This window comes from Colias croceus, chromosome 16 (genome assembly GCF_905220415.1).
Source record: "Colias croceus chromosome 16, ilColCroc2.1".
Lineage (NCBI taxonomy): Eukaryota > Metazoa > Arthropoda > Insecta > Lepidoptera > Pieridae > Colias > Colias croceus.
Genome location: NC_059552.1, coordinates 7,197,562 through 7,319,457, shown reverse-complemented (window position 1 = coordinate 7,319,457; position 121,896 = coordinate 7,197,562). Strand labels below are relative to the sequence as shown.

At 34.2% G+C, this 121,896-nt stretch overlaps 10 protein-coding genes, 1 long non-coding RNA gene and 12 other non-coding genes across 24 annotated transcripts; 9 read left to right on the top strand and 14 right to left on the bottom strand.

The window, feature by feature from the left end:
• The first annotated feature begins 518 nt into the window (after nt 1-518).
• Nucleotides 519-4,803, top strand: LOC123698575 (fructose-1,6-bisphosphatase 1). Its single transcript, XM_045645253.1, has 6 exons — nt 519-781; nt 1,797-1,941; nt 3,084-3,190; nt 3,460-3,686; nt 4,016-4,194; nt 4,602-4,803. Exons 1-6 carry the CDS (start codon nt 606-608, stop codon nt 4,776-4,778), a joined length of 1,011 nt encoding a protein of 336 aa, XP_045501209.1. The 5' UTR covers nt 519-605; the 3' UTR covers nt 4,779-4,803.
• A 590-nt stretch (nt 4,804-5,393) lies between these two features.
• LOC123698512 (nuclear cap-binding protein subunit 1) lies at nt 5,394-21,813 on the bottom strand. The gene is made up of 10 exons (XM_045645160.1): nt 21,600-21,813; nt 20,742-21,523; nt 20,074-20,492; nt 19,297-19,434; nt 18,610-18,713; nt 8,545-8,795; nt 7,846-8,089; nt 7,395-7,510; nt 6,582-6,770; nt 5,394-5,714 (listed from the first exon to the last, which is right to left on the bottom strand). The coding sequence occupies exons 1-10, from the start codon at nt 21,637-21,639 to the stop codon at nt 5,601-5,603; spliced, it is 2,397 nt and encodes a 798-aa protein (XP_045501116.1). The 5' UTR covers nt 21,640-21,813; the 3' UTR covers nt 5,394-5,600.
• On the top strand, nt 12,235-18,547 carry LOC123698511 (flocculation protein FLO11-like). The gene is made up of 2 exons (XM_045645159.1): nt 12,235-12,407; nt 15,103-18,547. The coding sequence occupies exons 1-2, from the start codon at nt 12,369-12,371 to the stop codon at nt 18,367-18,369; spliced, it is 3,306 nt and encodes a 1,101-aa protein (XP_045501115.1). The 5' UTR covers nt 12,235-12,368; the 3' UTR covers nt 18,370-18,547.
• A 703-nt stretch (nt 21,814-22,516) lies between the features above and the next one.
• Nucleotides 22,517-33,730, top strand: LOC123698380 (dolichol kinase). Its single transcript, XM_045644988.1, has 9 exons — nt 22,517-22,947; nt 23,074-23,324; nt 23,623-23,840; nt 24,142-24,330; nt 24,638-24,847; nt 25,280-25,354; nt 31,866-32,049; nt 32,404-32,481; nt 33,044-33,730. Exons 1-9 carry the CDS (start codon nt 22,829-22,831, stop codon nt 33,190-33,192), a joined length of 1,473 nt encoding a protein of 490 aa, XP_045500944.1. The 5' UTR covers nt 22,517-22,828; the 3' UTR covers nt 33,193-33,730.
• On the top strand, nt 25,640-25,758 carry LOC123698788. Its single transcript, XR_006752455.1, has one exon. It is a non-coding gene; the product is annotated as a 5S ribosomal RNA (ribosomal RNA).
• LOC123698787 lies at nt 32,752-32,870 on the bottom strand. The gene has a single exon (XR_006752454.1). It is a non-coding gene; the product is annotated as a 5S ribosomal RNA (ribosomal RNA).
• Nucleotides 33,731-33,880: 150 nt separating the features above from the next.
• LOC123698786 lies at nt 33,881-33,999 on the top strand. The gene has a single exon (XR_006752453.1). It is a non-coding gene; the product is annotated as a 5S ribosomal RNA (ribosomal RNA).
• Nucleotides 34,000-34,380: 381 nt separating this feature from the next.
• LOC123698379 (NAD-dependent protein deacetylase Sirt6) lies at nt 34,381-37,377 on the bottom strand. Its single transcript, XM_045644987.1, has 6 exons — nt 36,885-37,377; nt 36,637-36,764; nt 36,057-36,299; nt 35,397-35,570; nt 34,988-35,111; nt 34,381-34,743 (listed from the first exon to the last, which is right to left on the bottom strand). Exons 1-6 carry the CDS (start codon nt 36,948-36,950, stop codon nt 34,414-34,416), a joined length of 1,065 nt encoding a protein of 354 aa, XP_045500943.1. The 5' UTR covers nt 36,951-37,377; the 3' UTR covers nt 34,381-34,413.
• A 772-nt stretch (nt 37,378-38,149) lies between these two features.
• LOC123698378 (aldehyde dehydrogenase, mitochondrial) lies at nt 38,150-51,926 on the top strand. Its single transcript, XM_045644986.1, has 11 exons — nt 38,150-38,393; nt 40,927-41,075; nt 42,490-42,586; nt 43,720-43,888; nt 45,256-45,404; nt 47,740-47,842; nt 48,335-48,511; nt 49,094-49,212; nt 49,719-49,883; nt 50,006-50,140; nt 51,437-51,926. The coding sequence occupies exons 1-11, from the start codon at nt 38,292-38,294 to the stop codon at nt 51,605-51,607; spliced, it is 1,536 nt and encodes a 511-aa protein (XP_045500942.1). The 5' UTR covers nt 38,150-38,291; the 3' UTR covers nt 51,608-51,926.
• A 698-nt stretch (nt 51,927-52,624) lies between these two features.
• LOC123698791 lies at nt 52,625-52,743 on the bottom strand. Its single transcript, XR_006752458.1, has one exon. It is a non-coding gene; the product is annotated as a 5S ribosomal RNA (ribosomal RNA).
• An 8,446-nt stretch (nt 52,744-61,189) lies between these two features.
• On the bottom strand, nt 61,190-62,050 carry LOC123698420. Its single transcript, XR_006752407.1, has 2 exons — nt 61,807-62,050; nt 61,190-61,708 (listed from the first exon to the last, which is right to left on the bottom strand). It is a non-coding gene; the product is annotated as an uncharacterized LOC123698420 (long non-coding RNA).
• Nucleotides 62,051-62,445: 395 nt separating this feature from the next.
• LOC123698419 lies at nt 62,446-89,618 on the bottom strand. Its single transcript, XM_045645032.1, has 14 exons — nt 89,346-89,618; nt 80,909-81,530; nt 80,542-80,723; nt 77,229-77,346; nt 76,482-76,722; nt 75,960-76,181; nt 75,358-75,551; nt 72,081-72,858; nt 70,361-70,532; nt 68,826-69,008; nt 68,083-68,228; nt 67,103-67,199; nt 64,330-64,783; nt 62,446-63,705 (listed from the first exon to the last, which is right to left on the bottom strand). Exons 1-14 carry the CDS (start codon nt 89,417-89,419, stop codon nt 63,034-63,036), a joined length of 4,155 nt encoding a protein of 1,384 aa, XP_045500988.1. The 5' UTR covers nt 89,420-89,618; the 3' UTR covers nt 62,446-63,033.
• LOC123698785 lies at nt 63,886-64,004 on the bottom strand. The gene has a single exon (XR_006752452.1). It is a non-coding gene; the product is annotated as a 5S ribosomal RNA (ribosomal RNA).
• On the bottom strand, nt 65,033-65,151 carry LOC123698784. Its single transcript, XR_006752451.1, has one exon. It is a non-coding gene; the product is annotated as a 5S ribosomal RNA (ribosomal RNA).
• On the bottom strand, nt 66,909-67,027 carry LOC123698779. Its single transcript, XR_006752446.1, has one exon. It is a non-coding gene; the product is annotated as a 5S ribosomal RNA (ribosomal RNA).
• Nucleotides 68,408-68,526, bottom strand: LOC123698783. The gene has a single exon (XR_006752450.1). It is a non-coding gene; the product is annotated as a 5S ribosomal RNA (ribosomal RNA).
• Nucleotides 70,660-70,778, bottom strand: LOC123698782. The gene has a single exon (XR_006752449.1). It is a non-coding gene; the product is annotated as a 5S ribosomal RNA (ribosomal RNA).
• Nucleotides 73,011-73,129, bottom strand: LOC123698781. Its single transcript, XR_006752448.1, has one exon. It is a non-coding gene; the product is annotated as a 5S ribosomal RNA (ribosomal RNA).
• LOC123698794 lies at nt 74,664-74,782 on the bottom strand. The gene has a single exon (XR_006752460.1). It is a non-coding gene; the product is annotated as a 5S ribosomal RNA (ribosomal RNA).
• A 2,840-nt stretch (nt 89,619-92,458) lies between the features above and the next one.
• Nucleotides 92,459-107,967, top strand: LOC123698565. Its single transcript, XM_045645243.1, has 20 exons — nt 92,459-92,605; nt 92,682-92,829; nt 93,437-93,569; nt 94,378-94,488; nt 94,870-94,969; nt 95,378-95,526; nt 96,071-96,150; nt 96,512-96,663; nt 100,685-100,893; nt 101,619-101,776; nt 102,115-102,330; nt 102,728-102,786; nt 103,028-103,137; nt 103,513-103,695; nt 104,868-105,044; nt 105,736-105,822; nt 106,487-106,644; nt 107,248-107,381; nt 107,607-107,649; nt 107,791-107,967. Exons 1-20 carry the CDS (start codon nt 92,554-92,556, stop codon nt 107,936-107,938), a joined length of 2,607 nt encoding a protein of 868 aa, XP_045501199.1. The 5' UTR covers nt 92,459-92,553; the 3' UTR covers nt 107,939-107,967.
• Nucleotides 105,475-105,593, top strand: LOC123698780. The gene has a single exon (XR_006752447.1). It is a non-coding gene; the product is annotated as a 5S ribosomal RNA (ribosomal RNA).
• A 568-nt stretch (nt 107,968-108,535) lies between the features above and the next one.
• Nucleotides 108,536-110,495, top strand: LOC123698382 (ubiquitin-conjugating enzyme E2 J2-like). Its single transcript, XM_045644991.1, has one exon. The coding sequence runs from the start codon at nt 108,750-108,752 to the stop codon at nt 109,428-109,430; it is 681 nt and encodes a 226-aa protein (XP_045500947.1). The 5' UTR covers nt 108,536-108,749; the 3' UTR covers nt 109,431-110,495.
• Nucleotides 110,496-110,547: 52 nt separating this feature from the next.
• Nucleotides 110,548-115,562, bottom strand: LOC123698381. 2 transcript variants are annotated; one of them, XM_045644989.1, is made up of 2 exons: nt 115,477-115,562; nt 110,548-115,254 (listed from the first exon to the last, which is right to left on the bottom strand). In XM_045644989.1, exon 2 carries the CDS (start codon nt 115,214-115,216, stop codon nt 111,179-111,181), a length of 4,038 nt encoding a protein of 1,345 aa, XP_045500945.1. In that variant the 5' UTR covers nt 115,217-115,254; nt 115,477-115,562; the 3' UTR covers nt 110,548-111,178. The 2 variants fall into 2 exon arrangements, with proteins under 2 accessions (XP_045500945.1, XP_045500946.1); XM_045644990.1 differs by lacking the exon at nt 115,477-115,562 and adding an exon at nt 115,337-115,469.
• Between the last annotated feature and the right edge of the window lie 6,334 nt (nt 115,563-121,896).

Sequence of the window (121,896 nt, the reverse complement as noted above, 5' to 3'; positions counted from 1 at the left end):
GGACCACTAGGAACTCGCCAATGCACGTTCAACCAACAAACTCGTCAGGTTGATATTATAAATATTTTTAAGTAGGACATGTCATTAAACTCACAAAACATCTCAAAACAATCAATATACTTAATTTTTTTTTGGGTGTCCAATTAGGTGATTTCGAAAATGTTTAATACATAACTACCTATATAACATTTACAATGCAAGCGACGCGGACGCTGCGGGTCAGAACTAGTAACCATATAAATCTAAATAAAACTTAAAATCATCATTACTTGTGCATAGATACAGCCAAGACAGCGAATAAAAACAATTGCGTCATGAATAAATCAGACACACCCCCCTTTTCTTTTTGTTCAATAACGAACTTTATCGTCAACAAATAAAACATATATCTGCGTGAACAAATAAAAAAATCAGTTCGTAAACACGTTACATCACAATTGTATGATTAAAATATTCACAAAATAATATGATAACCGCGAACTCACGAAGCGAGTTTACGGTCTACTTTTTATGGCTAAGCGTGCCTCCACAAGACAGTTGAGCGGTATCGGCTTGTCGCGGTTGCCGCCTTTTTTGTGTTTGAATTTTTTTTTATTTCCTTGAAAATGTCGCAGCAAGGTCCCGCATTCGATGTCAATGCTATGACTTTAACCCGCTGGGTTCTACAACAACAAAGAACAGCGCCAGGTGCCACAGGAGATTTAACACAACTTCTAAATTCTATACAAACAGCAGTCAAGGCTATACAATCAGCTGTGAGGAAGGCCGGCATCGCTAAACTGTAAGTATAATTTGAATAGTCATGAGTGTTATCTATCATTATTATTGTCTTTTAAATTGATATTGAAAACATTTTATGTGCGAAAATATCAAAATAATTTCATTTTCATTTTCTTTTAACTATGTGGGTACTTGCTACCTACTTTATAACAATTAACAATGTTTTGCATTCGTAAAATGTTGAATTGTTTCCTGCACTAAAATAAATTGTAACTAGAGTACTGGTCTGAATGTCGCTCTTTACCGCAATAGAAAGTTCTAACAGGAATTGGTACTAGGTATGCCTACAGCCTATGGCCTGTATTTGGAAATACTATCTCTCGCGTCGATATGTACCTCAAAATATATCTATGTACATACTCGTATTGTAGTAATTCTTTGATCTGTGTATTTCGTATTAAAGCAGTTAACTGCACAATATAATATAAAATCTATAGGTATGTTTCAATCCAATCTTTATTTCTCATTTCCTCCATCAGAGAATATTTTCCATTTATATTATAGTTTATTATGTGTATCACGGACGGTCTAGAGATATAGAGAGATACACCGTCATATTAAAATCCTAACTTTTTTAATTTAAGCAAAAAATAATCGCCCGCTTACAGTACCTACCTTAGTGCTATGTCTAATTAATTATAAATTAACGTTTACTTAAGATTAACTTCCATACTTAATATTATAAATGTGAAAGTAACTCTGTCTGTCTGTCTGTTACTTAATCACGCCTACTACTGAACCAATTTGCATGAAATTTGGTATAGAGATATTTTGATACCCGAGAAAGGACATAGGCTACTTTTTACCCCGGGAAATAGGACAGGTTTTATCACGGAAACCTTACACCACTCTACTAGTTAACATAAAATTAAAAAACATGGAGATTCAGTTGCACAGAATCATTGTTTTTGAGATTAACTCTTGATTAACTCGCACAACAATTACTTAAACAATTTTTTAATTTTTATTTATAAACATTTTCTCTATGGAACATGAAACCTTTTTTTTTATTTCAGCCATGGAATTTCCGGTGACACAAACGTGCAGGGCGAGGAAGTAAAGAAACTAGATGTCTTATCCAACGATCTTTTTATAAACATGTTAAAATCCTCCTACACGACCTGCCTCCTCGTATCGGAAGAAAATCAAACTGTTCTAGAAGTAATTTTTCATTATTCAAATATTAACTTTTAAAATCTAACGACGAAAATTCATTTCAAAATATGTAACTAAGTTCATAATAACGATTTTTTAATTTGCGTCCATATTTTTTAATTTATTATCATTTAGATTTTAGACTACGTAGCTAACGTCTGAAGTTCTGTAAATAATACTATGTGAACTAGAGTTTATTCAGCTAACAAAAAAATGTTATAAAAATCAGATTTCTATTTTTAGAACATTTTAGACTTGATTAATAAATTGTTCGCAAATGTAGCAAGAAATCAAATACCAAAACATGCTTATTATTATTATTTAGGTACCTATGTAAATGTCACTCTATTGACCCTGACATCCGGCTTAAAATTAAACGTTGCTTTGCTGGAGAAATTTGAACTCTACCATCACAATTATACTTTTATGTTATGATTAATTAAGTTTATCTTAAGTTCACAAAACACTGATTATAGGTGAATAAATGTTTGATAAGCACACGGTCCATAGGGCATTGCTATTGACAAACATATTTTGTTACATTGAAATATTGGTCGATTTGAGGGTCGATTAGTCATATTTCGGATTTATCATATATACAGGTGTTAATAGAAAATATATCAGTTTTCAAGATTTGACAGATTAAGATAAGATTATAAGATATAGGAAATACGAAATTGTTTGATTTTTGTTTGGTTATCTTTCTTTCAGGTCGCAACGGAGCAATGTTATGATTATTGATAGATAAATTTTTTTATTCCATAATCCACATCGCCCGCGTTTTAAAAAAAAAGACGTGTGGCACTCGGGCACTGCCGCGGTAAAGCTATTGCATGCTATGCCTTCAAGCCACACCTCCGTACCCGTCGGAGCGTGAGGTTTTTCGTTACGGAATTTCTGGATTCGGTCCCCGCGCTCAAGGCCCGCGACAGAAGCTATGCAATAGCTTAAAAAAAAAGACGTGTGGCACTCGGGGACTGCCGCGGTAAAGCTATTGCAGAAGCTATGCAATAGCTTAAAAGTTACTAAGCTCTCTAGACTATTAACGTTTAATAACTTAATTCTGAGTTATTAACTATCTCCTGACAAAGCAATGAAGTAGAACTCTGTAGAACAGAATTTAGTAATTTGTTTTAATTTAATTTCAGGTAGAAACTGAGAGACGCGGGAAATACGTAGTTTGTTTCGACCCCCTCGATGGTTCATCTAATATTGACTGCCTCGTCTCCGTCGGTTCAATCTTCGCCATTTACAAGTAAGACATGTCTCACATTTCTTAAAATACTTTTTCACTTGACCTTCATCTACCATATAGTTAGTTACAAGTAGGTATAATTCAAAATAAAATTTGGGAATAAACTATTTCAAAGATTGTTCATGAAATAAATCTTGGTCTTTTATAAACAGAACGATCTCATTCATAATTAGCACATCAATAAAATATAAAAATTATTGCAAAAAATACAGAAAAAAAAAAATCATGCTCTATAGTCTATAGTCGCTAACTATTCGAGAACATTCTAGAAAGTCTTCCCCCGGGGAGCCCTGCGAAGCGGACGCATTACGTCCCGGGAGGGATCTAGTCGCTGCTGGTTACGCACTTTATGGCTCAGCAACCATGATGGTGCTGGCTTTGGGCAAAGGGAAGGGGGTCAATGGGTTCATGTATGACCCCTCCATCGGAGAGTTTATCCTCACAGACCCGAATATGAGGATACCGGAGAAAGGGAAGATTTATTCTATTAATGAGGGTAAGTTTTGTTGATTTTAAATTACTCGAAAGTTAAGAAAGTTTCTATTGAATTATTTAGTTGAGTTTGGTCTCTTCCTATTATGAGATACGCCTAATTTTATTGTATTGTTAATCTTTTGACATTATTAATAGGTACCAACTTGTAAATTTATTTTTTGAAACGAACACAAAATATATAAAAAAAAAATTCTCAAAAATTATTTCATCTCCCTTTTCGATAATGTAATGTAAATTAAGGAGTATCCATATAAATTTGCATTGTACATTTCTTAAATGTATCTACTTATTCTTAGAGCCTAATAAATAACGATAATATATTTTAACCAGGCTACGCGGCAGAATGGTCTGACGGTCTCAAGAAATACATAGAAGAGAAGAAATGTCCATCCAAAGGCAAAGCATATGGCGCCAGATACGTCGGCTCTATGGTCGCTGATGTTCATAGAACTATTAAATATGGCGGCGTGTTCATGTACCCGGCTACTAAATCTGCGCCGAATGGAAAGGTAATATAGTCTTGATAGTATTAACAGATGAAATATTGACTTTCTTTATAACCATGCTATCTAGTTAATTTACACAATCTTATAACAAGAAATATGTACCTCTTTCACATGGCAATAAAAACTAAATGATGAAAAATCCATCATTTTTACAACCATCGCTGAAGGATTTGATAAAAATATTTTTATATCTATAAAAATAGTTCAACATCAATCTAGACAACCTAATGATATCAACTTTCCAAACTTTTTATGAACTAATTTTTACTAAGTTTAAACACTGCCCATTGGTTGATTACTGTGGTTGATAATATTATAAATGTAACAATAATACCTCTAAAATTCTATACTGCTATTTTTGTGTTATCAGTAAATTTAACCAAAAAATAACGAAACAATATTTATTCTAGCTCCGCCTTCTCTACGAGTGCAACCCGATGTCTTACATAGTAACAGAAGCAGGTGGTCTAGCAACCAACGGCTCTATCCCAATACTAGATGTTCAACCAACCTCCATACACCAGAGGGCGCCTTGCTATCTCGGCTCGAAACAGGATGTCGAAGAATTGATGTCTTTTTTGAAATAATTTTAATAAATTTTTGTTAATGTTGTTGGTGTCTTTTATTTTTTGACTTACTTAACCTATGTAATATAATAAAACCAATAACTACTATTTCGAAACATTATAGGCTACATAGTTACATACAATAGGATATTTGAAAAGTTTTAGGGGTGGACAGTACACATGCATAGATAGGACACATGTAACCAGAATAAAAATATGATACACGAATATGTAATTAAACTAGATGTCTTTGTTTTTTGCTAAAATAAATATTTGACGATGTGTAGTGTAGTAGTAGTTTTTACGCAATCGTAAAAAATGTAATACTGATTCATCTTCGGAAATCCATGAAGTAAAAAAACTATGTAATCTATAGTACGAATCCTGTAGAAATGTCTAAGCGAAAAGCTAGGAATTATAATCGCGGAAGTTTGTAAAAAAAAAATTTGTTTTTTGCTCTTGATAATACTAGATTACTTAATTTTTTATTTAATTGGTCTAATTAATTGTTCCAAATCATAAATCAATTATCAGAGATCCTAATTTTCTTTCTCACAATTGACAACAATAAAAACTTAATAATATGTGTGTTATAGTCTAGTTTTAGTAGTAAAGAGGCGAAATGAAACACAAAGAGGCTTTATAAAAAATATATTCATAACATAAATTATGGTTCACGTTATCGTCAAAGGTATATTTTCTATTACCCATTTTAACTCCACTTTACACTCCCGCCCTTCTATCCCAGTCTTGAATCTATGGTTTACGAACCAAGCTTTTTCTCTATGGTTCATAAACAAAGCTTCTTGTCTATGGTTATATGAACTGCTGCTTCGCGATATTTCACGCAGTTAGCGCCAGGAACTGGTGGAATACGTCCAGAATATGCGGATCGAGATCTTGTGTGAACAGGAGAGTTTCTAGCGTACTGCTGTACTTCTGCACTTGCTCGTGATGCTGCAATAGAGAAGCATAAATTAGATAGAATATATCTGTTACGGGCAAAACTCATTGCCGATCAAAACCACTTTTGTCTTTACATGCAAGCAGTTTGTGGTATACCAACAAAGTTCTTTTTTAAATACATGATAGGCAGGCGTTTGACCACTATCCCGCCTGATGTAAAGCGGTGATGTGATCTATAAAGGAGCACGTCTGCCTAGAATAAAGTTTATTTGTTTGAGTGCAAAACGCTCTACAGTCGCTTCTGGTACTTGCTGGTCGCTGTCATGGCACGCTTGCTTCGCTCGCTCGACTCATGCGGCGATTCATGAACAAACTTGACACGTTTTTGGCTGATTTTTATAGTCAAAAGTGGTTTTGAGTGGGTAATAATTTGAATGTAACATATTTAGTACAAAATATAAAATATAAAAATGAACCGAATGCGAACTAAGTATTGCATAGTTCGTTAAAAGTGAAGTGCTTTGTTGTTGATGTTGTTTTATTCTAGATAGGAAAGGGCTTGACCACAATCTCGCCTGATGGAAAGCTAAGATGTGGTCTAAGATGGTACGCGCTTCCCTAGTAGGTTGAAAAACTTTATTTTTACTACTTTATTTTTTCCAATGAAAATAATATGTAGCTTTTTTTAATTTTACGTAAGCTTAGCAATGTGACGAGTCGGCTCGACTGCTGGTATGTAAACCACTGCTGCAAACTGTCTGCTTCTTTGATAGCTTTGTAGCGGTGGAGTGCATTTCTAGTAGCTATAATAAATTGTATTATTTTTACTAATATAATTTTTAAGTGATGAATTTTTATTAACATAATGAGTCCTGGTTACTTGAATAAATGAATCAATTATTATTAGTAGTGACTCACCAGCAGGAAGACCTGCGTGAGCCTGCCAACAGTGGTGGTGTACCAGGCGGTGAGCGGGTCCCGTGCATCTGTATCAGCTCGCACGAGGTGCTCCGACAGGATCATGATGAAGCGCTGGAACACGATGAGGAACAGGCGCTTCTGGTCCGTGTGCCCCATCTCCAGACGCTCCTCCATGCGCTCCACGGCCTAAACAACGAGCGATTAACACTGTATAATATCTTCTCACCGAGATATTTTAGTAATACATATTTCCCTGGTAAAATCTATAATATAAAAATGAATCCCAAAATGTGTTGGTAAGCGCATAACTCGAGAACGGCTGGACCGATTTCGATAATTCTTTTTTTATTATATTCCTTGAAGTACGAGGATGGTTCTTATGTAAAGAAAACGTGAATATGTACCACGGGCGAAGCCGGGGCGGACAGCTAGTAGCGTAATAATAATCTAGGAAATTTTCTCTAAAGAATAGTAATGTTTACTTGATAAAGAAGCATCTCTGAATCCTATAAATGTAAAACAAATTCACAAAAAAAATGTTACAGTTTAGAGTTTAGACTATGATGCTTACATTTCAGAAAAAAAAGACGGGTTACACTCCGGGACTGCCGGCAGAAGTGAAAACTTGATTATTAACGCTGAGTTCTCTCCATCCGTCTTACGCTTTTTCGATCAGGTCACGTGTCCTGACGCGAGTTTAAGATTTTATACCCATTACAGAAAAAGTGCTCAACGCCGCTAAAAAAGTTTTCACTTCAATAAATCTTTCAAGTATCTTATATAACATCTTGTTATAAGCAAAACACTCACCTCTTCCGTGGGTTTGTCTTGATCTTTCTTTTTCTTGCTCCCACTTTCGTCTTCAGAATCGGAACTACTAGAGTCAGCTCTGGCGAGAGCCTCTCTAGCTTCTTGTAATTCCTTACCTGAAATTAGCAAATACATTTATTACATCACATGTGGGATTAAAATTGACTGATCCATTCAATTTAATATCGATTCAGAATTAAGTTCTAATAATGAAAAAATTATAATAAACTGACAAAAAAACGAATATCTGTGTTAGAAAACATAGAAAGATTGGAACAATAAAATTACTCATTTAATTTGGACAAAATTGAATCAAATTAATAATCAGATGAATATTAATTAACAAACGAATAGGCTTACTCAATTTCATTGATATTTACATTTACAAGACATGTAGTTGCAACATTATCTCCAATTCAATTTTCTTACTACCAAAACGATTCCAACTCACTCAATTTAGACACGTGCTTGTTCATCTTATCGATCGTCAAGTGCAGTATCTCCCACAGGGGCGCGTTCACAAAGTGCGAGGCCATCTCCTTGGAGAACAGCCACGTGGCCACCGCACTGCACTCCACTATCTGTGTCTTCAGCATCTTGTCCACTAACACGCACACCATTTGCGGGTGTCTTTGCCAAAGTTCCCAAACGTTACGGAGCACGCAGATCTGCGCTTCTTCAGATTCTGCCAGGATCTGTGGCAATGGTATGTTTGACATTTACTTTCGAAATGGTTGAGGAGACGATAGGATATCTTTATCACCACTTTCGCCACCAGAATATAATAATAATATAAAATTATTCATAATTCATATTCACATTGTTTAAGGATCTAAGTAAAAAGAGAGACCTTAATACCTGTAATAACATTCGTTATTCACTACGTTATTTTTCATACACGGTCAAGAAACTTGTCAGGTTTTCCGGGACAGCTAGTACGCAGACGTTCTTCTGCCTTACTCTAATCACTTAGGGGTATGAATTAAAATAGATGTTGGCCGATTCTCAGACTTACCCGATATGCACAGATAATTTCATGAGAATCGGTTCAGCCGTTTTGGAGGAGTATGGTAACTAACATGGTGACACGGAAATTTTATATATAAGATTATTGTAAATACAGACCTAAAAAACAGAACACATGCCTTACCTTAAAAACATAATGGAATTTGGATATAGCCGCAAAGCTGTGCGATATGCTCTTGCTGCCAAGATTGAGCAATGTTTGCACAAATACATCGATCTTCAGCGGGTTGTACGACGCCGCGTGTGTCGACGCAGCCTCCCCTTCCCGGAGGGGATTGGGCAAGTCCCGGAGGACGTTTAATGCTTCTTCTGGAGTACATTTATTCCTCACGCATACAACTAGTTGATGGGCTGCTTCCGTGCCTGGGAGGGATGCTGTGGACGAATAATTGTTTATAATGTGTTAGACAAAACAAGTACTGTCTGCGCTACAACTTCATAACTCTATCTTAAAACAAAATAAAAATTAAGATGCATGAAGGTAGTAAGAATTCAGTAAATATGGTCTATATGTATATTTACTGAAACTGCGTTGAATCTCTCCATAAGAAAAAAAGAATATTCCTAAAAGCAACCTTATTAATTCAGAAATCGCTATATTCTGATTAGTGCAGAATTACCTTTAATGTAGACCTATTTTAAAAGATTTCATTATTCAACATTCAATCAAAAGGAACCAATCTAACATCTGGGAAAAAAAATTTACTCGAATTTTAACCACACTTCATACATAGAACTAGTAACAAATTCAGGAAAGAGACAAAATAAACAACAAAAGATGGATATACAGAACTGAATACAGATGACAAAATACCACTTCATGCAAACGGAAACACGCCAAGAGTCTTTTTATAACGTGTAAAAGCCCATGATCCAAATGTAACAGATCCCACTGATAAGCCACAACAATAGATGCTAGCAATTATAACATTGCTTCAGCGGCTTGAGAACCCAATCTATTTAATTGTAAAAATCACTCTGATCCTATCGTACGCTGCGGGAGTTTTTGCTTTTAGTTTGCACGTGCTCAAGTTAGATCGTTTAATCACAAAACGACGGGACACATGGGAACGAATAAGCTTGTATAGTGCATCATTATTTATTAACACAACTTAAATTGTGATGTCTACACGTCTACATAAGCAATGTCCAGCAAACTAACTTAATAAGAAAAATCTGAGTAATGTTCATTGTTCATTCAAATTTAAAATCAAACTCTTTCTCTGTTAATTATCACTATTTATTTTTTATTTAGACTTCTTCTTCATATTTTGACTGTCACGATTATAGTTTAACCATTTACCACCGACACTGAAATCATTATGAACTATTTCCTGAAGGCGGAACATAGCATATTTCAAAACATTTTTCCCAATGCCAAGACTATCCTTCACGTAGTAAAGAACCTATAAACGTGCAAAATGCGGAAAGCTTGCATCATAATCACTTTCTTGCGAAATGCATGCACGCTAATTAATTCGACTTTATTTTAATTTTTTCCATATTTAGTTCTTCAACTATCCGAGCTACTACTAAAGGTATAGGCAATAATATAATTAGAATTCAATGATAATCATTACTGAGATCTTGTCGCTATTGCAAAAGGGCCAATATTTTTGTACTTTCGTTTGAATTTAAAATAAGTTTAAAATATATTTGCATTGAATAAAACATACAACTCATATTTAGAATAAAAAAAAACCGAACAGGTGAACAAAACCAATTAATTTGTATAATAAATGCTGCATCATGAATGTTAGATATCGCATTTAAAATCAGTAATGCAATAATAATACGTTCTTACGTGTTCTCTACACGATTTATCTCTTGATTAGAAAAATAAACTTAGGTAAAATAACAGTTCATTTAAAGTTTGTAACCTAATGAAAATTTACGTTCAGTCCCTTGAAGTACCAGAAGGACGTTTCAATATTCAACTACATCAGAAGATGCTACGAAATTACTCCTTGTAGGCTTATGAAACTTTCAAACAAACAACTAAGAAACCCTCACACTAATAATTAAATCATCAGCTCTCCAACACGCATGGTCATTGTACTTAATGTCAAATAAACTTTAATATAGCGGGTTGAACGTTCGTTATGAACAGAAGATGTTACCGTTGCGCGTCGTACGCGCCCGTTCCGCGTTGCTCGCTCGTGGAAAAAACGGCGAAAAGCGCGCGAGATGGAAAGTGCGCACGCGACGGTTTTCACTCGACACTTGCTTGGAATTAATCGTTTTCAGCGGACCACTGTATTCTCGAGATGACTGTATGATGTTACGTTCTTGTAATAAGAATGTATATTATAAGTGTATGGAAGAAAGATTATGCCAAATTATTATTCGAATTTTTATATATTAAAACTCGTCGAAATTTAAAACTTAATAGGTATATAAAGATAATTACAGCGTAATAAATAAAAACAAAAATACTTTATTGTACAAACATATCACTGCTTTAATATTCGCCATTTCAATGAAAAAGAAAGCAATTCGTGTCCTTTTAAAGACAAAATCAAACTAATAACTCATATTATTGTCCACGAAACAAGTGTAATTACTAACATCCTCAACTTTCTACACATTACCCGACTCAGCATATAAAATCCAAAACAATAACAATATTAAGAGCATTATCACATTTCCTACACATGAGATAAAGATTTAAAAACGCATTAGGCATGTTGCACGGAAGTTTCGACATAGGCATTGTGGCCGGCACTTCGAGATGCAATCGAGGCGTAATAGACAAAGTGCTAATTACATGCTCGTCGGCGTCATAACATAATAAATGTAGGTACTATACTTGTACTACCTATCATGAACTATTAAGACAATGTTCCGAAAACGGTTAGATTATGTATAGGGTGGTTCATAGTCTTATCAAAAAGAAACTGAAAAAGAAACTAAAAAAGACATCCTGTATAAACTATATGCCCCGGAAATAAATCGACTTAACCTGTAACCCCGTTTTTAAATGCACCTCTTTAAACTTAGTGTTCATTTTACTTAAACTTCGCCTTCTTTTCCTTGCCTAATTTTAAATTAGTTCAGAATATTTTATTCAACACTAGAATAGGGGACTATAATGTGAACGTAAATGAATTGCACAAAACGACTAAATAAATCTAAAACGCATATTTATAGTTCAGTAAACAATTTATCGTAATGATTATTATTTCCCCGAGTTATTTATAGATGTATCAAGTTCTAAGTCATAAATTTATTTCTACTTCATACCTAATAATTATTATTAAACCGCATGCAGCATTCCACCCACAATTCCACCCCACCCGAATTCAGCTAGCGAACTGAATTCGGGTGGTTCACTTCTTCGATTTTTTATAGAAAGGCTAGACTAATGTCGCGATATTCCTATAGAGCTCGTAAGGGCCAAGGAGTATTATTGCAGGATTTAAATAGGTATTTTTATGCATCCATATGTAAATGTATTATATTTTTTATTATAAAAAAAAACATTTAAAACAAATAAATTTTTGTTTTAGGAAAAAACTAAATCAACCTTTAAATAAAAAAAAATTGTATATTTAAATCACCTTCTTAGAGGTTGAGTGATAACTGACAACCTAATGTTACAAACCCTAAACCCAAACCCTAAAGTTACAATATTTCTATGCTCTAACATCAAATTCATCATAGCACCCATCATAAAAATTCCAGATCAATGCAACGCTAAAATGACATTAGCCGCAAATAAAATCACAGATTATACACACGGATTCATTAATGTCAATTAGACACGCTCCCGTGTGCATGCAGCATGTCATAGAGGGGTTGATTCGTAGCTTTTCCCGCCAGTCCGCGCTGTTTGGTGCAAACGCGCCGCACGCGTACAGATAAAAAATAAAAAAAATAAACTAAAAATTAATATCGCCAAGTGGAAGCATACCGAAACCGATCGTGCAGTGAAACAAGTGAACAAAGATGCGGTCCGCGTTGCTTTGCGTTCTTTTTACGCTAATTGTGAGTATAATGAACTGTTTTCGCGCTTTCCACACATATTTGGCGGGAGATTAATTACATTTTGTCTGGTGAAAATTGTAGAATGTGTTTTATTTTGTCCGTATATATTTTATGTTACGTAAGTTTGTTTTGAATTTAATACGAATTAAACAATAGGTAAAAAGTTTGGAAAAGAAATTGATCTAGAAGTATGAAGGTAATTAAAATTACTAAAATTGTTTCACTATTATGTGATCATTAGAAATACAAAGATGATGAATATCTACTATAGCAATGTATTTAATTAGTTACATTTTTTCTGATAGTACTACAATATCAGTATTAAAATAATTATGTATAAGCGGTTACACGAGCAAAGACATTGATTTATTTAAAACAGACTTGTTCTATTTAATAAATGTAAACAGTAAAAAAATAACATAACTCCCATCGTCTCACATTGCATTAACTATATTTGAACGTGTCTTACAACCTTATATAAAACTAGTGGTCCGCCCCGGCTTCGCCCGTGGTACATATTTCGCAATAAAAGGTAACCTATGTCCTTTCTCGGGTATCAAAATATCTCCATATCAAATTTCATGAAAATTGGTTCATTAGTTTATGCGTGATTGAGTAACAGACAGACAGACAGAGTTACTTTCGCATTTATAATATTAGCACAGACTAATAATAATATACTACATATTAGTATGGATTTTAACAGCCACACATTACCACATATTAATTAATATAATATCATACACATAATGTCACAGATAATACAAATCACACGGCAATGTTCAATGGTGCATTTGCAAAAAGGCAAGGCAGCGACCTCCGCCATTATTATCATTCCCACGACAATGTGGAGCAATAGTGCTGCTCGTATCGTCTCTGAATCTCGTATTTTTTGAGAAAAAAAGATATAATGTCTTTACATATCAATGGGAGTAATATTGTGTTGTATGTGGAACATATTGTAATGAAAACATACAAAACTATTGAACAGATATTTTGAAGAGTCAATTGCATATTGTACCAGCTGCAGCTGTCAAAGAAATTTTTTTTTAGTATTTCGATTGGAAAACTCGCATCTCTTGTATAGTAAGATGATAAGCAGATAGATGAGCATTTAGAGTAAATTTGTATCGATGAGACTGACATATTTGTAGAATGAAATTGCTAAAATGAAAATTTGAACTTACATATTTTACCGTGAAAAAGTCCATTACATAAGTTATGAGTGTTGCCGATCATATAATATAGATCAGGAAAGGTATACCATAAATATAAGTTCGAATTCGACATTATATTCGACATCCAAAGAAACCTAGACATTGAACATACACAACATTTGAGAAATATTACATTTCACACAATGAAAAAGTCACAGGATTTCTCTGGTGGTTTCAACACAAACCACCAGAGAAAACCATTTCCACGAACTATCGGATACTAAAAATGTCTCCGTTTTTGTATCCTTCATTCCGCAAGTATATTGAAGTGTGAGGGAATCTCACATATTATTGTAATCTATGACCGGTGACCCCATACTAATATATTTTTTTTCCGGTTTATTTATTTAATAACTTTTTTTATGTCGATGAAGTTTTCTGTGAAAAATAACCTATTTCTTTATCATGGTTTCATCTGTCTGAACAATGTTCAGTGAAAATACATAAAAACGAGCCAAAACTAAACAGAAAGATAAAAATACATTTGATTTTTTCACCGAAACCATATTCAAACAATAAATAAATAATAAACCTTGAATAGAACTTAATCACAACATCTCCATTGAGTTATTACGATATAGCACGGTGCGTAGCCAAGTAGGCCGCGAATCAGATAATCATAACATATTGATCTGTTACTTGTTAGTAACTATATCTTATACTGACGATCGTTATGTACAAACTATGAACTACGACCCTTAGAAATGATACTAGATGCCATCTCTTTTGTAGATAATAAAAACAAGTCTCTGCATGGCAAAAAACTATAGATTATATCAACTTATCAAGAAATTAATCAACCAAACAGATTGATAGTGTATCCGCCGTTTATTTTTTATTTTTTTTTATTTGATTGTATGTCTATAGATGTACATACAAAACAAAATTAATACAGTTTTATCAATTGGTAGGAATTTTTGAAGGCTATGAATTTTAGAAAACAAGACAATTTTCGAACGTAAAACAAAACGACTTTGAATTTTAATTTTAAGTTTTATAGGTGATTGTTAAATTTATTTGTGACATACATATTATTGTAATCATATTGTTTACAAATATAAATAATGTAGACAAATTAGTCATTTTTTTGCGTATATTTGTATAAATGTATGTTTGATGTTGTAGCTAATTGCATTAATTTAATTTTATCCATACTAATTAATTATTTAAACACACGAAATTATTTGTATATCGTATTGCATTCCAACAATAAAATATCCTATTGGAAATACGAGAAAAATTCCAGAAAACAATAATTATATTTGAATTAGTGATTGGAAACTTCAAGCGATGCGAGGGTTGTAACCGAGCGCACGCAACCTGCAGCGCACGCCATCCACAGCGCACTTTCCCAACTATCAACATTTTACTTTCAAACGCATATATCCACGTTCTTTGCAAACGATCAAATACTATAAATCGCGACGATACTTCATGCGAAAACAATTTTAATTAATGATCATTTATTCGTATTACAGATACACAAAGGGAGCCGGGTTCGAGGTGACGACTTCAGGCCGACCCCGATACCCCTCGACGAATGGCACCCGACCAACCAGGACAACCAAGCGGGCACATTGCACGAAATTATCGGAACGGACTCACCGGTCTCCGTAGCCGCCGTTCCTGCTCACTACTGGGAAGATGCTTTGAGGCACAGCGTTTATCTTACCTTAGTGAGAGACAAGATTGATCAACTTATTGCAAAAGGTGACGTCATATCACCCAACAGCAAAATTAATCAACCAGTTTCGAAGGAAATCGATGACCACGACCTCTGGGAGAAAATTAAAAAAGCTCCGTTCGACCGCATACAATCTGAAGAACCCAATTCTTCGGGAGACGTCACTATTATGGCCAAAGGACGGCTATTAGAAAGTAAAGAGGGTTTCAGATTCACCGAAGACGATCGATCAGAAGAAAAATGTGGCAACGAAAAGTGCGCGGATGGTGTGAAAGCATTTTGGTCAGTGAAACGAGTGCGCCAAAGGGATCAAGAAATATCTCCAGGAAAATATCACTATGAATTGACTTTTTCAGTTATTTCTCAGATCCCAAAAAAGCAACGAAAGCCCTACGAAAATCCCATCCGAACATTTACCGTCCGCGAGACTACTCCTGACAGAATAACGGATTATCCGCAAGAATATAAAAGAACGGAACCCGTGCACTATACGACATCGAGACCTCAGAGGGCTATTTGGTTTCATAAAAATATAGTTCCAATTCCACCGCACACGAGACGACAGTATTCAAGCGGTTTGGATAGAATATTTTCTTCAATATTTTCCGATGACGATGCTTCATCATATGACCAACCACAACCGAAATATAGAAACAACCCAACGCCCCCGCAAATTTATCAATACTCAAAAATTGGACATGCAGGACCTGCAATAGACTATCATCAACAGCCGAGAGGAAATTCAAAACCCTATCCATATAGAAACCAGCCTTATAAATATGCACGCCCACCGCTTCAGGCTCCACCCGCAGGACCGCTCAATCATCATTACTTAGATTATGACTCAAGCCCTATTGTGAATGGCAGTCCATATCCATCTCAAGACACCAGAGTTTCACCGAGTCAACCCGTTAAATCAACGAGACCAGCAGTTTTACCCACGCCGGTCCCAATAGCTCCAGGTCCCAAAGACCAAACTTTTGACTTGGAAAGTCCTATGTATATAGACAGTTCAGATATTAAAGAGAATGTAACACGATATTCCGAAATGAATAATTCACACAGACCCATGTATAAGCCGAAGCCTACGCCTCCTAAAGTTAACTATTTTCCCGATCATATAAGACCACCAGTGTATAATGCGCCTCCTGGAGTATTTGTAACAATGGACAAAAAGCCTTTTAAGCCCATGCCGCCTTTGAAACATGTTTACAATTCTAAACCCCAAAAAACAATTAAACCGATCGATTTCAGACCAAGTCCGCAAGTTCACGACCCCCAGTCTCCAAATCCCGACCCATTATTTGACACTGCATTTAGACCAATAACCGTGAACTACGCTGACAGCAGCACGACTGAAAGAATAGAACACAATGTCAACGTGAAAAAGGGTCAAAATAAAAACCGAAAGAATAACGTGAACAGTAAAAAACCGAATAAGAAACATCAACACGAAAATATCAAGTCGCACAGGATAACCACTGCAACTCCTGATATAATAACAGCTCAAAACTTAGAAGAAGAAATAGATACGCTAGACTGGGCAAATGTTCTTGGTGCGTTCACTAAAACAACACCAATGGTTCTGCAAACAGAAAAATCAAACGATCAAGAAACCACAACCAGTTTCACAACAACTGGCAGCGCTGTCACATCACCAACGTCGAAAGGAACAACAACAACAACTATGGAAGCAACATCCAAATCGACTTCGACTACAACCATAACAACTCCAAAGCCCCCGAAACGCACTCGCCCACCACCGAAATTTACTAAACAGGACAAAATAAAGAAACACAAACGAATCATACCTACATCGTCAACTACTTTCGCACCAGAAAAATCAACGGTACGAAGATCGACAACGGAATCAACACCTGTGATTAGTTCAACAATAAAAAACATAAAAAAGGCGTTCTCGTGGGAAGTTAAGAATAAAACGCTCTCAACTTCAACCACAACCACAACGACGACTACAACAGCCCGACCTACAACAACAACAAAACCAGTTAGTACTACGGCGACCTCTACAACAACCACAACAACAACAAACGCTCCTAAAGAGCCATCGACCACCGGAAAACCAGAATTCGAGACAAGCTCTCCAAAAAGGAACCGTTTCAGACAATCTACTTTAATATATAAAGGAACTTCAGTCAAACATGACAGATGGGCGTTTAAAAATTATAGTACCAACACACAACAAGCACAAAACTTCAGAAGAACGTCCAACTTCCAAGGATACAGTCACTCCACGACACCAACAACCACACATAGAACAACAGAAATGACTAAAAGTAGCACTGTTAGTACCGACAGTCCTATCACAGAGAGTATCCTTCAGTCTCAGGTTGCCGATAGCTTAGAAAGTAACAGTGTATTGCCATTAGACAATGAAAATAACGAAAACAGCCAAGAAGAATCACGAGATCACTCCGAGTACATTTTTGAACACTCATCTGCAGCAAATTATAACAACAACGAAGTGATAGGTTTGGAATTAACAACTATTGATAGTGTTTCTCAACAAAATGAAATACCGAAAAATAAAACTAAGTGTCAAAAGAAAAAACAAAATATATCCACTACCGAAGTGCCCGCTGAGAATTTTAGTGAACAAATAACAACGCCTTTAACAGCGACAGAAGCATCGGCCACTGAAGACATATTTGAGCAGTTATTTGGCTTCAATTTTAACTCAGGCACAAGTTCAAAGGATAAAGAAATATTGGAAGGGCAAAGTTCAAATCATGCAAACTTTGTAAAACCGGTTGTTGACGATGATGATGACGATCTCACTGACTTTATGGACGAACTAAACAAAAAAGGCCAGCATTTAAATGATCACTCAAAAGACGATGAATACGAAGATGATGATGATGATGACGACGACGAGGACGATGATGATGACGATGACGATTCTAGTAATGAAGACGATGATGACAATGATGACTCAAAACCAAAAAAAGACCACAATTCCGAGTCAAGCAGGGATTCACGTTACGAAAGTTTCAATTTAGATCGTCCCTACAGTTTTCTAGAGTTAATGGCCATGGAGTAGACTGAAGTTGAGTGTACCGTAAGCTAAGTCAATATAAAACCACTAAATGCAGGAGGAGCCAAAACTTCAACATTACAAACAATTAAAAAGCATTTAAATACCATGTTTGTTAACATCACACTGAAAAATCTCTTTTATTTATTGTTAATTGTAAATATTTAATGCTGGTTAAGTGTAGAATAAGATAATAGCTATATTTTTTAAGAATAAATTATTTTTATTAAAACTCTTGTTTCTTACCTGCTCCCTCCATGGAATACTTGTAAATTGGTTCTGGTTTTAATGGTACAAAAGCAGCTAGGGTCTCAGGTACCATATCCTTTATTCTTTGGTGATATGACAATCTGTAAAGATAATTAAACTACTATTTAAAGGAAAACTTCATAAATCCTCCCATCGTCCTATCCTTCTTCTATGTTAATTAATAAGGCTGGTTGCAGAGCTTGACCGACCATCAGTGCGTACGTCGGTCGCGCTTGTCATATGTATGACTATGACACTAATGCGCATGACAATACGCGTGCGTATGGTCGGTCTAGCTATGAAAGGTTTTATGAATTTCCATACATATGACAAGCGCGACTAACGTACGCACTGACCGTCGGTCAAGCTCAGCAACCAGCCTAACAAGTAATTTCAATTTAATTTTCAAAACAGTTGTCTACCAAATTAAAATATTTTGTTATGTCTAGTTAACATAATAACTTTGCCTATTAACAAATAATTTAATTACCCATGTTAAGATAAAACAATTAAAATTTGAATGAATATACATAATCCCTAATTAAAATATATAACAACTATGCAAACATAAACAGTTAAACACATAAGAATACACCTACACACACAGAACATTTTCCTTATTAGAATAAACACACACTCACACATCCTTCCTTCCTTTATTAATTTTAATAAAAATTGACTCACCTTAAACATTTACTTAGAACTTCTCTAATAAACCTTGGTTTTGGATGATCAGGGTCAAGCTGAGCACACCCCTCCCAATCCTCCCATGACCATCTGTATTGGAAGTTACTCAAATGGTAGGAAAACCAATTCACTAATCTGAAAATTTTTGTAAAAATATTAAAACATGTGTATCAATAATAAATAAAGCTTACAAAAATAACAAAATATGCAATGTTGTTTTACAAAGTATGTATAATTGTAGATAGTAAAAAAATCACTAATTTATTTCAAAATATGATGATTAAAATAATAGAAGGACTACAAGCTGTAGATACAAATGTGTAGATTTCTATAATTTACTAGCTTTCCGCCCGCGGCTTCGCCCGCTTTGTGCTTTAAACTGTCCTATCTCTCAAGTTGGATCAAACTGCACATGGTGTGCGAATTTTATTATAATCGGTTAAGTGGTTTAGGAGTCCATTGAGGACAACATTGTGACACGAGATTTATATATATAATTTATAAACAACATTATATTCAATAAATACTCTGCATAATTATGTTTTAAATTAATGTTTATACTCGAGAATGTATCATTCTCCAGTTGCACAAAACAAAGGATGGTTAAGTAAACAACCTTAACAGACAATCATTACATAGCAAATGATTTTATTATTTTTATTCATGTATCAATAGTTATTATTAAATGAATATAACAATTATAACATTTATCTTTAAATTATATTTTTATAATACACTTTCAAATAATTTTATACTGAACATAAAATTACATACCTATCAAAGCAGGCGACATTCATAGTATCAATTCTCATAAACAATATCTCTGTTGCCTGAGCCAGTACTTGCGGCATTGTCGCTGGTTGGAGTTTACACAGCTCAATTAATATAGACCCGTAGCAAATTTCCAAATATCTCGGCCTCGGTAAGTTAAAAAGCTCTGCAAATATCACTTCAACAATACAATACTCCAGTGGTATTTTAGCTTTGTATGGAAAACAGAGTAATTGAGCAGCACACTCTTTCCTCTCGAGATGATAAGCCTCTATAATATTATGCAAATGTTCTTCAATGAGGAATCTCTCTATGGAATGTGCTCCGGGGAGAACTGGACCGTCAGGACAGTCGGTGTAGTCAAACATGCGGAATATAACTCGAGGCATGGGGTATGAGTCACCGTCATTGTGTGGTGGTGGCTGAAATGAGTAATTATACATGGAAGTTTACAATAATTTTTATATTTGTTTTTAATAAATAGTATAATTTTAATATTTTACTTCTCTACTTGACCATTAATTCATTTGTTTTAAATATAATATGAATAATTTTACATTTCACTATAAACTGTAAATTTATTAAAAGATTTCTATGACAAGCTGAATCTATACTTAAATGGTCATTCAATGAAATTATTCACTTTTTAAAAGTACCATTAATAAACTTACCTGAATTGTTGGTAGTGTGTGTTGCAGAGCCTCACAAAGAATTGAATCAAAAGCCAAATAGGGCCGAGGTATATGTTTTTCAGACCAATTATCTTGTCTAAGCTTCTTTATTTGAGCCCACAAGCAATCCAAATATTCTTCCTGTAAGTGAGGAGAGTCCGCTGACCAAACTTTCAACGCAGGCCAGTGCTTTTTACTGCGCTTGTTTAAAAACACTTCAATAGTAACTAGCAAGTGATCCAATTGGGATTCCTTTTTCTCATACAGCTCTCTACCCACCCAGGGCAGTGTAGACAAAACAGCAAAAACAAACCAATCTCTCCTCACTTGAGGTACACTATCCTCATTGGCACAATCAACTAATGTCTCCAATAAGGTCAGTAATGAAGACGCTGCTAACACATGGCAGTTCACCAAGTCTGATATAAATCTCAAGCAATATCTAGCCGCATTCCATTTTCCACATTTCAGATTTTCTTTGAATGTTTTTACTATGTAATCAACAAATTCTCCTCCAAAATTGTAGTTCTTTGCATTGAGGAGACCAACAAGAGTGGCATAGATAGTACATTTCTCTGGCATCCGTATCGCACATTCTGTCAATATACGTAAGATCTTTACGCGGAATGTACTCAAATCGGCTTCCAGTACACTTGCCAAACCTTCCAGATTACTTTCCAAGCTCGAACTACTCTTTTCACCAACGCGCAGTATTAGGGATTCTAATCTGTCTTCTATTTCTTGATTTTCAGATACACGGCGCCGTTTCCTGTGCAGACGTTCTAAAAGCAAATGAACAGAATTTAAATAAAAGTTTTTTTTAACCTTAATCTATTATTCTTTCGTGGCAAAGTTTACCGTATCCATCTTCTTCTTCATTGGCCCTTCGACGATTCATATTCAGCTTTAGATATTTTTAATACGCCAGTCTGTCAAATTTTTTTTTGTGAATAAACTGTATAGGACTATTTTAGACAATAAATGAAATTAAGCGATTATTAAGAGAACAACGCTGAAAAATGCTCAAAGAGTAAATTGTGGTAAATGCTCAATTCGAAACCGAAGCTACAGTCTAAAGTGACAGTTGACGTGCAGTTGACAATTGACTGCACAGACGCCACAGAGCAAGTAATGCACACAGAATATTTGTTTTTACTGTTCTGTGCACAACGAATCATGGCACGACCGCGACGCGCGTGGTGGGCACGACCCAAGCACTTCCCAAGCACGACCCCGTTTTTTCAAAAAAAAAATTCATTTTTCCAGTTTAAATAGTTCAACGAATTTATTTCTACCAAGAAGCATCACTATCACTATCATCACTATCACTATCACTACATAAAGTAGGTATTTAAAACAAAGTCGCTTTCTCTGTCCCTATGTCCCTTTGTATGCTTAAATCTTTAAAACTACGCAACGGATTTTAATGTGGTTTTTTTTAATAGATAGAGTGATTCAAGAGGAAGGTTTTTGTATATAATTTATTAGGTTTTAGACAAAGTGGGCAAAGCCGCGGGCGGTAAGCTAATCTCATATATATTAAACAAGCTTAACCCCGAGGCTCCACCCGCTTTGTCTAAAACCTAATAAATTATATACTATAATCTTCCTCTTGTTTTATATAGTTGCAACGAATATTATAAATATATTAAATTATATATTCAATATTTATATATTCAGAACGTACCGGTAAACTCGACTATTGACATCTGAGAGCAATTATTGACATTAATATTATTGATGTGTCATTTGTCAACGTCAATTAATTCAATTTTCATTTCTCACTTGTTCAATGTTGTTGTTGTTATTCATTGTTATTTAGATAGTAAATAGTTTAAACGTGGAAGAATAACAGCTTTTATTAGAATATTGATAGATGTGATACAAATTATTATTTACTAATTATTACTTTATAAAGTAATCTGAGATAGACTGGTTTTATCACACCCAAATCATAGTGCACATTAAATTACAAATAAGTACATATTATACTAAATTATCTTTAGATATGAAGCTATTAATTATGAGATAAGCTTATATTTTAATTGGGAATAACAACGTATTTCACATTGATAAAATACATAAATATGGCTGAGTTTGTAACAAGAAAAATATGTGAAACTATATCAACTCAATATCGTAGAATAATTGAACCTTTGGATAAACACATAACATTGAATTTACGAGACGGTGGTATTGAAACAAGGTATGACATCTCCCACAAAAAACCTATAATACGTGCGGCAGTTAACTAAAGAAACCTCCATTTCAACCTTACTCTTATAAAAATCTCAATAACAATTCTTTAAATGTTTTCTTTTATTTTTTCTAGACCAGCGAAGAGTAACGGATTGTGGTGTCAGTTTATATTACCGTCAGTGTTGATCTTGTATTGTATACTGGAAGATGTGCCGATTGTATATAAAATAAGCACATGTTTATCATTGGGGTTGGTTGCGTACTGCTGTCTATTTGTTCTGTTTCTATCTCTATCGAGTCTTGTTGTAAGGGAACCTGTGTATGGAGGCTGTGTTGCAGCGAGTTTTATTTCTACACTATTTATGTATGGTGCATTGAAACAAGGTAATTTTTGGTTGCAAGTGCCAAAAAATGTTATACTTAAATCCTAAAAGAAATGTGCAATGTGTAGGAATTTGATGTACCTATCAGATTATTAGCAAAAGCAAAAATGTAAATAGGTATTTTTTTATCTTACAACAAATAATTGGAACTAAATAATGGGAAAGTAGATGTACAAATAAAATCTATATTATACAAAATCTCTATCATGAATATCAAAATAAATTCATAATAAAATGAATATCATCTCATAATTGCTGCCATCAAATTAATACCCACATAAAAAAAAATTCTTTCACAGATTTACTCCTATCATTATCAGCATCAGCAACAACAGTGTTATCATTTGTGTGGCTGCTTCGGCACTCGCTCATAAACCTCCCTAAAACGTTCACAATAGGAGAGGCTGTGATTGTCGTTCAGAGTGTGGTACTGTTTGTAGTAATATCTATACTACATATAATATTGGGCCTTTCTAGAGAAGATGAGGAAATGTATTTTATTCATGTTTCTGTTTTGGTAAGTAGTAAATATTCTCTAGCTGTTATAGCAAAACTTATGTCATATATTAAATATATTGAAAAAATCTTTTGAGAGTAATAAGTTGTATAATAGTTTTTTTTATTTTTTTTATTATTATCTGCTTATTCAAAATGTTAGCAATTGTTTACACCTAATAGAATTACATATGTGAGCTTAAGTTATCTGTGAATCTAAGTTCAGCAAAATATTTCACAACGATCAACAACTGTTTGTTTATTTATAAGTTAAAAACACAACTTTAAGTAACTCATGAAGTATTTCTTTAATTCAATTTCAGGTGGTGTTACTAGGAGTAGTTTTAATGATAACAGGATTATATTTACTAAGAAAAGAACTAAGAACTATTAAGTCATTACTAATTATAATTGCATTAGGTGCTATGTTTGTGCTAGTCTTACTACATATATTGATTGGATCTGATTTTATGAAGCAAGCAATAAAATTAGTTTTTTTCACTGGAAAGAGGGTAAGAATATTATAACATACACAAATAAGTTTCAGCAAATAAAGATGTTTTTTTTTTTTTTGGTTATCGCCTTTTTTAAGTAGGTATGCTAAATGCTGTTTTCCTATTTCCATTATTCAAAATTAGTTTTTATTCAAAAACACATGTATTATCCCAGCTTTTTAATTTTTTGTCTTCATTCGAAAAACAGACAAAAAAAATGTCTTTTTTGTATATGCAGTGGACAAGTGTAGGCTGTACAGTGTACAATGATGATGATGATTCGAAAAAAAAAACAGCAAATATTAAAAAAAATTTTTTTTTTCAGAAAGAAATCATCACATTCTGGTTAATTCTCGTCCTCATATCAATATGCGCGTTAATGATACGTACGAAATTAGCTGTAAAAGCTACTACTGTGACTAGAAAAACATTTCATATACTGGCGTCACTTGTTTTCCTGTCTGGCATACTGTTTGATGTGAGGCTGATGCTCTTTGCTGCGGGAATCGTTCTTGCGTTGATTATATTTGTAGAGGTAAGTTGATCTTATTACTGCATAAAGATAAACTTCATTTAAATTACTTTTTTTATAATTCCTTTCGATTCCTTTGCATGTGTAGAAGAGTGTAGATATCTATACTTCTATACTAATATTATAAAGAGGAAAGGTTTGTATGTATGTATGTATGGTATTCACACATAAACTACTGAACCGATTATAATGAAATTTAGCACACATATAGAGGGTAACTTGGATTAACACATAGGATAGGTTTAATCCCAGAAATCCCACTGGAACGGGAACCATGCGGGTTTTCCTTTGAAAACGCGGGTGAAAAGTTAGTATTTAATATTTTTAAAGAGTGGAAATATTTTTTTTTGTGGGCAAAGGCACGACATTTTTTAATAGTAGAGGCAATTAAGCTAAGATTAATAATGATTTAATAATTTTGTTTCTTTTTTATAGGCTTTAAGAAAAAGTGAGATTGAACCAATTTCTTCAGCACTTCAATCTGCTTTCCTGGTATACAGTGATGAAAAGGTAAACGTTTTCACATAGTAAATCTATACTTAATACTATAAAGCTGAAGAGTTTGTTTGTTTGTTTGAAAACGCTAATCTCAGGAACTACTGGTCTGATTGGAAAAATATTATTATTGCAGCGTTAGATACCTCATTTATCAAGGAAGGCTTTAGGCTACATAACATCACGCTAAGACCAACAGGAGCGGAGCAATGCGGGTGAAACCGCGGGGCACAGCTAGTATAAGATAAAAATAATTTGTGTCTATTCTTTAATATATTTTATATTTTCGCTTGCTTTGTCGCCAACGTCCATACCACGTTGAATACACCGGTTCTCGTCCGATCACCGAAGTTAAGCAACGTCGGGCGCGGTCAGTACTTGGATGGGTGACCGCCTGGGAACACCGCGTGATGTTGGCTTTTTGCGATAATTTTTTTTTATTTTTACAAAGCTCTTCACCGGAAGGAAGTTAGCGCGGAAAGTTTATTTTTTTTAATTATTAATATCTCAAAAAATTGCTCCTTAAATGCTAAATCAGAATCTGTAATTGCTCCACTTCTATAATTATTAGTTTATTTTTAATTAATTTTTTTTAAAAATCCAAATACTTACTGAAAACTTGATTTCCCTATAGAATGAAAAATATTCACTTTTCATAGATTTTTTTTTGCTAGAAAAATTGCTCCCGATTTGCTCTATCAATTACAAAAAAAATATTTAATTTTGATAATTTTTACAATAATTAACTGAAAAACTATGTTTGCATAGTAAACTACTGCGCTATGACGTCATCAATTATTGTCGTTGCGACGCATAAGGGCCATATTTACATGTATCAGCACTGCAGCGATATCTGTAAACTGATTATGTTTTCTTATTTATATTATTTACTAGATTTCTGCCCGCCGCTTCGCCCGCGTTTTCAAAGGAAAACTCGCATAGTTCCCGCAAACGATAGCAACTTGACACCGAAAGATGAAACAAGCGACTGAAACACAAATTATGTAATTAAAAATTACTTGAAGTTTTAATAATATGAATAAACGTACTTAATATGCGAGTTTAGGGATGGGTAGGGAAATGTTTACAAATATACCTATAATAAGAATGATTTTAAATACATAATAATATCTGTTTCTTTCAACTTTTGCTAGATGAAACTCAATAATTAATTTATGTCATAAGTAAAATTTTATGTAAAACCTATTGTCAAAAATAATTCTTTATATAATTATATATTATATTATATATTTATTATATTATATATCCATACTAATATTATAAATGCGAAAGTAACTCTGTCTGTATGTCTGTTACTCAATCACGCCTAAACTACTGACCCAATTTTCATGAAATTTGGTATGTAGATATTTTGATACCCGAGAAAGGACATAGAAAGGAAGTTCCCCCCGCGCGCTTGCAAGGGTTAAACGCATTCGCTCAGCTGTTACTTTAAAAAATAAAATCTGTGAATATGTCGTACAAAACTTTGGAAAATGTTATTCGTGAGTTGAATAAGACTGTGTTACATCTGCAAGATAAAGTAACTTCACTAGAAACGCTTATTCTTGAACAGAATTTGATTATAAAAGATTTTGTTGAAAGTAAACAAATGCGAGATCCGACGGTACATTTGAGTTCACCAAATAAAAAGTGTGATGAGGAAGAGGGTAACTCTAAGCTGCGGCCACTTCGCGATGCTCGTCTTCGTGCGCTTACGACTATCAACGTCGCGAAGCCCAAGGTGCGAGCAGGGAAGAAGACATTGCCGCTCGCATCTCCGTCCCCACCGAGCGGCACTGACGGCGAGATCACCCCTACTACGTGTGCTACGAAAGTCACGCTGAACTCGCAAGACGCGTTCGTGGATGCCGATGGTCCGGACGACCGTAACGGAGTCGGGGCTACAACGGATTGGGTCGACGTGAGGCGGCGTCGAGTTCGACGTGAGGCGAGAAATGTAGCTCGTGGTACGGCCGCGCCCGGTTCGACGTCATTGGAGGCGTCCGAACGTAAAAGTTACTTGCATATCTATTATTTAAAAAAAGGTACTACAGTCGAACAAATTATAAAACATTTGTTATGTATTTGCCCAAATGATAAATGTTTGGTGGAACAATTGAATTCGCGTGGTGACTATGCATCCTTTAAGTTAACAGTTCCCACAAAAAATTTGGACACTTATATGTCGCCTATTCATTGGGCGGAGGATGTGCACATAAAGCCATGGCGTAGTGGATTTCGCAACCGTAAAACGACACAAAACCCCTAAATTAAAAACTATTTGTATGTTTTATCAAAACGTGCGTGGTTTGCGCTCAAAATTAGATGTATGTAAGAATTCTATATTAAGTGAACAATACGATGTTTATGCTTTAACTGAAACATTTTTAAATAGTAGTGTGTGTGACTCAGAGTTGTTTCCTAACGATTATGTTGTATTGCGTAAAGATCGGTGTAATGATTCAGGTTGGGGTGGTGTATTGTTAGCTATTCGAAATTGTTATGATATAAAAAATATTTGTATTAAAAATTACTTAAGTAGTTGTACTGATTGTCTCGAAATTACAGTAGCCACGGTCAAACGCAATGGCATTAATATGTTATTATGTGTGTTGTATATACCACCTGGTTCTAAGGATGACTTATATTATGATATTTTTAAAATATTAGAAGAATTAAGTACACGTTTCTCATCATATAAAATTGTAATATTTGGCGATTTTAACTTAAATTCAGCTTCAAAAAATGTTATTTACAAATATAATAATATGATTTCCTTCAGTAAGTTGCATCAGTATAAGTAATACTATTACGAATAAGATGGGTGGAATTCTTGACCTTGTATTAAGTAATGCCAGTAGCAGGGAATTACAGGTAAGTAGTGACACACCACCACTTGTCCCCATTGACAGTTATCATCCGTCTTTGTTGGTGAAATTAGCATATTTAAGGACTTACAATAAAAAAATTTCATGTGTACGGTCTCGCAGTAAACTAAATGAATGGAATTTTCGTAAAGCAGATTATAATGAATTATATGCGTGCATACAATCATTGCGTTGGGATGACGTTTATTCCTGTACTAGTGTAAATAGTGCCGTAGATAGTTTGTACACACAATTATCTAATTGTTTCAATAAATGCGTCCCAAAAAAGAGACATTCTATGAATAGTTCACGATATACTTATCCGACGTGGTTCACTACGGAAGTTGTAACTAATATAAAAATTAAATATTTTAATTTAAAAAAATATAAGCAGTTTGGTCTACAGTATAACCTTGAAATGTTCAAATACTATAGAAGTAAAGTAAAAATACTTATCAATCAGGCTTATCAGAACCATATAAAAAAAATTGAAGCCAACATTAAAGACGATCCCAAGAAATTCTGGGCATTTGTAAAGGAGCAGCGGTCATCAAGTAAGTTGCGTATCGAATATGACTATGATGGTGTTAAAGTAAGTGGTATTGACGCCGCAAATGCATTCGCTAAATATTTTCAATCAGTATTTTTAAAAGAAAAACCAAAACTTGATTATAAGGAGGCTTCGCTTGTATCCGGCGTCGCATCATCACGTATTTCTATAGATTACATTTCAAAATCTGATATAAAGCTTGCAATTCGGCGCCTTAAAGCGCATTCGGCAGCAGGTCCGGATAATATACCGCCGTTCGTTATTAAAGACTGTATATCAATTTTTATTGAACCTCTTCACTACATATTTAATTTGTCTCTCCGAACAGATACGTATCCTACCGTATGGAAAACTTCGCGTGTTACACCGGTTCCAAAGAGTGGCTCCAAAGTGAGCATTGAGAACTATAGACCTATCGCGGTGCTATCTACTTTTGCAAAACTGCTAGAAATTATTTTAAATAATCACGTCTCACAACAAATAAGTTCTCGATTATCGGATTGTCAGCACGGTTTTCGTGCCCGTAGATCAACGTCAACAAATTTGATTAATTTCGTCGACTACGCTTCTAAAAACTTAGATCGTAAAAAACAAATCGATGTCAGTTATTTCGACTTTAAAAAAGCGTTCGATCGCGTAGATAATGACGTCCTTTTGCGCAAATTTTCTATGATTGGTTTCACTCCCAGGCTGGTAAAATATTTTGCAGACTACCTCCGGGATCGTTTTCAATTTGTACAACTTGGTAGTTATCGTTCAGATCCATATGCCATCAATTCTGGTATCAGTCAAGGCAGTACCCTCGGTCCTACTCAATTTCTAGTAATGATCAACGATCTTCCTGATGTTATTAGTTCTTCCCAGTGTCTTATGTTTGCTGACGACCTAAAATTATATTTGGCTATAGGTAGTATTGAGGATTGTCAGGCATTACAAAACGATATACATAGCGTTTGCGAATGGAGTAAAATGAACCGTTTAGATCTTAATGAGGCAAAATGTAAAGTAATGACTTTTACTAGGAGTAAGTCTCCACATCTCTATGGCTATAAAGTTTCGGATAGGATTGTAGCTAGAGAGAATTCGATTCGTGATTTAGGCGTATTATTCGATCGTACCTTAAGTTTTAATGACCACATAATTGACTTATGCCAGAATGCATATAAAGCCCTTGGATTTATTTTTAGGCAGACTGCTCGTTTTAATGACAAAACTGTTATCATTAGCCTTTATTATGCATTTGTACGTAGTAAGCTCGAATATAACGCTATCGTGTGGAGCCCACATGAAAAAAATTACAAGTTAATGATTGAGAAAATTCAACGTAAGTTCTCAAGATGCCTTTTCCAGAAGATGTATGGATATTATCCCTACTTATATCCATCCTTGTACGTAACGGGGATGGTTGGAATGGATACACTGGAACTACGACGCGAGCGCGCGCTTATGGTTCATTATTATCTGCTGTTAAATAACAAAATTGACAATCCCGTGGCACTGGGGGCCTGTGGTGTGTGGGCACCGAGCTGCTCCGTGCAGTGGCGCTCGCGTCCGCTGTTCGCGGAGAGCCTGCTCCGGACGCGAGCCGCTTGGAGTGCACCCACCCATCATGCACTCAATTTGTTAAATAAATTTTTACGTCCTAAATCTGAAGTTGACCTATTTAATGTTAATATTGTATCGTTTGTCTCTAATTGTACCTTATTTTTAAGTCAGACTTTCTAATAATTGTTATCTTTGTGCGTTTTGGTATGTTTTGTACTGTAAGTCAAAGATGTATAAATGAATGAATAAATAAATAAATAAATAGGCTATCTCGAGAAAATGACGCAATCCCGGAAATCCCACGGTAACGGGAACTATGCGGGTTATTCTTTGACTGCGCAAGCGAAGCCGCAAGCGGAAATCTAGTAAATAATATAAATAAGAAAACATAAAAATTAAGGTCTTAATAGTGCTGCATTGCTGATACATGTAAATATGGCCCTTATGCGTCGCAACGACAATAATTGATGACGTCACAGCGCAGTAGTTTACTATGCAAACATAGTTTTTCAGTTAATTATTGTAAAAATTATCAATATATCTATAGGGAAATCAAGTTTTCAGTATTTGGATTTTTTAAAAAATTAATTAAAAATAAACTTATAATTATAGAAGTGGAGCAATTACAGATTCTGATGGAGCATTTAAGGAGCAATTTTTTGAGATATTAATAATTAAAAAAATTAACTGCGTTAAAAACAACCGACTTCAAAAACGGAAAAGTAAAAAATAAAAAAGATTTGATATTATTAATTACTACATATTATTTAGATGTGCTATTTATTAAATAGGTTTGATGTCGGTGCACGGGCTTAATACTAAGTGCTTAGTGTTTGGCACCGACTTCAAACCTATTTAATAAATAGCACATCTAAATAATATGTAGTAATTAATAATATCAAATCTTTTTTATTTTTTACTTTTCCGTTTTTGAAGTCGGTTGTTTTTAACGCAGTTAATTTTATTTAATACTTTTTAGTGTAATTTTCAACACGAATCAAACGAGCCCAAACTCGATAAAGTTGAGTCAATATATTACTGAGTTCCTATGGCCACCTTCCGATTCCATCATCAAATCAGCTCTATGTCATGATAATGTTTAATCGCTATCCAATTTACACATTTATACAAAATTTCAGCTCAATCGGTTACCGGGAAGTGAATCAAAGTTACTTGCTACATTCCAATTAAGTCATCGAGTACAGACAAAAATGCTCATAAAATAAAAACTACTGGGCCTAGCCGAATAAAATTTTTATGGGACCAATTCGACACCATCCTGCATCGAACAAAAAAAGAATCACGTAAATCGGTTCAGAAACCTCGGAGTAATCGGTGTACATACATAAAAAAAAAAAAAAAAAAAAAAAATATACCGACCGAATTGATAACCTCCTCCTTTTTTTTGAAGTCGGTTAAAAAAAATAAACTTTCCGCGCTAACTTCCTTCCGGTAAGCTCTTCAATGTTTATTTTTATAATTCATTGCAATTTATAATTACCAATATTTCACTACATAGCTGTAAAATGTCTACACAATTTTTTATATTAAATTATTTCAGGACTGCGGCAGCCTAGCCATGACACCTCTATATCTATACATAGGGCTCGCCTGTCCACTTATACTAGTGCCCTCCCACAGCCCTCACAATACTTTAGAGTTACTCAGTGGAGTACTATCTATTGGTGTTGGGGATACGGCAGCTAGCTGGTTTGGTTCGAGGTTCGGGTTTAATAAGTGGCCTGGTAAGTTAATAATTACTAATTAGTAATAGTTATATGTAGTTATTAGTAAACTAATTAGTTTTGCTTTTATATTATTAATTTTACTCAGTAAGCCAAAAAAACAAGCAATTTTTCAAATGAAACTATCCAATAAATAAACTTTATTTGCTAAATACATTTTGTATTGTATTATGTATTTAAATTTGAATATAACATTAAAAAAAGGTTAGAGTCACTCAAATACTACTGTTAATGTACATAACTCAGCCCCCGGAATCACAGAAACAATAGAAAATCTATTGTGTCGTGGCCCGATCGGTCCGCTCGGGGCTCAATGGGTTAAGTAATTTAATAATTTATTTATTTCTGTTTCAGATAGCAGTAGAACAATGGAAGGCACAGCTTTTAATATTTTATCACAAATAGGAACGGTTTATACATTAATTTTATTTGGTAAGTAAATAAATTTTATACCATTTCAACTTGATAATGTGAACATATCTAGATTTCCGCCCGTGACTTCAATAGCGTTTTCAAAGAAAAACCCACAAAGTTCCCGTTCCTGTGAAATTTTCGGGATAAAAAGTAGCCTTAGATGTCTTATTCTAGGTCTTCAGCTACCTACACACCAAATGTCATTGTAATCGGTTCAGTAGTTTATACGTAAAATAATAAAAATCTTGCAAAGAACATGGTTCAAATTGATTTAAAAATTTAACAAAAAGCCAACATCACGCGGTGTTCCCAGGCGGTCACCCATCCAAGTACTGACCGCGCCCGACGTTGCTTAACTTCGGTGATCGGACGAGAACCGGTGTATTCAACGTGGTATGGACGTTGGCGATAGAGCAAGCGAAAATAATGATCATAATGATCTTATAAATACAGAAGAATGTATAAATTTATTTTTTAATTGATTTTTAAATGAGATGAGGTTGTATTTAAATTTATTGCTACGCATACACATTGTACAACATTTATTGTGTAAATAATTACCGTACTTTTTTTTTTTCAGATTTATTACACACAAGAAATGCCTTACTTCGCACAGTTATAGTTGCAAGTATAGGTGGATTCGTGGAAGCGAAGACTGAACAAGTCGATAACCTAGTCCTGCCTCTTGTTACTATGGCCGCTTATCAAATTACGCGATTTGTTTTATAACATTAATAAGTAGGAATATTTATAGGAAATCTACCTAGGTCATAATGGAGATTGGTGTAGACCATTTGAGATTTTTTTTTATAATTGAAGCTTTAATGTGAAATGTGAATTATAATGAGTTAATACGTATATGATTATAGAGGTGAAAATATCATAATTGCATTTGATTGAAAAGCATTTACAGCTATGTACCAAGTACCAACCAAGTACCAACAAATCATGGATGTCAAATTTGAAATTGTATGTTTAATTAATGTATGTTTGACGTTAATAAGATAGGTAATTCACAAAATAAAGATTAAAAATGATTATAATATCCATGACAAAGTAATGTAGATTGTAGATAATTTAAAAAGTTAAAATATAATTATTAACGATGCACCTATTAAATACAAATGTATCATATTGTAATAGCTAGGTGGCATAAAAGTTTACGAATTGCTAGTTATGTATTTAGAATAATCAAATTAGTCAAATACATTCCTATGTACCAAAGTGCTCATACCTGTTTTTAAAATAAAGATAATATATTTATTCATTGCTGTTTTTTCTTTAGACTAATCTACAGAAATATGTTATAATTGTATGAATATAATATTATATCACAATTCACAAATAAATTGTTTATTATATTAGTTTTAAAACTAACTAGAAACTCCATCAGTCGGAAATTTTAGAGTGTATCTTCGCCAACGTCCATACCACGTTGAATACACCGGTTCTCGTCCGATCACCGAAGTTAAGCAACGTCGGGCGCGGTCAGTACTTGGATGGGTGACCGCCTGGGAACACCGCGTGATGTTGGCTTTTTGGTGAACTGTATATGGATTTTTTGTTTTGATTAAAAACGTAATTTCTATGTTTGAGGTCCGTCAATTTCGTAAAGGAATTGACATAGTGTAAACTCAAAGTCAAAATCTATACTAATATTATACAGCTGAAGAGTTTGTTTGTTTGTTTGAACGCGCTAATCTCAGGAACTACTGGTTCGATTTGAAAAAATTATTTCGGTGTTAGATATGTAGCACATTTATTGACGAAGGCTATAATATCATCACGCTAAGACCAACAGTAGCGGAGCAATGCGGGTGAAACCGCGCGGAACAGCTAGTTATTGATATAACTTATGGGTTGGTTTTTTATTGTATGATCATGATCATAGATGTTAAAACAAAAAGAAAATCAGTATTTATCAAAATTCACTTTATTCATCATACATTATCAAATTACATCACTGTTCACTTCATCCTTAATTTCTATTTTAACCACTTTTGACTTATCATCAAGAAAACCATTTGATTCATCTGCACTATTTCTTCGTTTCTTTATTAAAACCCGTTGTTTCTTGACACCTTTGCACTTAACCTTATATACTTTTTCCAAAGCTAAAATATCTTTTCTATTTATAGTCCAGTCAATGATGGAATGTGCGGCAAGTTTTGTGAAATCATCGTCTTCACTGTAGGTGGGAATCTCGTATCCTAATATTTGCATCACATTTTCTAAGATGTCATCTACATAATAGTTGATTACTAAGTCTGCTTTGTTGTCCTGAAAATAAGGAATATATCATCAGTTAATAAGTTTAACTACAAAAACCAAATATTGTTGTAATTTACTTTGGAGAAAGTAATTACTTTCATATCATTTCATTATATTCTTAGATATATTATTATGTTATGTAATTTCGATGAATACTAATTGTAACTAGTTTCGAATAGAACTCATTAGGAAACTAAAAAAATACAGTACTGCATGAATTTAAAACATCCATTGTTTCTAAAATGCTACTCACATGTTTAGTTGGCTGCAAATTACATATGACTAGTTTTCCTCCATACTTCACTGTTTCTAACGGCAGGTTACCACTTGGAATGATTTGAAGTGTTGTTCCCAAACATATACTTAGGTCTGCAATACTAAAAAGGAAAAAAAAAACAATAAATAAAATTGTACAGAACATTTTTTTGCAAATAGTTGATTTTTTATTCTTTTTTTCAAAAGAGACAATAATTATTTATTAAGACATTTCAATATTAATTATTAGCATACATATCTTTTACATACAGTTAATAGTAATTTATGCTATTTATTATTGCTGCTTTGTCAAATTAACTAATTCTATAGTAAACCAGTATAAAAAATCAATAAAATTAGTAACTGTAGTAAGTACGAATTTCTACTCTATTTTTTATTAAACTTACCTAGAATGCCACTCCGCTGCTAACAAATCATTCTCAGGCAGGCTATGCTCCCAATCCAGCACTCCATCATACAGTCTACCTCGGCATGGTCTTCCGCCACCGTGACCAGCTGCACAGGGCACGCCACTGCACTTCTTGCCAACTGTCTCCACTGGTGCGTTCCTTACGAATTGCCTGATAAAATGAGTTATTATCAGTTAAGTAGGTGCTTTTAACATATTATGCAAAAGAGATGTGTATATTTAGCAGCCAATAAACATTTCTAAATAACATGAAAGCACAGTATGTATTAGCTACAATCTTAATGTATTAGGTTGGTTGCAGAGCTTGACCGCCCGTCAGTGCGTACGTCAGTCGCGCTTGTCATATGTATGGAAATTCATAAAACCTTTCATAGCTAGACCGACCATACGCACGCGTATTGTCATGCGCATTAGTGTCATAGTCATACAATTGTTGATGCGTATCGTCAGGACCGACGGTACGCACTGATGGTCGGTCAAGCTCTGCAACCAGCCTTAGATTAGATGTGTATCATTAGGTTATTATACATACAAAACAGAGTAACACCATGGTTATGTTGATTGTTTTATATATTTAGTAGACATTGCAAACATGCCATCTTATACATTACCTAATATTACTACAAGTTAAAGTTACCTTTTGCACAGATTACATTCATCAATAAACATATTGCCATGTAGTTCGGCCAAATATCTCCGCGGCAAGCCTGACTTCAAATGTAACCCATCTATGTTCTGACTGACAATGTACTGCACTTTATTGCATTCTACTAACTTCTTTAGTATCATGTGAGTCTTGGTTGGCTTAGCATCAGTGAAAGATATGTTGATATTTGGTTTTTTCCCTTCTTTCTCGAGTGTCCAAACACCGTTGGGTCCTCTGTAGTGATATTAATAGTAAATGATTATTTCATAGAACATTAAATTTAATCCTTGAATTGTTGCAATGGAAATACCTATTGATTAGTTTAACCATCAGAGATATTATGTACTGATTCTTTAATATGAATTTGTTAGTATTTAATTAATAAAACCTTGTGCAAGGATCTCAATTAAAAATATTTTCATATTGTATTAGCATTCCCGGCCCCACTATTCTAATAAAAATGTTATTTGCCATCAAAACAATATCTACATGGAATACAACCAATCATTGATCAATGTAAAAACTAAAAACTACACAATTCTAAAAACATGCATGTAAGTTCAATCATTACCTAAAATCAGGTATTCCTGCAGATGTGCTGATGCCAGCACCAGTGTGGACCACAATATGTTTACTTTCTTTTATTAAATTTGCCAGTACTTGACATTTTTCTTTCAACTTTTCAATCGCGTCAAATTTCTGAAAAACAATTTAAAAATTTTATGGAGCCATACACTAATTTTTTTGTAGTGCATTTATGAAACAAAAAGTGTAGGTATGTATCCCTACGGAATAATAATATTGTTAGCGGGTTCTTACTTCTGGTAGTCCAAGAACTCCTTTATGTTCGTATGGAGAGAGACCCTCCGCGTAATTACAGGACATTTTTATTTTGTAATATGAGCATTGGCATGGAGCATCTAGTCAAAGGGTCCTTTATTAATTATCTTTCTGAGATGAATATATGCATAATAAATGCAGCATTCATTTTAGGTAAATAATTGCTAAACCATTTTTAAGCGATTCCTTCTGTTTACATTTTGCCCTTTGCACTGTATTATAAAGGTTAATCTCATTTAATGTCATCTATGATTTCAATAACATTATAAATGCAATAATTTATATTGAAAAACACAAGGCAAACACTGAATTTGCACCTGTAACCTGATTACAAATTACAAAAATCCGCAAAAATCACTTCACAATCACAACAGGTTTTTGAAGTTTGAATAAAATAATTATTTTAATTTATACATAAACAGATTACAGAATACAGATTACAATTTATATTACAGAATACAGAGTAAAACAATTTATTAAATGGTGCATTTATACTGTATATATACATTATACTCTTTGATTTATACAATCGCGCAAGGCGGGCGCCGCCGGGCGCGGCGTCAGACGGATGTGGACACAGAGTACTTTTTTATATATTGAGAAAGATGTGGAGGCGGATAGTGCCTCGGCTATTCAGTATTCGCCTTGTTTCGATTCGTGTTGAGACCGGTTTTGAGAATGAGTAATCAGAGGGAAGATGAAAAAGATTCGCGGGCGGCGGGATCACATCAACTCTATTACGCAAATGTTTCACCGAATACTTTTATTTTATCGTAGAGTCAAGAGGCAAATAGTTAACAGTTAATACGAATGTATTACGAATGAAACTAAGTCTGTATATCAAGTATCAACGCACAGAGTGATATTACGACAAGCATCCAATTTAATATTATCATCTTTATTTCTACGGAGATATGCATATAGGTTTTCATCAGGAATTCAATATTTATTTAAATATAATAGCTTTCAAATAAACCCATCGTTGTTGGGTACGAATGAAATGAGGAGACTGGAAACGGATCCATAAGTTATTATTAAAATTATCCCAAAATAGATACTAAGTTGGCACAACATGGGCACAACAATAGAGTAATCTACTAATCCTATTAAACATTATACTCTTTGTACTAATCTATCGTAGTGTCAGGTACAACACTTTATTTGACATTGACATTTCAATTCATTCATTCATTATTTTCGATTTCATTCATTTGCTGTGTTCATTAATCATTTCTGTGAATCATTTGGTTACGTTATTCTCAACTGAGAGAACGTTCCAAAATAATTTTAAATAATTGTAAAAAACACCTTTCCGAATTCCGGCCGGCCGGTAGTTCAACATCAATTAGTGATTAGTGGATAAAGTGATTTAAATATTTTTAAATCATGTTTCGTAATATAAACAAAGTTCTAAAGCTTCAACAAGCTCAATTTGCGACCGCTACTGCGCCAGCGCCGCATACCAGCCCCGATATTTTATATACAGGAGTAAGCTTTTAAATATAAAAATAATATCTAAAAATTATGAACATTGGTGTCTATGTAATATTAATAAATATTAAATTATAAAGCATTAATGTTTACGATAAGTATATAAATTGACGATGATTGTTCGACTTGAAGAAGCTTTTTAGCGATGACGAAACGAACGAATATTTTTACAAAATAAAAATATTAAAATAATATAAAAATACTAGTGAAGTATCTGATAAATTGTATGGTTTACATTAGGTACTTACATTATATTATTTATTTATCAGTGTTAAATACAAATACATATTAATATTCTATATATTATTATTGTTATCAGCATAAGGGAGATACCTGGTTCTGAGAAAATTATATTAATAATTATGATAATATACTTATCCATAGATATATTACCTATATAATAGGCACATGGAAATAACATCTTTTTTATTTAATTTAATATAAGTTTAAACTGAATGAATTGATACCTATAGCTATGTAATTAGAATTATTTTTTATTGTAGCAGTTTCAGTTGTATATTGCTTTAAAATATTCTCACTCATACAATGTTATTAAGTGATCCTTATTATATTTTGTTATTTGTAATTATGATTTATGAACAAAAAAATATAGGGTAATTGCGCTGGTTTGCCGTCCAGCTTCAGTTTTCGTCCATTTGACTGACCTGCTACAATCACGTGCGTAAAACTTGAATACAAACCTACCTTCCCGCGCAAGTTTGCACTTTTTACGGTCCATAATGATTAAGCAACAGTACTATCAACATGAAAATTTGATTTGACTAGAAGAGAGTTCAAAAAATTAACGTAAAAGTGGCCGCTTCGCATCCGTGCCTTGCAGATGTCATCGCGCGAGAGAAAAATTTGCCGGCGAGAAAAGTTCATGGTAAGGTAAATCACTGTTTTAGCTAGTTTACGTAATGTTTTTGGTACGTATGTTTATTTATAAGCATAATAAACGCAATTATAAGTGTTTATCATACTTTTTTATAATACTCTTCGAAATATTAAGTGGACGGATACTAGGTTACCAAATTCTCAAAATATTTGGTTTTCGTCCAAGTGGACGGAAACTCAAACAGCTACGTGAATATTTGTTAGGGTCATTTTACTTTATCGGACCTTTAAAATACTGAATAGTTTCTCCCGAAGTGATCTTTATTGCTATTAGTTCAGATTTTTTGGTTTCCGTCCACAGCTTTGTCAGTGCTGCCAAAATAAAAAAATATTTAAAGAAGTGGACGAAAACTAAATTTAGCTTTAAATGTTTTAGTTTTCGTCCATGAATGAGTATTGGAGTAGACAAAAATTAAATATAGCTATTCTTTTGCATTACTTTTCGTCTATTTTTACGTATAGTTTTTACGTATTGATTAAGTTTTCTATTCAGTATCTTCCTCATAAATAATTGGTGAGGGCCAGAGTGTTGTAGGTACCTAATAATGTCATTCATTCAGTCATGTATCATTCTCCTTATGTGAAGTAGAGTCAATTATTCGTAGCATAAATGGGAGTAGGTCAGACATAATACACTGTATTTTTCTTGATTATCATTCACTTGAGTATCATCTTTTATTCTAGGTCTGTTTTGCCAATGCAGTATTTTTTTACTATACTTACTCAACGTATACTCAGAAAGATCTCATTGTTTTTAGATGGCCTCGAAGGAGTCTAAGAAATCTAGAAAAAAAAGACGCTGCGTACACTGAAGAATCTTTAGTAAAGGCTTTAACGGCAATTCGGAAAAATAAGGCATCAGTCAGACAAGTCTGTAGAGATTAAGGGATTCCTAAAACTATGGTCCTCGATAGAATACACGGCTTGTTGTTTTTTGATTTTATTTCTTAATCCTGTAATTATTACTTGATTCATGTACATTGTAAGGAACGCATTCCTTTCTTTATTACGAATGATTATACAGTCATCACTAACGCCTATAAGGACTGCCAAGTGCTACATAGATCTCAGTGTTGACTAGTTATATTGATTATTATTAGTAAAACCACATGTAAAACTAAACCTGTAAGGTAGTGAGAAATTGTAATGTTAATTAAATAAAAGTATATATTTACCTGTAATTGATTTTTAACTTAATAGTTGACCTACCCTCCTTTTTCTACACGGTGGTCGAAAACTAGCTTACACTAGGACGAAAACCAGTTTTTTTGGACGAAAACTAGCATTTACCCTACTTTTGCAGAAAATAATTTAAATTAAAAGATACATCAAAATGATTTATTTTCACTTAATTTTATCTTAAAGAAGACTATATAAGGACTTAAAAAAAATATAATATGTTTAAGGAAGGGTGCTCCAAAATATTTATTTCGTATCACAAAGTTGGCAACTCCTATAATTGGACGAAAACCAGCGCAATGACCCTACTACTGGGAAATTTTTATTTTTTTTTTCTTTCCTTATCCTGCTAAAGTTCGAGTTCATGAACAGTTTTTACTAAAGTTTAAACCCAGCTTACAACCAACCGAAAAAAAACCACCATAATTATTAAACAATTATTTTTTGTTGCCAGCTATTCATAAACAATGAGTGGGTGAAATCAGCAGATGGCAAGACGTTCCAAACAATTAACCCAGCCAATGAGCAAGTAATTGCTGAAGTTCAGCAGGCTGGGAAAGCTGATGTTGATAATGCTGTTCAAGCGGCCAAGGATGCATTTAAGTCAGTATACAATAGTATTATATTGTGTTATACAATTTTAAATAAACCATTTCTGTTCTTTAAAAATAAATACTTACTTATATGTAAAGCAGTGGAATGCTATAAAACTAAAAATATCAAATTAAATTTCTAGCATTTTGGGGAATAAAAGAACACAATTGATACAGGTTTTTTTTTTTGTGTCTGCTCATGGAAATTTTGGCTGCTCTTAGTTACTACACATAGTATAAAACTAAGTTGCTTTCTCTGTCCCATGTCCCTATATCCCTTTGTATGCTTAAATCTTTAAAACTATGCAACGAATTTAAATGCGGTTTATTAATAGATAGAGTGATTCAAGAGAAAGGTTTTAGTATATAATTTATATAGAATATAATATATATATATAGACAAAGCGGGCGAAGCCGTGGGCGGTAAGCTAGTTTACAATATAATAACAAGCTAGTTACTTACATACAACTTGTTACATAGGTAGTTAAAATTTCAATGATCAACATAGTTACAATTCAACAGATCATTATTTGAAAAAAATAATTAGAATGTTTTTTTTTTTATGTAAGCCAATCTTTAATTAATAAATAAAAAAAATTACAGCTCTTTTTATTAATTGCATGTTTTAATTTTAAAGGTAATATAATAGAAAGAAAATTGTCTCTATAATGCATGTTAACCGTTTATCGCGCCATGCCCACTCAGGCAGGACAATCATGATTCACAGAAATACTTTCTAATCAACTTTTTTAAATTAAAATGATAAAGTACTTATACGAAACAGGAGTTTACTATTTATCTATATCTTGTCTGTACAAGGTTTTTGATTTTTCATAGCTCAGGAAATCGAGGCAAATCGAGAGTTTTATATACCTGACAAGTGACAGACATGCAAAGAATTTTTTTTTCTATAAAAACACATTTCCGAATTGAAATCATAATGACAAAACACTGAAGTGAAAATTCTAGGCGCGTTGAGAGTACCTACACAAAGAGTACAATTTCAAGGTCACGTCATACAATACCGTCACGTCACGTCATGTCATCTTAGTAAGGCGACGATTTTGGTATCTTTGAATCTTGCCAAAGGAGTTTCACTACTGACACACGTTCTTTTTTTTAACTGCGACGACATAGCATAACATCCACCAAATTTACTCGTAGCTTTTTGTTTTTACATTATTTAATGGGAACAAAAATGCGCATATGAGTTATGATAAACTAGCTTTTCGCCCGCCTCTTCGCCCGCGTTTTCAAAGGAAATCCCAATCCTAGTTACCCTCTACATGTGTACTAAATTTTATTATAATCTGTTCAGTAGTTTATGCATGAAAACCACTCATACATACCTACATACAAACCTTTCCTCTTTATAATATCAGTATAGTTATAGATTTATCCTAAAAGATGTTATTTCCTATAGATTGAACTCCCCTTGGAGGACCATGGATGCGTCCCACCGAGGCTACCTCATCAACAAGTTGGCGGACCTGGTTGAGAGAGATAGAACTTATATAGCGGTAAGTCTATTTAAATGCAATGACTTCGTTTCTTGTGAAAAAATATAGTATTTTCATATTTTTTTTGCAATATTGGAAGAATTACAAAGAAAACGTAAGCTGCATTTTCTTTGTTTTTGCCTCGTAAAACAGGAAATATTATTAACCTCTATGTTGTTAATAGAAAAAATATATTATGTTGTATTCAATTACATTGTTAACCGACTTCAAAAAAAGGAAGAGGTTATCAATTCGCCCGGTATGTTTTTTTTATATAATATGTACACCGATTTCTTAAATCAATATCAAATCTTTTTTATTTTTGACTTTTCCGTTTTCGAAGTCGGCTGTTTTTAACGTAGTTATTTTTATCAGAGATCTAAACTTTATCTATGATTGATCTTAGTGATTGATATCATCAAAATCGATTCAGCTTTTTTAACCAGAAAACGAACGTAACCTTTCGGTTCTATAAAGGTTATATAATAGTTCTAGAGACCATAGAATGGATATCGTATCATATGAATGTAAATGTATAACTTATAAATTCATTCAAAAACAAGTCAAGTGTATTATCAAGGCCATGTTATCTCCATACAGTGAGCAATAAAATGTTTTCATTTATTCGAACAATAGGAACGAAAAATACAACATCCGCCTTTTTTTAAGAGTAGGTGGGTAATTTTAGCCGACTTCAAAAAGGGGGTTTTCAATTCACGGTATATTTTTTTTACTTCATCTATTTTGTACAGTTTTGTTTTCCTGCGATTATAAGGTAACTATGTATAGATTATCATGTAGGTACTTTGTAACCTAAAGAAATCATTCTCGGAAAACAGTATGTTTTATATTTAGTCTTTTATCGTACCTATGTGTTTACTAATTATGCCATAAGCGAGTGTTGAGAAGCTTACCTAACTATTTTATCTTTTCACTGTATTATAACTACATACTTAGCTATAAGTACAAAATAATATATTCAATGTTCATTGAGCCTTAATAGGACTCGGTACAAATCGAACAGTAACTCTTACCAAAGTCCAAAACTAATAGGTAACTATAAGTTATTTCATAATAATTCGAAAGTGGTTGCAATCAAGAAAACCGGTAAGAAAATCCATAATTCCTATATCAAATATTCTTCCTTTCTCTAGAGTCTAGAAACCCTTGACAACGGTAAGCCCTATCTAGCGGCTTACTATGGCGATATAAATTCGGTGATCAAAAACCTGCGATACTACGCTGGTTGGGCTGACAAGAACCACGGTAAAGTACTGCCCACAGACGGAAAGTACTTTGCCTACACCCGCCATGAGCCTGTTGGTGAGTTCTTTTTATATTTTTGAAGTGAAACTTCTTTATCGGGGTTGGAAAAAATTTTAGTAACATTTTTTCGTTACGCGTGACATTTTTCCGTTACGCGCCATCTTTTTCTTATCCCTACCACGCGTGATTCGACGTATTTCTGTAAAGTTGCATATTAGAGTAAATTATTTTTTGAAAAATAAGGTCATAAAGAAGTTCCACTTCTTACGTACACGCACAATTTTTTTTTGTGTAGGGATTTTGAATTTGTATGAGTTGCCAACAAATGAATAAAGTAAGTAGAAAAAGTATGATATTATTTCGTTGCCTTGCTTTTAATACAAGGAAGAGTGATTGAGTAGATACCTATAAGGAGTATACAATTAAAAAATTTTACGATTGAAATTCATATAAAAAATTCCTTAGGTACATTTCCAAAAAAACGAGTATATTATGATTTCCTTTCCAGTTTACAATGAAAAAGATGTTCTACTATATCTATTATTAGCAACTTTATAGACGATCTAAAATAAAGAAAAAATTCCATGTAATTTTATAAATAAATCACGTATCAATATGGTACGTTTGCCTTATAATATGGCTCATATTTGCCTAACTATTTTTTTGCATAGTCATGTGTGTAAATAACATTTTAGCGTAATACCTAATGTGTTAAAAACGTGTTATAATAATTTTATATCAAGTTCCTAATGACCTTGATTGTCAAGATACGAGACAAAATGGAGTAACTGTAATCGGTCAAATCTGATGATTTAACGAGATAATAACGTTAGCGGTTAGCGTATGGGACAGAATAATAACTATTAACTACCTAGCGTTACTTATGCCACAGACTAGATACTAGCTTATGCCCTTTAAAGTAACTACTAACATGATTTATAGATGACTAGATTTCCGCCCGCGGCTTCGCCCGCGTTTGCAAAGGAAAACCCGCATAGTTCCCGTTCCCGTGGAAATTCCGGGATAAAAACTATCCTATGTGTTAATCCAAGTTACCCTCTATATGTTTGCTAAATTTCATTGTAATCGGTTCAGTAGTTTTTACGTGAAAGAGTAACAAACATCCATACAAACTTTCGCCTTTATAATAATATACTAGCTTTCCGCCCGCGGCTTCGCCCGCGTTTTCAAAGAAAAACCCGCATAGTTCCCGTTCCCGTAGGATTTCCGGGATAAAAACTATCCTATGTGTTAATCCAAGTTACCCTCTATATGTGTGCTAAATTTCATTGTAATCGGTTCAGTAGTTTTTACGTGAAAGAGTAACAAACATCTATACATCTATACCGTATAAGGCTCAGAGATACTTATTGTGCTAATAAATAAGTCTTAATACATTTCTATAATTACCATCCATAATCCAGGGGTCTGTGGTCAAATCATACCATGGAACTTCCCGCTCCTGATGGCGTCATGGAAGCTTGGCCCAGCCTTGGCCACTGGCAACACTCTGATCTTGAAGCCAGCTGAACAGACTCCACTCACCGCATTGTATTTGGCGCAGCTGGTGAAGGTATGTTGGGAAAATTAACAAATGTATTGATTTAAGAATAATAAATGTTAAGGAGCGTTTCGATAATAATTAATGGTAGATGGTAGTAATAGCAGTTAGGAAAGAGAATGATAATGTTGTGTTTTATTGTATTTTTAATATTCTTATTCTTTTTCCCAACTTCAGGAACAGTCCTGTGAAGGTTTAGTTTATACTTTATGAGAATGGGCAGATAGGCGACACTCAAAATTTTTTTGATTCTTGGATATGGTGATTTCCTCACTAGGTCCTTTTTTTCATCTTAATCCGCCAATTAAGTTATGTTTCTTATTAAAGGAACCGAAAAATAATAAAAAAATGTGTTCATGTGCTTTTAATTCATATACAGGGTGTCCCAGAAGTCGACGTCAAGCCGAAATTTTCTGAAAGGTAATGCCACACCAGTTATCAGAAAAATTTAAAAAAAAAATTAAGTCATGTATTTTTGAAGTTATGGATTTTTTTATTTTATTCCAGAAAATGTACACCATGTGACAGTTTTTTCATTCCTGTTGCTACAAATATTTACTTTTTGTCAATTTTTTTTCTCTTCCGTCATCCCGAATAGTGCTTTATGTAACCTGTGATCCTAAACCATGTGCCGATCACTCCAACTTGTAGGAAAATGTAATTTTATACCGTACAAGTTTTCAAAATTAATTTTTCGCACTACTTCAACTGATCGTCCTGAAAAAAAAAATGTACTACTCCAGTTTGGCAAGTAGCTTTAAAAGTAAGCGCATTCAATAAGGATTCTAACGTGGTATAACACTTACTCCATTATATCTTAGATCGGCCATAAAATTTTTTTTTGTTAAACAAAGTCTGTTTTTAACAATTTCTTTGAAATTCCAAAAAACTATTCTAGTGTACCAAAAGCGTTCCTAATTACCACAGCGTGGTTTAAATAAGATGGAGAGAGACATTCCATAAAGTGTGAGCGAGACAGATAGACTACTTGTGACATACGGACGCAAATAAGTGAACGAGACAGATAAGCATTACAGCCACTTAGTTCGAGTACACCATAATGAGGAATATCCAGACAGATGGATAGGGCAGGCTGGTACAATCTCGTGGCCCGTCCGATTTAACCCGATTTAAATCCTCTAGATTTTTTTCCTGGGGAGCAGTAAAGGAAAAAGTCTATTCCAAGTCAATTGAAAATGTAGAAGAGCTTAGAAAGAGAATAGCGGAAGCAGTAGAATTTGTAAATAATGGAAGATTTGGCCGCCTGATTTCACGATCTTTTTTAAGGAGATGTCAAGCTTGTATTGCAGCTGAAGAACGGAAATTTGAACTTATTTTGTAAAAAAAAAGTAATAAATTTAATCATAAAAAAGAAACTGTCTTTATTTTACTCTAGTTCACTTATTTGCGTCAGTATGTCATAAGCGTTACTATCTGTCTCACTCACACTTTATGAAATGTCTCTCTCCATCTTATTTAAACCATGATGTGGTCATTAGGAACGCTTTAGGTACACTAGAATCGTTTTTTGTAATTTCAAAGAAATTGTTAAAAACTGACTTTGTTTAACAAAAAAAAATTTTTATGGCCGATTTAAAATATAATGGAGTAAGTGTTATACCACGTTAGAATCCTTATTAAATGCGCTAACTTTTAAACCTACTTGCCAAACTGGAGTAGTACATTTTTTTTCAGGACGATCAGTTGAAGTAGTGCGAAAAATTAATTTTGAAAACTTGTACGGTATAAAATGACATTTTCCTACAAGTTGGAGTGATCGGCACAGGGTTTAGGATCACAGGTTACTTATAGCTCTATTCGGGATGACGGAAGAGAAAAAAAATTGGCAAGAAGTAAAAATTTGTAACAACAGGAATGAAAAAACTGTCACATGGTGTACATTTTCTAGAATAAAATAAAAAATTCATAACTTCAAAAATACATGACTTAATTTTTTTTTTTCAATTTTTCTGATAACTGGTGGGGCCTTACCTTTGAGAAAATTTCGGCTTGACGTCGACTTCTGGGACACCCTGTATGTACTTATCAATTCGCCAAGTTTTGTTATCAATTATGTATTCTCGAACACAATGTTTCATATTTATAGACATAATAATTGACATGATAATGAATTTTATCAGTGTTTTACTTAGTGTAAACATTGATTAAAAGTGCCAATAAAAGTATGACGGAACGACTATTACCTACATAAAAAATTGATTTCTTTTTCATAATTACTTATATAAGATACTTGGCATTTAAAGACTTGCACTATCATGTTCAAATAATTTATATGAATAACTAAAAAATATGTTAGTACATTTTTTTGTATGTACATATTATATAGGAAGCAGGATTCCCACCGGGCGCGGTAAATGTGCTACCGGGCATGGGCGACGCGGGCGCAGCCCTAGTCGATCATCCCGATGTTGACAAGATAGCTTTTACAGGTAAATATTCTATTTAAAATGAAAAAAAAAAATAAAAAAAATACCATAGATTTTTAGAAAAAATTGTTTATTTTGACATCGTTTTGTTTATTTTTGTTAATAATAGCTCAGACTCAGTTTGATATAAAAGATTTTTGATTAAAAAATAACTATTTATTTTAGCTGCGGTGCCCGTGCGGACAGATCCGCCAAACATAAATTTGGTTCTAAAAAAAGTTTCTAAAAAAGTTTGTTTTTTAAAACTTTAATCCCAAACCGGTATTAGGGATAAAATCAAGCAAATCTCGAGATAGCAAATTTTGTTGAAAAGGAAACGTTCCTTCATTTCTAAAAAATAAATATAACGGCATTTTTTTATATGTTAAAAAATTCACTTACCGTGTCTAAAAATCTTACTAAAAAGGAAGCGTTTTCCCCCAAACGAAATTGTTAACAAAACTACATCTCCATCAAAATGAACTAGCCTACAACTTTCCCTATTTATGCCCTTAGGTTCAACAGAAGTGGGCAAGCTGATCCAGCGTGGTGCAGCCAATAACGTGAAGCGAATCACATTAGAGTTAGGTGGCAAGTCACCTAACATAGTGTTGGCTGATTGTGACCTACCGTACGCTGTGGAACAAGCGCACATGGCGCTGTTCTATAACATGGGCCAGTGTTGCTGTGCTGGTGAGTGTTTTTTTTAATTAAATTTCGCTTCATTCCCCTTCCAATGGAAGGGACCTTTGTGCTAAATGTATTTTTTTCTTTTTTCTGCTTGTTTTTTAACCCTTTTTTATTCTTTGTATTTTGCTGCCGATGAGTGTACACATTCAAAAATACAGAAATCGTCGCCTTGCTACATGACGTGACGGCATTGCCATGACTCGATATTGACATTTTACTCTCAACGCGCCATAATAAGTTTCGCTTCAGTAAACAAAAAGTAATTAAATATTTTGTGTCAAAATAATAATTTATTACAATTTATGATCAATACTTTTCTATGCAAAGAAAAAATAATATTTATAATCTGGCAATTACTGACAAAGAAGCACATAGGTAATTATTAATTCTAATTCTAGGAAGTTACATAATACATAGTCAATGATGAATGAATGTACGATTAATAAAAGAAACTACCGCACGAACAATGTTTTGCTTCTTAATCACTCAAGTTGAACTAGTGTTTTTTATGTAACTTTGATAGATTTTTTTAAAGAATTTAAATATTCCTTTTATTGTTATTTTTTATATTTTTTCTCCATCCAGGATCCAGAACATTCGTAGAGGACAAGATCTACGACAAGTTCGTGGAGATGTCAGCTGAGAGGGCGAAGCGCCGTGTTGTGGGCAACCCCTTCGACCCTAAAACTGAACAAGGGCCGCAGGTATGTTATTTATTTCGACGGTTATAACTTATTATGTTATTTGGATTTTTTTTACGAATTTTGGATTTTAAATGCGTTTAATGAGTTGAAATTTGATTTTATTCTAAATTTTATTTTAAAATGCAAGAAGCTATTTTGTTAATAATTTAGCTAATTTTCTATCACGCCATTGACATATAGAATCACTATAAAGAACAAACACATCCATCTGTTTGTTCGTAAATAAATACTGACGTCCAACCATTGACGTACTTTAATCAATTAGCACACAATGGCCAATTCAAACGTAGTCAAAATGTGTTCGAACGGTGTTGTATAAAGTTAAAAATTGAAATTTACACCTTATTTCTTGGCCATAGTGATCAAAGTCCATTGCTATCCGCTTATTGGAAAACTCAGCCTAATACCTGCGTAGGCAGAGTTTTGCTTAGGACAATTTTTGAGCCTGACTGTAGGTTTTTTAATTTTATTGACATGATGCATCTAACATAATATACTTATTCCAGGTCGACGCAGAACAACACGCAAAAATCCTAAGTCTCATAGAGAGCGGTAAGAAACAGGGCGCTTCCCTTCAAGTGGGGGGCGGGGCGGTCAGCGGGGGGGGATACTATGTGCAGCCCACTGTGTTCAGTGACGTCACCGATGATATGGATATCGCTAAAGTTGAGGTAAATATAGGCATAAATGAAGGCTTTTTGAAATAAATGTCTCTAAACCTATATAATATAGGCTATAAAAAAAGTTGAGGTGAAAAAATTCATCTTTTAATTTATTACATCAAATTTTTCAGATCTTTGGTCCAGTACAACAGATCATGAAGTTCTCGAGCTTGGATGAGGTACTCGATCGCGCAAACAACACCGAATACGGTTTAGCCGCCGCTGTGTTCACTAAAGATTTGGACAAGGCCAACTATCTTATTCAGGTATACATTAATTTATTAAAGTTTACCAATAACATGTCGCTGGTACACAAATATGGACTTTAATATTAATAAATATACGATTAACTGTACTATTCAATATTCATAAAAATTACAAAATAAAACATTTTAAATTTTCTACAACCCCTACATTATTACCATACAAAATCTCATAGGAATGGACTGAATAACACACATCCTAATCGGTCGGTCGACTTGTTTTTCAGTCATATCGTTGTACATTTTAATAAAAACTGGCAAAGCAAAACCCGTATAGATCCCGTTCCCGTGGAATTTCCGAGATGGAAACTATCCTATGACAGAAATGGGAATAAATTTTAATTAACAGAACTATAATGCAAAAATATTATTATTGTATAAGGTCCGGCGCAGATATGGCGGAGCGCAGCGCAGCGCATTTTTCATTGTCAAATTGTTATCGACATTATCCTTATTTAAATCCATACTTAATATTATAAATGTGAAAGTAACTCTGCCTGTTCAGTAGTTAAGGCGTGAAGCTATGTCCACACTATGCACTTTCATCTTCAACTTTCGTCTTCATCTTTCTATTCAACTTTCGTTTGTCGCTTTCAATATTGAATTCAATATTGAATGCGTTAACAAACGCAACGCCAATATAGTCATTTACCTAGTTCATTCGTAGTTTGTCAACTTGTGGAAACATGTGCGACGACAACATTTTACTTAGTGGAATATGTGCTGCTTACTTGGTCATAAGAAATTCCAGAAAAAAAAAGAACCAAGCGAAAGTTTTGGATACGAGGCTATTACAATAATCGAAGTAATGTGATTATGAGAGAACTACGAGAAGATAAAGATATTCTTTTTAAAAATTTTACACATATGTCTGAAAAAAAATTCGATAGACTTTTGAAATTGGTTACACCATCTTGTTGTTGAACGCTTTGAAGACGAAAGTTGAAGATGAAAGTAGTGTGGACATAGCTATTGAGTAACAACTCAATCACGCCTTAACTACTGAACCAATTTGCATGAAATTTGATATAAAGATATTTTGATACCCAAGCATCCCAAGCATCCCGGGACATAGGATAGAGGAAATCTTTGTTCGTTTGATTGTAATGAATAGGCTCATAAACTACTGGACCGATTTTAAAAATTCTTTCACCATTCGAAAGCTACATTATCCACGAGTAATATAGGCTAGGTTTTATCCCGGAACGGAAACTATGAGGGTTATTCTTTGACTGCGCGGGTGAAGCCGCGGGTGGAAAGCTAGTATTTGAATATGTCTAATACATGTTTTGTTCGCAGGGTCTCCGCGCAGGCACAGTGTGGGTGAACGATTACAACGTGTTCGGTAACCAGGTGCCCTTCGGTGGTTACAAGCAGAGCGGGCTCGGACGGGAAAATGGCCCTTATGGCTTACAGAACTATACCGAAGTTAAGTCGGTTATTGTACGCATGACTCATAAGAACTCGTAATTTGTGAAATTAATTGAAATAAAAAATTTTTGGCGAGAAAATTATACTATATATTACTATGTCATATGTTTGATTATGAGTATAAAGTATGTATTTATAGTTTAATGAAAGAAAACACAAAATACATTTGACAATAACAGTAAAAAATATAGAACTTATATACTTTCTAATATATATATTAATACTTAACATACGCACACTAGTCAAAAATATCTTAAGATTAAGTGAAAAATAACATCATAACTTTCTCAAAAGGTTGTTAAAGCATTTACTTGTAAATAAACTTTAAACTGTATTTCTAATATATTATTTTTTATAATTCAGTTGTTTTATTAATGACCTTATATCAATAAATCACATACTAGCTGCGCTCCGCGGTTTCACCCGCGTGGCTCCGCTCCTGTTGGTCTTAGCGTATAGAGATGATATTATAATATTATAGCCTTCCTCAATGGATGGGCTATCTAACACAGAAAGAATTTTTCAAATCGGACCAGTTGTTCCTGAGATTAGCGCTTTCAAACAAACAAACTCTTCAGCTTTAAATATTAGTAATAGAATATAGATAATCCAGATTATTGCTTTTGCAAAAAAAAACAATGTTCTGACTTCTTCACTCTAATCTCAATTTCCTCTTGTTGCATTAATTAAAATCATAAAGATTTTGCGGGTTCTTTTTCTTCATATCTTATTGCTATGAATAGTGATTCAAATTTCAACGCTAAGCGAGTAAACATATTGTGTGTTTATAATAAATTATTATTTCTCTGTAAGTGATTGAAATCTAAATTTCTCAAACCGTACTTATTGAGAGGCTTATTCTCATATTTAAAAATCTGCATGAAATACTGTTTGTTTGGGGTTATATTGTTAGGTATTTAACATCACGACGATGTTGAATATTTATGCAAGATCTATGCATTAAACAAAATCACTACGAATTGATTTTGTGATTATTATCAGTGATAATGTCCTGTTTTTCCAACTGAATAAGCTCAAAGAAAAAAAATCGCAAAAAGCCAACATCACACGGTGTTCCCAGGCGGTCACCCATCCAAGTACTGACCGCGCCCGACGTTGCTTAACTTCGGTGATCGGACGAGAACCGGTGTATTCAACGTGGTATGGACGTTGGCGATGGAAAAATATATGAAAGATGTATCTGTCGTGGTCATATCGTAGATTTGATCATTTCATGATATGAGTGGCCATTTCACGAAATGGTCGCATATCGTGAAATGGCCAACATAGTTTGATCAGATCGTTAAATCGTCAACGTTTCACGATTTGGTCATCCACATTTGGTCATATCGTATAAAATATAAAGAGTCCATAAAATATTAAAAATTTTCAGAATAACTATATTCTAAAAACTTGTTAAATGTCATTTAAGTTAGTGCCGCGGCAGCGGCCGGCGAATGCCAGAAGCAAATCGTTTTTGCAATAGAAAACAGTTAGGTTAGGTTAGACTTTGATAAACAACGCACGAGCCGAGCGAGCAAAGCGAGCGTGCCGCGGCAGCGGCCGGCGAGTGCCAGAAGCGGATCGCTTTTTAAAAAACAATTATAATAATATAGTACTTAGTAGTTTCTTAAATTATTTTATTTAAGTCGCATTTTTTCTTAAATACATATAAGATATCCACATTTTCCATAGTACTTGTACCTCTTCGTCGTAAATTCTTTGCTATGACTTTCTTCATAATATTGTTATTAAACGAATTATGAAGTTTTTAACTGCGAATAATTTAATTTTCGCCAGCGGCCGCCATCTTATCACATAAACACAGAGCTTGCAGCGCCTCTACCAACGATTAATGTAACTATTTTACGATATGATTAAATAATTTTGATCATTTCATGAAAAAACCGTGCGTTAATTGGCCATATCGTGAAACGATTTCTTATCATTGATCTGCCCAAACCACATCATGATGTGGGCAAACTAAATTGGCCATTTCACGATATGCGACCATTTCGTGAAATGGCCACTCATATCATGAAATGATCAAATCTACGATATATGACCACGACATTAGCACAGAATATTAGGTTAATTTTGCTTTTTAAACATATCAAAAAGTTTGACCGTTTTACCTACGTTTAGAATTATTCAAAATGGATTCAAACATTAAAAAAAATACTATAATATAAAATATGTACCTATAATACCAGATATTAAGTGCCGACTGTACCCTACCTACCCTACAGGATCACGGAGTTTTGTATTGTTGAACTACTAAAGACTATGCTGACTATCCCTAGTCCCCTTCCCTATACCACAAAATACATAATAGTAGCTAAACGCTACCTATATACGCCTATGGTACATGTTTACGTTTTCTCTACATATGAACCATCCTGGTAGTATCAAGGAATATACAAAAAAGAATTATAGTAGAGCCATTTTAATAGGCAACATTTGACAGTTCAACAAAATTCAACAACGTAACCTAGTAACGACGACATAGAATAACATGATATTTCGTTTTGTTAGAACTGCACATTTGCTTAACTTTTTTCCATTACGATTATATATTTATAATAATAAGGACCGATACAAGTAATTTTAAGATTTCATTTTACTGATAAACCATCCTAAACATAATAAACAATTTCTGAATTGAAGAACTGACGTCGCTACAATTTTGTGTCAATAAACCTTTTTTCTTTTTAAATACTAGAGACGTTACTCTAAAAATCGAAATCTGACATCTATAGTCCTTTCCACCCATTGTTTCCACCACGGGTTTCCAGCTAAAGATGATTTCTGTGACACATCGATTTTTGACACGTGTAGAGATGTCTTTACTGAAATCGTATCAATTGTTTCCGATAATCGATAATATTTTATATGGAAATGAAATCGATTTGAATAAAGTACCAAAATTAGTTTTTTCGGCATTTCGCCAACAATTAACTAAGGAAACTTAGCAAACAACAGCAAAAAAAAGTCAACAATAACAATTAGTAATAATAACAGAATACCACGTAAAGTATCAATATAAAAATGCAACTTGTATACAAGGCTGACGCACTCGTACAGACGATTGACTCGATTGACAAACGATCACAAGATGGGCGCCGATTATATGTTTTCCAACTCTATGATTTTTCAACGATCCATTTCATGTACACGAATTGCGTAGGTATTATATTTTTGTGTTATTTTATTTTATTTTTCATTTTATTAAACTGAACAATACTGTTTTTGATTTATAAGCTTAAGATGTTTCATTTTTATATTTTTGGTAATAATGCCGCCATAAAATAAAAATATTATGCACTAAAATTATTTTTGCGTTTTAAACATAAAATACGTAATTCGGAACACGACGAAGTGTCACAGGAATCATCCTACGTGAAAAGGACTATAGAATAGAATGCATTGATTACTTGTGAATAAAAATCATCATAAATTAATAAATTCGATTGACAAATGTTTCAAATCCGTATCGAATAATACACTTTAATCGATGTTTTTAAGCAGGTTACTTCTCTACGAAGATAAAATTGATAGACGTCAAATGTTGCCTATTAAATTGGCTCGACTTTAACGAAATCGGTTCACCTGTTCTCTAGCGCGCTATGCGCTTACCTACATATTTTGCGATTCATTTTTATAAGATAAAAATATATTGTGCTGTGACAGAAAACGCCACCCAAAAATTCCCATTTCCGCTTGTATGTAGCTATCATAGGCCTTGGTTCAAAAATAAGTCAAAAATAGCCAGAATAAGTATGTGTATTGTGTAAAATTCATTGATGCAGCTTTCAAGCAATTTATTTTTACTCTGTTGTAGAGAGACCAAGAATGTGCGTATGGGAACAAATCAAGTAAAATGATTTTAAATTAGTTGTTCATTTGTGGAAAGAACTTCATTGTATCTCAATATTTAGGATGTGTATTACCATGTCTGGTTCATTACATACAAAACAGGATTAATGCCATCCGACTACCAATAGATGCCGCTAAGTGTATCATTTTAACCAGCAAAAAATAAAATTAGATTTAATTGCAATTTCATTGCTTTTTATAATTTTTTACATACTTTTGTAAATGGAACCTACCTATTTAATTTCATTTTCGCTCGATTTTAACTAATTTTACAGAAAAGTTTATATTCAAAACAACGCCATCTCATGAAACTACTATAAACAAGTTATTCTCCTCCGATTTGGCGATGCTAAACGAATAATAGATGGCACTACAGACTTTTTACGTTACTTTTCACGTTTTTAACACAGACTAATAATAATAACACAGACCACAGACTAATAATGATATACTACGTTTTTAATACATAGTCTCATTGCCTTTGCCACCTATAAAAATATTGTAAATGGGTTAAAGCCGTTATTAATTATTACAAACTGCGTTCCTGTAGCGGCCTATATTAGGTAGGTACCTAGTGTATTGATAATTTTCATACGAATAATGAATTGTCGGAAAACTTGCGAGATTGTGTGAATATTTGATTGCAAGATCTCATTACAAAATAATATACAACCACAGACTAATAATAATATACTACGATACAACCTATACTTAAACCGTAGTAAGTATAAATAACTATATTATTTCTAGTCACATTATTTTAATTATAATTATATAAATTATAAATAAATATTAAAGGACAATATTACACAAATCGACCTAGTCCCACAGTAATCTCAATTAAGGCTTATGTTGTGGGTACTAGACGACGATAAATATAATATCACAGACTAATAATAATATACTACGTATACAAATAATATAATATTTTATAAATACATATATAGATAACACCCAGACCCAAAAACAAATAATCAAGTACATCACACAAATATTTGCCCTGACCGGGGATCGAACCCGGGACCGTCGGCTCAGTAGGCAGTTACTTTACAACTGCGCCAACCGCGTCGTTAAGAATATCAAGAAATATAATAAATCGAAACTAAAGTTAAATACCTACCTACCTACGTCATCTTGTTTTATTTTCTAAATAATCCTATCAGATTACCTTTATATGAAGTATGAACCAAAAAGTTTTGAGATTTAAACCGTAGAAAAGGTTTTGAATGATCCTTTGCGTTTTTTTTCTTTATGCGCCTAAAATTAAATATTTCGACATCGATTCCCATAAGAATGAAGTATTTTCCCGTTATAAAAAGTAGCCTATGTTCATCAGGTAGGTATAATTTTTGCTTCGAATGATGAAAGAATTTTTCAAATCAGTCCAGTAGTTTCGGATCCTATCCAATACAAACAAACAAACAATCAAATCATTTCTGTTTTGTAGATAAATACGAAAGTTACTCCGTCATAGTAGGACAAAATAGTGGGACCACGAGAAAATAGGTATTCCCGCACGCGTCTGAACCGATTTTGACGGAAATTTCGATATATGTTGAAAAAGGACATCTCAATTTTGTTGCATAAATAGGATTCAAGGGGTAGGAACAGGGATTGAATAAGGCACACGGTTGAAGCCGCAGAATGAAAGTTGGTAATTTATAAGATTAATTTATTGTAAAATAAACTACTTCATTTTACTTAAACATATTCTATTTATCATTCATTGACTTATCATAAACTTTTGAGTCTAGGACCTAGTTAAGTACCTATTTAATGTGAAAATTTTGAAAAAAATGTTTTCTTTAGGAAATTATTAGCATTAATTGATTACCTTGTCTTGTCATTAATTTATTTACCTACTTGGTAAATAATCGGTCGAACACTTGTTTAAAGTTTATTTTCCTTGTCCTTTCCAGGTAATCTAAATTATTTAATTTTTGCAGTAGGTAATTAATTCATTTCGGCTTGAACAGACAAGGCCATTAGGTGAAGCGAGATTGCCAAATATGGGTGATCTGTAGATAAACTTAATCCACAAGGAAGCATCACATTTGCTGTAGCTTCTTATGGGTAGGTGAACGAAGTGCCTTAAACTACCTAGCCAGGTCTGCAAACTGTAAGCTGTCCATACCCAAGCACCACTCAGCAGCTTTCAAGGGTAGCTTTCGATACAATGCCACTGTGTTGGAACAACATTCCACCACCATTAACCAGTTTGACAAATATTAATAATTTTCGTTTCCAATACCGGAAACATATTTTAAAATCCTGTTCTAATCCTTAGTGCATTTGTATCGAATTACAGTTTACACATAAACTTTAATTAAATATTTATTTTATTTACTGGTTATAATATAACATAACATTATATAGACATTTATTTTCTGCCTATTTATCATTATAATTATAAACATAGTATATGTTAACGGAAATGTATGTAATCCGTCATTGTATAAAATTCCTAGGAAATGTATGTAATTCCTAAAATCGCACGGAAATGTGTGAAATAAATCATTTTATAGTACACATTTCCTAGGAAATCTATACATTTCCTAACTAACAATCGGAAATGTAAAACATCTAAGATATTGGAAGGTACGCGGGACGAGGGGTATGTATGTCGCAATCGGATTGTATAATCCGCCGAATTACAAACGGCCGGCATTTTGTAATATGCCAAAAATTCGTAATCAGAATTTTTTGGTTTGGATAAGGGGGTGGGTTAAGTTAGGTTCGTGTTTTTTAAAACTATACAGAAATAGGAGCCCCACTTCGTGGGGCTCCGTCGGCTCGCGACCGTCTTTTTGTAGAATTTTTGAAAAAGACGAATTTCGGCATATTACAAAAACTCCAAAATGGCGCCGACGAAAATTTTACATCTTTTCGTCATGGGTGTCATTTTCATGGTTTTTGGGGTAGCTATTAACGAATATGAGGTCAAAACTAAAATCCAAGATGGCGCCGACAAAAAATTTACATCTTTTCGTCATGGGTGTCATTTTCATGGTTTTTGGGGTAGCTATTAAACAATATGAGGTCAAAATGAAAATCCAAGATGGCGCCGACGAAAATTTTACATATTTTCGTCATGGGTGTCATTTTCATGGTTATTGGGGTATCTATTAACGAATATGAGGTCAACATTATAATCCAAGATGGCGCCGACGAAACTTTTACATCTTTTCGTCATGGGTGTCATTTTCATGGTTTTTGGGGTAGCTATTAACGAATATGAGGTCAAAACTGAAATCCAAAATGGCGCCGACGAAAATTTTACATCTTTTCGTCATGGGTGTCATTTTCATGGTTTTTGGGGTAGCTATTAACCAATATGAGGTCAAAACTAAAATCCAAGATGGCGCCGACGAAAAATTTGACATATTTTCGTCATGGGTGTCATTTTTGTGGTTTTAGGTGTGTCTCTTTAAATGATGTATCTCTTTTAAATTATTTTTAAGACTGTCCCACTCACACTCTGTATAGGTTATAGCTTTGCATACGCTAAGTACGTAAAAAATACTGATAAAATGCCAGGTGTATCTTTTTTTTCAATTAGATTAATTCATAAAACTCTTTGTGTACACCCCGTAAATGCAACCCGCCCAACTTTGTCACCCGCACGTGAGCTATCGTTTAATTATGTTTTCATAGACAAAATAATCACATTAGCGAAACGGTATATCCCGGCTGCACGAAGTTAGAGAAGAAAACATGGATTTTCAGGAAAAATTTAGCAAAATTTTTTTGATGTAATTTTGTTGTTTAAGTATTTTTACGTGATTAGTGTATGCAAAACTACAAGTCCCTTAGCACTTAGTATACCGATAGTGGGACACCCTGTATAGTCGAATTCTTATATACTACGAGAGAGAGAGAGAGAAATAATCTTAAAGAGCATTGAAATAAATGTTTAGGAATCGTCGTTGGCGTCATCTTGGATTTTAGTTCTGACCTCATATTGGTTAATACTTAATAGCTACCCCAAAAACCTTGAAAAAGACACCCATGACGAAAACATGTAAAATTTTCGTCGGCGCCATCTTGGATTTTAATTTTGACCTCATATTGTTTAATAGCTACCCCAAAAACCATGAAAATGACACCCATGACGAAAAGATGTAAATTTTTTGTCGGCGCCATCTTGGATTTTAGTTTTGACCTCATATTCGTTAATAGCTACCCCAAAAACCATGAAAATGACACCCATCACGAAAAAAAGTCAAATTTTCATCAGCGCCATCTTGGATTATAGTTTTGACCTCATATTCGTTAATAGCTACCCCAAAAACCATGAAAATGACACCCATGACGAAAAAATGTCAAATTTTTCGTCGGAGCCATCTTGGATTTTAGTTTTGACCTCATATTGATTAATAGCTACCCCAAAAACCATGAAAATGACACCCATGACGAAAAGATGTAAAATTTTCGTCGGCGCCATCTTGGATTTTAGTTTTGACCTCGGGTAATAGCTTCCCCAAAAACCATCCACATTTGCAAAATATGTGTTTGCTCCTTAGGAAAAGTTCAGATTTCCTAGGTAATGTGACGAATCTAATTTATTTAATTCGGACCGTAACTCGGAATAACATACATATTTTCTAAGAATTGTATGTACAATGCGGGATTTATTACATTGCCGGTAACATAATAATATGTATGATAATTCTTAAAAAAGTACATATTTTAAACATTTTTTAAAAAGCTTCTAGATATTGCATACAATTCCTAGAGGTTTTGTAAAACACACACTTTTTTTAAAGTTAGTTACTAACATACTTATCACAATAATTGTACCTACCTAGTTACTAATAAAAGTATAAAAATGAATTTTTAAAATTCGTAATAAATTAAAAATAATATCAAGTATGAAGATGGTCTATAAAATGGAATGCGCTATGTTTACGTGAGCGTGATGTTCCCGCGAACCACGTGGCGACGTTAGATACCTAAATTTGAGTAACGCAGATTTGTGACAGCGTCCTTAAACCACTAGGATTTGTATACAATTCCTTGATTTCATACATTTCCGGTAACATATACATAATTTCATTTTATTTATTTACATTAAGTATATACATAATTACATACTGATATTATATCTACGAGCTACCTATATTACATGTTTTAACTGATGTATTTATTTATTAGTATCTATCATATTAATAGAAATATATCTTTCACATAATATACTCATGTTAAATTATCATAGACTGAAACTCCAATAGTCACTTGGGGTCACTGAAAATCAGTGGTGGTAAGGTATTAATCACATTGCCATCATATACTGAGTTGGCTCCATTTATCAGGTCACCCACTGCCACATTACAGTTCTTAGGAATAAGATTATTTTTATTTAATTATTTTTCTTTTTATTTCTTTTTGGTTTTCCTTTGTTTATAAATGTATCTCGTGTTGTGATCTTGACAATAAATGTGTTTTATTTATTTATTTATTTAATGTCTCTTACTGCATGCTTTTCATGCAGTTGTCCGCACCATATGTATTGTGGTCTTTGTCCATACACACTTTCTCCAAAGCCCTGCTTTGGTCATGTTTCATGTATAAGCTCCTGTATAGTAGTAAAATTTAATCAAATATTTAATTCTTATTTCTTGAAATTTGGTATAGTATTTTTTGTGTGATACAAATCAAAACCAACAGTCAGGTTAGGTAGACTACAATTTACAAAACTGGCAGGGTTGCCATGCAATGGTTGGTGGTTAATGAAACACTTGACTCGACTGTAAGCTTGTATTGAACTGCTTAAACTGTAGAACAACAGGACTATATATTCTAGACGCACACATACAATAGATTACACACTACACTGTAAACTGTAGAATTAATATAAAAGACATAGTTCATTATATTTTGTAGTCTTTGATTATTTATACTACAGACTAGAAATAAATACTATGTATGCGATTATTCTAGCCATCCATTTTCGTGTTCCTTAAAATTAAGTACATCTTAGTCAAAGGGCAACTTATTGTGCCCTTGCCCGTAATGCACTCATAATTTCAAGTTGAATGTTTGTCATTCTTTATGTACCAAACACAGTCACGGCCACGGCGCTCATTCCATTTTACTGGTATTAAAACAGATGAAATCCTTCATGATCCCATATCCTTCTTAGTAGCAAATGTATCTTGTGTCTACAATGTTTTTGTGGAGAATCGTATTATTATTTACATTTGGGATGAATTAATTCTTCTCCTCTCTTGAACAAATTTGTTATTGCGAACGTAAGCAATAAGTCTGTAATAAAACAATCTTATATTGGGTTACAAATCCATAAACCAATCATTAAAAATCATGTTTGTAAAAATTTATGTTCTGAGAAAATATCAGTTTACCATATAAAGCTTATTTTCTGCCTGTAGATTCTACATAACCTCACAGTCCATCCATAAACCATATTTAGCACTTATTTTTAAAATATTAGTCAACAATTAAAAACGAAAACAAACAAAGTTTCTCGTTTTGGTTTTGACAGAATCTCGTAAATAAACTGAACTAAATACCAGTCATAATAATGTACTCTGTGACTAAATAACTCAGTTTACTTTGTTTATTTAAAAATCCGAGTTTAGTAGGTACCTATTTATTATTATGTTGATTGACACTTGACGCCACAGACTTGAAAATAAAAGACCGTACGTGTACATATATTTACATTAGTGCCATCTAGTGGCTCTGGAAGGAAAAGAACTTCAAGTCTGTGTTTAACGTGCCATCTAGTGTGTTAAAAGCAAAAGACCAAGAGATATAATCGAACATGTAGTACGTTTTTTCCCCACTGGCGCTTTAATTGCGCAAATTCATAGTGCAACTTTTTTTGTATGGAGTGAACCGTCTGTTGTATACGTAGTATATTATTATTAGTCTGTGGTATTACCTATTTATATTATGTAGTCCTTGCTCTAAGTACCATTTTAAAATACATACCTAATAAAAAATAGGAAATTCTTTTTAAGGAAAATAAAAGACCAAGATGAAGTAACGACGCTTTATTTCAACAAATACGTCTAAAATCAACTACAAATCTATGTTATACGTCTTCTAAAAATAATTCTCTATATTAATACAACCTCTTAAATTCTGAAGTTAACATTGATGGAACATTATAAAAGACCTACGACTAAAATGACAATCAATCCTTTGGTCCATGCGCATAGACTTAAAAAATAATAAGGAATGTAAAAAAATATTAAAATTATATTAAAATTAGAACCGAGATTAACAAAAAATAATTTATTAAAACCTTCGAGGTGAATAACTAATCTAAAAATCACAACAGTGGAATGTAAAGTGCTACTTAATCTTAAAATCACAAAACTCCCGCGCACTCTTTAAAACTTAAAATAAAAAACTAAAAACATCTTTGGGCTCATTAAATGCGGACGGATCAATGAAGCACAGCATTCTTCATAAGCCAGCTTAGAAAAAAAAAATATAAAAATTTGTACTCGAAATGGGCGTCGCCCGTAAAATAGCACGCTTATCAGGTTAAGTATAATTTTATTCACGATTAAAAGTCAACTAAATTTTTTTCCTCTTTTTTCTTAACGAAAGATTAAAAGTCAACCAAAATTTTTTTCCTCTTCGTTGATGACGGAGAGGTTTTCCTCGGATATTTTCTCGAGGCAGCCGCAAGTGAGCGGGTTAAAGTTGGCGCTAGCGAGGCCTTCTTCTATTTCTCGTTCGATGATTTCAAAGTCATCGTTTTCGGCTTGGCACTTGAGGCATTCGTCGGAGGACGAGTCCTGGTAACACATGACGTTCTCGATATTGACCTCCACTTCGTCTTTATCGTTGGAGTACAGGCAGGGGCTGCTGTTGCTGAGTATTCGGGACTCTTTGGTAATGTTTTGGACGAATATCTCTGATTTGGGGCGCGATTTGAGTCGATCGCTGAGTTTGCGTAGAGCTGCGACGGGGTTGGGTCGCTTGTCTTTTGGGTGGACGCGTTGTATGCGTTCCTCTATAACGGAGATGCTTCGTTTGAAAACAACTGTGTCTTTGGTGTCGAAGCCGTCTATGGCGTCTCTGGATTCTGTGTCAGAGTCACACTTGAAGTAAATAGTATCGCATCCGTTCTCTTGCTTCACTTTGATGAGGCAACAGTCGTCTTTCTTCTCGCAGAGTATTTCGTGCAAGGAGCCGTGCAATGGGATCAGTTTCCCGCCGAAATTCTCTTGCATGTGTGTTGATATGTCGTCGTCTATGTATAGATCTTCAGTACTTTTGGCTTCCTGTAAACAAAAAAACATTTATTTTATTAAAATAACAATAGGAAGGCTCGACTTTTATTACAAAACATTAACTAGAGTCGATTAAAGTGTTTTATATTATGTGAGTATTTTTATTTTAAATAAAAACATCTGTTGAAATTAAAAACGTAAGATAGTTACATTTATACAAATAAAGCAAAAAGCCAACATCACGCGGTGTTCCCAGGCGGTCACCCATCCAAGTACTGACCGCGCCCGACGTTGCTTAACTTCGGTGATCGGACGAGAACCGGTGTATTCAACGTGGTATGGACGTTGGCGATAGAGCAAGCGAAAATAACAAAAGTATGACGCTTTTCGAGTAATTGTTAATAATAATAGTTACTAGATGCCGCCACATAACCTTTTTATTTTAATACGACGATAAACATATAGATGGCGTTGACCTTTAAGATGCCACTAAACCTCAACATAAAAATAAAAGTTAAATTTTATAATAATTGTAATTGTCATTTTTCGTAATAAAATATGAAAATCTCAGTCACTTAGCGCTAATGAAAAATAATATAGTACTCTCCATAAAAATTGAACTATGAGAAATGCTAAAAAGTAAAAAAAAAAGTATTAATCTAAAAGCTTCCTCACCTGAATAGCATTGAATGCTTGGCACCGTTTCAACGCATTTATATGTATTTCGTCGGTCAGAGTATCATCAATGGACAGATTTAGTTTTTCTTTACCGCTATTTCCTTCAGCTATAGTCACATTGACACAATTATCCAGCACTTGCAAACTATTCTCCCCACTTCTACTAAAGGTAATTTGTAGGAGAGGCTTGTTATTTCCATTTATTTTGACAGTGGAAAAAGATTTCACTGGGATTTTCTTTTCGCTATCGTCTTTGAGACTTTCTAGAACATTCGCGACACCCTTGTTGACTAAATCGTCGGTTTTCCTGCTAGATGTGTCTGATATGTCGGAATCTTGCAGGAGATATTGGAACTCCTTTCGGATCAATTCTCGTATGAACTCTTCGATGCTCCGCGTGTCCGTCGCTTGGTCGATCTTTTGACGGTCCATTATGTCGTCGGTTATCGTTCTGTAACAAATAATAAAGTGATAATACCGCTTAGTCTAATTGTTAATTTTTCAACGTGGAATTTTGTAAACCTAAATATTTTAAATTATTCGTAAAGTACATAATATATTAGTCTAAAGCCCTTGGCCCCCTCAGTGCAACATGTCATGAACATTGGTTAGGCCATGTTTACCCCAAGAAGCCTCGAAGAAAAAATAATGAAAACAGTATACATATTTTAAGAAATTATGAATTAAAAAATAAGCAAAAAGCCAACATCACGCGGTGTTCCCAGGCGGTCACCCATCCAAGTACTGACCGCGCCCGACGTTGCTTAACTTCGGTGATCGGACGAGAACCGGTGTATTCAACGTGGTATGGACGTTGGCGATATTGTAAGCGAAAATGACAAACATACAAAGGGTTTTAGCTGTGGGTTAATGTTATCAAATATTGTTAATAGGTGGCTCTATACTCATACCGAGAGTACATAGCTTAATATTACGAGGATAAGCACATAGATGGCGCTGAAATCAAATTGAAATCACAAACATTAATTGAACCCCTACTTTTGTTATACTTTTAGGTACTTTGTATATTAGATAAAAGCTCACCCACGCATCATCGTCCACTCTTAAATAGAAAATCTTTCCCGGCGGTATTGTAACATTTTTTCATTGCAGTTCTACTGCTATACGTCTGAGCGTGATATTATAATTTATAACCCTGCCTTTAGGGTGATTTTCCACCAATAATGTGCGAGTATGCGAGGAATGTGTTTGTAAATAACCAATACTATTAAAAACCAATAATATCGTATCGTAAATAGGTTGTCAAAAACTAATAATATCGCTTCATTAGAAGCGTTTTTAAAATCACATTCCTCGATACACATCCTTGCACATTATTGGTGAAAAAGCACCCTAAAGGGAGGGCTTACTGAGCTATATCCTCTTCTCTATAAAATGAACTATCGATAAGACAAAAAGACACAAAATATTTCAAACCAGTATCAGTAGTTCCAGAATGCAACTCAACAATATAAATTAAGGGTATCATTTAAGCTATCACCAATTTAATTAGTTTTGTGTTTCTTAAATAATAAGGTTTGTCCTCAAAATAGTAGATCTGTCACCAAAATGTAGTCACCAAACAATGCAAAATCAGTTCCACAATAAATCACCTAAAATCCTGAGGTCTAGTACCAAATAAATGTTTTTGTATGTATTATAATAGGTGTGTCCTAATAAGTATTTAAGCAAACTAATTTAAAGAGATCACCAATAAATCAAATTATGTTACTAGAAAACAAAAAAATCAATATTTATTCTTAAAAATAATAACCACTGAATAATCAGCTCTGGTTTAATAGCTGGCTTATGGCTAGCATAATTGTAGATAAAACACTTAATTAAAGTTAAAATTATCATTACATTTACATATTTATTGTTAAAAAAAAATATTCACCAAATAAATAATCAGCGCTGGTTTGGATTTCGAAGGGCACCCTCTTTTTCTTTTCTGGCCGATAAGCACATTTTTTGCTTCTGGTGGGGGGTTGGCCAGCTTTAAGCGTATGGCTAATCCGATAATATGTTTGCACATATCAATTTTTAAAGCGCGCCAATTTGTCTCCGCCCCTTTGATAATTTTTTCATTAAAATTATAAATTGATGTATTAAATTGGTAACAAATACTATTAACAAATAATATAATTTAATATTTGAATGAAATAAAATGTTACTACTGTATTGGTGACAAGATATCAAATAAAAAGGAGTCGCAGTCAGGGATCGATAATCGATTTATTTGGTGACAGATCTACCATTCTGAGCACAGAGCTATTATTTAAGTAACAAAACTGTTATTATAAGAACGAAGTTTATATTCATGTAATGCAATATAATTTTATTGGTTATCGATCTCTTATTTTACACATATACTAACATTAATTTGATAATTCATACCTGGGAACAATTTTTGTTTATCTGAGAACGAAAATATTTCGTGGTGATGGATCTATTTATTAGGTGATACAACTTGATGACAAATATAAATTTTGGTGATAGAAAATATAGTTCCCATAAATTAATATGAAGCCTTTCATTCTCAGTTTTTTGATTCCAACAATAAAAAATTGCCAAAAAGCCAACATCACGCGGTGTTCCCAGGCGGTCACCCATCCAAGTACTGACCACGCCCGACGTTGCTTAACTTCGGTGATCGGACGAGAACCGGTGTATTCAACGTGGTATGGACGTTGGCGACAGAGCAAGCGAATGATCGTAATTAAATTATCATAATATTATATAAATTATAAAATAATAAAAATAAACGTACGATTTATCTGCATCACGTCGAATGCCAACTTCGAAGTCTCTCGGCGGAAAGCTTTTGGACATCTCGCGTGTTTGAAAGAATTGCTCCCAGGGACTGCCTATAATTTATAATGAAATAATTTCTATGTAATGTTTCTTATTTTTTTGTTCTAGTAAAGATATAAGAATTTTATTTATGTGAGGTTTTTTTTAGAAACACTGGGTGTCATTTAATTTAGTAAGAATAAGTAAATAAAATTAAAAAAAATAAATGTTTAATATTATGGGTCCTAACTCCTAACTTCTAAGGTCATTTGGTCTATTTTTATGAAAGTTCTCTCTATACTTATTCACCATGAAATTGTTTGATAAAATATTTGAATTCAATATTATTCCACAAAATTCCAGAAACGAATAAAATAATAATTATTTATTTAAACATTTCTAGACTACAAGCAAATAAAACGATTAGCTAATTTTAACTTATTTATTATGTAGTTAAGATATACATTTGAACTTAAAAAAATATCCAACACCAAATAAACTACAACAATAAAACCAAGGTATTAATGTCATGTTAAGAAAATACACAGAGAAGCTTAGTAGTTGAAACAAAACAGGAATACACACAAATTGAAAAATATAATATTTTAGTTATACTTTAAAGTAGCTTATAGCAAAAAATACATGCAATGTAAGATTAATAAAAATAAAAGGAAGACAAAATTATATATGCGTCTAATGAAATAATAAAATAATTTATTTTTTACACAGTCATACCATTCAGGATCTTGTGTTAATAATGCAAAAAGCTTGAACGTGCTGCGTGCAAAATATAATAATGTGGCATTGTGGCTATAAGAAGCTAAAAAGTGGCCAAACTTTTTCAATATTTAACCTTTTTTACATTTTATCATAATCATTTAAAACAACTGAGATCAAAAATTTCTTAATATTTTTCCACCCTTATTTCAATTAATTTCCCATATTTTCTCTACTAACCACTTTTCCAGCTAGCGGCCGGTGACACAGGCGGCGGTCGGTAAGGCTTGGTCACACTGGGCTTGAAGTATAACTGTGGTAGAGACTTCTGCATAGTGTCCACGCAGTGTGACGCCGGCTTTACCGCTTGTATACGGATCTTGCTGCTGTAGTATAATTCAAAAAAAAAATATAAACCCAGTCAATACATAGTTAGTTAACAAGGTACCAACTACCAATTAATAAAACATATTATGTATATATACGAAAAAATAAATTCAAGAATATTTTTTGACACAAAATTATAAATCCGCCTAAACCTAACTACCTAAAATAAGCAGCAAAAAGCCAACATCACGCGGTGTTCCCAGGCGGTCACCCATCCAAGTACTGACCGCGCCCGACGTTGCTTAACTTCGGTGATCGGACGAGAACCGGTGTATTCAACGTGGTATGGACGTTGGCGATAGAGCAAGCGAAAATAACAAACGTATTGTGCGCATTTTGTGAATGTTATCAAATATTGCTCATAGATGGCTCTTGTTTTTATATCTATTTTAATATCGTGATAAATGCATGGATGGCGCTGTAATATAACAGTTTTAAGAAAATACAAGAATGAATGTTGAACATCAAAACTTACGTTAAACTGGGTATATAAATAGGTAAGGCCTGTATAAGGCACGCGGATCTTGGATCCTGATATGTTGAATATGTGTGTGTGTGTGTGTGTGTGTGTGTTTGTGTGTAACTTGTCAACTAACTTCTTATCCTCGGGCAGCGACATAGACCTTACAGTCTTCTTGTTCGCTTCGCAGATCCATTTCTCGTGTATGGCCACTAGCGGTTTAACATTCACACTGGCTAAGACTTCTTGTTCTACCGCGTAGGGCCCGCGGTGTGTGGGGGCCCGAGGGTCCGGGAAGTCTGATGGTGGATCCGGGATCCTGGAATGTTGGTGTGCGAATTTATATGATAAACAAATTTATGAAATACTAGTGGTCCGCCCCGGCTTCGCCCGTGGTACATATTTCGCAATAAAAGGTAGCCTATGTCCTTTCTCGGGTATCAAAATATCTCCATACCAAATTTCATGCAAATTGGTTCAGTAGTTTAGGCGTGATTGAGTAACAGACAGACAGACAGAGTTACTTTCTCATTTATAATATTATAGTTCAGGATACATCGCCCATTTTTGCAAGTGACTACTATCAAGCTAATTTTCCGTTTGTAGCTTTATTTTGATGAGACGCCCAATAATTTCGTGTACGAAAGTCTCGATTGTGGTAGCTAACAGAGATAACAAGGATAAAAATTTTTAATTTGATGGTTCTCCAATATTTATTACTATTACTGAATTTCTTTTTGTTCTATCTCAAGATAATTACCTAAATTATTCGAAAAAATATTTGTCCTACAAAATCTATGGTTGGTTCAAAGAGTCTCCCTTTCCAAAGTGTATCGATAACGAGGTCATCATAAATGATTACTAACAAGCTGATTTTTTTGTTTTCACTTAGTTAATGTTTATATAATTCAACAGACATATTGTCCTACAAATTGCGTAATAAATATTTGAGAACCATCAAATCAAAAAATTTTATCCTTGTTATCTCTGTTAGCTACCACAATCGAGAGTTTCGTAAACGAAATTATTCGGTGTCTCATCAAAATAAAGCTACAAACGGAAAATCAGCTTGATAGTAGTCACTTGCAAAAATGGGCGATGTATCCTGTACTATTAGTATGGATTTCTGTGCTCTCAATAATGCATATTGTATAAAAAATATGTGTGTGTACACACGTAAGAAGTGAAACTTCTTTATGACCTTATTTTCAAAAAATATGTCGAATCACGCGTGGTAGAGATAAGAAAAAGATGGCGCGTAACGGAAAAATGTCACGCGTAACGTAAAAATGTTACACTAAATTTTTTTACAACCCCGATAAAGAAGTTTCACTTCAATAAACGTCCAAAGTTAATATGCTATTGTACACTCTTAAGTGTAATACTTTACAATGTTGTGAGTACTGCTAGCACAATAATTTATCACGTAAATGAAATATCACAAGTTTAACAATAACTTTATTTGTCTTTCAATTTATTTTTTTCTTGACGTGCAACTGCATACATGTCACATGTAAAATATGTTAATTTTTTTTACAGCGATTGGATATCTTATAAATACAAACATGAAATTACTTATTTATAAATATTATTGAAAATCTAATAACAGAAAAACTTAACATTGAAAATACTTAAAAAATCTATGCTAATTATAAAGCTTAGGAAGCTTACCTTTTCAACCCAGTATAACTATCACGCACGGTGTCCTCACTTTCCGAAGTATGCCGGGACCTCTCTCCCATACTGCTACCATTTTGTTGACTCAACACAAATTCACTTTCAACTTTTTGTACTTGCTTATCCACTGCCATCATACTAGCTGGTTCACTTAGCACAGGTTTTTCTTGAAACATTAAAAAGTTAATTAAATGAAATTAATTATATCTACTTAAACATTTGTAAAATACAAATAGTAGATAGATATGTACATAACACAACAAGACAAAAAAAGAGAAGAAAAATAAGCAAAAAGCCAACATCACGCGGTGTTCCCAGGCGGTCACCCATCCAAGTACTGACCGCGCCCGACGTTGCTTAACTTCGGTGATCGGACGAGAACCGGTGTATTCAACGTGGTATGGACGTTGGCGATGGGCAATAGGAAAATAAATATCATAATGTTGTAGTTTGTATGAATGTGTTTTTATTCTATATACATATTATTATACCTATACCCGGCGCGGCCTAAGATGATCCCTATGACACTGACAGTTATTCTCAAGAGACAAACTTGTAATGGCGTCACCATTAAATTAGAAACGTATTGGAGGCGTCTAAAAATGGCATTTATTAATTTTTACGTAGCTTTATCCTATTACAATGATATTCCGTTGGAATTATAACAATTCTTATCATTTACGAGAAATTATATCAATCTGACTTTACGTTTACGTCCTTCAAAACTTACATCGTTGGCATTTATCGACTAGTGCGGAAAGTATCGATAAACAAATTTCGATAATGGAAACGAGTTCACATTTTTTCCATACTTAAGCTATAGTTCATTCACTATTGAATGGAACAGAAGATCGCAGCATACTTAATTAATAATTACCGTTCGCTTTAATTTACTTACCTATGATAATATAAGTTTTTTAGAAAAATTAAATGGGGGATTCCATTTTCATGATAAAATAATATACACTGTGTTAAATGGGAGAAAATGATAAGGTGTATTTTTATGTTTTGGAAAACTTTCGTTTTACTTACCGTTTCGTTTACATAATAGACGTTAAAAATTCATTTTATAATATTTGTAAAAACATGTTTACCGAGGTGGCTGAATGCAAACCACGCCTTTGCCTATAAAATAGTAAAGTATCGACACGATCCATCATACGAGCAATCACTAAGACGAACTGTCATAGGGATCATCTTAGGCCGCGCCAGGTATAATGAATGGCATATGTACATTTTTATGGTCATGAAGTCTAAAACCTATTAAAAAAAAACATATAAGTAATATGTAAATGTACTATGTACGAAAATTTAATGATATAACACATTAAATGCTAAGAAAAATAGTGGGTACTGTAAAAATATGTAAATTAAATATCTGGCAAGTTAATTACTAACTATGTTCCTATTGCTTTTTTATTGGGATCGTCGTTGGATTCGTCTATAGCTTTTAAATTTTAATGCATAAAACTATAAAATATATCATTTGAACTTTTTTGTATGAAGTGCTCACTTTTAATTTTAACTTTATACTAAATGTGAATGTAGTTAAAACTTAAAAATGATGAATTAAAAGAAAAAACAAGTGTTATGGAACTTGAAAGAAATATAAATGAACATTTAATTATAGAAATAAAAAGATATCAGTTTAAATGACTTCAAAAAAGTGCGCATATTGTAAACTACGTAATTAGAACACAAATAATTATCTCACCATTCAATTTATGGTCCGTCTCGTTTTCTTTGCACACAACTTTTATTTGCTCCGAACTAGTGTCCTTCACGCTCAACTCTCCCGACAGCCAGGCATTCTTCCTCAACTTAGTACTGCGGGCTATCGGCGTACTCGGCAAGCTATAGTTCTTTATATCAAAGTTATACGAAACGCTCTCATTTGCATTCCGATCCTTAAGTATATCACGGATAGAGTCCAAATTGAATTCCGGCACTTTAATATGTAAGGGTTTATAAGACTTCGGCGTGAAGCTCCGGCTCAATTTCGCCGTAGATCGTTCGCCGCTCTGATCCTTAATGCTATTGTCGTTAAGGGCGAAATTCCTCGCTTCTGGGCTCAAAATGCTGCAATATTCCGTCGAATCGCTCCTGTGTAAAGTGCCTGGGGTGTCTTTAATTCGCTCGCGAAATTTTGATATCGGCGTCGAGCACGCACTTGAATAATCCTTTTCTAAATTGTCGTATTTGTTAAGGAGCCGCTCATTTAGGTCTTCATTGGATATGAAGCATTTGTCGACGCGATCGTAAGGCTCGGGGAGGGAGGTTTTGCGAATGGTATGGTAAATGGGACTTCCACTTTTGTTTTCGCTTTCGGTGGAGCTCCGTGTGTGTATGACTGCGTCGTGTTCGATATTCTTTGGACTGATGCAGTCGGAATCACTTGGTGTAGTCGAGTCCCATGCTTGAGAACTGAAGTCGGACCTCTTCTTTGATAAACGCTCTGGTATAATAATGTATTCCATCTCATTAAGATCATTCTGAAAATAAAACATATTTAATGAAACAAAAAAATGTCAATCTATTATTTTTTTGTATACTCATTTTTGTATTATTTAGACTTGAAGCACTGCATATTGTGCCTAAGATCAGAAATTATGATCAGTAAAAATAGGCAGCAAAAATCGCAAAAAGCCAACATCACGCGGTGTTCCCAGGCGGTCACCCATCCAAGTACTGACCGCGCCCGACGTTGCTTAACTTCGGTGATCGGACGAGAACCGGTGTATTCAACGTGGTATGGACGTTGGCGATAGAGCAAGCGAAAATATTCATTCAAACCATCATACTATTCTATGTAACACAACATGTCTAAATATTTATAGAACACTGGATTAAATATGTACTTTTAGTACCTATTCAAATGCGACACATTTAGTAACCTGACACTTTTTAGACTTTGGAAGATAATACATATTACCTAGGCATTGGAATTGAAAGCAATGTAATCAATAATGTATATAGAAAATCTTATAAAATAAGGAATGAAATTAGTACTTTTCTTTGAGAATTTACACGAGAATTAAAATACGTTGAAAAAACGTATTTTAAACGCGATTTATACATTTTTATTAACCCAACGTTTCAAATACAGGAATCAAATGAAATAGTAAACAAGTTAAAGCTTAAGCCTGTGAAGTATGTATAAAGATTGTGTACCTAATTGTTTTTCTAGTTATACGAGTCAAATTAAAATTGAAGTCCAAAATTATTTTATATATCTTATTATTCTATACGATAATTAACGTTTTAGTTAATCTCAATACATCTACCTACCTATTTTGCAAATTGCAATAATAAGAGAATGTATTACAATTCACATCACTGCAAGAACAAAATAAATAATTTGAAACATCTACCATATTCATAGATTTTAATGACATTTCACTCATTATCGAAGCTGCGACTTTTTTAAATCCATACTAATATTATAAATGCGAAAGTAACTACATATTATGTCTGTCTGTTACTCAATCACTAAACTACTGAACCAATTTTCATGAAATTTCAAATTTTGATATCCGAGAAAGGACATAGGCTACTTTTTATCCCGCACAATCCCGGAAATCCCACGGGAACGGGAACTATGCGGGTTTTTCTTTGAAGCCGCGGGCGGAAACCTAGTTCAAAATAAACTTAATTCGACATGTACAGAGGCAGGCCAGCCAACCAGCAAAACATACCTAACAGTTAACATAAATAAAATAAATTAAATGCTAAAAAAAACAAACTGAAAATTCTATCTGTACATTCTTTAAACTATCACAAACTGAAAATTTTACTTGATAACTGGCTACAGGGACTTTCATACGCTGAGACTGAGACCTTTTTAGACTCATTTATCTAATTCGTTCAAATTAAGATTTCAGATATTTACCACACGCATTCAAACTCACTCACACTTACTCACACTACACACTCACTCACTCGTCACAATCATTCACACTTCATCCGGGTAGACTTTTGCATGTTTAATTTTATTTTATTTTTTTTTGTATTATTTTATTTTTATATTTTTTTGCTAATGTAACTAAAGTAATTTAATTTTTAAGCTACATAGTTTCTTTCTTTGGCTTAATTATAATGTTCTGTTCATCCGAGTGGTGGAGACCTGGTGACCTGTATTACAGGTTTTACACCTACCACAGGCACCAGCTTTCTACACCTTGTATATGTTGCCTGTATGTATAATATGTATTGTAAAAGGAAGAAATAAATAAAGATTATTAAACATGAAAATGAAAGTCATTTTTCGAAATAAAAATTCAACCAAAATAAAGCAAAAAGCTAACATCACGCGGTGTTCCCAGGCGGTCACCCATCCAAGTACTGACCGCGCCCGACGTTGCTTAACTTCGGTGATCGGACGAGAACCGGTGTATTCAACGTGGTATGGACGTTGGCGACAATTTATGCGAAAATAAAATGAATATAAATAAGTTATGCTTAAATATTTCAGAAGAGACAGGTAAGTATTAGCAGTCATAGATGAATTTACTATAGCTTGAATGGAAAAAAAATACGTGTGTGCCGAGCCCTCGTGTCAGAAGTGAAACTTCTTTGGCAATATTCAAAGATACCAAAATTGTCGCCTAACTCCATGACGTGACAGTTAGTTTCGCTTCCTAAAATATTTAATAATAAATACCTTAACACTCTGTAGAGTGTAGCGTATGCTGTAAGTCAGTAAGGCTGATCCTGTCCTCCCTGGCCAGGGTAAGTCCCCGCTGCAGCAGAGCCAGCAAGCAGCCAGGGTAAGTGCTGTCTTGTGGCAGACGGAGACCAGTTTCTTATAGCAAGTAGAAAGTAACAAATACCTTAACACTCTGTAGCGTATGCTGCAAGTCAGTAAGGCTGATCCTGTCCTCCCTGGCCAGGGTAAGTCCCCGCTGCAGCAGAGCCAGCAAGCAGCCAGGGTAAGTGCTGTCTTGTGGCAGACGGAGACCAGTTTCTTATAGCAAGTAGAAAGTAACAAATACCTTAACACTCTGTAGCGTATGCTGCAAGTCAGTAAGGCTGATCCTGTCCTCCCTGGCCAGGGTAAGTCCCCGCTGCAGCAGAGCCAGCAAGCAGCCAGGGTAAGTGCCGTCTTGTGGCAAACGGAGACCAGTCTTCCATAGCAGGTATGTCTCTTTGAGTTTCTCGTACGTGATCCCCTTCCATGGGATTTTGGCTGTGGATTTGAAATAATAATAAATTGTTTAATTGTGATAGTTATTTCTAGCTTTTTGATGCAAGATATAGATTTGATTTTGCAAGCTTCTCATTATCTTTCTCATTCTTCTCATTAACAAAAATTACATAATATGTATGTACTATTATAATTTTTGTTGATGTGATTAATGGTCAGAGTATCGTGCATAAATGCCTAGAATAACAAATATGTATTGAATTAAAATTTTAGGCCATAAGTATAGGTATAGTTAATTACATTTTTATTAGATGATACATCAGTTACTAAAACATTTAATTGATTAAGTATTTATTGATAACAAGCCAATTCAAAGTACTCTGTACCACCAGCTACTATAAAATGTGCCTTTAAATATATTATTTTCAGTAACATTTTCACAAAACCTACCATTACAGCACTCCCACAGCACAATACACAGCGAGTACACATCGCTCTTGGAGCAGGGTCTGACAAACCCGTCGTCATCCGGCTCGAACAGCTCGGGTGCGTGCCACCCGTACCGCGAAGAGTGTGCGTACGCTTTGTACTCTTTTAGCACGGAGCCTTCTGGGCATTGCGAGTGCCCGGACAGGAGAGGCTCTGAATCCGCCGTCCTTGTTTTGCATGTGTCTGTTTATTGAAGAAAATGAGTATGGTATTAGAAAAGAATATATTTTTAAATATAATAATATTATGTGCATACACAATTTACTTCTATAGAAATTTTGCGTCCAGATTTTAAATGTATCTGATTTCAGTCAGATACATTTCATATAATTACTTATATTTAAGAAATAAATGTAATTTTAACTTTTATTAGATCTATTTTTAGAATATTATAGATCATTTAGCTATACTTCCTTTCAAATTTATATAGGTACTTGACGTGATTTATCTCGATAAAAACTGAAACAAATAACCAATCCTCACCTTCAATATTAACATACAACGGTTCAGGCGAATACGCGTCATAGTCCTTTTCGCTCATCTTCACTTTAGGCACCTTCACACACGGGCTGAGATCAGCTAGTTTCGCCGTGTCGTGTGAAGTGAGCATTATGCTAGCGCTGTTTAGCTCCGTGTGAATGTACCCTTGCATCTTGAGGAACGCCAGGGCACTCGCTATGTCTAGCGCGTAGTGGACTGCCGTTTGCGTGCTCAATACCCGACCCTATTGACCAATTGTTGCACTTTTAATTGGTTTTAATTAAGTCTATAAATAAGTTTGCATGTTTTTTATTAGTGATGAAGAAATTTATAACAATATGTATATGTAGTAATCTGACATAATTTCGTTGAAAATAAATCGCTCGACTTTCATTATTACAAATTTATGAACGTATGGTTGAGCAAGATTAAGTTGAATTTCTGTCGTGTGAATAATGTAGGATACTTATAGTTTTTTTATTTTTTAAAAGAACAGCCATCGCAACAATACAGAGTAAGTTTAAACGTCCAATTATACAGAATTTGATCTTTCGATTCATATCATCAACATGCAAAAAAAAGTTAAAAATAATAATATATACATTTTTCAATTATTATGCTACGTTCCTATTGAGCGTCGCATGATGTTATAGATAATAGAGCCGATAGTCTCTCTCGATAGGTACCTATATCACAAATATCACAAAACAATTTATATCATTTTGAACCAGTTTCTAATTATTTAATTACCTGCTCATGTAATATATTATAGACTGTATCTATAGTCCTCTCGCAAACTATATGCACGTTGTTCTGCACATCCGGATACAAGCCCATTAGCAGAATCACGTTTGGATGGCGACATTTTCTGTAAAACAAGAGTCAGCAGTGATGGTACAAAGTTATAGGAATTTAGCTTTAATTACCAAGGCTTGAGGTTCTAATGAACAAAAAAAGTCATAGAACAAAAAAAGGTAGACATTATTTGGTACTGGTACCTTACAAGAGGTGGTTTGAAAAAAAGTGAAAGAATTAAAGTTTGCTGGAAAAATTGACCAATGGTGATAAAGACAACACTATGATGGAATAAATAGTGGTTTAGGTAATGCATACATGGTCACATTATAAATGACTAGCTGTGCTCCGCGGTTTCAACCGCATTGCTCCGCTCCTGTTGGTCTTAGCGTGATGAATGATGATAGCCTTCCTCGATAAATGGGCTATCTGACACCGAAATAATTTTTCAAATCGGACCAGTAGTTCTTGAGATTAGCGCGTTCAAACAAACAAACCTCTTCAGCTTTATAATTATTTTAGTATACAGGGTTACAGGAAAAGTCGATGTAGATCCGTTAAGGGCATGTAGTACACATCATTTCTGAATGATTTCACTATGTAACCTCCCATCCTAAACTTAACCGTTTTCGAGATATTCGAGTTTTAATTTTTTTTATGAAAATGCCCAATTTTTCGGCTATTCAATTGAATATTTTGAATTTTTTTGACTCTTATGATTATTTTTTTGGTTTTTTACATGAAGAATGAGATGCTTAATTACCTCAATGACTAAAATTGCACGTAAGTTAACTAAATAGGTCATTGTAGACGATCGAAACTTAAGAAAATAAGTACAAATAATAAAAAAATATTTTTCTTTTCTGGATATCTCAAAAAATTATTATGGCACTTGCTCTGCAGATGTGCTTAAAAACATCTACATTTTATCAGCTATCCAACGAGGTATAACACTCTAGGGTATTTATTAACCTCAAAGGTGAAACTTAGTTTCTAAGGCTACATGGCAGTCAGAATAAATAGCCCTTATTTAATCTAATTAATTTGACTTAAGTTCAGCATCATCATTTCAGCATACTGGCTTCCACTATTGAACATAAGCCTCCCTCGGCTAGGTACAACCTTCATGCATCCATCGATATCCCGCTATCCTGACCTAGGAGATCATTCAGTTTTATAGCATTTTTTTTGTTCACATCGTCGATCGTACAAATAATGACCGTACGCCAACTATTACTTGAGCGTAAGTGACTAGTTACTGGCTATTGTTTGGAAAATAACGTAATCGGTGCGTTGTTAACGCTAGTTGGCATACAAAGTCACTCACGCTCAACTCATAGTTGGCGTACAGATCGTCGGTGATTGTAGTACATAAGCTAAATGAAACAATAAATCAGTTCAAAATAACATTTATTCACCTAATGTTTTTAATAAAATTTTATAGTTCATGTTCTACGTGTCCACCTCTTTCGCACACATTTTCTCATTCTTTCACGTAGTCCACTTTTCACTACACCATGTGGTTAATGTTCTTCTTATGTCGTTAGCAGCATTTCAACAGCACACAAGCAGCATCCTTTCTTTGAGAACTTCCACTAACGATATGGGGTTGGGCTCACTGTAAACGAGGCTCTTCATGTGCCCATACATAAAAATCAATGGGGGTCAGGTCGGGACATCTGGGTGGCCAGGGTAAAGGCCCACCTCGTCCAATCCATTTGTTAGGATAGTTAGTGTCCAACCATTCCCTAACGCTTCTTCTGAAATGAGCAGGGCAGCCATCATGTTGAAACCACATGTCCCGCAGTAATTGTAATGGGAGATCATTAGTAGGTCACCTAAGTCACACACATAGGTCGTGTGGGAATCCGAAAGCACAATAATTCGCATCTACCATGGACGAATCGCATGAGCAGACTAAAATGGATGGCAAGCAAACAAACCACCAAATACAAAACAATGGGCATGTTGTATCCCGAAACTTGTTTTTGCACATTATTTTTCTCACTCTCATCTGCATAAATCGTAAGTTGTCTCGCTCACACGCACCGGATTAACTTGAAGGACAATAGCCGAGGGACCCATTAGACCTACTATCTGAACCTTTTCAACTATGTTTTTTTCTATGAGTTTAAATACAACCCTAGGTTGTTATACCTCGTTGGATAGCTGATAAAATGTAGATGTTTTTAAGCATATCTGCAGAGCAAGTGCCATAATAATTTTTTGAGATATCCAGAAAAGAAAAATATTTTTTTATAATTTGTACTTATTTTCTTAAGTTTCGATCGTCTACAATGACCTATTTAGTTAACTTACGTGCAATTTTAGTCATTGAGGTAATTAAGCATCTCATTCTTCATGTAAAAAACCAAAAAAATAATCATAAGAGTCAAAAAAATTCAAAATATTCAATTGAATAGCCGAAAAATTGGGCATTTTCATAAAAAAAATTAAAACTCGAATATCTCGAAAACGGTTAAGTTTAGGATGGGAGGTTACATAGTGAAATCATTCAGAAATGATGTGTACTACATGCCCTTAACGGATCTACATCGACTTTTCCTGTAACCCTGTAGATTACGTGTGACAAAACAAAATGTATTGAACATAAAAAATCTGTGGATATCAATTTAGCAACATTTATGCAATTAATTTTACATACGTATAATGTATATCAATTCAATTAAAGTTATGTTAATACTGCGTGACAGACATGCAGTTAGTAGTTACGCAAAGCGTGTCGCATTAATCGCTGATTTCAAACAGTTTAACAATTTGAATTTCTCTACACATTATATTCAGATACAAGTTTAATTTCATTCGAAATCAGACCGATCTAGTCGTTACAACATAAACGTGTACACTCTTTTGTTTTTATTTGCGAACTACCCGCTAAAACAAAAAAAATATACCTTGTCTCATCCTATCCATCCTACTAATATTATAAATTTATTATTATTATCATATTATGTATGTTAGTCTGTAAGGTATTTATTCTATGGGTCTGTACAATTTATTGTCTGTTACCTGAATTAAATATAATAAATACATAAATAAATAAATGGAAAAGTTTGTATGATGGTTTATAACTCGTTCACGCAAAAACTGTTGAACCGATTTTTATGAAATTTGATACATGAAACACACGGGACCGGGAACTATGCGGGTCTCCTTTGACTATGCGGTATTGCGGTTGAAGCTGCGAACGAAAAGCTAGTCTTAATAATATGTTTACCTAAAGATTTGTTTTGGCAATACAGCTTACCTCAGAATATTAATCTCCATATTCCGTTTCTTCTTCACCTGTTCCATGGTAACACCATACAATGTCTTCATTTGCACCGGCACCACGCCCCATTTGCCGAGACACCACTTCTTGTTTCTGTCGTACGTCATGTTGAGATTGCACGAACTGGCTATGGGCAAGCCGAATGTGCTTGCGTCGCTCTGAAATATATTTCTTTTTAGTTTGAGGAAAAATATAATATTAGAACGCGGCGGTTGTAAAAAAAAGTAACTATAATAACTACACAAATTATATGCCCAAAAAGCCCTAGAAACTAAAAAATTATAAAAGAAATCTCGAGGATTGAGAAAATTGTCACATTAAGATTAAGTTATTCATAAATTACCTTTGTATCATCTGTCCTGCTTGATTCTGCTGAATTCGCTTTCTCATCCACAAAACCGTCAACTTCCTCTTCATCGCTTCGTGAATCCAGAAAATTCTTAACATCGAACGGAAGAGAGTTGTTTTTGAAGAATAAAGGCGATACCGGCTGCTCATCGTCGAAATCTATGTGCTTTTGGGTTAAATATTCAGGTGACCTGCACTGACTACGTTTCCTAGGTTCCGAATACGAGGTTTTGAACACATTCCCTGGCATGAATACCTGATTCTGGAATAGGAACTGTATGTTTGGCACGCCTTCGTGTTTGTCATCAGGTTGGGCACTTCTGGCCCTTTTGTGTAATTTCTTTTTGTACTTCAGGGCGGATTTCTTCTCGTAGTTGAACGTTTTGTCGGGATCGCTAGCGCAATCTGTGCACGAGACGGGGAGGGAGTGTCGTCCGCATTTCTTTTTGTCTGGGGTTTCCCTAAGTTCGTTATAACCAGCAGAACGCCTGGCTTGAAACTCTGCTAAGTCCCGTTTGTACTCTTCAGTGCGTATTGTGCCTACGTGTCCATTTGTAGGCTCGTCTGGTTCTGCTTCCGATGGATTTATTTGGCTAGTCGTGACGGTCACCCGCTCTCTATAATAAATAACAAATTAAAATGTAAGTCCTTAAGATTATAGTGGATGCATTTTTCCAAACTCTCAAGACATTTGAATAAAAAGTGTACCGATTGTATAAAAATTGTGAAAATTCAAACCAGTAGTAATAGACCTGCATTTGGATTAGGGACAAATTTGAAAGGATTTAACACAAATCGGCTAGAATTACGCGTAGCGACAGTTATTTTTTGTAACCTAACCATTTCTAATACGTAACAGAAACGATTTCGAATTATGTATGCAATTTTTATCCAAATTCTAAATATAAAACAGTAATTATACGGTCGGTTTAATTAACAACCAAAACAAAAAATCAGTTAGCGCCCGCAGAGAATATCAGTGTCATCGGCCGGCACAGTTTTAACGATTCAAAGTTAATTGCTCTTTTAACGGAAATAGCTAAAACTGTACCAACTGATTCACTTTTTACAGGAAAATATATTAGGAATCAACAATATTTACTTAACTCTAATGAAAATAAAAAATAACGAATCTACCTAGATTCGTATTGAGAATCTCGGCTTTTTAAGTTGATTAAAAAATAAAAATACACGATTCCATTTTTGTGAGTCTCGAATTCTCGATTGACCTATTGTTCATTTGTTCATTCTCCGCCTAAAATACATCCGTAAATACCGAACCTTTATCTCGATTCAATGCATGGAGGTCACATACCACCGCTTTGTACACGAATCCATTGCAAATATATTTAGGTATTACATGCAGGCTATTGTGTATTGGTGCATTTTAATTATCATGAAACGTCTATTTATCATGTACCTATGGATCAATTGCTTACTTTATAAAAAACTAATTGACTAATAGTCTAATAAAGAGGTTTACGTAAGGTTTTTATGGTTGCTTTCCTGTTTTAATATCCTTTATAGCTTATAAAGTGAGCTTTTAGTTGATCAATCCAGTTAATCCATACTAATATTATAAATGCGAAAGTAACTCTGTCTGTCTGTCTGTCTGTTACTCAATCACGCCTAAACTACTGAACCAATTTGCATGAAATTTGGTATGGAGATATTTTGATACCCGAGAAAGGACATAGGCTACCTTTTATTGCGAAATATGTACCACGGGCGAAGCCGGGGCGGACCACTAGTAGAAAATATTTATGTGTTGCAATAAATCTGTATAGGACACATTTCAGTCACGAATGGGTCAATTTTATCGGCAATATTGTTGAAAAGGGCCGCTGTAATTCTATACCAATTTTATTGATTGATAGATACGTTTATACAATACGCTTGAGAATTAAATTATTAGGAAATTCTAGTGAAATCCGTTTGGTTATTGATGGACATATGATTTTGGAAGCAATTTCCAGTACCTACTAAATAAACATTTTTAGATGAAATTTATTTTAGTTAGCGCGAAATTATTTATTCGTGTTTACAGTATACTTGATACTATTTCATTGTCATAATTTTTTGTTAACACGTTCATCTATCATTTCACATTACGTTTCTCATTACGACTTGTTCACTTCTCACTGGTTTTATTATACATTTTCGCAATGATTGTCGCGCAATAATGAGTTTCGTTCAATATTCAAGTTGCGCACGTCTCACGCGCGATTCTTCACAAGTGAAAAGTACTTCTCGTAACTTTTTATCGTGACAATAGTTAAGCCGTTACTGCGACTCGGAAAGATCTGATGATCAATTCATACTTTTGAAATAGAAAGTGTAAGCAAATTGATAGTGCAAGTTCGCAAAGCACCGGCGACTGCGGTCTAGCTTTTGAAACTTTTTATTAACAATTGTGTTTTTTGCTTTCCCATTGTTGCATTTATAACGTACTTACCTACTTCGTTTTTATGAGAATTTTTAGTCTTTGAAATAGGGTCGTTGCACTTATTATGCATCCCTAGATATTTACAGACAGACTTGTCTGTCTGTCTGTCCGCGATAAACTCAAAAACAACTGCATTGATTTTCATCCTGTTTCCACTAATGGAAAACATGGCTCTCGAGGCACGTTTTAGTATATTAGGTATTATAGTTTCAGATCACGCGGGCGAAGTTGCAGGTAAGTAGGCGGGATAACTTGTTAAAAAATCACGGAATCTAAAGTTGAAATAAGATTCGCGTCTTGTTGACTTTGGAAGGTTCAAAAGACAAGTTTCAGCAGCAAGCAAGAGATTCATGCCTAAATTATATTACAGGCAGTGTACCTAGACTACCTTGGATAATGTAGGTATATCACGCATATCTTACTAATAGGTCAATAGAAACTTTGGAAGTAAATAATGAATTTATTTCTAAATCCAAGTCATTCCCACGATCTATAACACTATTTGGACACTATTATGGGAAATTACGTTTAAATCCGGTATGCGCTTATCAAATACCTAATATTATGCAATGTTATTAGATGAGATCGCAATAGCGTAAGTCAATATTAATCACGATCGAGATTCACGTCCGTTCGCCTAAATCCGAGACATCGTGATTGATACATCCATTAATAACTTCATTCTATGCGGAACAGTTGTTATCTATTGTTTAAAATAGCAAATTCTACTTTCACCGAACTATTTACCGATACGCTTCAAATTTTAGTTTATTGCCAGCCGAATAGCCAAATTGATGGTTCGACAGCGGTTTATTTATGTAAGATTATCTATGACATTAAAATTAGGTAGCTGATGCTTTCTATTATACAAGTTGCATAAGTATCTAGTCTATAATATGTTTTGGTGTTATCAGCGAGTAATTTATCAAGAGCCTTTCTAATCTAATCTCTATCCCGGTAATTGGTATAACATTGTCAAAAAGCGGGCAACTTTGCTCCGGAAGCACTTAAGTCTAACCTTCGTAGTGCAATTTGTATTCGTATGCGAATTGCGAACGTAGGTACCTAGTTTAATTACTACACTCGCAAAAACTTCCTTAACATAATACCTATATGAAAATAACAGCTGTTGCAAATGTATGAAAACCTTTAATGAAAAAACTCGTCTCAAATATAACAGAATTATTAAATTGATAAGTGCCCTTTCGATAAGTTTTGCGATTTTCGTTAGGAACTCACGATTTTTATTTTGTGAAAATATACGTAACTATATATATTATAGTTATTATGTGTAAGTTATCTTCTCTGTCTCGTCGATGTTAGAAATAACTACAAAAAAATTGGTGCAAGATTTGTTGTTATTCTTTTTTTATGGATTCTAGTTGCGGTTGAAATCAACTCCTAAAATTTAATTCAGAGAAATGTAAAACAAAGTCTTGATTGTTTATTTTTAAGAATCGAAGACCGTTCTAAAATAGAGAAACTAGTAGTTAACTAGATAAAGATTAACATCGTGTAGGTAATTAAATCTGCATTTTCCTCATAGTTTTATATAACAATATCTCGGAATGGTTGATCCAGTCAAAAATAAAACATCCATACGTTTGGAAAGTACCATAAATAGTGTAACAGACTTTCAATGAATTACGATACAGTAATCGTGACTCTTTACTCTTTAGCCATGGACACGACTGTATTTCATCACTAATCTCTGTTTTCCGATACATGCATAAACTGTGAGGATTAAAGAGTAGGTACCTATGTATAGTTTTAGTGAACATTTTAGATATTCATTTCAAATATTTAATAAGAAATATCTATCATGCGTTTTCTGTTCCGCGCCGTTTCCTGAAAGTTGTGTTGATATTTGATTTCATCGCAATTTTCCCGAGCTAGGTAGGTATCAGCTACTGAACATAGGAATATTATTTCTCCCTTGCGATACTTCGATATAAAATTTAGATTTTATAGTGTTCAACACGATTTATGATTTGCTAAATTTATGCCTGAAATCGTATTGATTTTACCGCACTCTATTTGTAAGAAATTAGGGTCAATAATGTTAATTCTTGATGTTGGCAGTAAGTAGGTAGGTATTTACTTCAACTTTGGTAGAGAGAAAGGTCATGGGACAAGTTGTATCTCGGAAATCCCACGGGAACGCGAACTAGGTACCTATGCGGGTTTTTCATTGACAACGCGGGCGAAGCCGCTGACGGAAAGCTAGTACCTAATTAATAAACATGACTCTGAATGGCTGTTTTTATATCGAAGCAAAATACCTAATTGCTCATCTGAAACTTACGCACAAGTTTCAGATGAGCAATTATTTTGCTTTATTTTAAATTACTGAAATGAAAATAAAAATGCAAAACGTGATTGTATGCTACATGAGATAGAACGGATGGATGCTAAATCGCAATCATAAACTAGGTAGGTAGTAGATCATAGATAAGATCCTTATTAGGAAATTTGTAAATCATTAAAATTACGTCGTCTATGACCTAATGTTTCACCTCATTATTGACGATATTTGATACGAGTAGCGGATGCGTTGCCGACTCATGGATTGCAAGATGGAAGTGATGAACGCAATATTTTTAGTTATAGGTACCTAGAACCTATACATAGTATACATTAGGCAGTAGGCCTAATATACTAGGTATGTATAATGTATACTAATAGCACAAGTGTGCAGTGCGTTACGAATGCAAGATGTTAAAATTTTGAATATTTTTCACTAGCACTTCGGGAATTTTACTAATAAGAATCGTATTGGTAGACCGTGATAATTAGTGAAAAAATTGGTTGACAAATTCAATAATTACAAAAAAAATACGTACCTACTTAGGTACCTATGCATTTCTTTGTTCGTTTGTCTTTCATGTCGCAACCATGGTCGCAACTATGTTTTTTATTTTTATTTTTTTTTTCATTTGGTGTTAGGAGGCTAGAGTCTAGACTCTAGACAGTGACATAGAGTACCTTTTATTGCGATGAATTCACATGGGACTTTCGTTTGACCTCGCGACTATCTAGCGGTAATATTATTCGGTACCTACCTATTCGTTAAAAATTAGTTATTTTAAAGTTGGTATAGGTAGGCCTAATCTGAGGTTTTATTACCTAGGTTTCCAGAAACTAAAGAGAAAACACTCGTTTAGTACGGAATATGGATTAACTAACCATACAACTTTAAAAAGTAGTGACTTCGTCATAGCTACCCCATAAATTGGAACCATCGTTCAAATAAGAGGACAATATTCACACTGATAGGTACCTATAGGTAGGTAACCTACCTATTGAATTTATTCAAAAACTACAATTTTTTTTTTTAATAATTTGTACCTATACCTACCTAATTCCTTCGGCACCCATGACGATAGGTACGAAATACCTAGGGTCATTGCGCCTGTTCGCGTCCACCTGCCTATTCGCGTCCATTTTGCGGATATCTTTTAGAAAATTCACGAAAATAAGTATACTTTATGTAAAATTGTTATAAGAAAAATTTCCGATAATACCTCAATGTATAAGAGACATGCACACTTATTCAAAATATGCCTGCGCACCGCCTATCCTATTTAAAAAAAATATTTAATTTTGGCTATTAAACGAGAGAGCTAAAACGCGCGGGATTTTGAAAAAAAAAATAGTGCGCAGTGTCGCGTTTGACGGTAAGTATCTTATTGTTAAATGTGAATTTTTGAATATGTAACTGTATCTTTACTTTGCTAACAAAACATGGAATAGTATGGATTATAAATCAGCTTATTTCTTTTACAATTAATAGCTAAAATAAGGTGGACGCGAATTACTACACCGAATTTGTACAACTTCCATTTTGCGTCCACGGTGGGCGCAAACTATAGATATAGTGCATAACAATAGAACATATTGCGTCCACATTGTTTTTCATTACGTAGCAATGAATTGTTTGTTAAAAATATATGTAATTTATAATAGATTGTAAATTTTTTACTAAGACCACAAGTTGATAATTTAAATTTTCATTCAAATTAGCAAATTTTTATGCTATTTTTTCATTTTAAAATGGGTATTCCAAGAATGAGACTAGTATCTTTGAGAATGAGAGTCAATAAGTTTGTGGTTAAGAAAATAATATCAACAAAAAAGAAATTTAATTCATTAGAAACTAAAAAATAGGGTAGAGGTGTATGGTAATCTTAATAGAACTGATTATTATTTATTTACATAACGTAACGTTGTTTTTTGTTACTTTTTAGTTCTATTTATGATGAAAAGATAAATATAGATAAGTTTTTCCAGTTTCCTTACAGTGAATTATATTAATAATAATGTTGATTTTAGGGTTCCGAACCTCAAAAGGAAAAACCGGAATCCTTGTAGGATCGCTTTGATATCCGTCCGTCTGTATGTCCGTCTGCCGGTCTGTCTTTCTGTCAAGACGCTTTTTCTCAGTAACGCGTTCAGGTATAAAGCTGAAATTTATATTGAATACTCAAGTCTACGGTCCCTTGAAGCAGTGAAAAAATCAAACTTATAAGCCAAAGAATTCAAAAGATACAGCCGTTTATGCTGCAAATTTTCGCAAATTTCGACATTCGCAAGGGAATCAAAACCAACAGGGTACTTTACGTGAACACAGACACTTGAAGTTTGGTACGAAGCAACGTCTTATAGCACGAATAAGGGAGATATTGAAAAAAATAATCATTTACAGTTAAAACATATGAAAAAAAAACAGATTAATACGGAACCCTCGTTGTGCGAGTTCCACTCGAATTTGGCCGGTTTTTATTAAATAACTATATTCGTAAATTAATAATTTATTAAAATCTAATTTTTATTTGCATTAATCTGATAAAATATCACCCAATACACTCTTAATTCTTTTTCTAAGCTGGTGGACGCGAACTGGTCCACGGGTGGACGCAAACTGGAATTTTTGGACGCGAACTGGGTAAAACGCCTAATTCTGCTATTTATCTAGATAAATAAAAACCACATGATATTTCCAACACAATTGAAAGTAAATCTTATAATAGACTATGTAATGAACACGTTACATAAATTTTGCGTTGAAATTTGTTCTGGAACATTTTTATTTTCTCCTTCAAACTTTCCAACTGCACTAAGTGGACGCGAACTGGCGCAATGACCCTAGGTAGGTACATTTAGAAGTTACAATTCGTAATTTCACATTTCTAGCTAGATAATATTTAATTAGGTATGAACTTTTATTGAAAATGACCATTGATAAATAATTAATTCAACCATTCCTGTAATGAGACAGAAGGAATACCTACCCTCTTTTCTTTGCCCGGTTAATTTTCATGGCGATAAGTATTGAAAGCACTATATTCTCACTAAACCAAAAGCACATTATCTTCAATACATAGGTACCTAAACACAAACAAGTTGAAAAAAATCATGCGAAAACTTAACTCTAACTGATAACCAATATCGTTTGATTATTTTTTGTTCACTTACCGGCGCAACCACTTGAAAACACCCATTTCCTCTGATGAATCCACTTTTTGTTCGTTCGATTATAATTACACTTCATACGAGAAACCAATGCAATATTGCGTTACTTATTTCGAAAACTTTTAGGTAGGTAGGTATGCATGAAAATAGAACGGGATAGACACGCGGAGATTTACCGATACCGGCGCATGAGATTTAGCTGTAAAAACCGTCTAGCAACAATGATCACCGATATATTGTGCGGTCAGACAAAACATCACGAACAACACGGCAGTCGCAATGAACTGAATTTAGTTTTTGTACAAATTACTTTTCGTCGCGCTCCGTTGAACCACTTCATCCACGCCGGTCAGGCCTCGTTCACTATTCAAGTCTACCACCGCGATTAGATACCTACCTACCTAACCTTTCTATCGATCTCTCACAGTCACAAATAATTACTGAGCCTATAAGTACAATAGGTAACTTAGAAAATTAAAATAAGGTAGCGCTAGATTTACGCTGAGGTATTTACCGTTGTTCATTTGACGTTTCTTTTGTCGATTTACTACTTCGTAGCACTTTGTATTCGTATAAAAATTTCTTCATGTTATTTTAACTTTTTGTGATTAGTGAATGCCTGTATCTTTTGATTTTATCTATTGTGAGTTTTTTCTTTGACAGGAAAGCATTATTTTTATTTATTTATATTTGTATCTCTTTCTATTGATATTTACTTTGTCAACATGTCGAGTCAAATCAATTACCAACCGAAGTATGTGCGAGCTACCTACCAAATTATAAAAGTATACCTACGTATGTTGATTAAATTGAAATAAAAATCATTTCACTTCATTTGATCAATGAAAAAATTTTTAAATTTATTTAATAAATAGTACTTACACCAAAGTTAATGTTAAAACTTATGAATAATTTGCATAGAGTTAATTATTATTAATACTACCCTATGTATACTTTTATTAGAGAATATGAGAGGATAATAGGTTATCAGTAATACACTACGTATTACAATGATAACAATTGCTACAAATAATATAATACAACTTGAACTATACAGGTACATTAAAGGAATTGATAAAAACATTTCAGGGGAAATTTAAATAGCGCGCCAACATTTTAACATCAAGTCTGACGAAGTGATACTGAGAAGTTTAGTGATACGTCATAAGTCATAACCACAGAACATATTATATACCATAGAGTAATATAATATTTCTGTAAGTATTTCTGTTATGTGGTTATATCTGTTAGGTAGATACTTTGTTAGATAATAAGCTCCCACCAGCTCCTCAGCTCCGAGCTCGGAGCAATTAACAAGGCTTGTTAGTGTCTCTTTTCGTGAAGTTTAGAAATGGCTTGTTTTTTGAGAGCGTCGTACCCCCAGGATATATTTATCTCCTTATTACAAGATTTGCACATTACAAAAGTAGGTTTTGATAAATGTGGAGACAACCATGCAGAGAATTCCTGTCGTAACTCCCACTCTTTTTTATATTTTTGTTGATATTTCTTTCGCTTGACACCTGTATGCGCTGGTGCATCTGAAGTTTACATCTGAAGTAGTGCATCTAAAATTAACTTAATTAAGAAAGAAGTCATTTCATGTTTACAGGGGATTTCCCTTACTGTCCCTTACTGTTATCCTAGCAAACCCTTCTAGTATTATGTATCTTAATGCGTACTCAATAGAGTCCATTTTTATTTATAGTATTTGGAGCATAAGGCCAAACAAAATTCTTCCCCTTGGAATCGAGTGTTCATAGAGTAAAATCACAGAGTAAAATAGTGTAGTGTTGCTACAAATAATAAAGTATTTAATTTCTTCGTCGTAAAAATCAGCGGAAAACTAAAAAATCGGTAGAAATGCCTTCGTAATCGGTATTTCGGTAAACGAGGGCTAATATCGGGACATCTACCGAAAAATTGGTAGGTTTTGCAACGCCGCTCATAATTTTTGAAAGGTGTCTGAAAGATATGAAACGAAGACACTTCCAGCAGTTTGTCTGTTTGTTTAGATTTGGATGCGTTATTTTTTAATAGCTGTGGAGTTAACAAATTATCACTCCAGTATAATTAAATTAAAAAAAATGATAACCATAGCATGCCATTTACAAATAAAAATATTTAATACCCACCAAGAAGCTTATATCTATAATAATACACTGGAGATTGCACTATGAAGTTATGAACGTTGACTTGTCACGGGAAGGTATGACCTTGAATGACGCCTGTATGTTTTTTGTCCCTTTCACACCTAACTTGGCAAGTTGGTGTGAACTGTGAAATGGATGAAGGAACATACAGGCGTCATTCAAGGTCATATTTTCTTGTGACAGGTTAGTGTTCATACTGAGGTCTCCAGTGTATTAGATTAGATATAAGCTTCTTGGAGCAATTAACAGGTTACCTTGGTACTTAGAGTATATATACTATCTATAGAGTGCGAACAACCAAGTGGGAACAGTAGGCACAGGTGGGAACAACACGACGCTCCCGCCGCGAGCGCTCGCAGTCGTGGTTGAATGCTCACGAAGTGCGTTGCTCTGGATTTTTTTTATATTTACGAATAAACATGGTGAAATGTGCAGTTCTATCTTGCAAAAACGATACTAGAAAATACACAAAATTAAAATCCACTATCACATTTCATCAGTAAGTCGATTGTTATACTTATTTTTATGAAAATAAATCTAGCATCGCGGGGGTGAAGGGTAGGTGGGAGGCGGACACGCGCAGGCTCGCTCGCGCGCCTCACTGCCGTCACGTGATCGTAGTGATGTGACCTGACCAACGCTGTACTCGATATAAAGTTTACTAGAAGAACTATATTTTAACAAATTATTTATTTAACTTTATTTGTGGTGTGTTTTGTATGATACACTTTCTAATATTATGAATGCGAATGTATTATAGTGTAAATGTAAAGTATGTAATGTTACGATATATTTTCTGAACCGCTAAATTGATTTTGAAGATTTTGATAGTAGAATGGATAAAATTAAATAAAAAAATTATTAATATTATTTATTATATTATCATTTTAAATTATTGATTATTCCTTAATATTTTTTACCATTTTTAAAACATTATTATTATTGTTTGATTTATTATTAAAGAAATAGCACTAAACCCGATCTTTTATTTTATTAACTTTATTATTTAAAAAGTACTCACGTTTTTCTGATATTCCAATTAAACATATTTTTTTAAAGTACTTATAATTAATACAAGAAAATTTCTTATATAATATTTAATATTCAAATGGAATAAACAAACTTTATTCAGTTGGTAAACAAATAAAAAAATTACATATTTATACTTTATTCATATATTTTTCCTTTAATAACTTATTGAACATAAAATTTACTTATGATACATATTTATTTACATAAATTATCGATAGTTCAACACGCAATTGATACCTACCCATCCCTATTTGTCACACACACATCTATATAGTATCTATAGCTCATCTGCCTACGATCCGCACTAGGCAATTTGTGCAATACACTCGCTCTATACTATTGTAATATATACTCTAAGCCTTGGTACCTATTACCTAATTATAATACCATTAAATTGACAATTAATGACAGTTTAGATAGACGTTGACACTTGACTGTTGACATATTATTACGAATTCAAATTTCGAAGCATTTGTTTACGTAGAGTTTAAATCTATAATTTTATATTATTTGCAGTTATTTTGATATTATACATAAATGGATGAATTGAGAGGACCTACCATACAAATCGTGCTGCATGTGAAAGAGGGTAATTAACATTTGCGAGATTTGTATCTGGTTTCTTTCGCTATTTTTTTAAAAGTTAGTTGTATTCATGTTTACAGGACTTGGGTTTGGTTTTTTACGATCGCCTTTTATTGTAAGTGGTTCCTTGAATGGATATATGCTAGAAACTGATCCGACTGTGCCCACCCACGCACCAGTCTTTGATGCGGAGCTAGTTTGGGAAGCTGATAAAAGAAAATTTCGAAGGTAGTTTAAGTGTAATTTTTTTTATTTGCATGGATTTTTAGTTGTATATTAAATAAAAATGTTAAATCGTGTGCTGGCCTCCAATGCCACAATTGACATTTTTGCTAGTAGTACAAATACTGTCCTAGACTTCTATATCAGGTATTTGGATGCACATAGTGATAGTATGTATGTAACTCCGTTTTGTTTGTATTTTTGTTAACATATTGTTACTCAATTATATGTATGCTTTGGTATTATCACTGTAAGTACAAAGAACGATTCTGTTTCAATAAATAAATAAATAGCTTTTATTTTGCAGTACCGTTTATATATTATACTTGATTATAGTTTCTAGAAATTAATTATGTAAATTGTTACAAACAAAATGGCTCAACAAATGAATTACTAAGTATAAAATTTTAAAATATTTCATAATTAAGATGGTTTTTGGGTTAATTTAGAAGTGGAATATATATGATTTTGTTAAATATAAAAGTTTTTATATACACTGAGTCTACAAAAGTGATGTTCAAGGAAACTGTGTACTTCTTGTTCACAAATATTTTGTCAATTCAGAAAAGGAACAATGTCTAAATTTTAATGTTGCATAATTTAATAATTCCAGTTTACGAGTACAAAATGTACCAGTTAAAGTGGAGGTGTTCACAACTGGCTCTCAAGGCAGAAAGGATAAAGTTGGATATCTACTGCTCAGTCTGCTTGGAGCTCAACCGTGCCCTGCTAACAAATTTGTTGATGTAAGATTTATTTATACGGAATCTATAAAAACTGACATAAGAGTTTAGTGTCTTTGTATAAAGTTATAATATTCACAATGTTTAAATTAATGTTTTACTATATTTTTTGGGAACATGTTCTGTTGATTATGGACCGCAAATGTGATTATTTGTAATACGCCGGCCACACACTCGACGAGTGGTATGGGAAGTAACAAGGAAAGTATGCAGAGACATAGGCATTACATTACTTAATGCCACTCGTCGTGCTCATCGTCCTGCTCCCTGTTCCCTTTTTTGTCAGTTTTTAAGCGCGAGTCAAAGGACTGGCAATACAATACGAGTGCGAGTGACTGGCTGGATCGCAGTCCGCATCGAGCGCTCGCCCAAGACACACATAGATGCAAAATTGAAAATGATGTCGTCGCCAAGCATGGAATGGTCAAATGAAAAAGTGTTAATGTTTTTTATGTTTGAGGACGACGACGACGATGTATATTTCTTTTTACTACCTACATTAATATAATTAGCTATAAAAAAATAGCATAGCGATTAATCGCGCGAGTAGAGCAGTGTGTGGACAGAGAGGGCAACGTCGCGTCGCGGCGAATAACGGTAGCGCGATGAGCAGAGCCATGAGCAGGGCGAGGAGCATAGTGTGGCAGGAGCATTACATTGATCATGTTCCCATAGTATTTTGATTTTTGGTATTTCTTGATTTAACAATAGAATAATACATTTTATTAGGAGAAATCAAAACGAAGAAAGATTTGTTAGTGAGGGTTTTTCTTTTATTAATTTGTACCTAAGGATATAAACACATTTTCAGGTAAAACATTCATGGCACAAATTACTAGGTGTGAAATCGGAGGGAAAGTGTTGCCATCCACAACTTTTGATGAGTCTTACCATTGAAGATAGAGTCAGCACACCAACTCCTGTAAGTTTAATTAAATTTATTGTGTATTAGCTTTCCATCCGCGGCATCGCCCGCGCAGAAGAAAGAAAAACCCGCGTAGGTCCCGTTCCCGTGGGATTTCCGGGATAAAACCTATCCTATGTCCTTTCTCGGGTATCGAAATATCTCTTCATGCAAATTGGTTCAGTAGTTAAGGCGTGATTGAGTAACAGACAGATAGACAGACAAAGTTACTTTCGCATTTATAATATAAGTATGGATTGAAAATATACTTTGTATGAGAAACAAGAAAAGTGTTATATTGTATGCTTTGCTGAAATAAGTTTACTTAAATTACTCGACTTATTTATTGTGTCCACTATAAAAAACGTAATTTAAACTTTATTATTTAATCTCTTACAGAGGAATGAATTAAGAATGTTTCACAGCAATGAAATTGTGAATCCATCCAGTAGGCAAGAAAAAAATCCACCAGCATCGAAATCTATTTTGTTAAAAGTTGGTATGTTTACTCTTTTGCTTTATTTTTTTACTAGCTTCCCGCCCGCGGCTTCGCCCGCTTTGTCTAAAACCTAATGAATTATATACTAAAACCTTCCTCTTGAATCACTTTATCTATTAAAAAAACCGCAACAAAATCCGTTGCGTAGTTTTAAAGATTTACGCATACATAGGGACAGAGAAAGCGACTTTGTTTTATACTATGTAGTGATTTTTCAAGTATTTTTATTCAATCAATCCAAGTAGGTATTGATTGAATAATACTACTAAATACAAGTAATATTAATTTTAAGTAGTTAACTTCTAAAATCATCATAAGCTTAAAATAATGGTTGCTATAAATAATCTTCATTCTTTTCCATATAGCTGATTAATATTAAAAAAATCTTAATTTAATTTCTCTTTCTAGAGGAATATATAGCGGAAAGCAAGAAAATGGCCTCGTCATTAGATTTACAACCAAAGTTGATTTGCGAGGAAGGTCTTATTCAGATTGGTGATGGGAACCATTTGTTTGTGTTGAGCCTTGTTATTGGATCTGTGGAGAATTTGGACTTGGTGAGTGATGAATACATTTTTTATTTTGTTATTACTATGTGTGTTTACATTTACACTAATATCATCATCATCATCAGCCCATATACATTCCCACTGTTGGGACACTAATCTTAATATACATATATAAATCTCGTGTCACAATGTTTGTCCTCAATGGATTCCTAAACCACTTAACCGATTATAATAAAATTCGCACACCATGTGCAGTTCGATCCAACTTGAGAGATATGCCCTGTACCACTGTACCGCCTCCTTGGTACAGTGGTTGACGCGTGAGCGTAGCACCGAGGGGTCCTGGGTTCGTTTCCGGTGGAGACGAAGAAAAAAAAATGTCTCGGTCTGGTAGGACATGGAAGGCTGATCACCTACTTGTCCCTAAAGAAAATCGATCAGTGAAACAGATATATAATGCATCTGCCCCTTAGTCCTTACCCCACTAGGGGACATGGGACTTCACTTTTAATGTGTATAGAACTAAGAACAAACAGTTGTGTATATAGAAATGAATTATAAGTAACAATTTTAATTTTCATTTATGTTTCAGCTGTTGCCAGACACATTAAAGGAGACAGCGTTTTCTTATGTGACATACACAGTGTTTACACATAATATTATGACAGACAGGTAAATGATATAAAATACACATAAAATATGCATTTTATGATAAATTCTTTGATGATGCATTTAATATTATTTTAAAACACTAAGGTACTCAAATTTACCATTGCTGTATGCCTACAGCAAAAATCCAAGATCTCAGGTTTATGTAACCTTGGTAAGGTTACACAATATCACAAACCTGAAATGTTGGATTTTTGTTCTACCGTGCAAAAAGTTTTATTGTTTATTTATTCATTAAAATTTTTTAGAAGTGCCTTGACTTCTCAAATAACAAAGAAATCATAAAATATCACCTACATAAGTCTTGAAACTAGACCGAGAAAACACCTTGTCTGCAAACAAAAATTGTTTAACTCTATTTCAGAGTGAGTGCAACATCACTAGGCACTTCTAGTAGAGCCCAGTTCAACCAACGCACATCACTTCGTTTGCAAACAGATCTGTCCACTCTGGGCAGGTATTTTGCAGAATGCCCACACCTTGTGACTAGAGTGTGTGTGGGTGAAAGGGATGTTGGTATGTATTATCTTCTATACTAATATTATAAAGCTGAAGAGTTTGTTTGAACACGCTAAACTTAGGAACTACAAGGCCAATTTGAAAAATTATCTCAGTATTAGATAGCCCATTTATCGAGGAGGGCTGTATACTATATAATCTCACCATGCTTAGACCAATAGGAGCGGATAACTGTGGGTAATACTGTGGGACACAGCTAGTCCATACTAATATTATAAATGCATGGTGGGAGACATTTGTCGCGGCTATAATGACCACCCATCAGCTGAAGACGTGTCGCCAAGCGTCCGTGTTCCGGCACGAAGAAGCTGATGTAGCCTTAGTGAAGACGGGTCGAATCAGTTGCGCTTTTACAATCAGGACGATCTGACGCTCACTGTCGTTGCTGCTTCCGGTGGCTAGTCATGGAGGGTAGCGGGATCCGAGGCACGGTGCACCGCTGGCCGACCGCTGGTCAGTAGGGGGCCCAAGTAGCGTGCTAGCCACATGTGAAAGGCTGCCCCGCCAACCAGCGAAAAATCCCAAGTTGCGCCATAGTGCCGGTTGGCGACCGGATGAGAGGGCCCTATGGACAACTTGGGGGGGCTCGGGCGTCCCCGCAGTCTCCAGACTAGTCCCCGTCATTGCGGCTTCTAAGTGTGTGTCTCAGGTCAAGATGTAAAGCGCCTCGATTCACTGCCGTCTTCACACCTACTTCACTCTCCAAACAAATTATGAAAAAAGCAAGATACAGGAACACAGTTGTACAGCGGCAGCACTCCCTCTCGCTGAAAGTAGACCTTACTAACATCAGAGGTCTACACTCCAACCTCGCTTCAGTCCACTTCCACCTAGAGACTAGCAATCCTTGTATCTTGTTCCTCACGGAGACGCAGATAAGGTGTCCGTCTGATCTGGCGTACCTGACTTACCCCGGCTACACACTGGAGCAAAATTTTAAAGCTCGATCAGGTGTGTGCGCGTACGTCCGAGACGACATCTGCTGTCGGCGTCTCCGTTTTCTTGAAGACCCCCATTTCTCTGTACTTTGGATGCTGGTGGACACAGGCTTAGAGAAGCTTGTCTATGCTTGTGTCTACCGAGCGCACAGCGGAGACCAGGAGACTATCAGGCTCACAGAGTACCTAAGTGAGGCGGCGGATGCTGCTCAACACAAATTCCCTTCCGCTCAGCTAGTGCTACTGGGGGATTTCAATGCCCACCACCAGGAGTGGCTATTCCCGTACCAGAGCACTGATCTCGCTGGGAGAGAGACGCGTAAGCTCGCTATAGCGTTAAATCTCACCCAGCTGGTCCAAGGAGCGACGCGGGTTCCTGATGTTGAGAGCCATACAGCCAATTGCTTGGACCTTCTGCTGACAACAGATCCGGACCGTTACTCGGTTGCGATTTCTGCGCCGCTTGGCAGCTCCGATCACTGTCTGGTGAAGTCTGTATCTGTCTACTCGCCGCCCGATCCCAGTCCCAGGGGCTCTCGGCGCGTGTGGCGATACAAGTCAGCAGATTGGGACGAGATGCGTTCCTTCTTTGCGTCTTATCCCTGGCGGTCTGTTTGCTTTTCTTCCGAAGACCCTTCGACCTGTGCGGATGCTGTGACAGATGTGCTGCGGCAGGGAATGGAGTACTATATTCCATTCTCCGATGTAGCCACGTCCAGTAAAGCTCAGCCCTGGTTCAGAGCCGAGTGCAAACGCGCTGAAGCGCTTAAGCATGAGGCATATCTGGCTTGGACTGATGCTCGACACCGCAAGGCCAAGGACGTATCAGAGAAGAAGAAAGCCTTTAACCGGGCCGCCAAGTCCTGCAAGAAAGCTCTACGGAAAGCTCGATTTGACCACGTTAGCCGTATAGGGAACAAACTGGCTTCTTACCCCTCCGGTAGTAAAGCGTTTTGGTCCCTGGCAAAGTCGGTTGAATCGAATTTCTGCCGCCCCTCACTTCCTCCACTGCTGAGACCGGATGGGACGCTAGCTCACACTGCCGCAGAGAAAGCGAACCTATTTGCTACTCTGTTCGCAGAAAATTCGCGTCTGGATCCTGCAAGCGCCATACCTCCCAGTCTACCTGGTTGCGAGACGAATATGCCGGAAATTCGCATCCGTCAGACTGAGGTTCTTAAAACGCTGCGGAATCTTGATGTGAATAAAGCTAGTGGCCCTGATGGTATTCCAGCCATAGTACTAAAAACCTGTGCGCCTGAGCTCGCTCCTGTTCTGACACGCCTCTTTCGCCTTTCGATGACGACTGGAAAAGTACCGAAATCGTGGAAGCTTGCTAATGTGCAGCCTGTGCCCAAAAAAGGCAGTCGTGCCGACCCCTCCAATTATAGGCCAATTTCAGTCACGTCCATACTCTGCAAGACTATGGAACGTGTACTGAACAGCAGGCTTATGGCACACCTAGAAGCGAACGATCTACTCAGTGACCGCCAATACGGATTTCGCCGAAATCGGTCCACTGGGGATCTTCTAGCGTGTGCTACCTATATCTGGAGCGAGGCCATAGAGAATCATGGGGAAGCACTTGCTGTCTCCCTTGATATCTCGAAAGCCTTCGACAAGGTCTGGCATGATAGCCTTATTGGCAAGCTTCCATCGTACGGTCTGCCTGCTGGTTTCTGCGCATGGATCACAGATTTTCTGAGAGACCGGTCGATACGAGTAGTCGTCGACGGCTGCTCGTCCGACCAATTGGCTATAAACGCCGGGGTCCCTCAGGGATCAGTTCTCTCCGCAACACTATTCCTGCTACACATTAACGATCTGCTGAAACCCGGTATCTATGGGTACGCAGACGATAGCACTGTTGTGGAGAGATACGTATCCAACGCGCGTGCTAGTACGGCACAAATCCAGTCTCTGCGGGAGGCGATGGTCGATCGCTTGAACTTGTCCTTACAGGCAGTCTCCGATTGGGGCGAGGCCAATCTGGTCAAGTTCAATGCGACTAAGACCCAGGCGTGTCTATTTTCCGCTAAACGGAGTCCTTTCAACCTGACTCCGTTTTTCCAAGGTGTATCTGTGCCGATAACTGACCACCTCGAGCTTCTTGGTATCACCTTAACGCCTACTCTTAATTTTGGTTCATACATCGAATCAAAAGCCCAAGTAGCCTCAAAAAAGCTTGGTATTCTGGCGAAGGTGAGACAGTATTTCAGTCCGGGACAGTTGCTCAATCTCTATCAAGCACAAGTCCGTTCGTGCATTGAATACTGTTCTCACCTCTGGGATGGATCAGCCAAGTACCAGCTGGAGGCGCTTGAGGCGATAGAGAGGCGTGCCAAGAGGCTAATAAACGACGATGAGCTAGTAGGCAAAAAACTCCAGAGCCTCGCCCATCGTCGCAGAGTGGCAAGTTTATCGGTATTTTATCGGATACACTTTGGTGAGTGCGCTGCGGAATTGCACGATCTAATTCCGCCATCCCCGTTTTTCCATCGTTCGTCGAGGCGCACAGACTCTAGGCACCGCCATATGGTGGACGTTCCATGTACCCGGACAAAGCGGTTCGGATCGACATTCTTCATTCGAACCGCGAGGGACTGGAACATGCTTCCTGAGTCTGTGTTCCCCGACGAGTACAATATGGAGGTCTTCAAGAAAAGAGTGAACAGGTACCTTCTAGGAAAGCGCGCTCCATCTTAGGCCACATCTCAGCTTTCCATCAGGCGAGATAGTGGTCAAGCGCTTTCCTATCAAATAATAAAAAAAAAAAAAAAAAAAAATGCGAAAGTAACTCTGTCTGTCTGTCTGTTACTCAATCACGCCTTAACAACTGAACCAATTTGCATGAAATTTGGTATAAAGATATTTTGATACCCGAGAAAGGACAGTTACTTTTCATTGTGAAATATGTACCACGGGCGAAGCCGGGGCGGACCGCTAGTTAATTATAAAACAACCGTTTGCTCAGTCCGTTCATGCATATTTTGGTACCTACTCTAAAATGAATACAAGCTCTTAATATCTGGTAAAAACCATAAAAATTAACACCAGCTTTTTCATATTTTCACAAACAGGTATCTGCAGCATGGACCTCCGAAAACTAGTTCCCACGGATGACATACAACTTTTCCTAACGAATTTCTGCAATAATGACAAATCGCTAACAGTTCACGAGCGTTGTTTTATTCTGCGGTGCGATGACGTCATCAGGGAAGGTTCTAGACGCCCGTACATTGATGTGGAGCTTAGCTTGAAGTATCTTGGTGTTAAGAAAAATGCTCAGGTATGAAAAAGTGATTAGTTTGCGAGTAGATAGCTTCTTTTTGTAGCAGATAATTCTATCTATCAATTTGATTTTTCTTCACTACATAGTATGAAACACAGTCTCTTTCTCTTTTAAAACTACACAACGGAATTTGATGCGGTTTTTTTTAATAGATAGAGTGATTCAAGTGGAAGGTTTTAGTATATAATTTATTACGTTTTAGACAACGCGGGCGAAGCCGCGGGCGGTAAGCTAGTTAAAGATAAGTTGGTAATCAGCCATCTTTAAATTTTTTTAAACTTCTTTGAATTTCAAACCAAGATTGAAATGTAAATTCCTCTTGAAGAATATTGAGTTTATAGAGGACTAGATTTCCGCCCGCGGCTTCGCCCGCGTTTTTAAAGAAAAACCCGCATAGTTCCCGTTCCCGTGAGATTTCCGGGATAAAACCTATCCTATCTGTTAATCCAAGTTACCTTCTATATGTGTGCTAAATTTCATTGTAATCGGTTCAGTAGTATTTGCGTGAAAGAGCAACAAACACACACACACATCCTCACAAACTTTCGCATTTATAAGATTAGTAGGATTTGATTATGATTAATTGACGAAATAAACTTTATTTCCATTTTGATGTCGAAGTCGACAGCTAATGATTGAATATTTTTTGATATTATAGGTATTTTTATTTATATGTATATATTTTCGGTTTCTTTTAATATGAAACATAATCAATTTTCCAGAAGCCCCTTCTAACAGCCCGCAGTGCTACTCAACTAAAAGCAGAACAGCAGGTGGTGGTGGAATCGGAAGACATATTGACCCTGGGCCGAGCTGGTAGCTGCACTGATCTGGGGGGTGTCGGGGGGTACCGGGGGGTGGGATCTTGTAATACTGCCAGGTGACGTTTTATTTATTTATTCTTTATTAGACATAATACAACGACGAATATAAGATTCTTAACTTTGATTATTAATTGGTTTGAATTAGCACATGACGTCACAAAATGGCGCAGGATCGATCCAAATTTATGTACTTATTTGTATTATTAGAAAGTTGTATTTTTTCAAATTTCTTCCAAGCAATTAATAATGCACTATAGTAGACCTATAATGACTGGCACAGTATAAAAAAAATATTTGAAATCAACATAATTGAGAAAATAAAATTATTAAAATAACAAATGACACATAATCCAAAAATTATCACATCCATATGAGTTTTATCTAAAAATTCCAGATACACTAATGCCTCTGGTGAAGCGATGCTACCAACAAATGAAATAGCGGAATTAATAAAGAAAATGTGCGATACATTCGCGTCAAGCCAAGAGAAATTACTGGCAACACATAAAACCACGTCAGATATGCAAGTGCAGTGTGATGATGTACAGGAAGAGAAAGAGTTGGTAGGAGATAGTAAGAAAGAAGAGAATGTGGAAGATTTAATTGAACCGTAAAGACTTTTTTAGACTTTGTTTTAGCTAGTTATACTTATCATATTTACTAGATTTCCGCCCGCGGCTTCGCCCGCGTTTGCAAAGGAAAATCCGCATAGTTCCCGTTCATGTGGGATTTCCGGGATAAAAACTATCCTTTGTGTAAATCCAAGTTACCCTCTATATGTGTGCTAAATTTCATTGTAATCGGTTCAGTAGTTTTTACGTGAAAGAGAAACAAACATCCATACATCCATACAAACTTTCGCCTTTATAATATATCATATTTATTTGCATAAATTAGAAATATTGTAAAATTCTTCTATGTTTTTCAACAAATAAAATTATTATGTACAAACAAGGTGGTACTTTTTTTTTTCAATTTCACTTTTTTACTTTTTCATTATTTTGCAGTGAACCCGTTAAATTGGAGGCTACAAAAAGTGACACATGCTTTACGGCCAATGTAAGAGGTTTGTTTATTATTCTATGTTTATAGAATGAGCACTTATTTTTTATATATTTATTTATTATATATAACGAGTTAAAAAATTAATTTTGTTATTTATAATACATTTTGTGTTAATAACACATTCATCATGTAGTTATTTTCTATATATATAAATAAAAATGGATAATACCATTAACCAGTAACAACATAAAATAATCTATATAATATCATAATCATGAAATAATTATTTATTTTATATTCAGATGCCGTAAATAAAGTATTAACGGCAGCGGATCGCGACACAATCATGCAGAAGTTTGTGGAAGAGCTCGAGGACTGGAAGGAGAAACAACAGGAACTGTTTAGAATACAGGTTAGAAATTGTAATAATATTAAATTTTAACAATGATTTTGGCTCCACGTTTGCGGTTTCACCTGCGTAGTGAAATTCCTATGGCAATAAAATCTTTCACCTCGGTAAAAAGCAAGCTTTCCGTAAAAATAGTAATAATTAGTATAGTTTAAAAAACTAAAATCACGCTTAAACTCATTAATCTATTTATTGTCACCGAGTATTGATAAGTGTACATTGTTTGAATTAAATCTATACGTTTAAAATGGGTCCAAATCGAGTCTCAAGGAGTTGATTACATAATATAAATATAGGTGAAGCTAATAAAAATTCCATTGTTGTAGTTTGTAAATTTTGATAATGTTGTAATAAATGTTTTTTTATTTTTAATTTCAGTTAAAACGCAAAGAAGACTACCATCTCGATCTCTTATCCGCCGAATGGATGAAACGTCGCACAGAACTAGAAAGCAAGCTAACCCGCGGGATAGAGCAGTGTCGGCAGCTCGCGAGCGATCTCAGCAGGGCCACGGGGGACTTTGCGTTACGGGGACATAGGAACACGCAGAGGGAGAGGAAGGTATAGAAAATAGATTTAAAAATTTATTTATTTAAATAGGTACACACCACAGCTGACAATTTTGACTTATTATACACAAATTTAATCACAATCATGTTGCGGTAAAATGCCAGCCTAATTGTATGTACACAGCACAATTGAGGTTAAAAAAAATATTAAAAATTACATTATTTAGCACAATTCACAGATCAAGTAAAATATTTTTTTTTTTTAAATACATGTCATAAAATAAATTGAATCCAACTCATAGTACAGATAAATATCACATCACTATAGCTACAATATATAAAATTACATAAAATACAGTTAAATCAATAAATAACTACATTACATTCAATTACATAAAATAAAATTCATTACATCAAAAAGAGCGTTTCATCTCTCTAATCATTTATTTCACGTTATATTTAGTCAATGTTAGTAGAATTGTGTTTTAGAGGTAGTTTTAAATGCATTGATCAAGTTGGTGTCTTAAGCACGCACAAGTTAAAATAGGCACAACATAACACAAGTTAATATATATTTTTTTTCTCTTTTTAATTCAAACACCACCCATCTAATTTTAATTCGTATGACAAATCCTATCCAAAGGTTGCCTGGCAGAGATCGCTTATAGCGATAAGGCCGCCTATTTAACATGTTATGATTTTCTTTTTGTTTTGTTTTTATTTTGGTGTTTATTCTTTTTTGTGTGTGTTAAATAAAGAATTTAAATAAATAATTAAATAAATAGGCGATAGAAGCTAACAACTTAAAACTTTTTAAAGCACCTGTTGACGAATAGTCATAGAATCAACCGCCGTACAACCAACTTTTAATTTCTTCAAGATAATTGGTTATTTTTAATCTGACATAATTTTGAGGCAGAAAAATGAGGAAAAATTATTTACGCACTTCGAAGGTCACCACTACTTTAACTGATTTGCAACTGACGATCACCATAATTAATTACTTAATTATTATTGTATTGTATCGTATTGTATTAGCCTGTCGTGTTCCAAAGCTGAGAAAAGGCCTCTCCAAGGCACTTCCATGAATCGCGGTCTTGTCCTAACAGTCATTTGTAAATTGGTCAAGTTCATCTAGCCATCTCTTCTTCGGCCTAATAATATTATTATGGAAAAGTTTTATGCGAAATTGTATGTAAACTAATAATGTAATTATACTTTCAGCTATTAGAAGCAAAGAAAGCTCTAGAAGAACATTACACAGCGAAATACAAAGACTTAAGAGAAGCGTCACAAAAGATGGAAGACGATATGAATCACCAGCTCAAATTAAAAGACCTCGCTATAGAAGAATTGCAGTTGAAGATTGAGAAAATGGAGAAAGTCATTGATGGACTTAAAGTGAGTAATCTTAATATACATAAATCTCGTGTCACAATGTTTGTCCTCAATAGACTCCTAAACCACTTAACCGATTATAATAAAATTCGCACACCATGTGCAGTTCGATCCAACTTGAGAGATAGGATAGTTTAAATCTCAAATCGTTTTAGAGAAAGCGGGTGAAGCCGCGGGCGGTAAGCTAGTAGTTGTATAAAAATTATTATTTTATTATCTAGACTCTAGAGTATGTTTTTATTGTTAGGCAATATTTACGTAGCGTGATATTTAAATCAAATATTATTTCATAAAAGATTATTTTCTTAAAGTTCTTTGCTTTCATATTCCATAACAAATAGCTATCAATATTTTAAGTGTTAGTTTGTATGACTTGGAATAATTTAAAACGTGGGTTTGTATTCTGCTTTATAATAATTTGAGATTGTTGTTCGCCAACGTCCATACCACGTTGAATACACCGGTTCTCGTCCGATCACCGAAGTTAAGCAACGTCGGGCGCGGTCAGTACTTGGATGGGTGACCGCCTGGGAACACCGCGTGATGTTGGCTTTTTGCTGCTTATTAATTTATTTTTTGCATTTAGTTATTTATTAGTTCCTACATGAAAAAAATGCTTACCTAAACTACTTTTCTTCTTCTGCTATTTGAACTTAAAAGTTTGTAAAATAATATTTGGATGCACTGGTTTTAGATGGATCTGAAAAATGTTGAAAAGGATGCTGAGAGTAGGTGCTCTGGATTAACGAAAGATCAAACCGCTAGTCTAATTCAGGAGTTGGTAAGTAAAACCGTAAAACTCTAATATTATAAAGAATAACAAAGGCAATATTTTTTCTAGGGACTGGTGATCCTAGAATTACTTTACAAACGAAAATGAGTTTTTTTTCACAAATTATTAGCTACTAGCTTTCCGCCCGCGGCTTCGCCCGCTTTATCTAAAACCTAACGTCTGTTAAGCTAGAAAGGTCAAGTCAGCAGAATCACTCGTATTATATTTCAAAATTTAGTGCTCATTTAGTGCTAATTTAGTGCTGATAACAGATATTTGGTGCTGTGATAGGAGGACTAAAAATGAGAACACTGCTAACTTTTCATTAAGCTTAAAGGCTTCTAACTAATAAGTTATATACCTACTAAAACCTTCCTCTTGAAGCACTCTATCTATTAAAATAAACCGCATCAAAATCCGTTGCGTAGTTTTAAAGATTTAAGCATACAAAGGGACATAGGGACAGAGAAAGCGACTTTGTTTTATACTATGTAGTGATGTCTATAATTAAATAAAAAATAGCTTTTTCATTCGACATACAAAGTGAAGCATATTCCAAACTCCAAAGTTTAGGTTTTACTTATCAAACATACATCTTACAATTAACTGATTTCATAAGACATTTACTTATTGGTCAAATGTCATTATCGATTAAAAAATATCTAATTCGCAGCGATGTCTAGAAGAGAAGCTAGAAAGCAGCCGGCAATCGAAAGCATTCTTCAAAGAGCAATGGGGTCGAGCCGTGCGTGAATTACATCGCGCCAAATTAACCGCGCGGAAACAGCTCTTACATACTCTCAGGGATCAGCGGAGACAACTGGCTGACGGGTAACACAAATTGTGAATTAAAAAAATGTGTGCGTGTACTAGTGTACACACGTAAGAAGTGAAACTTCTTTATGACCTTATTTTTCAAAAAAATAATTTACTATATGCAACTTTATAGAAATACGTCGAATCACGCGTGGTAGGGATAAGAAAAAGATGGCGAGTAATGTAAAAATGTCACGCGGAACGAAAAAATGTTACACATTGATAACCTCCTCCTTTTTTTGAAGTCGGTTAAAAATAGAATGAAGGTGCAGTGGGTGCGCTTTGTGCGTGAGCTGCCCTGCATATCAAAATAAACTGGTATTTTAGTAAAAAAATGAAATTGAGAAACTGTAGATTAGCGTCAAACTCTTTGGATTGTTTTATGTTTATCAAGCGAACATCGTTTATATATTCACTAGCTTACCGCCCGCGGCTTCGCCCGCTTTGTCTAAAACCTAATAAATGATATACTAAAACCTTCCTCTTGAATCACTCTATCTATTAAAAAAACCGCATCAAAATCCGTTGCGTAGTTTTAAAGATTTAAGCATACAAAGGGACAGAGAAAGCGACTTTGTTTTATACTACTTATGTAGTGATTTTCAACTCATTTCCCAGGTTGGATCCCATTGAAGATCAAGAAGAAACGGTAATGGATGACAAGAACGATGTCGACATAAATAAACTCAAAGATGACTTCTACGTGGACATCTTAGCCAACTCACCGGCGATTGAGTCGCGCTCGCTTATAAGTATGAATTTGATATAGTTATTAGTTTAAAATTAAGTACACTTGCATTGGATGGACATAAAATGAAATAAATGGTCTTTTTTTATAATTAAATTGTATTTTTTTTTAATAATTAATTCACTTCATTATAGGACAATAATAGTTATGAATCGCTTATGTTTACGAAAATGAAAGTGTGATTAGGCAATAAGTGATATTGTTTTGATTCGATTTTTTTTTCTTTTAGGTACGTCCGGTCCAGATGGAATGGAGATTTATGACGATTTAATGTAAGTTATTACAAAAATCAAATTAACTTAGCAATAATAAAAAAAAAAACGTTTTTTATATAAAGACTCTTCTATATATTTTATAGTGCTAGCTTCTGTGAATTATGGCAATATTTTAATGAATTAATACATTATTTTCAGAAAAGCGCCAATAAATCCGATGAATTCTCGCCTCAAGGACTTGATGTTACAACGTGAACAACTCGTCGCTAACGAACAAACAGACGAACAAGCTCTGCGAGCGCTTAACACTGAAATACGCAATATATTGATAAATTGTGCTACTTGATGTTATAAATAAATTTATAGTTCAATTAGTTTTACCTCTTTTAATTACACCCTATACTTAATCTAAATAATATCATCCCACTTCCTACTATTATTATAAATGCGAAAATTTATAAAGATGAATTATTATTAATTTCACACAAAAACAGCCATATCAGATCTATGCAGTTGGTATAGACTAGAGATATTATAATCTGAATTAACTATAGGAAGGCCCACGGAAAGCCATAGGTTGCTTTTAGATCCAGATACTAGTAATTCCGTGCCTTAGATGGCACCATAAAGTAACTTATATTATCGGGTGCTGATGGCACTGTTCTAATACTAACTAGCGAGAACTACTAACTCGCGCTATTGGAAACTATCGAAAGCTTGTGAGCCTTTTCTTTTTATTTATCTAAACGAATTATAGGACCACTTTTCCTATAATATGAAGTCCACGTAAAGTCCATGATACACTGTGATGATCATATTATGTGATGATATGTTATTAAAAAGAAAATATAGTTATAGTAACACTAGCGTATTTTTGTCAGATGTCAAAAAATAAAGTGACGTTCTAGTTCTAGACAGATTCTTGACATTGCATGTACCTACTTCTCTCTATGTAATGACGTATCTTTAATTTGTAATTTCTACACAGTGAATTGTAATGGTTTATCGATACGTATTCAATATTAAATAGCACAGAGATTAGTTTATAATATTGAAACTATTTGTCGCGTGTAATGTTTGCAAAAAGTTATTGTTATCGTCCTATAATTGATTGAGAATATTGCTATTGACCCATACATGCCTATTGTTGTAACATAATGGCCAAAAGCAAAGTTACTGGAGCTACGAGTAGGCTGAAACAAGATTATCTAAGGCTGAAAAACGACCCTGTTCCATATGTGACTGCAGAACCAGTACCATCAAACATATTAGAATGGCATTACGTAGTAAAAGGCCCCGAGAAGAGTCCGTATGAGGGAGGATATTATCATGGAAAAATTATGTTCCCGAGAGAGTTTCCTTTCAAGCCACCATCTATTTATATGATTACGCCTAATGGGCGCTTCAAGACTAACACCAAATTGTGCCTTAGCATTACCGATTTCCATCCTGACACTTGGAATCCAGCTTGGTCTATTTCGACTATACTCACTGGTCTGCTTAGTTTTATGTTGGAAAAAACGCCAACATTAGGCTCAATCGAAACATCCGACTATCAAAAACGGTGCTTGGCAGCAGAATCTCTAGAAATTAATCTCAAAAATAAAATGTTTTGTGAATTATTCCCTGAATATGTGCAGGAGATTGAAGAGCTTTTGAAACAACGTCAAGAAGCACTCCTACAATCAGAGCACGCCAACGGCAGCAGTGAAAGTGAAGTGACTAATGAGCAACAGTCCAATATGCACTACATCTTAACAAACTTATTTGTGCTTGTGGGTTTTGTGTTTCTTGCATTTATGGTAAAACATGTCCTAGCATCTATTTCCAATGACTAAGCAATAAATTTGGTTAGCCAGAGTGTAAATATTGTAATTTATTGGGTAATGATTAGTTATAGTAAACTGGGTTGGGTTGCCAGGCAAATTTTCACTTCTCTTCTAAATTATTCCAATTTCTAGTAAGTAACTTAGGTACATAGGCTTTTGATTAAATATATGTTTTGTACCTAATACTGAGAGTATTTAGAGTTACCATTGAAAGAAATGCAATATTATTATCAGTAGAATGCTTTTTACAATACAATTTTATAATTTATGAATGCAAAATTATTATATTGTGTGTAAAGCTGTGATAGTGAAACAGAATTAAAAATTCCATTACAATAGTTAACAAATTATTTATTGATCATAAATGTATAACAAATGTTAATATTTATTTTATTGAATACAAACAGTATTGTTTCATTACCTTATTATTATTGATAAAAATCTTATAAGATAATATAAGCTTTTGTTTTATTGTGAGCTTACATTTATGCCAATCTTATGAGCACAAAAGTACCAAGCTGATTTTTGTTTTATACTTGACTAATTTGAATGTAAGTTTATATTATACAACTTGAATTCCCTATGTATGCATTAAAAAAAATATATTGTGATGAATGCTAAGCAATAATTATTGTAAAATTGCTTTAGGTAATAAATAATCACATGAAAAATCCACTTTATATGCATAAAAATTGATATTTCTTGCAAATAATGCATATTTAATATTACAATATCTAATAATTCATTGATAATTAATCATTTCAGACTTCAATTTGGAAGCAATTAATGTATTGTGTAAGTCAACAAAAGAAATACTTAGATTCTGCTTGAAATGCAACCATATAGTAATAAATAAAGAATAGTACTGATTTAAATTGTAAGAGGATATTACACTTGTATTTTATAACTTATTGGTTACATACAAATTTTTCACTATAGAGCACAGCAATAATATCTGACTAGTTTTAAAGGCAATAGTTGATAATGTAGGTTCTGCATGGATGGATTTTTGTGTGATCAAGTGTTATGTTTTCATTGTAATAAGTTGATGAAATAGTAAATGCTATTTTTACATTACGAGTTTTTATTTTATATCCCTATATGTAGATAATGATAAAAAAATACATTTTAGTTTACAATATAATTTATTATCTTAGATTTAAAACAATTACAAGTTCATGGTCTTTTGCTGCAACAATTATAGGTCAATTTACAGATGCTTTTGATAAACATGTATCATATAAACTGTCTATTTTTATTAGCTAACACACTTTACACATTATTATTATTATCGAGATTATTAGCTTACATATTATCTAGGTAAATTGCAGTTGCTACTCTTAAGTATTCTACAATCAATATACAATACATATCAATGTATTTAAAATGTATAAATACCTATTTTTATGTAAGATAACGTGTCTTCAGATATTATGCAATACACATAAAAAAAGTTCTCAGATTAATTTAAAATAAAAAAATAATAATAATAAAAGATTCATATAGTTCAAAACTCACATTTACAAAAAGTTTACACCCAATTATCTACACAAAAGTAACTCAAATTATGATTTTAGTTCAAATTCTCAAAATGTTCATTTTATTTTAACTAATTACATCAAGTGCTTCAAGGAGTATGCTTAATATCTAATATTCATACAGAAAAGGCATCTTCAAGGACATTTTTCTAACATTTAACATAATTTGCTCAATATGTCATCATACATACAGTTTTCTACCTTCACTAACAAATCAAATTAGCTCTTATTTTCTTCTTCTTCATCTTCATCCCAATCACTTACAAGATTTCTTATATCAGGTTTTGGATCAACTTTAGTAGCGATAGTTTCATTTGCCACATCTGTGGTGTTCTTTAGGACTTCCGTGGTGTTCTTTATGACTTCTGTTGGAATAGATGTAATATCTTCTGTATTATTCTCTTCTTGAGAATCATTGTCCTCCCAATCATTTAGCAATGAAGATATTTTCTCTTGTGGTGGCACTGTAGTAGTAGTATTTTCAGTAACCACCTCTTTTGGTGTAGTTGACTCACAAATGTTTACATCTTCAACAATAGGCATACTGTTTTCTTGTGGTGCAATACTTTCATCATCAGCTTTCTCTTCAATTTTATCATCATTTGTTTCCATCTGTTCAGTTTCTGTAGATGTTATTTCCTGGACTGGTTCTGGATTTTCAGTTTCTTGTGGAAGAGTACTACATTCTTCAGTAGTATTATTTACAGGCTGAGATGGAACATCAGCTTCATCCTCCGACCATTCTGATGTTAAGTTTGCAATTTGTTCTTTGATAATAGGTTTTTCAACAATGACTTCATTTTGTAATGGTTCTTTGACTGTCTCTGCTGGTCCCAAAGTATCTGGGTCTACACCAATAACCCTTGCAATATTTTCAATGGTTTCTTCATCACCCTCTCTATTATCTTCTTCTGTTGTGTTACATGGCTCTTGATAGTTTTCTGTAGTATTTTCGTCCAAGACATTTGAGTTAGATTGAGCTTTTTGTACTTCCATTATGACCTCAGTTCTAATAGTGCTTTGTTCAACACATGGTTCCGATAATGTTTCTATCAAAGGATTGTTAATGACACTTGAATTTGGAGGTAATGTTTCTGCTTCTACTGCTGGCTCTGTAGAAGCATCTGGAGCTCCCGACACTTCAATACTATCACTAGGCTGTGGTCCTACAATGGCAGCGGGCTGTTGCTCAATATTATCTATGACTTCTTTAAAGGTATCAACCATCATTGGTTCGCTGATATTGTCAATGGTAGATATTGTACTGGCTGGTATCATTGAAGCTGGTTCAAATGAAGACTCAGGTATTACTTCAGCAAGGCTTTGTACATTATTTTGTTCTGTATCAATATTTCCTATCTCATTATTTTGTGTAATAACAGTTGTTTCTGGAGTAGGTGTATGTTCAGGTATATGGACTTCTTCAACAGTAGGTTGAGCTAATTCCACTTCAGGCAATTCACTTAAATCAGTGCTATTATCATGATGTATTTTTGCTGGGTCTGTATGGGAGATAATTTGCATTTCGGATGTTTTAAGAATTGGTAAAGTATGGTCCTGTGTCTCATTTTGCCAAGAATTATCAACTGTTGCATTATCAATGACTTCATGGCTGCCTATTATTGGAGTAGTTGTTGTTACTGTCTCATAATTTTGTGTGATTATAGCAGATGGTTGTACATACTGTGTCTCCATGCTTTGTGATGTTGTGATTAATTGATAATGTTTGTTTGGATCGTCAACAGGATGGCTGTATACAACAACTATATTTGAATTATCAGTATTATTTGCTTCGGATATGTTAATTGGATAGTTTTCTCTAATTATCATCATATCATTTGCTTGTGAATTATTTAAATGAATTGTATTTCCTACAGTTGTATTTGGTGTTGTCAGTACAGTCATTGCTTTATTAGCATCACCATTATCAAAGATGATGGAATGATGAGATGATAGTAATGCCTTGTATTCTTCTTCATTCGATACAACTATTTGTATGGGTTGATTAATATTAGTAGATTTCTTAAGTATTACCTTAGCCTGTTCAGCGTTGGAATACTCTGGAGGTGAACTAATTGTTGGTAATGCTTCTAGCGGCTCTGTGTGATAAGTATCAGACATAAAGCTTGAATTTACCTTGTCTTGTTTAGGTACCAATTGGAAGTCTTGTAGAATGTATTCATTATTATCAATAATTACAATCTCCTCTTTATTTGTTTGAGCCAATGATTGAGAGAAATCATTCTTAGGTGTATTTCTAAGGATATTAATGTTTTGATTACTATTTGTAGTTTGTGACTTACTGAATCCAGGATTCAAAATTTTGCTCTTATTCATTGGAGTTAAAACTCTAGGCTTTTTCGCCATAATTTCAATATTGCCATCTGCATTTTGCTCAAGTTGATATGAAGTATTTTCAAAGCTATTTTCAAAATTTGGAATTTCCAACTCTATATATTTTGATGATGGTTCATTTTTAATAGATTCAGTGTTTATTTTTGTATAGCTCTTTTCTTCATCAGAATCATCAATTATACCATCATTCTTTGCTGCCTGATAATGATTAGCTTTAAGATGAGCATACAAATAATTATCCCTTGTGAAGAATTTGAAGCAATATATGCACTGTGGAGCTGGCTTCTTTTCACCACTATACTTGTGGCCAGTTTTTTGTATATGCTGTAACAATAATTTTGTTGTGTAGAATGTCGAGGAACATACAGTACAACGGAAATGTTTGGCGTCTGCATGGGAGAGCTTATGTTTTGCTAAAAATGCTTCCGTTAAAGCAACATAGTTGCAAATGTTGCATTTCGGGAAATTGTAATTAGGTGGTGGTTCAACATCATGCTTAGTGTAGAGATGGTGAAGCAAATAATTTCTTTTCAATGATTTCAAGCCACAATATTCACAAATAGTTGATACAGGCTTCTCATTATGCACGTCTACCAAATGACGACGATAATTGTAATAACTTGTAAAATGAAGTGCTCTTCCAGGAGTACCACAGATTAAACAAATCCACGGACCTTTGATATTTTCGGCACCTAAGGCGATAAGCCGTGCCGCTTCTTTTGAATCAACAACATCAGTTTCATAAGTGAAATCTGGTATTTCCAACTTTGATCTTGGTTTTTGTTCAACTTTTTTATTAGACTTGGTTGGAGTATTTAATATTTTTAATTTAATGTTCTTGTTACTTTTCACTAAATGTGGATATTTTTTAAGAACTTCACTTATAATCTTTGCATGATCTAAATTACTTGCTTGTTTGTTATTTTTAGTCTCAATGGACATTTTTGGTCCATCATTAACTAATATTTGATCAAACAGTTGGCTTGCATCTTTCTTTTCCTTGAGAGATGTGTCTTCTGTATCAAGAAGCATATTATCTTGTATGACATCTTCAAACATTTCATTCGAAGATATTTTTCTGCATTCAACAATATCCATTGTTGATGTTCCAGACAAAAATCTTTTAGAGCCTGATGGTTCGTCAAAGATTCTGTTTTTCTTAGGTGAATAATATTTAGTTGTTTCTGGATGTACCATCAGTGGTTTTGATGTATATGATATGCTTGTGAAAGAGTTTTCAAAAATATTATCATCATCCAGTTCTGCTGGTAATTCATACCTCGTCGGTTTTGGATCCTTAATCACTGTTTTAACAGGAGATTCGCTATATACTCCACTATTATACATAACATCTGTTTTAGCTAATGTTGGCTTTTTAATAATTTGTGGTTCAGTCATATTCTCAAATGCCTTAGTAAATGTGCGTTTTTTTGGTTGAGAGTTATTCACAGAAGACGTTGCAGACGATTGCTTAACCAATTCACTGCTCCTACTATACCGTTTACCATACAAATTGGTTGATGATGATTTCATTCGATGAGAATCAAGCAGTTTCGTTAAAACTGGCATATTCATTATGAGTGATGTTTGATACAATTTTTCTAGTAAATCCATTTTAAATTCTAGCTGTCCGGTGTACATGAAGTTAATTATCGGGACGACAACGTCTGCTTGCAAGTCATCCGGCATAACGAGGCAATCTTCGTACATCTCGCATGTTCTTTCCAATATCTCAAAGTATTCTGTGCAAGCATTTAGAACTAATCTATGTACTTTGAGTTGAGCATTATCCTGGAATTGGAGCGTGAGATCACAATAATCTGTTCGGTTAAAAAAGTGCTTTAACCTTTGAAGGAAGTATATTCCCCAGTTGTCCACTTTCACTTGCTTTACGTCACTCATCTTTGTAATTTTCACTTACATCACAGTATCATCGAGAACTGCAAAACAGAAAAAAGATTACTGTATTAAAATACTTCAATAACATTGTACATACTAAGCATTAAATAAAAAATATCCCACCTATCGATCCCCCGACGCTACTGTGAATTAACATTGTTATCACAGTAACTAAGTCATTTCAATTTAGAAATTTTACATTTTAACTTTGTCATGCAATCAAATTTTGCGCCACTTTAATTATGTTTATTTTCTGAACTTACCGATAAAGTACACTACGATTTCAATATTTTACATCACAAAACACAAATTTTCTGTACTACATTCGTTCACATTTGACAATATAAACGCAAGATGGCGGTGTATAACTGTAATAATATGTCTTAAGTTGCGTTGGTAGCAATATCAATCCAGCTACTCTTTACATTGTAAAGCATAAATTGTGTACATAAAAATTATGTTATTAAAAGTATTTGTGTTTCCAAAAAGTTTATAGTCTATAAAATAATGATATGCGGGAAAATAATATGCTCAATATTTTTTTGAAAAAATAAGAATATATAACTACTCAATATGCAGCGCCCTCTGAACCAGCATTAAATTAGATGGAACTACTACAGCTATTGATCGTGGCGTCCCATATTATTTTTGGAGTAGGACGCATAGACAGAGATAGTGACGCATTGCGAGCAATGCACTTAAATTTTGTAGTCTTTATCTTTATTACATTTTGTTGATTATAAAGCGATAGATGGCTCTGAATTAATTTTTGCAATTTTCTTAAATTACAGTTTTTTTTATAAATGGATATTACAACGATAGTACCGTTCTCTTGTGACTAACTACGTTTTGTATATTATGGTTTGAAGTTTATAATTCATAATATACTTAAATATTGTGCCTATGATAAGACTTGTGCCTTGGTCAAATTGAATGCTAGTTAAGAATTAAGATACACTTTTTTTTTGGGTTTCGTAAAAAAAGGGTAAATATGCTATTACTGAGACTTCGCTGTCTGTCTATCTGTCCGTCCGTCTGCCACCAGGCTCATGAACATAAACCGTGATATACCTACGGCTTAACCTACGGTCTACTTTTGTCTGTTACCATAGGCCTAAATCCTAATACATACCACAAATATTATAAAACATAATAATAAAGGTAATAAGGTGCTTCCCTACAACAAAGCTGTTTTTTTGCTCGATATTGATAACTGCAACCCCCTTTAAGTAAAACAATAACTTAAAAAAATGTTAAAGTGTACTAGTGTACACACGTAAGAAGTGAAACTTCTTTATGACCTTATTTTTCAAAAAATAATTTACTATATATGCAACTATGCAACTTTACAGAAATAGGTACGTCGAATCACGCGTGGTAGGTATAAGAAAAAGGTGGCGCGTAACGGAAAAATGTCATGCGTAACGAAAAAATGTTACACTAAATTTTTTTCCAACCCCGATAAAGAAGTTGCACTTCAATATAAAAAAAAGTTATTTTTCTTGAATGTTTTTGCTACAGCGACATCTTTGGAAACATTTTCGAATGAGGGTAAATTTATATTCAAGTTCAATAATTGATGTCGAAATACAATCTATGCCCTCTAGGGCAGCGGCCTTAGATTTAGGTGTGTAATCTAAGGGCAGCGGCAGCTATCACAAGAATAAAACAAGATGTACCTATAAATAAAATTGTACGGAACCCGGAACCGGAATTGTAGTAGCATGAGTCCGACTCGCACGTAACTGATTTTTTACCGACTTCTAGAAATTAGCGGACAAGTTAATTACCTACGTTTATTGAAGTGAAACTTCTTTATCGGGGTTGGAAAAAATTTTAGTGTAACATTTTTTCGTTACGCGTGACATTTTTCCGTTACGCGCCATCTTTTTCTTATCCCTAAAGTTGCGTATATAGTAAATTACTTTTTGGAAAAATAAGGTCATAAAGAAGTTTCACTTCTTACGTGTGTACACTGGTACACGCAGACATATTTTTATTATTACGGCTTTAGCTTCCTTCTTGCATTATTTATTTATTTATTTTATTTATTTACTCTTTATTGTACAAAAGTCTTATAAAATAAAAATACAACAAAACCATTCAAAATGTACAAATGGCGGCCTTATGGCTCAAAGCCATCTCTGCCAGGCAACCTTCATTACTTGCATGTATATAATTCTTATTCTGATATAAAGAAAATAATCTTAGATACATATAATAAATCTGTAGAAGGGTCAATTCTGTACATTGAAAGTATTGAAAAAATAAATAGCAGGGGGTGTTACTGGATCGATACGAAATATATATATATATATTTCGTATCGATCCAGTCGGTCCTATATATATATATGTGATTAAAAAATTTTTTGTCTGTCTGTCTGTCTGTCCGTCTGTCTGTCTGTCTGTCTGTCTGTATGTGAAGACATCACGTGAAAACTACCGGTTCGATTTCGATGAAACTTGGTATGATTATACCTTATTATCCTGGGCGTAAAATAGGATACTTTTTATTCTGGAAAAATACGTAGAAAAAAATTTATCTTAATTTTTCAGTTTTATCCATAGAAGTTGTTCTGTAGAAACGCGAACACACGTTGCGTATTATTATAGGCCTAGCCGTATTTGGGTCCAATAGATATTTATAAGATGTCATTGTCAGAGTTACTCAAAATGGAGAAATAAACCATCCACGCGAAGACCGACATCCACGCGGACGGAGTCGCGGGCGGAAGCTAGTAAAAAATAAATGGTCGTGTGTGATCATGTGAAGTGTGATATTATAGTACTTAGAGCCAAAGTAGAGCAGAGTAGAGCTACGTAGTATACATATATCTGTCAACTGTGGTAGAGCCATTTTAATAGGCAACATTTGACATTTCAACAAAATTCAACATCGTAACCTAGTTACGACGGCCTAGAATAATAGGTATGTTATTTCGTTTTGTTGGAACTGCACATTTATTTAACTTTTTTTCAATTACGATTTCATATTTTATAATAATAATGACCGATACCGGACCGATTTTACTAAGAATGGTCTTAATCATAATAAGCAATTTCTGATTGAAAGAACTGACGTCGCTTCAATGTTGTGTACATTTTTTAAAGTGAAACTTTTATTACTTACATCGTCTCAAACTTTTTGGTCTGTGTAGCGCATGTCGCGTGACGCACGATACGTACGATAATTATCGTACAAATACGAAAATTTTTAGTTAAATGTCTATAGTGTGAAAAAAGTTTCACTCTTATCGTGGTTTCATAAAACCACACAAAATTTTTCTTTTTAAATACCAGTTACGTTACTCTCAAAATCTAAAACTGATATCGAGAATCGAATGCATTGATTATTTGTGAATAAATATCACTGTAGCGTCGACAAGCCAATTTATGAGTTATCGAATTTCAAGTGTAACGCTAAGAAAGTTCACACGGTAACTCATATATAAACAGTTCGTGCGCTATGCACATACAGTCACGGGCTTGTCGGGACGCGGGTGGGTCGCATTAGGTCGAATATTAATTACATACGGATAAATATATGTAGTTAACGAATTATAACCTTTTGCGTAGTTATTCATCTTTTATTACACCCGCACATAACAAGACCCTACATTGGTGACTCCCGGCGAAAAGTGAACATTATTATAGTGAATTACATAGATATCGTTTGTTAATAATTAAAAATGAATCCGGCAGTTCCAGTTCGAGCAGTTTCGTCGGTACAGTATACCCTTCTCGAGCAGTTAGCACAACTAAAGCAGCGGGTAAACCAGCTGGAATGTGCAGGCTCGAGAAGCAAATCGTTTAGCGGTCGAAGGTATGGAAATAGCACGCATCGTTCCGCATCTCAAAATCGCGATCGTGCAAGAATATCAAAACAGAGAAGACCAAATTGGTTATGTTATTACCATTACCGCTATAAGCATAACGCCAGCAAGTGCTTTCAACCTTGTGTGTGGCGGAAGCAGCATCTATTAAGTTTATAGTGGACACCGGCGCAATCAGAAATGTTTTAATTTTACGGTTTACCAGTGTCGAAAAATAACCGATCCGCGAGTGAGTGTACTGTGTAGTGATTATTACGATAAAAAATCGAGTTTTGAAATAGATAGCAGTCTTGAGTATGTAAGTAAATTACGAGATACTATTAGGAAATATCAGTCAGTAGCTATTAGGCAGAATGTAAGACGGAACATATTTATTCACCCCGATTTAGAAAAATGCGATTATGTTTTTGTAAGAAACGACGCAGTGCGTAAGCCTCTACAACCAACATACGACGGTCCTTATCGTGTGCTGAGTCGAGAGGAAAAGGTATTTTACATTCAAATGACTGGCAGGAAAGTTAGAATATCTGTAGACCGTCTAAAACCTGCATATTATTTGAATGATGATAGTGATACGACATCTGGGGCAGATACTGAGGTTCCATTACAAATTCCAAGTAGCGAATTGCCTAATATACATACCACGCGTAGTGGAAGAGCTATACGATTACCAGTACGATTTAGGTAATAGTATTGTATTTGTAGCTAATTGTTTCAACTATTTTAAATTTATTAGAATTACGATGATTATAAGTATTCATATAAGAGAAATGTATAATAAATACTTAGTAATCAACACATCGTATTTAATAAATAATAGCATTTGTGAAATTTGAAACGAGTTCATTGTTAATGGTTTAACGTTTTAGGTACCTATGGTATTTCAAATTTATGTTTGTGTTGAGTTTTTATTGAAATGTTTACTACTTACTTAGAAATTTAAGTATACTTTTGATTTATGGCTTTTGAGTGTATGGTAATAGTTTTTGTAATATTAAACGACACAAGTGTAAAGAATGTATTGAGATTTGAAATGTTGATGTTACTAAGTGTTAAATGACGTGTAACAATTATCGCACGCAACTTAGAAGACCCAACCGAGTTTTTGTAATAACATAAATAGTTTAACGAAATTAGGTGTTAACTGTTAACAAAAAATAAAGGTAAAAAAATTTATTCAAGACACGAAAGATTCTTACTATTACCAAGAATTTACAAGGAATATAAAAAAACCCAAGAAATTATGGAATTTAGTAAATAAATTAGCTAATAACAAAACTGTAAAATGTACTTTACCTACTAAATTACTTATAAATTCTGAATATATTACCGAGCCAAATGAAATATGCCAGATATTTAATCAATATTTTTCTACAATAGGATCTCGTCTAGCAAATTTAATACCCCTACAATATCAAACCAACTCTTCCTCAACCTTACCTAAATCACCATCAAAAAAGTACGAATTATCCACTTTTGATCCCTGTACACCTAATGAAATTTTAAAAATTATAAATAACCTTAATTCAAACTGTAGTACAGGTCTTGATGGTATTACCACAAAAGCAATTAAATGCATTAAAGAAAAATTAAATCATACCTTAAGCGATTGTTTCAACCAAGCTATAAGTCAAGGACGTTTTCCGGATTCGTTGAAAATAGCGAAGGTAACTCCTATCTATAAGAGTGGTTCAAAATTTGAACCTGGTAACTATAGGCCAATTTCGGTGTTGCCAGTGTTGTCAAAAATATTAGAGAAAATTTTACACACGAGATTAGAAAAATATTTAGACTCATTTAATTTTATTTCAGTGCGTCAATACGGTTTTAAGCCAAAAAGTAACACTCTGTCAGCGACTATAGACCTGACTACTAAAATAAAACAGAACATTGACGCAAAAAATTTAGTTTTGGGAGTATTTATTGACCTACAAAAGGCCTTCGATACCGTTTCTCACGAACTTTTAATAAAGAAATTAGCATCCATTAACATTACTGGTAAAGCACTAGACATGCTGAAATCATATTTAAAAAATCGATCACAAATCGTTAAAATAGATAACTACAATAGCATTCCCTTACCAATTACGTGTGGCATACCACAAGGTTCGATTTTAGGCCCATTGCTTTTTTTAATTTATATTAATAATTTACAAGATTTAAAACTAAATGGTCATCTAACACTTTATGCGGATGACACCTGTCTGTTTTATTTTGGTCCCTCTATACATGACATGATAAAGCAAGCACAAAATGATTTAAATAAATTAAATAAATGGTTTCAATACAATCTACTAACAATAAATATATCTAAAACGTGTTATATTAAATTCAAAGCTCAGAACAAAATTATTCCACCACACGCTCCACTTAAAATTAATGGTGTTGTATTAGAACATAAAACCCACGAGAAATACCTAGGTTTGCGAATCGACAGCTCTCTAAAATGGAATTATCACATCGACCACCTAAAAAATAAATTATCAGCACTTCTTAGATCTCTGCGTAATATCACTTCTTGCATTCCTCATAAATTACGCCACACCATCTACAACACGTTAGTCAAACCTCACCTAATGTATTTAATAGAAGTATGGGGTAGCGCTTACAAAAATAAATTAGCGCCACTACAAATTTTACAAAATAAAATTATTAAAACCATTTTTAAATATCCTTTTTTAACTTCTACAAATAAAATCTACGACGATACTAAAATAATGAATTTAAAACAATTATACTTTTATAATACGTGTATGTTCATCCACAAAGCGCTACATAAAAACATAAATACAAATATAATATTCTCAACATCAAATCGCCACTATCCTAATAGACGAGCTAGCTATCTTG

Coding starts and splice junctions, on each gene's coding strand:
- LOC123698575 (XM_045645253.1), top strand. CDS start 606: ATGTCGCAGCAAGGTCCCGCATTCGATGTCAATGCTATGACTTTAACC. Junction 3,191..3,459: donor TCAATCTTCGCCATTTACAA/GTAAGACATGTC, acceptor AGAACATTCTAG/AAAGTCTTCCCCCGGGGAGC. Junction 4,195..4,601: donor AATCTGCGCCGAATGGAAAG/GTAATATAGTCT, acceptor TATTTATTCTAG/CTCCGCCTTCTCTACGAGTG.
- LOC123698511 (XM_045645159.1), top strand. CDS start 12,369: ATGCGGTCCGCGTTGCTTTGCGTTCTTTTTACGCTAATT. Junction 12,408..15,102: donor GCGTTCTTTTTACGCTAATT/GTGAGTATAATG, acceptor TTCGTATTACAG/ATACACAAAGGGAGCCGGGT.
- LOC123698512 (XM_045645160.1), bottom strand. CDS start 21,639: ATGAATCGTCGAAGGGCCAATGAAGAAGAAGATGGATACG. Junction 7,511..7,845: donor CAAGCACGTGTCTAAATTGA/GTGAGTTGGAAT, acceptor TGCTAATTTCAG/GTAAGGAATTACAAGAAGCT. Junction 6,771..7,394: donor AAGACAAACCCACGGAAGAG/GTGAGTGTTTTG, acceptor CTCGTTGTTTAG/GCCGTGGAGCGCATGGAGGA.
- LOC123698380 (XM_045644988.1), top strand. CDS start 22,829: ATGGCTGAGTTTGTAACAAGAAAAATATGTGAAACTATATCAACTCAA. Junction 22,948..23,073: donor GACGGTGGTATTGAAACAAG/GTATGACATCTC, acceptor TATTTTTTCTAG/ACCAGCGAAGAGTAACGGAT. Junction 32,050..32,403: donor CGGGTTTAATAAGTGGCCTG/GTAAGTTAATAA, acceptor TTTCTGTTTCAG/ATAGCAGTAGAACAATGGAA.
- LOC123698379 (XM_045644987.1), bottom strand. CDS start 36,950: ATGTCCTGTAATTACGCGGAGGGTCTCTCTCCATACGAACATAAAGGA. Junction 35,112..35,396: donor GCAGCGGAGTGGCATTCTAG/GTAAGTTTAATA, acceptor TTTCCTTTTTAG/TATTGCAGACCTAAGTATAT. Junction 34,744..34,987: donor ATTTGCAGCCAACTAAACAT/GTGAGTAGCATT, acceptor CCTTATTTTCAG/GACAACAAAGCAGACTTAGT.
- LOC123698378 (XM_045644986.1), top strand. CDS start 38,292: ATGTTTCGTAATATAAACAAAGTTCTAAAGCTTCAACAAGCTCAATTT. Junction 49,213..49,718: donor AAACTGAACAAGGGCCGCAG/GTATGTTATTTA, acceptor TACTTATTCCAG/GTCGACGCAGAACAACACGC. Junction 49,884..50,005: donor TGGATATCGCTAAAGTTGAG/GTAAATATAGGC, acceptor CAAATTTTTCAG/ATCTTTGGTCCAGTACAACA.
- LOC123698419 (XM_045645032.1), bottom strand. CDS start 89,419: ATGAAGAAATTTTTATACGAATACAAAGTGCTACGAAGTAGTAAATCG. Junction 69,009..70,360: donor AGTTATACTGGGTTGAAAAG/GTAAGCTTCCTA, acceptor CCAACATTCCAG/GATCCCGGATCCACCATCAG. Junction 68,229..68,825: donor TCGCTGCCCGAGGATAAGAA/GTTAGTTGACAA, acceptor ATTATACTACAG/CAGCAAGATCCGTATACAAG.
- LOC123698565 (XM_045645243.1), top strand. CDS start 92,554: ATGGATGAATTGAGAGGACCTACCATACAAATCGTGCTGCATGTGAAA. Junction 93,570..94,377: donor CTGCTAACAAATTTGTTGAT/GTAAGATTTATT, acceptor ACACATTTTCAG/GTAAAACATTCATGGCACAA. Junction 103,138..103,512: donor AGGAACTGTTTAGAATACAG/GTTAGAAATTGT, acceptor TTTTAATTTCAG/TTAAAACGCAAAGAAGACTA.
- LOC123698382 (XM_045644991.1), top strand. CDS start 108,750: ATGGCCAAAAGCAAAGTTACTGGAGCTACGAGTAGGCTGAAACAAGAT.
- LOC123698381 (XM_045644989.1), bottom strand. CDS start 115,216: ATGAGTGACGTAAAGCAAGTGAAAGTGGACAACTGGGGAATATACTTC.